Source organism: Muntiacus reevesi, chromosome 6 (genome assembly GCF_963930625.1).
Source record: "Muntiacus reevesi chromosome 6, mMunRee1.1, whole genome shotgun sequence".
In the NCBI taxonomy this organism is placed as follows: domain Eukaryota; kingdom Metazoa; phylum Chordata; class Mammalia; order Artiodactyla; family Cervidae; genus Muntiacus; species Muntiacus reevesi.
The window spans coordinates 31,508,587-31,621,409 of record NC_089254.1 but is presented as its reverse complement, the minus strand read 5'-3'; the positions used below and the strand labels follow the sequence as shown (position 1 = coordinate 31,621,409).

The window sequence follows — 112,823 nt, the reverse complement described above, 5'->3', positions numbered from 1 at the left end:
AAAATAAATCTTTAAAGCATATATTTCTCAAGAAGTTTATCTATGCTTCCCATTTCCACCTTCTCACCTCCTCCCTACATTTTCCAAACCCCTGGAATTTGACTTCTGCCCCATCATTATCATTACCAGTAGGCTCCATGTCACTCATTTCAACTGATATTTTTCAGTTCTTGGATTACATTACTTGATCTTTCAAAGTCTTCAACAGTTGGGCCAATTACACTCTCCTTTCTTGGATTTTTTGAGTCTGCCCTCTCCTATGAGCCTCCTACCTTTCTAATCACCCCTCTTGTTTCTCCATTGCAGGCTTATTCTCTTCTATGTGGCCATTAAATGTTGGAGTCCCTCAATATCACTCTTAGTTGCTGTCTTCATCTCACTCCTCGCTTTCTTCCTAGGAAATTTCACATGCACACAGTGGTTTGATGACAGTCTATTGTGCCAGCCCTAGCAATGCAGATCACAAAGCTGTATCCTTGGCCCAGAGAAGTCATCTGAGCCCTGGACTCAGGGTTCCTACTGCCTGATTATGCAGACACTGAAAATACTATTCAAACCCCACTTCCTTCAAAAAGCTCCTGGCCAGTCAGCTATAAAGAATGTGGCAAGTTGACAGACAAAACTATAATTCAAAAAGATGCATGCACATCTATGTGTTTACAGTGGCACTCTTCACAATTGCCAGGACATGGAAACAACCTAAGTTCATCCATCAGTGGATGAACGGGTAAGGAAATGTGGTACCTACACATACACACAAAGAAATACTACTCAGTCATGAAAAAGAATGGAATAATGCCATTGGCAGCAACACAGATGAACCTAGAGATTATCCTATGAAGTGAAGTAAGTCACAAAGAGAAAGACAAGTACCATATATCACTTATCTGTGGAATCTAAAATACAACACAAATGAACCTATCTACAAAACAGAAACAGATTCAGAGAGAGAGCAGACTTGCGATTGCCAAGGGGGAGGGGGCTGGAGAAAAGATGGAGTGGGAGGTTGGAGCTAGCCAGATGAAAACTATTACTTACAGAACCAATAAACAACAAGATTTTACTGTATAACACAGGGAACCATATTCAATAACTTAAGATAGATCAAAGTGGAAAAGAATATAATGTGTAGATACATACACACACACATATATACACAACTGTATATACACTTTGCTGTATAGCAGAAATTAACACATTATAGATCAACTATATTTCAATTAAAAAAAAACTGATTTGCCAATACACCATGCAGCACCTCACTAATCCAGCTCACAAAGACTGATGCATAAACTCAATTTCAAGTTACTAATTTGCAAAGGAAAGTGTTTACTGCCTCTTGTTGGTATGGCCTACACATTCTTTACCTGTAGGAACGCTACACAAAAAGTCAAATTATAGTCAAAATGTTTCTTGGTGATTCATAACCTTGGAATGAATGGTGTCAGTTCTATGCTCTCTCTGGCCCAAGTCTTCTGTGCCTACACACAGTCAATCTGCCTTTTTTCTGAAATTTCAGGGCTGACCAAGCCCCCACACCATTTGATTGTCATGTGTTTTTCTTTAGCTACTAAATATAGTCAATTAGGTTACACAGTTCAATGTGACCTGGTGGGCAACCATTCTTCCTTTTTAGAGAACAGTTTGCTATTCTGCCCTATGATCCTTTTAAAACTTTAATTCCCAACAAACAATCTAACGTCTCACGGAGAAGGAAGGAGCTCACCTCCCTGCTCAGTATTCACAACATATAGGAATCTTTAATTCAAAAATTCCTCCTCCTCTAGCCTTCCCGCATATATCTCTAAACTGTCATCTGGCCAAAATACCATTTTAAGCAGAAGACAATTTGTAAGAAAAAGGGAAATGATGGAGAAAGGTTAGTATCTGGATATGGGATAAAACTTAGCCATTGTCTGTTCCCAAATGAACATATCCGAAGCTCAAAAATATATACAAAATGAAAGTAAGGATAAGAAAATCAAAAAGAGTGAGAAACTAGAAAAGCAAACAGAAGTCATAATTCATGAATAGGGAAACCTAAAACATGGAGTCGGTCAGAAAACAGTACATGTAGGAACCAAGAGTCAGGGACTGGGGCTGTCCCACTTGACATTCTAACGGATGCCTTTCACATCACCATCTACGTGAACAGATTCCAGGGGGTGCCTTTCACATCACCATCTACATGAACAGATTCCAGGGGGTGCCTTTCACATCACCATCTGCATGAACAGTGCTTGCTACAGTTTTGTCGTGTGCATGCTCACTGTTTACAGAGGCCCTGGATATAAGGGTAAGATAAGAAGTCCAGATCCATAGGAATAAAGAACTGAAAGGGAAGGGCAAAACAGGCAGAAGATGTAAGGCCACCACACTCAGATGTTTTAAAATTTTTAAATACTCTGTTTTGGAGAGCTTTCCCATAGTTGTGCTAAGGAAAGAAACACATTCTTTAAATATGACTGATCTATGACAGAAAATTAAAGCCAGCTACATAACCTATTGAAGTGAGGAGGGGAGGTGGGGGAGATGGCTAAGCCCAAGAAATGTTGTTTACAGCCAGCATTTTATTCTGTGTTTCACACTGGATCTAGGATGGTTTTTCCAAACATATATTGTGATCCAGCTCAATGCACCACTGAAAAAAAGGCTTCAGTGGCCAAGAAACATTTCAGAAATGAGTAGAATGTATTCCCCTAATGGGAATTTACAACTCTCAATAATTTATAATGACTCATACATAAAAGGCCAATCTAGCTTATTTGAATATGAAATATCTTTTTTTCTTGGTAACATTAACATTCTGTGGATGATGCTTTAGGACCAGGCAATTACTGTCATGTGAGATAACTGCTTAATTCTCCCTCAAGATTTTCAGTATATTTATGTTTAGAAATACTATACTCCTAAACAAACAAGATGAGAGAAGAGATCATGGGAGATGTATCCACTGAGAAATTGTTTGGGCTGCTAGAACTTAGGCTCAATTATAATGGTTAAAACCCATTAGGATCTCAATCTCTTTCTCTTCTCTCTCTGTCTCTTTGGGTTTCACTGTCTTTCTCTCAGTCTCTCTGTCACACACACACACACACATACACACACAAAAATGTATGCTACGTGGTCCTACAAAGTTATGAGGAACTTACACTCCATCTTTTTATTCTGCCATCCTTATGTCATGGGTTCCACATCAAAGTTACATAATGGTTGCCAAAAGGGCAAAACAAGGTATAAAAGGCTCTCTGCCGAGCTGAGCCAGCCTACCACTTGTTTTACATACAGTGAAATATACAAATCTTACATGCACAATTCAATGGATGTACCATATAACCAACATCCCAATTAAGAGAAAATATTCTCATAACAGTAGTAAATTACTTTGTGTCATCTTCCACTCAGGAAGATGAGTGGTGCTCATCTTCCACTCAGAAGATTACTATGGTCCTCACAGGGAGCCACTGTTCTGGTCTATTTTTTCATAGTTTACTTTTGCCTGCTTTTGAAATTCATATGAATGGATTCATCCAGGGTGTTTTTATCTGTGTCTGGATTCTTTCACTCAACATAATTATTTTGAGATTTATCCATGTGATAAATAGCATGCATCATTTGTTATTTTTTTTTTAATTTTTACTAAGCAATATTCCACTGCATAAATATACCACAATTCTCATGCCACTCTCTTGTTGGTATGCATCTGTGCTGCTTCCAGCTTTGAGCTTTTGTGAATAAAGCTCTAGAACTATTTTTATACAAGTCTATTTGTGACGACCTTATAAATTTCTGTCCACTGAAAGGCCTGGGAACAGCAATGTTCCAATAGTAATGACCACACTTAGTGCCCAATTCTTGATTTCTAATTACTGCCCTCCACTAAAAGAGAACCAGAGCTTCTTGTAAAAATTGCTAATGCATAAAGTGGGGAATGGGAAGTACAAAATGAGTCTAGAAACAAGGCCTGTTTCCTTGTTTACTGACTTTATAATTTTTAAAATAACAATTTTAAATTTTAGTTTATAATCCATAAAAACCCATGAGGAAAGACGAGGGAAGGAGGAAGCAGGAAAGAAACAGTGAGAAAACTGGCAGTTACCACTTTCATCAAGGGATAAAAGTGAACATTATAAAAAATAAGTCAGGTAGGTAGACTAATGTACCCCCACATAAAACTCCACATCCTAATTTCCAGACCTGTGATTATATTCCTCTACATAGAAAACAGAACTTTGCAGATTAAGGTTAAGGACATTGAGGTGGGAAGAATATTCCAGATTATGCTGGTGAATCCAATGTATTAAAATGATCCTTAAAAGTGGAAAAGTAGGGCAGGAGATGGAGTCAGAGAAGAGGATATGATGAAAGCAGAGTTCAGTGTTATGTGATTATTATCTTTGAAGATGGAAGGGAGCCACAAGCTGAGGAATGCAGGCAGCCTCTAGAAGCTAAAAAAGGGAAACAGAGATTTTCCCTAGAGCCTCCAGGACAAATTCAGCCCTGCTGATAAATCCATTTTAGACCAGTGAAACCATTTCAGGTTTCTGATCTCTAGAAGTATAAAATAAATTTGTGTGGTTTCAATCCACCAAATTTGTGCTGTAATATGTTGATACAGCAACAAAGGAAATGAATGCAATGAGATAAATCAAAATTTTGTGTCACCTGATAGGATGCAATGAGAGGAACCTGGCATTACTTCTGTGATACTTCTGAGAAAGGCACAGAACCTAAATTTAATGGTGAGGACACATTAGACAAACACAAATGGTGAGACATTTTATAAAATAACTGGTCTGATTGCTGTGTTTAGGACTTCCAATACAATATTGAATAGAAGTGGCCAGAGTAAGCATTCTTATCCTGTTCCAGATTTTAGCAGTACGGCTTTCAGCTCTTCACCACTTGAGTATTATCTGAGCTGTACGTTTGTCATAAACAACTTTTATGATGTTGAGATATGTTCCCTCTATACTCACTTTGCAAGGGGTTTTATCATGAATGAATGTTGAATCTTATCAAATGCTTTTTCTGCATCTGTTGAGATGATCATGTCCTATTGTACAGCACAGGGAACTACATTCAATATCCTGTGACAAACCATAGTGGAAAAGAATATTAAAAAGAATATATTAATATATATATAACTGACTCACTTTGCTCTACAGCAGAAATCAACACAACACTGTAAGTCAACTATACTTTAATAAAATTTAAAAATATTTTTAAAAAACTGGTCTGTAAACTTCATAAATGCCAAGATCAAGAAAATGAAGGAAAGACCAAAGAACTCTTCCATACTGATGGAGAGTAAAGAACAAAGACAATAAGTGCAACACATGGTTTGAACTGAATTCTTTTTTCTATAAGGGATATATTAAGACAGTAGGTGAAGTTTGAGGATTAGATGGTAGCAATCTATTTATCACGATTGTGCTAAGTCGCTTCAGTCATGTCTGACTCCGTGCGACCATATGGACTGCAGCCTGCCAGGCTCCTCCATCCATGGGATTCTCCAGGCAATAATACTGGAGTGGGTTGCCATTTCCTGCTCCAGGGTAGCACGGCACATTTATTATGATTATGCAGGGGAAAAGGTCACTATAGGATACACACACAAAAGTATTCATCGGTGACAGTGCATTATGATAGCAGTTTACTCTCAAATGGCTTAGGAAAAAAAATTAATTATACTGCACATGCAACTTTCCTGTAAGTTTGAGATTGACTATTTCAAATAGAAACTAAAACAAAACTATGGAGAAATATCTTTACCAATAGATTAAATGTTCAGAATCCTATGAATAAAGAAACGTTTTTTTAAAGGAGGAGGATATTTTTTAATTAAGGTACAGTTGATTTACAATGTTTCAGGTATACCAAAAGTGATCAGTTATATATGTGTATATACACATACATAAGGACTTCTCTGTAGTTCATACAGTGAAAAATCTGCCTGCAATGCAGGACACCGGGGTTTGATCCCTGTGTTGGGAAGATCCTCTGGAGAAGGGAATGGCAACCTACTCCAGTATTCTTTCCTGGAAAATCCCACGGACAGAGGAGCCTGGTGGGCTACAGTCTGTGGGGTCACAGAGTTTGACACAACTGAGCGACTAAACCAGCATCCTACACACACACACGTGTGTGTGTGTGTGTGTGTGTGTGTGTGTGTGTGTGTGTATATATATACACTCTTTTTTAGATTCCTTTTCACTATAGGTTATTACAAGATACTGACCATAGTTGCCTGGGCTCTACAGTAGGTCCTTATTGTTTATAAAGAAACTTTCTAGAATGAATTAACTTGCTCAAGGACAGGTAACTGGTCAATGACTGAAGATAAGATGAAATAACAGATACAAACTTTTGGCCTAGATTTAAAAATATTTTTCCCTGCTGGAGACAATTCTGTTATGTTATTTTGGGTCATTTTAAATTGTCCAGTTCTTCATATCAAAAATTTCAGATATTTCTGTCTTCAAAGTTCAGTTTAAATGCAGTTTCTGATTCTGTTCTCTTTGTGTTGCTCAAAGCAGGCATATGGAGATGTCTTTGGGTTAAGGTCATCCTACCAGTTCTCCAGTGATGCTAAGGTTGGGGGTGGGGATAGGGAAGGAAGAGATAAGAAGTAAGGAGAGGTATGCTTTTTCTTCAATTTAATTCTATCTCTGCTTTTTCAGAGCATTCTTTTCACCTTCCATTTCTTCCCAAATAAAAACCCCAAATGAGGGCTGTGTACCAAAATGTTTTGGGAATGTAGAATATTGTGGGAGAGAGAACCATTATCTTTCCTTCTCCCCAATCTAAAAAAGTATAATGACATAGTCCATATATCATTCTATAACTTTTCCACATGTTGTAAAAAGTCATTTGCATCACAACATTTTCATGTGAATATTTAAAGTGCCAGTGTTTCCATGAGACCGTGGTTCTCATTTAATATCCTTCCATTTTTGTCAACAGTTCATCTAAGTACTGGCAGCTCAAACAAGCAGCATATGCTCTTCATTCATTCTTATCTCAAATAATTATTTGAGCAAACAATTATTAGTCATTAATTTGCCATTTGTCAAAGATATTTTTATTCATGTATGTAACTGCCAAATCCCTAGTCTGGGGCTTATACTGACATACTATAACATCTTATCTTATAAGTACCTTTTTGATTCATGAAGCTAAATCTCCACCTCTTCCCCTCCCTCTTCCACAGTCTCCCACATCAGCTGAGTACTTTACTAGCTCCTTTCACTGCATTCTACGGCATCTATGTCCAATTGTCAAAGCTTTCTGCACCCTCATATTCTTCCAGCATTATTTTTTCTTTCACACAGTGAACATCTGGCTTTTCCCATATGATATCTTTAACCTTAAATCTGTTATAGTGGGATAATTATTCTTTTTTTCTCCAATTTATAGGGGAAAAAAGTTAATCCTTTTCTTAATTCCCATTGCCTTTTACTTGTCTTCATCCAATTTCCCTTCTCTGCTTTTCATGCCTCATGCCACCATCTCCATATACTTGTGCAGCCTGACTTTCTAGGTTACACTGGCCTATGATTGACAAGGGGAATGTCAAAGGGGCACAGGAGCCAAACTAAATCTGGAACAATTTGAGCAATAAAATAAAAATTAGTATCAGGTTATAACCCAAAGCATATTAAGCGCCCAGTTCATATTGATGTAAATAAATCACTGAGTAAATTAATAAATGGGGAAGAAGAAATAAATCTCCCATGTAGAGCAATTTCAAATAATTTGTGTAGATATTTCATCCTTAAGGAATGGGAGAATGACTCCCCAATGCTTAAGTGTGGGCTGAGCATAGTGCCTTCCTTCCGAAGAGCTCATGGCTGGGGGCAGGAGGGTGGCTTTACAATGGAGGAACCTGACAAAACTGCCTCAGCCAGGTGATCAAGACTCACATAACAGTGGGAAGTCATGAAGATAGCATGTACCTTTGATATGTTGACACTGGCACTCTGCCTCTGGTCTTCCTTCCAAAACCTCATAAACCAAATCTAACTATGACAAAAATAGTCAAATTCCAATAGAGGTACATCCTACAGACTATCTGGTCAGTGATCTTCAAAACTGTCAAGGGCACCAAAAACAAGGAAAGTCTAGAAACTATCACAACCAAGGGGAGACATTACAACTACATATAATATGGTATTCTGGGATCCTGGAACAGAAAAAGGACACTAGTAAACACTAAAGAAATCTAAATAAAGCATGGATTTTCATTAATAACACTGTATCAGTATTGGCTCCTTACTCGTAACAAATATACCATAATGTAAGATCTTAATAGCAGGGGAATACTAAATATATGGTGTATGAGGATTCTGTACCATCTTTTCCATTCTTCTATAAATCTAAAACTCTTCTAAAAAGACAGTTTTCTGGCTACATTTAAGACTAGTCACCAAATCTGTGCCCTTCCTTTCTGTCCACAAATTAAAATTCCAAATTTTCTTAGTTTAGTATTCAAGAATCTAGAAGATTACAAAATACTGTCCTCTGATTATTTGCAATTCTTCCTACCAAGAAGTGAAGTGTTATCTATACACGTGGGCTTGGATGGTGACTTGCTAATATGAAACAACTAGAGGCTTAGAAAGTGTTTGAGCATTGAGGTTTGCTTTCTTTGCTACTCTTGGAATATTGCTGCCATACAGAAATCTGAAGCCAGATACCTGAAGTGACAACATGGAGGAGGACTAAGCCATACCAGCCATCAACCTATCAACCAGACATGTAGATCAGGCCACCCAATCCCAGTTGATCTTCCAGCTGACTTCACCTGCATGAGTAAGCCCAGGTGAAACTGGCCAACTGCTGCCAGCCCCAACTGACACCAGCCCCAACTGCCAACCCATTCATAGTGAACTAATGATTGTTTTTGTTAGACACTATAAAATTGGGTGTTTTGTTACACAGCAAATTAGCCAAAGCTCACTGATACACTCTTTCATTACCTTACCTCTCTGAAGTCAGTCCAACTTTCTTTTCCAGAATTATTCTATGTTCCACTCAGATTGCTGGGGGTTTATTCCTTGTAAATTCTTTATATTTTTCTGAATATTATCTCATAAAATCTGACCCCCCTCTACCTAAAGTAGAGTAGATACTATCATATCTCTATCTAAGGAAATTTCACTCATTTTACATTTCTACAGAAAGTTTAATATAGAAATACTAAGAGGGGAGGAAATCTGGTTCATCAGAGTTCTTCTTAGAGCCTAAGAAATATCCTGGTGTGAAAGGTAAGAGCTTGACAACATTGTACAGACTAGTATATATCAGCTACAGAAACAGGAACTCAAAATACACATAGATTAAAAACAGAGGTTTACCTCTCTCTCATGTAACAGGGCATAATCACTCAAGGACAGGTGTGGGAAAAATCAGATGTGGGGAATCAAATCCCACCAGTCTATCTTGTTGCTCCACTCTTCCTATAGCCTTTATCTGTGTAGTTAAAAATGATTCATTACCACCACACCCACATTCCAGCCAGAAGTAAAAGAAGAAAGCAAAAAGGAGGGCAGGCTCATTCCTTTAGGGAAAATATCCAGATATTGTACACATCAGTTCTACATATAATACTTGGCCAGAGTGACAGTCATACAATTAAACCTGGATGCACAGGTTAGGAAATTATTACCAGGAATTATTATCTTGGCACTCAAATATTTTACTATTACTGAACAAGGGAAGAACAAATATGGGGACCAGTAGTAGATTTCATCACAAATAAGATTCAAGAATATTAGCTTTCCAAATGTTGTATCTAATGGCTGAGGCAAAAAGAACTGCCTCTGTTCTGAGGTAAGAGAGAGTAGAAGAGAAAAAGCCAGGCAAATGTTGGAGGGCTATGAATCCTCTCTTAAAACCTCTAAATTCTTGGAATGACAAGCCCTGTGACAACTGGTAAAGAGACTAGATTCTTCAAGGTAAAATAAATTCAGGAATTAGAGGAAGAGTGAACCATGATAGCATAAAACTGAGAACCTGAAAAAGACTATGGAAAGCTTTGAACGTAACTGGATTTTGGAATTGGGCATTTGAGGCAATCTAATACTGACTTCCTGATATAGGAAACAAGACCCTAGCTGACATGTGAGGATTGCCAAAGCTCCTTTTATTATTTCTGAAATATAGAAACACTATTTATTTGGAGATGTGCAATACGGGTTAAAATACATGCCAGCATTTTTTCTTTTTCTTAGTAGAGTATAATTGCCTTACAAGATTTATTAGTTTCAGGTGTATAAAATAGTGATTTCATATTTTTATACCTTATGAAATGGTCACCACTATAAGTCTACTTACAAGTTGTCACCATGCAAAACTATTACACTATTATTGACCATATTTCCTGTGTTGTATTATGTCCCCATGATTTACTTATAACTGGAATTTTGTTCTTCTTATTCCCCTTTTACTTATTTCACCCATCCTCCCACCTCCTCCACTCTGGCAACTGCTAGTTTACTCTCTGTATCGGTAAGTCTGTTTCTATTTTGTTATGTTTGCTTGTTTTTTAGATTTTGTATATGAAAGGTAATAAGGTATTTGTCTTTCAATGTCTGACATTTCACTTAGCATAATACCCTCTAGGTCCATTCATGTTGTTACAGATGGCAAGATTTCATTCTCTTTTATGGTTAAGTAATATTTTACATATATAAAGCATATATGTTTATATACATACAAATATACGTGTATTTTATATGTATACATCTTCTTTATCCATATACCCATCAGTGGACACTTAGCTTGCTTCCATATCTTGGCACTGGGTGCTTGTGCTGTGCTGTGCTTAGTTGCTCAGTCATGTCCGACTCTGCAACCCCATGGAATGCAGCCTGCCAGGCTCCTCTGTCCATGAGGATTCTCCAGGCATGCAGTGGTCTGCCATGCCCTCCTCCAGGGGATCTTCCCAACCCAGGAATCAAACCCAGGTCTCCCACTTTGCAGGCAGATTCTTCACCGACTGAGCCACCAGGAAAGCCCAAGAACACTGGAGCAGCCTATCCCTTCTCCAGGGGATCTTTCTGACCCAGGACATGAACTGGGGTCTCCTGCATTGCAGGCAGATTCTTTACCAGCTGAGCTACCAGGGAAGCCCCACTGGGTGCACATATCTTTTCAAATTAGTGTTTCATTTTCATTGGATAAATACCTAGAGTGGAATTACTGGATTATAGTAGAAATAGTAGTTCTATCGATGTTTTAATTTTTTGAGGAACTTTCATATTGTTTTTCCACAATGGCTGTACCAATTTACATTCACTCCAATAGTGTACAAGACTTCCTTTTTTCTCCACATTCTCGCCAACACTTGTTTTTTCTTGTCTTTTTTGATAACAGCCATTCTGATATCTCAGTGTGGTTCTGATTTGCATTTCCCTGATGATTAGTGATGTTGAGCAATTTTTCATCTGCCTGTTGGCCATCTGCACATCTTCTTAGAAAAGTGTCTATTCAGGTCTTCTGTCCATTTTTAAATCAGATTGTTTGGGTTTTTTGATATTTCATTATATGCATTCTTTATATATTTTGGATATTAACCCCTCATTACACATATGATTTGCAAATATCTTCTCCCATTTGGCAGGTTGCCATTTCATTTTGTTGATTGCTATCTTCACTGAGCAGAAGCTTTGTTGTTGGAGAAAGTCCTGTTTGTTTATTTTTCTTTTGTTGCCCTTACCTGATGAGACAGATCCAAAAAAAATTGCTAAGACCAACGTTAAAGAGCATCCTGCCTATATTTTCTTCTAGGAGTCTTATGGTTTCAGACCTTACATTTAAGCCTTTAATCCATTTTGAGTTTATTTTTTTATACAGTGTAAGAAAATCCTCTAGTTTCATTCCTTTGCAAGTAGCTCTCTAACTTTAGCAGCACCACTTATTAAAGACACTGTCTTCTCCCCATTGTATATTTTTGCCCCTTTGAGGCAAGATTAATTGACCATGTAAGTGTGGATTTATTTCTGGACTCTCTATTTTGTCATTGACCTATGTGTCTGTTTTAGGCCAGTACCATATTATTTTGATTATTATAGCTTTGTGGTATAGTTTGAAATAAAGGAAGAAGTAAAACTGTCACTATTTTCAGATGAAATGATACTATATATAGAAAACACTAAAGATCCCATAATAAACTACTAGAACTAATAAATGAATTCAGTACAGTTGCAGGATACAAAATACACAAAAATCTGTTACATTTCTATACACTAACAACCATGCTATCACATATATACACTGCTATATATAAAATAGGTAATCAAAAGGACCTACTGTATAGCATAAGGAACTCTGCTTAATATTCTATAATAAACTATATGGGAAAACAATCTGAAAAAGAATAGATATATGTATATGTATAAATGACTCACTTTGCTATACACTGGAAACTAACACAACATTGTAAGTCAATCATACTCCAATATACGATAAAAATTAAATTTAAAAAACTGACCAAGCCTGGACAGATTAACCCTAAGTCCTACAGTAAAATCTATTAGTCAACAATCTCTCCCTCCACTTCCTCTCCATAGCTTCTAAACATAGGTTTTCAGTGCCTCACTCTCGTGAGACAGACAACCAAGAAAGGCCGGGGGTTGTTTTTTTTTAATTTATTTATTTTTTAATTGAAGGATAATTACTTTACAGAATTTTGTTGTTTTCTGTCAAATATCAGCATGAATCTGCCATGTGAAAGTGAAGTCGCTCAGTCATGTCCGACTCTTCGCAACCCCATGGACTGCAGCCCACCAGGCTCCTCCGTCCATGGGATTTTCCAGGCAAGAGTACTGGAGTGGGCTGCCACTGCCTCCTCCAAGAGTAAGTTGCCCCAGTGTCTAAAAGGAAATCGACAGATTGACCTCCCACAGTTAATACTTGGGGCTCCTCAGGTGTAATTAGGACAGGAGCTTGTGTGGGGACTCCCAGGCACCTTCAGTCCTGATTGTCTTGAGAGTCCAACCCCTGAAACCTACACCTCTGGGGGCAGTCTCTCTTCCACTGTGATCTCTTGCAGACAGGACATGGAGCAGGGGGCAGCTTGGATGCCTGAGGGCAATCCTGCTTGAGGTGCCCCTCCTTTCCACAGTAATAGCAAGCCCATCCCTTTTCACCTGGGTCCCTCTGGGCATTTTTCTCAGACTGTTTAAGAAGGGTATACATATGTCCCCTCCCTCATGAACCTCCCTCCCATCTCCCTCCCCATCCCACCCCTCTAAGTTGATACAGAGTTCCTGTTTGAGTTCCCTGAGACATACAGCAAATTCCCATTGGCTATCTATTTTACACATGGTAATGTGCTCAATATCGCTCATTATTAGAGAAATGCAAATCAAAACCACAATGAGATATCATCACCTCACTCCAGTCAGAATGGCCGCCATCAAAAAGTCCACAAACAATAAATGCTGGAGAGGGTGTGGAGAAAAGGGAACCCTCTTGCGCTGTTGGTGGGAATGTAAAGTGACACAGCCACGATGGAAGATGGTATGGAGATAAAACCACCATATGACCCAGCAATCCCACTCCTAGGCATATACCCTAAGGAAAGCAAAATTGAAAAGGCCAGGTATTTAAGAACATCTCCATGATGGAAGACAAAAAAAGAAACAAGAAGAAAGAAGGAACTTTAAAAATACTATCTGATAGAGAAATTAAGAAAACCCATCTGCAATTGCATCAAAAAGAATAAATTTAATCAAGGAGGTGAAAGACTTATACTCTGAAAACTGCAAGGCAATTGATAAAATTAAAGATGACACAAATGGGAAAATACACTGTACTCATAGATTCGAACAGTTAATAGTTAAAATTTCCATACTACACAGTGCAATCTGTAGAGTTAATGCAATTCCTACCAAAATACTCATGGCATTTTTCACAGAGCTAGAACAAATAAACCTAAAATTTGTATGGATGCACAAAAAACCCTGAATAACCAATGCAATCTTGAGAAAGAACAACAAAGCTGCAAGTATCACAGCTCCTTCTAAAGTCTGTAACTTTAAAAATAAATAAATAAATAAAGTCTGTAACTTTTAAGAAAACAAGGGTGCTAGGAGCAGGATAAAGCATGGTTGAAAAAATATGGTTTCTTTAAAAAAAAATCAGTTTAGACTTCCTAATTGTGCTACTTATAGCAACTATAAAGTTAGCAATTTGAGAGAGTTTTTAATTAGGCATAACATAGTGTTAGTTTTAGCTACTGGAAATAGACATGAAGTATGAATCACTTTCTTAACAGAAATGTAGGCTAAATGTATCCATCACAGATTTTAAGAATTTCACCTAAATTTCTTCTTAGCCACATTTTGCCTACTGACACTGAGACATCAGTAAACAGGATGAACTAGCCAATTTCTGTCTTTCCAAATGAGTCCAAATGAACTATAGTTTATAATGTCAGTGGAAATGACACAGCAGATGGACAACTGCACTTATGACAGATTGCAACATGCCTGATTACAAAATAATTCGTTGCTGAATAGGCCTCATCACCAGCATAAGTTCTCATGGAGAAAGTTTCTTTAGAACCAAATAAACATAAAGCAAGAGTCATCAGGAAGCATTAAGTGAGCCTCCATGTGTCATTTTCCAGATGTTAACTAGGTACAATATAAGAAGGCTCTCTCAGAAAAAAAATTCCTGGAACAAGTTACTCTTGCCCTTCCGATGTAAGCTGTGGGAGAACAGCTGTTCAAATGTCTGGCCAACCAGGAAACGCAAAACATGACTCTGCCCTGTATGAGTTACTGGTGGGATTTTAGATTCAGGTAACCTCTTTGTTATTGACTAATGACATGTAGAATCCAGGTAAGTTCTATGAATATTTCATATTATTAGTAATATAACAAATATGGGACTATCTATTGCATCAACATTCCTTTTCTGCACCACCATGGCTTGCAAGGGCTTGCATCAGCAATATTTTAAAATATGTTGAAAGTAACATATAACATTTTTTTAGTTTCTAACCTATAGAATTTTCAAAATCCTAATCTTTTTAATTCTTAATCTTCTATGAAAGGACTCAATATCTCTGAATTGCGCTCTAGCAACACTTCCGTGCCCTCATGCCACTATTTTATCTTCCTGTCACTGGAAAGGAGTCAGGTGGATACTCTACTTCCAGCCTTTTAAAACCCAGAGGCATCTCTGTAGTCTTTGGAATGCACTCTGTTGAGGTGCCTGTCTCCTGAATATCCTGGTAATTCCCAGGTATATTTTTCCTTCAGTCTCTATTTCCTATGGTACAACTGTGAAAATTCGAATTCCAGTCCTGGATATCCATTCCACATCCCCCAAATTTCAAAATCTATCACAAATAAATAGATAAAAAGATAATTAACTATAACATATACACATACTTTGTGCAAACTTTTTTAATAGGTAAAATCAAATACCACTATCAGCATATAAATCAATGCTAATTATCCCTCACTATAATCATTTCTTTGCACTATTAGTGGGTTGCTGTTCCTCCCTGCACTTTCTTACACCTGTTAATCCTTCCCTTACCATAAAAGCAGCTTTGATAGTTTTCCATGCTCTGATTCAGAGGAAGAATATGCATACAGGTGAGAACAAAGAAGTCAATAAAATTTTTGAATGGATTTTTATAAATTTTCATGAGACAATACTGAAATCCAAAACTTTCGAACTTTAAGAGCCAAGAATATGAAGGAAAAAAAAAGGATTTTGAGGCTTCAAAGAACAATAATCATTTTATTATTACTCATAGCTTCTATTGATCAGAATTCTAGGAAAGGTTGGGATATGCAGCTCCATCCTGCAGGTGTTGCACGCCTTTGCAGTCAGATAATGGTGGGAAGGTACCCACAAATTCCTTCAAAAGGTAGAGCCCAATCCTTATCCCCTTAAGTGTGGGTTTACCTTAGTGTCTCACTTCTAATAAATGGAACAAAATAGAAGTGACAATGTGTAACCTCTGAAATTAGGTCATTAAAAGCATTGCAGCTTGTTTACTCTTGGGTCACTTGCTCTTCAGGAAGCCAGTTGGCCTGTGCTTGAGGACACTTAAGCAGCTCTATGGAAAGGTTCATATGGTAGGAACTGAAGCCTACAGCCAACAGTCAGGAATGAAGTCTCTTGCTTGGAACTAGATCTTTTAGTCTCAATCAGGCCTTCAGAGGACTGAAGCCCCACTCAACATCTTGATAGCAAGTTCACGAGAATCCCTAAGAAAATCACCCATCTAAGCCACTCTTGAATTCCTGACCCATAGAAACTGGGAGATAATAAATGTTTGCTGTTTTAAGCCACTACATTTTGGGGGTAATTAACTTGTTACACAGCAATAGATAACTAGTTAGGAGGGGAGGCTGGAGCAGCTGGGGGCTCTCTAATCATCCTTCATTTTTTATGTTCTCAGTATTTCTCTATGTGGTTTATCTGGGCTAGCTTGGGCTTCATCACTGTATGGCAACTGGACTGCATATATGATGGAGGAATATGTGTTGGCTGATAGGCCTTTTATAATCTATCTTTAGAAGACACACAGTACCACTTTCTGCACACTTTATCAGTTAAAGTAGTCACACAACAGTGGGAGGACAATTAGAGACTAAGGAAAAAGCATAAAATGTCTGGTGAAATAAAAGCTATGTCTTAACACACACAAAAAGGTAGCCACAAAACCTGTCCAGGGTCAAAGGGAGGAGTCATGCACCTCCACCTCTTAATGAAAGGAGTGGCAAGTTGTACTGTATGAAGGACATTTTGGATTGGAAATACTATTACAGCCATCTTTAGAAAATGCAATTTTCCACATTGTAAGCCTTCCACATTTTAAGCCAAGTACCACATCCAAAAAAAAAAAAAAAAAAGGCATTTGAATAACAGATTAGCAGAGTTATAAATTTAGGAGTCATCAGTGTATAGAGAGCAACTGTAGCCACTGGGAATGGATAATATCACCTAGAGAGAGAATATTGTGAGGAAGAAATGTAGGCCTTAGAGGTCACCATGAAGAACTCTGAAATTTAAGAGCCAGGCCAGCTAAGAAGCAAATTGAAAGGTAGCAGGAATTTCAGAGTATTTTATGTCAAAGTCAATAAAAGAGGAGTACTCAAAGAACAATGCAGTCATTTCAGGAGCAAGTGCTGCTGAAAATTAAGCTAAATGATAGAATATTTTTACAGGATTTAGCAATGTGGAGGTTGTTAATGATTTTCAGGGGCATGTTGGAGGCACAAGCTAGACTAAAATGGTTGAAAACATAAAAGAAGGAATAAGCGTAGTCCCAGGAGGGAGATGAGATCATAAAGTACAAAAGAATGGATTAGCCTTGAATAAGAGAAGGAACATCTGTAGGATTGGAGGAAAGGAGTTTAGGATGAGCTTGGATGAGCACATAAGCAGGGGCAGGGTAGGGGCAGCAGGCTATCAAGGAAGTTAATGCTTAAAAGTCTCTGGTAAAGGTCATTTGTTGAAGAGTGGGTAGAATGAATAGCTCCTAAGAGTCTGAGAAGGTCTCTGAAGGCCTGTTGCCGAGGAAATGACAGATTTACTCATTGTAAACCTATAGTGTATAATCTATGACTTTAAAAAAGTTCATTGACTTGAATTTAACTTTTTGTTTAAATACCAATAAAAAGAAGTTAAATCAACTATGTTGATTTCTACTTTAAATTTAATTTTATTTTTAAAATTATCTATACAATATCAGATTTTCCTACCAAGTGAGTATGGAAATGGTAGGAAAATCCTGGTCACTTATGTTATTCTACCTTCAGGTATAAGCCTCCTATGCTAGAGAAATCTAATTTCTAAATGCTTCATTTGATTTATTACTTTATAAAAGTGTAATTGCAGGGAGGAGAGACATAAGAAAGGTCTAAAAGCAGGAAATTATAGGTCTATTTTCATTTTTACCCATTGCAAGAGACATACTGCTTATATTATACCTACTATGATCTTTTCAAACATAGCTAATTTATAACATTATATATGAAACACTGTTATATCATATATTCCTCCTGCAGTTGGTCTACAATGGGTTCCTTCTCAGTCAAGACTCATGTGAAAATTTATTACAGACTCATGATCAAGAGTGTTCTCAATAGAGAATGACTCCACAGCAGATGGCTCTTTGACAAAGGGGGAAAAAAGACAAGACTGCAGTATCTTTTGCAGTATCTGAAAATGGGCTCCTGTTCAACAAAAATGAGCTTATCCAATTACAATGGAAATAGAGAAAGGATTTTTACCTCTTGACAATGACTGTAAGAACCTTAAGTCTTGTTAACCACGCTGAACCAACACAGACAAAACTTCAGCATAAATGTAAACTTCTGCTAAAAAACACAGACACAGGAAAAAGATTTTAGTGATACTCTCCTGCTGCAGCCACATATCTTTCTTACCCTAGGTTTGCTAAAATAAATATAATACAGCTGTAGAGGCTACAATTATATGATTATATATAATAACAATATTCTCAAGTCTGAACACATAATCCTGTTATTCCCAATTTCATTAAATTAACTATTATATATTACATGTCTTCACCAGGTCTGTCCACTTAAGGTGCAGTTGTTATAATAAATGTTATTATGCTCTGGAATTTAATTTACTATGGTTTTTTAATGCAAGGTAGACATTCTTTATGAAACAGATTCACAGACAGAGAGAACAGACTTGCATTCACCAAAGGGGAGAGGGGAAGTGGGGAAAGGATTGAGATTTGGGGATTAGCAAATGCAAACTACTATTAATTGAATGAATAAACAAAGTTCTACTGTACAGCATGGACAGAGGAGCCTGGCCGGCTACAGTCTATAGGGTCGCAAAGATTAGGACACTATATAGCACAGGGAACTATATTCAACATCTTGCAATAAACCATAATGGAAAAGAGTATGAAAAAGAATGTGTGAATCACTTTGCTGAAATACACAACAAAAATACAGCAGAAATAATACAACATTGTAAATCAACTATATTTCAATAAAGTAAATTCTAAATATATATATATAATGTATATTTTCTTAAGTACATATTGTAAGACTAGGCTGATAGTTCAGGTAATTGGGGAAATAAATAGCTTACTTAAGAAAAGTATTTCCTATTGGGTTTAGACTTTGCCTGTAACAATTTCAGGTCAAGGAAAACCTTTAGCTTGCATGTATCTATGTATTTCTATTACACTTATATTAAGGGTATTCAGTTAACCCCTTAAGTAAGAAGCCATATCATTTTTTCTAGTGCTTGAAACACTTTGCCCAGAAACATTAAAACAGACCAATTTCCAAGAAGAAGTTGAAAAAAAACAAAAGACTTAGAACAATGGAACTTAAAATATCCCTTTTCATACCTTTCAGCAATAGACTGCCATTATGAAACACAAAGTTTTAAAAGGTATTCATTGAAATAGAATTGTTGTCCTAACAAATCCTACTCAACATTCAAATAAGGCAAAAATTCTCTTTTCCTGCTTTTTATCCTTTGCTGTTATGATGGGTAAATACAAATAATAATATCTGTCACTTCTGAAAATCTACTATTTGTCAGATATTTCTCAGAGTGCTTTGACTAAGCAAGACCAATGAAGAATAGTCCATCTTTCCTAATATCTGCAATTTAGAGCAATCTGAGGGTACCAAGTGATTTGATTCATATTTTGTCTCAATATTTCATTGAGTTGATAATTATGAGCAAGTTCCACGGACAACTGAAATAATTTAGTAAATCTGTTTTGTACAAGAGGGGAGGGAGGGAGAGGGAAGTCGCTCAATCATGTCCGACTCTTTGCGACCCCATGGACTGTAGCCTACCAGGCTTCTCTGTCCATGGGATTTTCCAGGCAAGAGTACTGGAGTGGGTTGCCATTGCCTTCTCCATGGGATCTTCCTGACCCAGGAATTGAACCTAGGTCTCTAGCATTGTAGGCAGACGCTTTACCGTCTGAGCCACCAGTGTCTTTGTTTTGTACAAAGACACATTGAAAGAAAAAAAAAAAAAAACCTAGTATTTTGTAAGCTCCTTAATACCTTGTCTCTTGATCTCTGCCACATTCCTGTTCCCTATGCCTTGGATAGGGCTCAACACAAAGGACATGCTCATGAAGGTCTGCTCAAAGAAAGGAAAGAATGGGTATATCACAAACATGCACTCTTCAAAGCTATAAAGGTTACGCAAGTTCCCTGTTTCTTTCTGTCACGGCACTGTTCTGTGCAAGGGAATTAGACATACATCGAATAAAAGAGAAAAGAATTAGTAAATTAGTCTTTAAATGCTAGAGGGTCTTTCACATTTGAATTTCAAAGCATAATCCCTTTGGTTTCAATATTCTTGAGGCTTGTCAATTGTCTATCACAGCTTATCACTAACAAATTCAAGCCACAGAATTCCCATCTACTCTTGTAGCTACTGGTCTGGAAAGGGGAAAAAAAAAATCTTGCTGAACAATAAGGACATCTGCTGGTTAAAATGGAACACTCCTATCCTTGAAATGCTGCAACTAGATGGACAAGACTTGGGTAATAAAGTTTAGAATAAAGCCAAACATGTGATATCTTGTTCAAATAACCTCCTGCTAAGTAGAGTAATTATAAAGGTAACATTTGTTTGTTTTATTCCAGAGTTGTCCAAGTAGGGACACTATCTGAAAAAAGATTGAGCTCTCCCGCCAAAGAATTGTTGTTGTTCAGTCACTAAGTGTCTGACTCTGTCATCCCATGGAATGTAGTACACCAGGCTTTCCTGTCCTTTGCTATCTCCTGGAGTTTGCTCAGATTAATGCCCATTGAGATGGTGATGCGATCTAACCATCTCATCCTCTGCTGCCCCCTTCTTCTTTTGCCTTCAGTGTTTCCCAGTATTAGGGTCTTATGTCCAATAAGTCAGCTCTTTGCATCAGATGGCCAAAGTATTGGACATTCAGCTTCAGCTGAATCCTTCCAATGAATATTCAGAGTTGATTTCCTTTAGGATTAACTGGTTTCATGTCTTTGTAATCCAAGGGATTCTCAAGAGTCTTCTTCAGCACCACAACTTGAAAGCATCAATTCTTTAGCACTCAGCCTTCACAGTCAAGCTAGATTTAGAAAAGGCAGAGGAACCAGAGATCAAATTGCCAACATCCGTTGGATCATCAAAAAACCAAGAGAATTCCAGAAAAACATCTACTTCTGTTTTATTGACTATGTCAAAGCCTTCGACTGTGTGGATCACAATAAACTATGGAAAATTCTTAGAGATGGGAATATCAGACCACCTGACATGCCTCCTGAGAAATCTGTATGTGGGTCAAGAAGCAACAGTTAGAACTGGACATGGAACAACAGACTAGTTACAAATAAGAAAAGAAGTACAAAGCTGTATATTGTCATGCTGCTTATTTAACTTGTATGCAGAGTACATCACTAGAAATGCTGGGCTAGATGAAGCACAAGCTGGAATCAAGATTGCCGGGAGAAATATCAATAACCTTAGATATGCAGATGACACCACACTTACGGCAGAAGGCAAAGAAGAACTGAAGAGGCTCTTGATGAAAGTGAAAAAGGAGAGTGAAAAAGTTGGCTTAAAGCTCAACATTCAGAAAGCTAAGATCACGGTATCTGGTCCTATCACTTCATGGCAAATAGATGGGGAAAAGTGGAAACAGTGACTGACTTTATCTTTATGGGCTCCAAAATCACTGCAGGTGGTGACTACAGCCATAAAATTAAAAGATGCTTGTTCCTTGAAAGAAAAGCTATGAGCAACATAGACAGAATATTTAAAAGCAGAGACATTACTTTGCCAACAAAAGTCCATCTATCAAAGCTATGACTTTTCCAGTAGTCATGTATAGATATGAGAGTTGGACTATAAAGAAAGCTGAGGACTGAAGAATTGATGCTTTTGAACTGTGGTATTAGAGAAGACTCTTGAGGGTCCCTTAGACAGCAAGGAGATCCAATCAGTCCATCCTAAAGGAAATCAATCCTGAATATTCATTGGAAGGACTGATGCTTAAGCTGAAACTCCAATACTTTGGCCACCTAATGTGAAGAACTGACTCACTGGAAAAGACCCTGATGCTGGGAAAGACCGACGGCAGGAGGAGAAGGGGATGACAGAGGAAGATATGGCTGGACCACATCACTGACTCAATGGACTTGAGTTTGAGTAAACTCCGGGAGTTGGTGACGGACAAGGAGGCCTGGCGTGCTGCAGTCCATCGGGTTGCAAAGAGTCAGACACGACTGAGCAACTGAACTGAACTGAACTTCATGGTCCAATTCTCACTTCTGTACATGACTACTGGAAAAACCATAGCTTTTGACATACAGGCCTTTGTTGGCAAAGTGATGTCTTTGCTTTTTAATATGCTAAGTTTGGCATAGCTTTCCTTTCAAGGAGAAAGTGTCTTTTCATTTCATGGCTGCAGTCACCAGCCACAGTGATTTTGGAGCCCAAGAAAATAAAATGTTCCTGCTTCCACTATTTCCCCATCTACCTGTCATCCAGATGCCATGATCTTAGTTTTTTGAATGTTAAGTTGTAAGCCAGCTTTTTCACTCTCCCCTTTCACCCTCATCAAGAGGCTTAGTTCCTCTTCACTTTCTGCCATTAAAGAGATATCATCTGCACATCTGAGGTTGTTATTTCTCCAGGCAATCTTAATTCCAGCTTGTGATTCATCCAGCCCTCCATTTCACATGATGTACTCTGCATATAAGTTAAATAAGCAGAGTGACAGGTTTCCCTGATAGCTCAGTTGGTAAAGAATCCGTCTGCAATGCAGGAAACCTTGGTTCAATTCCTGGGTCAGGAAGATATGCTGGAGAAGGGATAGGCTACCCACTCCAGTATTCTTGGGTTTACCTTGTGGCTCAGCTGGTAAAGAATCCTCCTGCAATGCAGGAAGACCTGGGTTCTGGGTTCCCTGGGTTGGGAAGATCTCCTGGAGAAGGGAATGGCTATCCACTCCAGATTGTGGACTGTACAGTTCATGGGGTCACAAAGAGTCAGACATGACTGAGTGACTCTCACTCAACATACAGCCTTATGGTACTTCTTTCCCAATTTGGAACCAGTCTGTTGTTCTATGTCCGGTTCTCACTGTTGCTTCTTGACCTGCATGCAGGTTTCTCAGGAAGCAGGGAAGATGGTCTGGTATTCCCATCTCTTCAAGAATTTTCCACAGTTTGTTGTGATCCATGCAGTCAATGGCTTTAACACAGTCAATGAACCCAATGTTTTTCTGGATTTCCCTTGCTTTCCTGATGATCCAACAAATGTTGGCAATTTGATCTCTGATTCCTCTGCCTTTTCTAAATCTAGCTCGTACATCTAGAAGTTCTCAGTTCACGTACTGCTGAAGCCTCGTTTGAAGAAGTTTGAGCATAACATGACTAGCATGTGCCAAAGAACTGAAATGGCTAGATTTCTGATCTGATTTCTGATCTTCAGGTGTAAGACACAAGTATCTCTGAACTCAGCAAACATTTTAAGTGTCTGCTAAGTTAAGGTACTGTACCAGAGGTTGAGAAACTGAAGCTGTAGGACAAAGCAGAGGCGACAGATGGTCCAGCCACCTCTGGGCACATGCCCAGTCCCAGCCTTAGAGGAAGGGGGTTAAACTCAGTTAACATCTGCGAGAGACCAAATCGATTACTTACCAGCACTGTGCTCTCACCATTTTATAAACATCATAGGCCAGATACTTCCTTACCAATACATTCTTTCCCACACTAGCTGAACAGACGCCTTCTTCCCTCCTGTCCCCTGTTCACCTTTCCAGTTCCTGCTGAAGTGTCTCCTGAGAAAGGCTAACCTGGAACTCCCTACATGAAGTTCACCTTCAGAGAACTCCATTTGTATCCTTTTTAGAATTTACCAAACTGACAATTGCTGATTGGTTTGCCAATATATAGGAAAGTTATGACCAACCTAGACAGCATATTAAAAAGCAGAGACATTACTTTGACAACAAAGGTCCGTCTGGTCAAGGTTATGGTTTTTCCAGTGGTCATGTATGGATGTGAGTGTTGGACTGTGAAGAAAGCTGAGCACTGAAAAATTGATGCTTTTGAACTATGGTGTTGGAGAAGACTCTTGAGAGTCTCTTGGACTGCAAGGAGATCCAACCAGTCCATCCTAAAGGAGATAAGTCCTGGGTGTTCATTGGAAGGACTGACGCTGAAGCTGAAACTCCAATACTTTGGCCAACTGATGCGAAGAGCTGACTCATTGGAAAAGACCCTGATGCTGGGAGGGATTGGGGGCAGGAGGAGAAGGGGATGACAGAGGATGAGATGGTTGGATGGCATCACCGACTCCATGGGCATGAGTTTGAGTAAACTCCGGGAGTTTGTGATGGACAGGGAGGCCTGGCGTGCTGCGATTCATGGGGTCACAAAGAGTCAGACACGACTAAGCGACTGAACTGAACTGAACTTGCCAATATATTGTCCCTCTCCCTTCAAAGCCAGACTATAAAGGAACAGATATTTGAATCTGGGTACAAACACTCTCCCAGTTTTAGTAAAGTAATTTAACTGTTTCTGTTTTGTTTTGCCCACAGAACTTTCAAGAACAGAATGAAAACTTTTATTCTCATTTGCTGTGAGGATCTGAAGTTCTCCATTCTCTTAAGTAGAAGAGGAATGAATTTTTGCTAATGTTCCATTAAAAGGCCTCAGTAAAGACCGACTGCAAAAGAAAATGAAGTGAAGAGGATATGGAGTGGTGGTAACCAGGCTGACAGATTAAAAGAAGTATAGAGATGAGACACTGACACAACTGGAGGGTAGGAAGGAGTTATGAGATGGGGTCCCCTAAGCCCCATAGAAAGACCTAGATGACAAAATCTGAGACAGAAGAGGACTTGGAAGGGTCTGATGTGTGGGCCTAGGTAGGGACAGTTTGCTCATTTCTCTGTTAGCATAGGAATTCCCATCAGCTCACCAGAAATTCTGGAAGGCCTTCCAATGTATACACATCCATTGTATTAGCAGAACTCAAGAGACTGTGTAGAAAGAAAATGGGCTACTCAGTAATAATATTTTTCATTTGCTAACAAAAGTTATTGCAAACATCTCTTTCCTGAATCATGACATCTAGAACACAAAATCATGAAACAATAGAATTTGCCTCTCAGTATTTGAACCACTTTTATATTAACATACCAACCTATCAAACTTTCAAAAAGGAAAGGTCATTTCATCAATATTCTATTGCTGATGAGGTTCATGAAAGTGTTATAAAAAATCTGGAGTCCAACAGAGTTAATCATAACTAGCAAATGAAGTAAATACCATAAGTGTCCTATACTTTTATAATACCTTCTGTTTGTGAAAAAACTATTTCTCCAGATTTTTCTACAAAACACTTCATTCCTAATTAGGTAATTACTAGGATAATAGTAAAACTCTCATGCATTCTCTGCTACTGCTAAGTCACTTCAGTCGTGTCCAACTCTGTGCGACCCCATAGACGGGAGCCCACCAGGCTCCCCCGTCCCTGGGATTCTCCAGGCAAGAACACTGGGGTGGGTTGCCATTTCCTTCTCCAATGTGTGAAAGTGAAAAGTGAAAGTGAAGTTGCTCAGTTGTGTCAGACTCAGCGACCCCATGGACCGCAGCCTACCAGGCTCCTCCATCTATGGGATTCTCCAGGCAAGAGTACTGGAGTGCCATTGCCTTCTCCAAATGCATTCTCTAGGTATTACTAAATAGTGAGGTATGAAATACCTAGAATTTTAATTGCAGAAAGTTTCTCCAGGTTTAAAATTGTTATGGATTATCTTACACTGATTAGGCAAGTTAAAGAGATATTACTACTATAGATTTACTTTTAAAGTTATGGGTTAAACTGATACTAAAATAAGGCTTGTTTTCCCAGAGTAAATACCAACTGACCTTGAGGAAAGGTAGTTATGAAGGAAACTCGCCCAGAAAGGAAAAATTACGAGGATGAACTTGACTTTTTTAGGGACTTAACAGCCAAATGCAGACTAACCTAACATTTTTCAGGAGAGAATGGGTAGCAATTATAATTTAGATACCACTGTCTTATGCCTCAGCCAAGAAGAATCTGCTATGGTTATGCTTTGTGGAAAATGTAGCTAATTAAGAACCAATTCCTAAATGATAATGTTAACAATTTTATACACATAATTATTATCTCATTAGAACTCTACTTTCAGTAATTTAATTGCTTTTCTGGTTCAGAGGTTTATTATTTTCCATTTTTAAGTGCTTAAAACATATGACAGGCTCTGTGCAAAGCATTCTACCTACATCATTCTGGTATTTTAGTATCTCCACTTTTCAAAAGCAAGTGAAGCTTAGAGATGTGTAGTACTATATCCACTGCTAAACAACATAGTCAAGATTCACACTTGGGTCTGACTCCACAATCTGTACCACAACAAGACCCTGCCTCACGGTGTTGGTTACCTATGGTTATATACTCATTTAAAAACTGATACCAGCCATAACCACAGGGGATGCCAAGATTACCACAAATTGGTAATAATGTTAGAGGCAATAAAATGCTGCTCCTGACACTTACTTTTGAAAAATGGTCAGACATATCCATCTTCCAGTTTAGTAAAGAATCTGGAAACTGGTTGTAATAATTTTTCATTATAAAAAGACTTGCAAAATGTACTTTATGAACTGCAAGACGGTAGTACAGAGCATGGGCTTGGAGCTAAGGCTTCTATTCTGACTCTGCCACTTATTTGCTGTGTGTCCTTGGACACATTCCTTCACTTATTTGATCCTTGTCCAAAATGGGAATCATTTACAATAACTATACTGAAGCTTTGGCACTTGTGAATGTTAAACCCATTTAATATGTGGAAATCACTTAAATGATACATAAGCACTCAAAAAATGTTATCTAACCTTGCCCAAACTCAATTCATTTTTTTTTTTAAACTAGACCTTATTTTTGTGGGGTATCATTTAAGATTCACAGCAAAACTGAGGGGAAGGTACAGACAGTTCCCATACAGTCCTTACCCTATACATGAATACTCTCCCCCAATATCAACATCCCCCAAGGGAGTGGTACATTTATTGCAAAGGATGAACCAACACTGACATGTCATTAACAACCAAAGTCCACAGGTTGTTCTATGGGTTTTGATAAATGTATAACACGATGTATCTACTGCTACATTCTAAGTGTTATACATTTTATGGGTTTTGATAGACGCATAACACGATGTATCTACTGCTATAGCATTAAACAGAATCATTTTGCTGCCTTAAAAAACCCTCTTGTGCTCTGCCTATTTTGCTTCCTCTGGCCTCAAATCCTAGCAACTACTGATCTTTTTATTAACTCCATAGTTTCCCCCTTTCCAGAATGTCAGATAGTTGGAATCATTCAATATGTAGCCTTTTCAGATACTTTTTTTCACTTAGCGGTATACATTTAAGACTCCCTCCCCCACGTCTCTTTCATTCCTTTGTCTTTTCATGGATAGCTCATTTCTTTCTAGCACTAAATAATATTCCATTGTACAGGATGGATCAGTTTATCCACTTACTTACTTAAGCATACCCTGGTTGCTTGAGTCAGAAGAGCCACACACACAACTCCCGGCCTTCCTCTGTATCCAGACCCCGCTTTCAAGCCGTTCCACATGGCGGCTCCCTCCGTTCTGTGGCCCTAGGTAATTACGAAAGTCGGCTCGTGAGGCCCAACAGTCCCCAGGCCAAAAGGATCACAGATAAATATTCATCTGCAGGTTTTCATGTGGACATAAAGTTTCAACTATTCCGGATAAATATCAAGAAGTAATTAATGATCACAGGCTAAGAATATGCTTTGTTCTGTAAGAAGCCACCAAAAAGATTCCCACAGTGGCTGGACCATTTTTGCATCAATGAATGAGAGGTTCCCTAGTGTTCCAAAGTCTCATCAGCACTTGGTGTTTTTGATCTTAACACTTCTAATCGGTGTGTGATGGTATCTCCTTTTCCACTTTTTTAATGAAATGCGACATTTATGAGTGAGAACGTTATCCCAAAGAATAGATAATGTGGACTACAGGAAACTTCTGTACCTTTGGCTTAAAATCTAAACAAATATTTATCTATCTAAATCCATTTCTGTGTATAGTTTCTTCCACTTTCTTCAAAGAATTAGTGTCACTTCCACGAAGTCTTTCAACTATATTTTGTATTCAAAAGAAATCAGTTATATAGAACAAATTTTTTTAAAATGTGAAAAATAGAGGAAAAGAAAGCAAGCATTACTGACTTGATTAGATTCACATCTTGAAAGCCTTCATTTGACCTTTACAACTGATGCTGACATTTCCACTGTGTCCATGTAGTGTGAGTCTACACATACGTACTGGACGAAAGAAATTTCTCAAATCTCATTTCTGAACTCCTCTCATCCCCCTAGTGAGAGAAAAGCAGCGCACAATAAACCAGTTTTATAAACAAAATGAGGTCAGAATCACAAGAGTTGTAACAGGGTTTCGACGACTCATTTTCGAAACTCTTTGAAAACAAAAATTTCTGCCGAGACGGTTCTCTGGCAGGTTCATGACTCTGGGAGCGGGGCCGAGTATTTCTCTTCCTGAGAGCTCGCCGGTAACGAGTAACCAGCGTGTCAGGGCCGGGCTTTGTAAGGTGTACTGTGCATTGCAGACCACCATCTTCCTACATTCACAGAGCATACATTTCACCAAGAACTGCATCACAAGCTCAACAGGTAACACGTCTACGCGCCTACAACAGGGCAGACCCAGTCAGAAGAGCCACACACAAAATTCCTGGCCTTCCTCTGCATCCAGACCCCGCTTTCAAGCCGTTCCACACGGCGGCTCCCTCCGTTCTGTGGCCCTAGGTAATTACGAAAGTAGGCTCGCGAGGGCCAACGGTTCCCGGGCCAAAAGAATCACAGCTGCGCCGAAGAAAGACTGCCCTCCTACACAGTATCAATAACGGGGAAGTCTGTACTTAAATTTCCTAGTACGAGGTAAAGAAAACAGCAGAAAACAACCCCTACTCTGACCGAGACCGAAGCGCCAATATCCAGAGGCACTTTTTGGCGCGCCGACTTGGCCGGAAGTGACGCAACAGCCGGCGCGCAGGGCCAGCCCTAGGGAGAGGAGGCCGGGCGGGGGAGCTTGCGGGGACTGGGGGCGGGGCGCGGCCGTAGCTCCGTTTCCGGTGGCTTGTCGCGCTCGCTCACTCCAGCTGCAGCCACTCTTGCCCGTGGCTGCTTCCTCCATCCTGGTATTTTTTGGAGCCTCCATCCTGGTTCTTCCAAAGTGCCCGGACTCAAAACAGGAAGTAAGTGCGATAGAACCTTCAGGTCCCAACCGCCTCCAGGGCCGCTCCGCCCAGTGGAGTCTGTCCGGCCCCCTTGTTGCCCGCCTGCTCCCGCCGGCCGGCGCCAGCTGCCGACGCTCGGGCACCGCGGGCGGGGTCGGAGCTGGGCCTTCGTGACGCCGAAGCTGCCGTTCCCGCAAGCTCAGGCCAGGGCCTCCTTTTCGGGGCCGGGCCTGCGGCGGTGGCATGGGCCGCAGAACGGTAGCTAGTTGCCGCCGAGGCACAGCTAGCGATCTGGCGGGGGCGGAAAATGGCGGCTTTGGAAGAGCTAAATGGCGCCGGGACCCCTGGGGGTGGGGTGGGCCGAGAGCTTGGCTAGGGAATCGGGCCCGGGAACACGGAAAGTAAGGAAGCCTTCCTAGCTTTCTGGGGGGCGGGGGGGGGGGTTCCTTTCTTATGTTTTTGTTATCTTTTCGGGGTTTTTTGGTTTAGCGAAGGAGAGGTGGGCTTGGATGAGATTGAGAGAATTGGGGCGGGTCTCGCCCCACCCCACCGCAGCTCGTTTTTTCCTCGTACCTTTTTGTGTCTTCAAATCTCCCATCTTTTGGGGTTCTCTCTCGCTCAGCTGTTGATGGCCCAGGCGGAGGGAATCGGGGTTGTTGGCCGAACAACTCAGGTTGTCGGCCGAACAACTCAGGTTGTCAGCCTGAGTCTTTTAGAAAAGGGAAAGATGGGACCTGGAGTGCGGGGAGACAACCCTAAACCGACGGAGAACAGGAAAATGCGCCTGCAAAATAGGAATTGTGTTTTGCCGAGATTCGAGGAAGTTTTTAAAATTTGTAATCTTCGTCCTTTGAAATAGACTTTGAGAATCTTAAGTGAATCTGCGGCGTAGATTTGAGGGTAGAAGTGACGAAATGCTGTTATATGCAGTTGAATGATACAGCATATGTTTTTAGAATACAAATAATTTGGTGTAAAAAAGGAGAGGTGATAAGTCTATGAAGTGTAAAAGGACTCCATTTCCCTGATTTAATTTAGAAATTGAAATCCAATGGCTATTTTCTCGTAACTTTGATTCATTGTTGTGCACCTTCTTTCTGACAGTAGGTGAGGCTACTCGTTGGGATATTTGACAAAATGCGAATTCTGTAGGATTACTTTCTAGTATTCAGTATTTTAAACTTAGAATAATACCATTTGAAAATGTTTTATCTTCACTGATTTTACCTTTGCTTCGAGTTCACGAAAGACAGCCATTTATAGCTTTTAAGCTCCATTTGAAGTAAAACATTCTTGCATTGTGTTAAAAGTTTTACAAACAGAAAAATGTTTTAGTGAAGGATTTTCGTGTTTTCCATTACTTCAGATTTTTTTCCTTTGAGCTGGGGCCTTAAATTTATGTTTCAAATAATATCACTGCATTTTTAAAATATTTATTTAGTGATGTGAATAGTTTACCATCACTTAAACGTTTCAAAACTGGTGATGTTACACCAAAAACTTAGCTTTTTTACTATGATGTTGTAGTGGTAAGATTCATTTATTAGGTTAAGATTTAGAGAACTTAGTTAAGGTTCAGGAAAATATTGTTTACGTTCTTTATCGTTAAAGTTGTCAGGCTGTAAAATTTGGTGTGAAAATCAAGTTTTTTCCCTTCATTCACTAGGGACAAAAAATAGCTTGATCCTTTCTGAAATTACGTGTTACGGAGAAAAAAATGCATTTCTTGTTTTGTGATAATCTTATTATTTTACCCCCATATACTAAGTACTTTTATGTGCCACCAAACAACCTAATTTTTTTTTTTTTTTTTTTTACTATTTTAGTTGATAGGCTCACCCAAAACATGCTTTTTGGGACTGATCTAGAACCAGCATATTCTTCGTGAATCTCTTTAATTGATTGCAGTTGAGCTAGATGGTGGAACCAAAATGCTATTGCCCTGTCTTCATCAACAGTTAATCAGTAAGTACTGGGCATTGCATACTTATATAGAACTTTTAAGTCCATAGTTTAAGCAATTATATAAATAAATACATGCTATATAAACATTTTTCTCAGAGTGTTCAGGTTTTAGAATTATTTGAGGGGAAGCAATCACAAAAGAGTATTAGGGTTAGAATTTGAAAGCAGAGTATGGCTGGGAAATGGTTATTGGTAGAGAATTCTATCCCCTCCCCCAAAAAGGTAGTTGTCCCCTTTATAGCCCCCCCCACCACCAAGTTTTCTTCTTTTACAGGCTTTTTTAAGATGAAGAAAAATTATCTCATTTCACCTCTACCGCAGCAGGAGAGAGAAGTGTAATTGTAAGGTTAGCTAGACCTTAGTAGTTAATATTGAAGTAAAAACAGCAAAAGTAGACCTTACCTTTTGCGCATGTTTATCTTTCTGCTCACTTTATCCAACAACTATAGACCCTAATTTTTATTAATGTTGTAATAAAAGTGTTTCCTGAAAATATTGTTTTAAAGTTGTTTTCTTCATGCTCCATTAAGAACGTTGGCTTAAGTTAACATTTGTGACAATGAATCAGTTAATGTGAACCCAGTGTCTGGGAACTTACAGCCTGGTACGTAGATGTTAAAATTTTGAGGGGATTGGAAAGTGTGTATTCTTGTAAAAACATCAAAACTTTAAAACAGTAATTAGGAAGAATTCCAGTTTTTTAATATCATATGTAGCATCTGTTTGGAGAAGGCAACGGCAACCCACTCCAGTACTCTTGCCTGGAAAATCCCATGGACGGGGGAGCCTGGTGGGCTGCCGTCTATGAGGTCATACAGTTGGACACGACTGAAGCAACTTAGTAGCAGCAGCATTAGCCTGCTTTCTCAAAGTGGGATTTTCTTTTTTAATAGTTTTCTCTTAACATCATCATTTTTAGCACTTACCCCCCGCTCTTACAAAAGGATTCCTTAGGAATTGGTTTGCTTCTGAATGCTTTGAGTTCCAAAGCCTTTTCTGTCCTCAGATAATATGCAATGACCTGAGAAAATGAAAAACCTATTGCCAAGAGTCTTAAGTATGATTAATAACATGCAGTTATGAAATGTATGTGGTATTTGTTTGCTTTCCTATGTTTTTCTCCCTTCGTTTTTTTTTTCCTTTCGTGAAGAAGATGCTTGTAATAGAAGTCACAAATATGTTTTGTTTTTGTTTTGATTTCAGAAAGGTAAATGGTAAATTTAAATAAAAGAAGGAGCCTGATTATCGTGTCTTCTTTTTCAAGTTTATGGAAAGATCCCATTCCATGACTCAATAGCAGAAAGTTGTCATGAGAAAGCACACTGGAGAGCCCTTTATGAGCAATTTAACTTGTTTTTTTTTGTTTGTTTGGTGGGTATATGGGAGGGATGTTAACCTTATCCCATTTTTTTAATCTGCGCTTTAGTTGTGTGCACCCTGTTGTCAGGCCATTCTTTCAAGCACCTGGTTATCTTTTTTGACCATTAGGTGTTAATGCATCAAATGAAATGCTTTATTAGACTTATTTACTATCCACGTAGTTTTGTATTTGTTGAAGAAGTGTGGTTTAAAAATCAGCTTCAGTGTGTTGATATACTTAATCTAAGTGAAAGCGAAAGTCCGTAGAATTCTCCAGGCCAGAATACTGCAGTGGGTAGCCTTTCCCTTCTCTAGGGGATCTTCCCAACCAAGGGATCAAACCTAGGTCCTCCTGCATTGCATGCGGATTCCTTACCAACTGAGCCACAAGGGACTCTGCAACCCCATGGACTCATCTGCAACCCCAGGCTCATCTGTTCATGGGGATTCTTCAGGCAAGAATACTGGAGTAGATTGCCATGCCCTCCTCCAGGGGATCTTCCCAACCCAGGGATTAAACCCAGGTCTCCCTCATTGCAGGCAGACTCTTTACCCTCTGAGCCACCAGGGAAGCCTGAAAGTTGCTCACTCATGTCCGACTCTTTTCGACCCCATGGAATTCTCCAAGCCAGAATACTGGAGTGGGTACCTTTCCTTCTCCAGATCATCTTCCCAACCAAGGGATTGAACACAGATGTCCTGCATTGCAGGTGGATTCTTTACCCGCTGAGCCACAATATTTAGTATTCTTGCCTGGAGAATGCCCATGGACAGAGAAACCTGGAGAGTTAGATATTTATATTTAGATACACTCTAAAGTGATAATGTACTCCCTTTAAAGAGCTTCTCATGATGCTTTACGTAAAGGACTCAGTTTTGAATGGACAAAAATCTTAAAATGTAGCCAAATACACATTATATTAGCTCTTAAATCATGCACTGGGTGAAAGACGTTTTTGCTTTTTAATAAATGGTATAATTATATTGCCAAACAAGGTATGAAGTGGTGCACCATGAAATGAATGATTACTACCAAGTAATTTTCTTTTACTCTAATAATGTCATTGTTTCCAGTGGTTGGTAATTGAAGTCAACATCTTAAACAAAGCCTTTTATAATAAATCCCAGTAATATCTTTATTGACATTTTATGGTATATAATCATATTACCTTAAAACAAAGCCATAATGAACATTAGTTAGCTACCATAATTCAGTATGCCTTATGTTCATTTACAGCTCTGCTTCTCACACTTTCAACAAAGTATAAAGAACAAATCCCCAGGGGCCTGGGACCGTAGTTCAAAGCACTCAACATCAACCATGAAGTGTTCCCCATTCCCATGTTTAATAAAATCATTATTTAAGATGTTATTCTGTGGTGTTGTCTGTTTTCTGACATCCTTCTGTGTACCCTTGTTCAGGATGTAGGAATTTGTTACCTATTCTCTTCCACTAAGACTTTCTATTTAGCAGATTTTTCATTCAAAATAAAATTTTTTAAAACATTTTTCAAATTATTATATGTTACTAAGCAAATCCCCATATAAGCATTTCCTAAGGTGTTAGTTACCTATCACCAGGTCTTATAGTGGCCAAAATAGTCTATAAGAGCAAGACCTTGAAAACAGAAATGTTCAGTTTTTGCTTAGATAAGTTTGGGTACTATGTACCCAAATAAAGTGCTATGAAAGAGTTAACTAGTAATATTGGAAAGTCAGTGCAAAAGATATAATAGGTATTATTTAAAGCAATAAACATCACAAAAATTTGGAACATCATCACACAGATTAGTAAAATGAGTGATTTTCTTATGTTGTGACAGGAAAAAAGACATTTGAAAACGAAATGTGTCCTTACTGCCTTATTAGTTGATTATCCCAGAAACTTTGTCTCAGCTACTGTTTCTCAGTCTTTGCCTCATTCAATAAAATTCTGGTGCTTTTATGTTCTGTAGCTTGCCTGATTTCCTGCTGCAAAACTATTGTAATATTTTTCATGCCATGTAGTCTCATCCCATCTTGTAATGTGGAATCATAACTTCAAGATTGAAGGGTCAGCAAATGTTAGCTCTACTTCCTGTGATCTCTACTAATGTTTGATACCCTTCCCACCTTAAACTTGAGTACTGTGCTTGGGAATCAGTGACATTTTTCTACAAAACTAGGAAGCAATGCCGCTTTTCTTGGTTTGATCTAGTTTTTAGAAGATTTGATACTTCAGTTAAGTTGCTCAGTTGTGTTTGACTCTTTGCGATCCCATCGACTGCAGCACACCAGGCTTTCCCTGTCACTTAACTGCCGGAGCTTGCTCAAACTCATGTCCATTGAGTTGGTAATGCCATCCAACCTATCTCATCCTCTGTCTCCTCCTTTCCTCCTGCCCTCTTTCCCAGCATCAGAGTCTTTTCCATGCTCAATAAATCTTTAATTGAATTTTCTGTTGATGGGCAGGGCTGTATTCCCTCCCTGTTGTTTGGCCTAAGGCCAAACTGTCACCCAGACTCCTGGACACCCACAGGCATGTCACAACCTGTTGCATAAGTTCTCAGAGGAGGTCACCATCAGTCGCACCATAGAGCCACTGAGCAGACGACCTACAAACTGCAGAATAATTAGGCCAGAGAAATTCTCGTACTGTTAAGAAAGTTCTAGGACCCACAACAGATTTCCCAACCTGGGGAAATCTGAGAACCCCCTAGGGAATTTGACTTGGGAGGCCAGTGGGATTAAATTACAAAACTTCCACAGGACTGGGGGAACAAATTCTTGGAGGGCACAAACAAAACCTTGAGTGCACCAGGAGAAGGGAGCAGTGTGTCCCCATAAGAGTGATTTGATAATTAATTGCCCAGTAAATCAGGACAATTATGTAGGTTTAATTGATGGAAATAACTAGTTTAAGATAATCCAATAAATAAACTTGACATCATACAGAACTGGAGTAGAATGAAGGACTCATTTCCTTAAATTGTATGTTAAATAACAGATTCAAGAATAGTGGGTTTTTTTGGTTTTACATTGAGTAGGGTCATCATGTTCATTGGGAGCTATAAATGTAAACAAGTACATTTCTCATTTAAATGTATTATAAAAATGTTTTGTACCACATTTCAGGTATTGTTGATTTTATTGAAGTATTGTTTCAGATGCCCCCCAAATGATGGAAGCATGCCAAAATGCCATTTCACCAATTAAAAATGGATGTTAAAATTTTTTTCAAGTTCTCACAGTTGGTAAAACAGTACATATGGTATAACCCATTTTAGAGAAAGAAGGGAAGATCTAAGTAGGATGATGGTATGTGTTTATTTGCCCCCAAAATTTGATATTAGATATATTGCTGATAACATTTCCCTGATAAACCAAGTGGAGAATGGGTTTTCAATTTAGGCATAGTTTCATACATAATGATTACAATACAAAGCACTAAATTACTCAGCTTTGTACCTTACTTTCATAAGTTGATTTATTCACAAGTGTTTTTCACTTAGTCTAATAATTATACTAAGATACAGATGTATTCTTCCTATAAATAACAGCTCTCTTGACTCTACCATCAGCAGTGTCTACTCACTGTACTTAACTTGAAAGCTAAACCTTGTAGACCTGTTTTGCATTACCTTCTATACTTAAAGTTCTCTGTATCCCAGTAGATGACCAGTGTTCTCGGTATTGCTGAATCAAGTAGTCACTTCTCCATCTTATCCTCTCAGCAGTATTTAACAGACTACTGAATGCTCTTTGAGTCTCTCTCATTTTCCTCCTATATCCTGGCTGGTCCTTCTTGGTGTCCTTTACTTGCTTGTGTATTGTTTGACTTTCCAGTGGTACTGGGCTGTCTTCTCTAACTTCTCTAGTTGATCTTATCTCTCCTGTTTGCATGCCACGAACTCATTTATCATTATCTAATTCTTGCCTGTTGAATCACAGCTTCCAACTGGTAACTTGGCATCTTCATTTGGTGCCTTATATCTTAATTTGTTAATATTAACAGTAATAAAATACTTAATAAAATATATTTTAGTGCCCCAAAACTCAGCTATTCAAGCCAGAAGCCTAGGAATCATCTTGAAATAGCTCCTGTTTTTTAATCTCCTTTCAACAAATCCTGTCAACACTGCCTCCAAAATAAATCCTCTGTCCAGACTCCTTTCATTTCTGCCACCTATTGTGACAGTCATTTCTTAGACAACTGCTTGTCTCATGACTTACTCCCTTATCTGTCCTCCATGTTACAATCTGAGTGATCTTTTTAAAATGTAAATTATATTTCCCAATTTGAAACAGTCCAAGAATTTGTAAGGCCTTGGGAAACATGCCCCTGCCTTTTCCTCCAGTCTTAAATTCAGCCACTCTCCCTCTTGCACCAAAGCCCCTGCATGGTGGCTTTCTTTTTTACTCCACTCCCACCCAGCCAAGTCAGGTCCCACCTTGAAGACTTGACTGTTTATCTGTTGGGTGGCTTGCAGTCATGCACTTGAAATGGTATCTCTTCATTTTGCTGTTGAGGCAGTGTAAAGTACCCACTGAGATAAGTAAGGTTCAGTATTTGTAGTATGATAGTATTTCTGTAAAATATATGCAACAGGAAGGGATGCGTGTGTGGGTCACTCAGTTGTGTTCAACTCTTTGTAACCCCATGGACTGTAGCTCTCCAGGCAAGAATACTGGAGTCGGTTGTCATTTCCTCCTCCAGTATATCTTCCCAACCCAGGTCTCCTGCATTGCAAGCAGATTCTTTACTGTCTGAACCACCAAGGAAGCCCCAGGGAGGGATATATATTTTCTTACATAAAGTAACTGGAAGGAGGCATGAGAAATCAACAGCATTCTTTACCTCCATGAAAGGGATCTAGGTGACTGGGGAACTAGTGTGGAAAGTAGGGCTCACCATTACCTTTGAATTTTGAACCATGTAAATCTGTTACCTAGAAAAGAAAATTAGAGGAGTTTCTTAAATACTAATAAATATAGACCATGTAGCTCTAACTACAAGAAGGGGAAAACCCCAGGAAAATGAGTCAAGAGCTTATATTTTGGGGGTTTTAAAAAAGTAGCGACTGTCTTAGAGTGTCTCACACATTGAGAATGTGATATATATTTGTTGATTGAACAGATGTGCTAATTTGTAAAGCAGTGTGGACCCATTTACTCATCTCCAACATGAATTACCAAACTTTTAAAAATGAACCTAGATTCCTGCTTTAAAGCTAGCACAGTGTTTGGGATCACCTCAATTTTGATAACATAGATATCAAGAACGATAAAGCTCCTTTCTAGCTATTTCAGACTCCCTTTTCCGTGGACTGTTGTCACTTTTTTTTCTTCTCAGAGTTTCAGATTAACTTGGGGCCTGAGATCACATTCATTAAAATTCTAAGCCAGTAACAAATTTGCACTTATCAAATGAACAATTGTGCTTTTTTTTGGTTTGTTTTTACTTTGTTGTCTCTTTTTTAATAAAAGTACTGGCAAGGTTACCAGGAATAGACTTTACATCTAAATTGTTGGACTATAAATTTGCACATCCCTTCTGTAAAATAGACTGCAGTATGATTTAAGAGTTTGTTATTCTTTGATCTAATAACTTTTTAAAGAGTACAGAAAAACCTCAGTTAAATATCTAGCTTGGCTTCCTTCACAGTTTTCAATGCAGGATATAAAAGTGCTTCTATGGTATAGTCTCATAAACATGTTGAGAGTGAATTATAATTTTAGAAAGTTTATGGATGATTTTAACTTTTTTTAACATTTCATTTTTCCGTCTTCTGGAGTAGGTACAAACCAGTTTTTAAGAAGTTTTTAATGGATTCAGAAATGAGAACAACATGAAATCTATTAACTGACTGGATGTTTCTCTAGCAGGATCTGTACCTGTTGCACTGCAGACTCGTTTATGTATAGCAGTTCTTAAAGCTATCCATCCTGGAGAGGAGTTCTAATTAAAATACTGCAAAAATGAGAAATTTAATTATTGGTTTTGCATCCCCTTAAACCTAAAATCTTAGTATGCTTTTTAATTTTTGGTTGATCCTTTGGGATGAAGATGAGAATTCTATTAAAAAATCCTTTAAAAGTCAGTCGATTCAAATTTTGTAAATTTCATATTACATTGAAAAGTTTGTTTATAATGTACATTTTCTGGCCTGATTGTTTAGGATTTCTTTTTCCCATAAATCCCTAGGCAGAGTTAACAGATAGTGTATGGATGAAATATAGTACTATATATAAAGAGAGGTGCTAATTATTACAAAGAAAAAAATAGCAGTTATTGGTAATACTTGTGGTACTGGTGGTTAGTGTACTCCCTGGATCGAGTTACATGTACCCATGTCTACAGTTCATAGAACCACTGGTATAGTTCAACTTGTTTTTTTCCAAGAAAGCTTGACTGCCTAATGAGGGACAACTTAGGTTGAGAAGCCACGTGTAAACTGACTTAGTAGGCATAGGATCCTATCATTTCTGTTCTTCATTGGAGAATAGTTTTAGAGGCTGATTTCCAAAAGCACTACTTAAAGAATTCTGGGTTGGTCCTTCCGCTTCTACTTGAGACATCACAGAGGCCAGAAGCTAAATTGTCATCAGCATACTGCTAGCAGACAGTTGTTTGTTCTCAATAAGTGTTATTGTGTAATGCTATTACTTTTTCAGAGTGTTGCAGAGGTAGGAACATGGGGGAGAAACAATCTGGATAACATGAAAGTGATGCTGGTGGCTAAGGGAAGGCATCTGGATTCTGTGGGAAGGGCTATAGCTGATCCATCTGTTTTCTAGGTAAGCATTCCTTTGTTCTGGGTACCTCACCTCATGATTTGCAAATTTTCGTCATAACTAAATCATGGTCTCCATTTATCTTTAATTTGGAAATGACATCTTAGACATTGTAAAATGAATGATGTCCTTCTAAAACAGTAATTTGTGTAGTAAAACTTGAATAAATCACTAGATCTTCACCATGTAAATGTTAATAGTTCTTAAGTTTTTCTGCCAAGGAAAAATGCATTTGTGTAAATGGCAATTATATGTATAGACTAATATCTTACATATAGGAACCAAATAAATACTGAATGATTAATTTGAAACACATCAAGGCTTATGTCCTCTGTATTATTTAGTTGGAGGCTTCCCAGATGACTCAGCCAATAAAGAATCTGCCTGCAATGCAGGAGACCAGGGATCGATCCCTGGTGGGGGAAGATCCCCTGGAGAAGGGAATGGCAACCCACTCCAGTTTTCTTGCCTGGAGAATTCCATGGACAGAGGAGCCTGGCGGGCTACAGTCCATGGGGTCGCAAAGAGTCGGACACGACTGAGCGACTAATAATAGACTACTAGACTAGACTATGTGGACCAGACCAAAATTGAGTGTTGAAGACAAGAACTTCATTGAACATTACAAGGTAAGCCCAACGACTTCAGTTTAGGTCACTGATTACAATTCAGTGCATTTCCGCCTGTCAGCCATGACATACTGCAATTAAAATACTGATCATTCAGTTTGTCTAAACAACAAAAAAAATAAGTGTAAAATAATAGGTAAAGACTCAGTTCTCTATTTCAAAGAAGGCCTAGCTCCATGTCTATTAGGAAAACAGTTTGGTCAATGATAGGTATATGTACTTATTCAATATTATTTACAAAGTAATAGAATTATTTAGTGTTCATATTTTTCAGATAGTAATAAGCTTAAATACTTGTAAAAAATGTTTTAGAGAAATAATTCTTAGATTAAGAGAAAAGTTGTGATGGATCTTCTGCTAAAGAATCGAAAGTTAAACACCTGAGTATATCACAGAGCTGCCAATTTTTTTAAAAAAGTGGTGAGAGTTTTTGCTTATATGTCAGACAACTTGGAATAGACTGTCTTTCATTGGATGTTATAAAAATAACTCTTTTTTTAAAAAGTAAATGCTTTAAGTTTTTAATTAATCATTGCATTTAGATTGTTGAAGATTATTTCAACTAATTCTAAGTAATTGGTATAAACTTTGGAAAAACAAGTTTTGAAACTTGAACCATCATTGCAGTTTCACACAAAGAATACTGTAGGCGGATATATTTGGAGAGGGCTATTTTATGTCATACTTGGAAATGATTTTTTAAACACTAATCTGAAACCTGTTCTTTTACAGATTTGAGTATGAGCACAGTTGAAGAGGATTCTGACACAGTGACAGTAGAAACTGTGGACTCTGTGACTTTGACTCGGGACACAGACGGGAACCTCATTCTTCATTGCCCTCATAATGGTAGGAGAACCTGCTGACATAGAATTATAAATCTTTTTGGATTTCTGGATTTCATGTCACCTTTAAACCTTATTACTCAGACAGTTTAGTCTAGAATAGTAGAAAAGGAGGTTATTTCTTAGATAACCTTCTCATTTATATTTTTGAAATATACTTTGTATATTTTTTGAATTTACCATAAATTTCTATCTTTATGAATCTTGTAGCTATTTTATAAGTAGAATTTGTTGAATTTCTAATGATGATGGATTAACTATAAATATACTTCTTTAACACCATTTGATACCAGCAGTATATACAGTATATTAGAAAATGTAGAAATAATCCTGCCAATGAACACAGAAGAATTGTTTTTCTTTAGAACCTGTGTTAAGAGAATTTTACATGACTGTTTGAATAGGACTTAATATCATCTGTAATGAACTAAGATTCAGTTGACTTGAGGCTTGTGGTTTTGTTATTTCTCTACCTGTTCCATATTTATATTTATTTTGCTTTATAAGTTTATCTTTGTTCAACCTAGGTTCTGTGTTCTTTTTTCACTTTGTACTTAATCCCTGGGTTATTTCATTCAAATTTGTGGTTTTAATTTCTGCATAGCCACTACAATGATTTAAACCTCTCTTTATTCTGAATTCTGTTTCTCATAGGCACCTTAAATTTCACATGTCTCAAACTATGTCTCAGGTCCCCTTTCCTTTGTTCAGGTTCTCATTTCCCACATGAGTAGCCTTTTAGCCGATCTCTCACCTCTTAATTTATCCTTCAAACTGCTGATGATGGTGGTCATGATTCAGTAGTACACAAAAGCTTTTTTTTTTAAATAAGCTTCCCAGGATTTTTAGAATATAATTCAGGGTCTTTAATTTGGCGCATAGGCCTCCCACCATCTCAGCTTTCTTTCCAGCTTCGTTTCCTGCCACATTTTATATATCTGTGTTCCAGCAGTTCACAACTGTTATTATTTTCCTAACTTACCGTAAGCTTTTCATACCTCAGTATCACTCCACGTATTATTCCTACTGATAGTGATAATCATTTTCCCCTGGCTTCTGTTTGTTTTTGAAATTCAAGACACCTTTTCTAGAAACCTCCCTTCACCTCCAGTCTAAATTAAATGCTTCTCTTCTCATATAACAGTCTCTTCATTCCACCTTCATCGTTCTTATTAAACTTTTGAAATTACAGTCATCTTCATTGTACTATGAGCTCCTTGACAGTCAGGGTCTCTCTCATTGTTCTGTTTCTCGAACTTAGCTGATGGTAGGCATTCAGTAAATATTTGTGAGTAATTAAATAACCAATCTTTATCTTTACATGTGAAATATCTGGAAAGCCAGGTAATCACAGCACAAAAGTGTGATGTTTTAAAAAGTACCACCTTGGTTCCTGGTTCCTTGTCATAAGAAGTAGAGCTGAGGTAGGCATGTTAAGGGCAGTGAGTCTTATTGCACAGCTATGTTTTTCCGACTTAGCAAATTAATAAGATTATTTTACATTCATTACTTGTGGAAGATTTTGTTTCCTCCTTTTTTATTTGAAGATTTCTGAGGTTTTTTGTTCTTGTTTTATTTCATTAGAAGCTGATGAAATAGACTCAGAAGATAGTGCTGAACCTCCACATAAAAGGCTTTGCCTGTCTTCTGAGGATGATCAAAGTATTGATGATTCCACTCCTTGCATATCTGTTGTTGCACTTCCACGTAAGTCACTTATTAACCTAGAGCTTCCCTTCTGAATCAAAATTCACATTGCAAGAGATTAAACTGGCATCTCAGTTTAACCCATCAGTTGGACCCATTATTTTTCTCCTCATTTAGTCAAAAAACCTTGAATCAGCTCTTAATGAGTGCTTATTTATGTGCCAGGCATGGCTCTACATACTTTTGCACATTGCCGAGTTTAATCTGTCAACCTTTTATTTTAATTGACCCCCCATCTGAGAGTCTTTTTAGACATTTTCTTCATAGTCACGCTTTCCCACATGAAGTTATAATTTCAGTATCACTGTTGTTTTGTTTTTAATGTACTGTGTGTATGTATGTATGTCCTTGCTTTCTCAATAAAGAGAGTAAGATTTTTTCACCTCCTAAGAAGCATATTCACCCTCATTGAGAAGGCACTCTCTAGAGTAGGTATTTTTATCTTTACGTTATAAATAAGAAAACTAAGGTACTGAGAGGTTAGTAACTTGTCTAATGTCTTACCCAGGCATTCTGGTTCTTTTAGTTTATGTTCTTTTTATGTGTTATATGGCTAAATGGAAAGTAGAAGCCTGATAAGTTTATTCTCACTAAGATCATTTAGAATGCACTGGATTCTAAGCAGGTGTAGTATTTTGGATGAAATACTGTTGGTGAAAGACTACAGCACACCAACTGTAATGTTAGATTATATTTCTCATTTGTTTAGCAAAGAATATGGAATCTGTTGAACCGTGGTGGCCCTCCAAGGCTGGAATAGATACCTCAGCCCCCAACAATGGGGTTCAGGCCCAGGGCTATTGGTGATGCACTCTGCACAGAGGAGGGTATTGCATATCCAAGAACTTCCAGTGGAAGAGAACTAAGACTGGATTTTCATTGTCGAAAATCATGTCTTCATAAGCAGATATATACTTTGTATTTGGAGTTAATTGCTTGTTAAACTGAGCAGAAAAGTATAGTATTAACTGTACAGTATCGTATTAACTATAGTATTAGCTGAACATTGCATCCCCAAGATAGAAAGTAAAAATATTTAATTAAGTCAGAATTTTCGCATGATTATCTTGATGTAAATTTTGACCTGTTAATTGATTTGGTTTAGAGTGCCTTGAATGTGATTGTAGGTTTGATCTACATTTGATATTTTGTTCTATTTTATGGAGTAAGACTAAATCCTTCCACACTCATTCACTTACCTGCATAAGATAATATGGATGTGTTGACATGAAAAGCCATGAACTGTTTATTGGGTCATAGCATCACTGTGTAAAGAGGACAGTCTGGAGCCTAATTTGTAGTAAGACTGAATTTATGAGGAGTGGCTTTAAGTTCCCTGGACTAGTAAGAACTATGTTGATAAAATCAATTTAGGAAAGTTTTTACGTTTAAAAAAGTCCCAAAAAGCATGAAGTCCTATATCCGTCACCATGTGGTACCAATTAAATGGGCAAGTCATTTATGCTGGACTTCATGAAGATGAATATTAATTTTAAAGTTTTAACTTTAATATTGAGGTTTTCTTCAGATGCTTTATAAAACTGAGTAACATTTATCTGTCTGAACCTTAAAAGTTCTCTTAACTCTCATGTTAATCAGTGTAGATCACTTGCTGCTACTTTTTGCAGTCATTTGCACATGTTCACTCCATTACCTATTCATCATTAAAACTCTTGGTGGCATTTCCCTGGTGGCTCAGTGGTAATCTGCCTGCCAGTGCAAGAGACACGGGCTTGATCCTTGGTCCAGGAAGATCCCACATATCATGAAGCAACTAAGCTTGTGCGCCAAACTACTGAACCCACATGCCACCAACTGCTAAAGCCCGTGTGCCCTAGGGTCTGTGCTCCCCAACAGAGAAACCACTGCAGTAAGAAGCCTGCACACCACAACTAGAGAAAAGCTCCAAGCAGCAATGAAGTCCCATCTCAGCCATACATAAACAAATAAAATTATTTAAAAATAAAATTCTTGTGATTATTCATTTAGATGATCATTGGAATTACTTTGCCTCTGATTCCTTTTGTTCTTCATGCTGCATTATTTGTCATTCCCATACCACTCTCGCTATTGTATATGTTACTGGAGTCTGTTTGTATCCTACTTCAGACTTTGTTTTCCTGCCACTAATTCCTATCTTTGCGGTTTACTTTCTCTAATACTTCTGCAATCCTTTGCCCCAGTGGGACCTGTTGACCTTAGCACTTTTCAGTTATTTCTCCTTTACTTGTTTTCTTGTTTCCTTCTTACCAAGTTTCAGTTTTTATGGTAAATCATTTTAATCTCTGTCTTGCATTTACCCTGAGATCCTTTTTTCTTCCCCTCACCTCACCTTTCTTTGACGAAACCACAACCCTGGGTCAGTTTGTATGCCTATTTATGACTATACCAGTATAGTTAATTGAAAAGGATTGGAGGAAAAAAGCACAAGTAAGGTGATTGCTCTCATTTTAAATTTATGATCATTAAATGGGTTCTTTATGTTGCCTCCCAGTCATACCATACTTATCTGGTATTCTTTCTCCCACTGTAAGATGACTGTTTCATGCATTCTGAAACCTCCAATACTTCTTCCACATTTTTAACTGTCAACTGATAGCGTTGCTTCCTACTTTACTGAGAAATTTAAGTGGCCAGAAAACAGCTTCTGTGAGTTTCCACTACTACAGATGTATTTACAGACCCACTTGTATCTATGTCCATGTATTGTCTTCACCCAGCTAAGTCCAACCCTTCAATATACCAGATCCTATCCCTTTTGCCTACTTAAAGACACAGTTGCAGGAATTCTCTCCTTTCTCTTCTGAATCAACAGTTTTTCTTTGTCTTCTGGATCATTCCCATCAGCGTTACAAAAATACTATAGTTTTTTCTTTAAAAAGTCCTGTTAGCTCACTTTGGGCTCCCATTCAGTTTCTCTACTTCCCTTTAGAACAGAAGTACTTTGGAAGAATTGCATATACTTGCTTCCATTTCTAACTCCTTTGTTCCATAAGCCCACTCCAATCAGTCTCTGAGCTTTTAATGCTATACTATAAATGTTGTCTCCAAAGACTTTCTTTTTTCTTCTTTTTTTCTTTTTTTAAGTTTTTTTCCAGAGACTTTCTTGTTGCTAAATCCAGTGGTAATTTTTTTTAGTCTTTGTCTTTCTTGATCTCCCCACATTTTTTATCACTCCTCTCTCAGACTTGTCCCTTGGCTTCCACGGAATGCATTTTTCTAGTTTTCCCTCTGTTCATTTCTTCTTAGTCTCTTATGCTGATATGTCCATATCTCAGTAGTACCCAGGATTCAGTCTTAATTGCTTTTTTCTGTTTTTACTCCCTAGAATTCATGCTTTTAAATCCTCCAAGTTACTCCAGTCCATACCTCTCTTAACTCCAGGTGTTTGGGTTTAAACATCTAGCATGTTTAAAACTGAGCTACATTTTTAAACTTGCTTCTTTCTAAACTCTTCTCCCCATTTTATTATTGGTAGGTACATTCTTCCAGTAGATCAGGTAAAAAACTTTTTTAATCCCATTCTTGACTTTTTACTTTCTTTCTTATTTGGTTCATCTGCATGTCCTGTTGGCTCTACCATCAAAATATATCCACAATTCGAACTACTTGTCACCCTCACTTGCCTTCACTCTAGTCCAGGTCACACCTTTTACCCAGTAATAGATTATTAAATTAGCTTCTTCACTGATGTCCTTCCAGCTAGGGCTGTCCTTCAGGCTAAAATAAAACTCAGTTTATGTCACTCCTCTGCTCTAAATCTTACTATGGTCACCTCAGTGGAAGAGAATTAAAGCCAAAGTCTTCATTTACAGTGGCCTTCAAATCCTACACAATATCTTGTTTGGCCTACTATGGCCAAACTGTCCTTGCTGTGCCTGTGAACAATCTAGGCAGGTGCTCAGAACGTTTTTGCACTTGGCTTTCCATCTGCCTTAAGTGCTATCTCTCAAGATACCTTCATGACTAGCCCTTTTCTTGATTTGTTCCAAATCCTGGTTACTTTTCCTGGCATCCTATTTAAAATTTCAAACACTTGACCCCACTCCCAACACATTTCCCATACTTCATTTTTTCTCCTTAACACTTTTCCAACATAATACTGTGTTAATTTTGTCTTCCCCCAAGACTCTATAAGTGCCTTGAAGGCAGAATTTGGGGGGTTTTTTGTTTATTGTTTTCTCTCCGTTGCCCAGAACAGTACCTCGCATGTATTAGGTGCTCTGCTGCTGCTGCTGCTAAGTCACTTCAGTTGTGTCTGACTCTGTGCGACCCCATAGACGGCAGCCCACCAGGCTCCCCCGTCCCTGGGATTCTCCAGGCAAGAACGCTGGAATGGGCTGCCATTTCCTTCTCCAATGCATGAAAGTGAAGTCGCTCAGTCATGTCCAACTCTTAGCGACCCCATGGACTGCAGCCAACCAGGCTCCTCTGTCCATGGGGTTTTCCAGGCAAGAGTACTGGAGTGGGGTGCCATTGCCTTCTCCGTTGGTGCACAGTAGATACTCGTTAAGCAAGTATATATGTATGTATATCACACACACTTAGGTGTATGGATGTATTGGCGAGGAATATGTTAAGAAATTAGATGATCACATCCTAATTCTTTGGATATATTTTTTAATAATTAGGACCTGCTTTTATTACTCTGGAGATGAACTGTTCTTTTTCTTGAAGTTTCAGAAAATGATCAGAGCTTTGAGGTGACCATGACTGCAACCACAGAGGTGGCAGATGATGAGATTGCTGAGGGAACTGTGACCCAGATCCAGGTATAGTAAGTCTTTGTATGGCTGTGAGAATGTTATCCTTCGTACATAACCTTAGGTGATCAAATGATGAGACGAGATTCTGTCCGACAACATGCGTGAGTGCTCCGTCTCTTCATTCACATCTGACTCTGCAACTCCATAGACTAGCCTGCCAGGCTTTCTGTCCATGGGCTTCTCCAGGCAAGAATACTGGAGTGGGTTGCTATGCCCTCCTCCAGAGGATCTTGCAGACCCAGGGATTGAACCAGTCTGTTATACCTCCTGCATCGTGTGGTGGGTTCTTTTCCTCTAGCTCCACCTGAGAAGCCGTGAGTCTGAAAAAGTAGCAATCACAGAATGGAAGTAAGACTAACTATTCATCCAGGTTTCCAGTCCCCACATGAGTCTCAGAATTGTAAACAACGATAGAATTTTAAAGCTGATCCCTTGTGGAGTGGTTCACATCTGTTGAACTAGGTAATGCATGTGCATTCTTTATCTCCCTAGAGTAATCTCTTTTGAGCTGTTAAATAACTTTAAATTTTGTCTACCAGTTTTATGAGATATTGATTGGGATATAAAACTTTTTAAAATAAGCTTTACCCAGCAGTTATCTGTAGTGACTGATTTAGAAAGGTTCCATGTGTTCTCTGCCCTAATGTGAATGAAAGCTGGTCATCTCAAATACATTTTAACTATAACAGTGGTAGTCATAGTTGCTTTTGATAACCTGTACAACTAGATAGATTTTACCCTGTGTTGAGGTTAAATAATTAGCCTGTTTTCCTATATGAACTTCTTTAATTGTCTTGTGTTATTTCTGCCAAAAGCAATCATCATTCTTTAGCTCTCTTCAGTGGCCAGCAGCTTAAATCTATTTTACTTGTAAGTTTATTTCTGGCTGATTGTTCTTTTGCTCTGTCTCTTCATTTAATAAAATACTTTTTACCAGACAGCAGAGACATTGTACCATTATTTTCTTATGCGAAGCATCATAATGACCCTTCTTCATTACGAAATAGGTACAAGTTGATACATATCAGGGACTAAGGATGTTTCAGAAGGGTGTGCTGTGAATTGCAGTGAGGAGCTTCAGAGCAGTCCCAGAATGACAGGATTTCCAGAGAAGCAAGTCTCTAATATGTTCCAGACATCTTTGAGGCAGGCTGGGGAATTTGAACAGAAATTTTTTCTAAATCCTCAGAAACAATAGGGCACATTCTTTCTTCAGAATGGATCTTGTAGGACTTCCCTGGTGGCCCAGTGCTGTAAACATGGGTTCGATCACTGGTCCAGGAAGATCCCGCGTGCAGCGGAGCAGATAAGCCACTGCACCCAACTGCCGAGCCTGTGCTCTAGCGCCCGGGAACCACAGCCGCTGCAGCTTCACAGCCTAGAGCCCTGCTCTGGGACAGGAGAAGCCGCTGCAGTAAGAAGCCTGTTAACTGTAACTAGAGAGCCAAAAAGAAAGAAAAATTTTTAAAAAGAGTTCTTGTCATTCATTTCATTTGTAGTGTAGGCTCACTTCCATTTTTAGCATGTTGAAAATAACTATGTATATATGTCTGATTTGGTTTACAGCCTAGTTACTATCAGATTGATCAGTGGCAATGTGCACAGGTTTTAGGGTTGTTTTGTTTAGATTATTTCCGAAGAGTTAATGAGTTACAATCTAATACTAACCTCTTGGTTTGTTATTACCGTTTTAGTGAATGAAAAACCTCTAATAATTTCTAATGTTTTTTTAAATAAGATTAACATTAGATTGGGAGTGAAAGTCAGCACAGTTTAAAGTTCACAAATAGTGTGATTTTTGCTATGCCCTTTGTGTCAAACTAGGTGTAGTTATTTCACCTAGTTTAGTAGCTAGCGCCCCTTATCCCATTCCAGTGGTGGGACTAGTTTGAAAAACAATTAGAAACTAAAATAAGCTTCCCGTGTATGTAGTACATTGTGGTTGCAAGAGGTATTTAGTGAGTGAAATATTTATTTTCAGATTTCTAAACCTGTATATATGATAAATAAGAAACCCAACAACCAATTCACAAAGACTTCATTTAGAAAAAGCAACAGCAAGTTAAACAAAGCCTGAGTAACTTGAAAAGATTTATATAAGAAGTAGGAAAGAGTGCCCAGCTCTTTGCAACACTATACACTATAGCCAGCCAGGCTCCCCGTCCTTCTCCAGGCGAGAATACTGGAGTAGGCTGCCATGCCCTCTTCTTCCTAGGGATCTTCCAGCCCAGGGATCGAACCCAAGTCTCATCTCCTGCATTGGCAGGCAAGTTCTTTACCACTAGAGCCACCTGGAAACTTCTAAAGTAGTGAGAAACAGGTAAAATACCAAAAAACTTAATCACTATCTGTACACTAAGTATAGATAGATAACCTCTTAGGTACCTAAGTCTCCTAATACACTCACTTTGATTGACAGTGTTGAAACTGCTAGAATTTGGTAATTATTTACTTCATTTGATGATTTTTGTCATGTTTAACATTACATGGTTTAAGTAATGTAAATCTTCAGGAAATTTTGCATCATAAGGCTTTAAGTGTTTACCCAAAGACAATAATTAATCATGGAAGGTTTATTCCTGAGATTCATAGAGTGGGCTTTGCTATATATTTAGACTCACTTTGGGAAATGGTGATTTTATTCTTTCAACAAACCTGTTAACGTAAGAGAAAGTCATCTCAGGAGGTTTTTCTGCATTTCTTAAAAGTATTGTATGTATCAAGATCTTTTAATAGCTCTCTGTATTGTCCTTGATACTTAACTCCTATATCAAATCTTACAGAATTGTGATCCTCAGAATATAAGAGGCCTTGGATATTGTCTGACTAGTCTGTTTAAGTTCTCAGCTTTATAAGGTCCTCTTAACCTTTAAAAAAATCTATATGATTTTTTTTGTATATGACACATAAATGCTGGGTTATAAAACTTTTCTTGTTTGTTCTAGTGATTTCTAGCTTTTGCCCATGGTTTTTTTTTTTTAAACAAACAAAAAAATCCATGTTAATAAATACAAAATATTACCACTAGGTATAAAAATAGTAGGTAACAATAGGCATGACTTTTCTCCTCACTGTGCCTTGATTCTTCATGGACAGCTTCTCTCTTTTTGAAGTGAGATGTTTTCATATCCTCTTGAAAATAGAGATCCAGTTTCTGCCTACTCAAGAAACAGTCAAGCTTTGTTACGACCTACCTCCAGAAAGTGACGTAGCTTAGTAGTTGATCCAGGCCAGAGACCCAGCTGGATTGAGTGGTCACTAGGCCTATGACTCTCCTCTTCTCCTGGTCTGCATATAACAGGCTCGTCATACCTGGTATGGTAGTACTGTTGCCATATCTTCCTCACTTATACCATAGCTCTCTCTAGCCCATAGCCAAATCTCTTAAAAACAGCTTTGTTCCTGCAGAATTTTCTAGATATTTCCTAATTGCTAATAGCTGCATAAATACACTGAAAGCCACTGGATTGTATACTTTAAAGGGTGAATTTTATGATGTGTGACTTATATCTTAATAAAGCTTATTTAACTATATTTCTCAATATAGGTTATTTTATTGCAATAATAATAAAATTAGTACCATATGGTTCTTTGAAAAGAAGATGCCTTTAGGAGGGTAGGTATCAGCTCTAAATACTTACCCTCCTAAATGTAAAAATAAAGTTGTCAGTAAACAATATGCAGACTACAGTTTTGCAGTAACATCTTTTGAATTAGCCTGTTAATCTTTGAGATTGATCAGCAGGTTACATTACAGATGACCATATATTTAGGCAGCAAACTACCTGTGAGAACATGAATATCATGACACTCGACCCCAGCATTTCCATCTTATTTTATATGTGAGCTGGTTTTATACATAGTAGTAGCAGTAGTAGTTGAGTCGCTAAGTCATGTCCGACTCTTGCGACCCCGTGGACTACAGGTTTCTCTGCTGATGGGATTCTCCAAGCAAGAATACTGGAGTGGGTTGCCATTTCCATCTCCATGTTTTATACATATAAATATACAAATGGCTTTTTTTCTTGTTGATAATTTTGTTTTCATGGTGTCTTAAAGGCAAGAAAATATTTTGTCTTTCTATGAATTCAGTGTAGTTTTATATCTAAAACAAATGAATTTCATGTTACTAGAAATTCATTTGTTTTAGATACAGCAGAGTTTTTTTATAATGCTTGGCATTACAACGGTGAATCAGGTTGGGTGTTAAATCAAGCTGCCACTGTTTTGTTTTGGTGTTGTTTTTTTTTTTTTTTGCCTTTTCAAGATTCTACAGAATGAGCAACTAGATGAAATATCTCCCTTGGGTAATGAGGAGGTTTCAGCAGTTAGCCAAGCATGGTTTACAACTAAAGAAGATAAGGATTCTCTAACTAACAAAGGTAAGATACACTGAATTTCAGTGACCAGTGGCAAAAGTGAGTGTCAAAAAGAGCTTGTAGTCATAAGGATCCTAATTTGGGCCTTCATAATTATGGTTGAATAGTTACAGTAATTTGAACCTAATCGAATTAAATTTGGCTCTGAATGGGGCTGGGGAACCAGTGTTCATTTTACAGTAATTGATCACTTGTCCCATATGAAGTAGGTTATAAACAAATGCACGGTGTTACCGTTTAAGTGAATACAGGTACTGCTTATGGGAGAAGGAAGTCAGACATTTTCAAAGTTCTACTATTTGATCTGATAAGTTGCTTAGAGGTTTAAAGTAAGTGTTTATAGTGCTACCGCGCTCGTAAAGATTGCTAGAAAGCTACTTCAAGAGAGTGAGGATTGTGTATATGCCACTCTGAAGTAAGGAAAGGAAACAAGAAATATGTAAATAGATTGTTTTCAACACCTGTACAGTAACTACTCATTAAGAATTACTCACTTGATATTCCATTATGTTATGTTTACCTTGTCCTAGAATCTTTTATATGTATTTTTTTCCCCATAAAACTTATTTTTCACTGCAGAAATTTTTCAGAAAGTTTTGAGTGTAATTTGACTTTTACACTTTTTATAAGTCCTGTCCTGCTGAAAGGGTAAGAGATGTAATTAAGATGAAGTATTTTTTATGACTCTTTTACTTATTACCCCTGTTTACTAGGGTCACTTGTATTCTTTCTTAAAAACCAGAGGTCACAGAAGCAACTTTGCCTAGGGATTTTTCAGATTTCAGATGAATAAGACATTAAATTAGCTATATTCTTTCCTCTCAAAGAATAACATTATCAATAGCATTACTTGTTTTCTTTTAAAGGACATAAATGGAAGCAGGGGATGTGGTCCAAGGAAGAAATTGATATTTTGATGAACAATATTGAACGCTATTTGAAGGTATCTTATGGCATATTTTTTTGTTTCACTAATTTTTTGATTGCCAGTTGCAAAAATACCAAAGTACCACTTTTCAGTAATTATGTAATCGATAATTGGCTAACATGTTGTAGCTTATTAATTTCAGTTGTATTATAGTATATTTACACATTTTGAATTCTCAGTTTAAAACAGCTTTATTGCTTTAGGTAACACCCCAAAGTTAAGACAGAGTTTTAATAGCCTCTCAGAATCTTAAAGCTCTATCTTTTCAAGCAGCCTATAAATTAGAATTTAAATTTATGCTATGTAAAGCCCAAGACATGTGTCTTCTTTGAATTTATGACATCTCACTCTAGTCCTTTCCCTTAAAAAAATTAGTTCATCTTCATATTCAGGCTTATATCCTGTTTTATATTCAGGCTTAGTCATCCTCTTCATTAGATGACTGATGAAAACAATTTTTAAAGCACTGGAGATAGAAATTGCCTTAATACATAGTGTTAGCCTTTCAAATGCCAACAGTCCATGTGGTAACTCTGAAAACACGTGAAGAATGATACAAGGCTTTGCATATTGGATAACATGTTGGGAAAATATTTACAAGAGTAAGGATTTGAGCTGAGTTTTTGAGCTGAGTTTCAAAGAAAGGGGTAAGACTTAGGGGTAGAGTAGAGCAGAGTACATCATGAGAAACACTGGGCTGGATGAAGCACAAGCTGGAATCAAGATTGCTGGGAGAAATATCAATAACCTCAGATATGCAGATGACACCACCCTTACAGCAGAAAGCAAAGAAGAACTAAAGAGCCTCTTGATGAAAGTGAAAGAGGAGAGTGAAAAAGTTGGCTTAAAACTGAACATTCAGAAAACAAAGATGGCATCTGGTCCCATCACTTCATGGCAAATAGATGGGGCAACAGTGGCAGACTTTATTTGGGGGGACTCCAAAATCACTGCAGATGGTGACTGCAGCCATGAAATTAAAAGACACTTACTCCTTGGAAGGAAAGTTATGGCCAACCTAGACAGCATATTAAAAAGCAAACACATTACTTTGCCAACAAAGGTCCGTCTAGTCAAGGCTATAGTTTTTCCAGTAGTCATGTATGGATGTGAGAGTTGGACTAAAAAGAAAGCTGAGTGCCAAAAAATTGATGCTTTTGAACTGTGGTGTTGGAGAAAACTTTTGAGAGCCCCTTGGACTGCAAGGAGATCAAACCAGTCAATCCTAAAGGAGATCAGTCCTGGGTGTTCATTGGAAGGACTGATGTTGAAGCTGAAGCTCCAATAATACTTTGGCCACCTGATGCGAAGAGCTGAATCATTGGAAAAGACCCTGATGGTGGGAAAGATTGAAGGCAGAAGGATCGAGGATGAGATGGTTGGATGGCATCACCGACTCGATGGACATGAGTTTGAGTAAACTCCCGGAGTTTGTGTTGGACAGGGAGGCCTGGCGTGCTGCAGCCCATGGGGTCAAAGAGTCAGACACAACTGAATGACTGAACTGAACTGAGGGCTGGAGGGAACATTATGAGTTAATGATGTGTGTTGAGGATTCAGAGTTCAAACCCAGAGTATATTAACATAACCCCTTTAACTTGAACCAAGATAACTGGCTGCTAGAACTTGAGCTTTGAAGTTTAATTCTTCTATTGTTTGATAGTTTACATATAATTTTTCACTATTTTCAATACATTGCTGCCTAGTATGTCCACATTCTTAAGCTTAATTTAAGCTACACTCCTCCCAAACTACACTTTATAAAAAAAAAAAAACTTTACTTCTTTATTAGGGAAGGAAGATCCTTCCCACCAAGCTAATTGTTTAAGAGAAACAGAAATTCAGTGACTATTGAAATATATCCAAAAGTGTATTAAAAGTTGTCCACTAATCACACACACTTTAGTTAAAATTAGAGAAATGCTACAGGTTTAGTAATCAGTTGGTTAAAAAAAAAAAAGAAAAAAATACCACTGAATTTGGGAAATTAAGAAGCTGATTTCTTATGTAAGAAATTAGAGTAAATGATTTCCAAGGACTCTTCCAACTTGATGGTTAAAGGGCAGCTTTATGTTTAAGACCTTTTAGATGACCATTTCATTTGACCAGGTTGTGAGTAGTAAGAACTTTAAATTATAGTAGTTTAAATAGTTGGAGAAGGAAATGGCAACCCCCTCCAGTGTTCTTGCCTGGAGAATCCCAGGGACAGAGGAGCCTAGTGGACTGCCGTCTATGGGGTCGCACAGAGTCGGACACGACTGAAGCGACTTAGCAGCAGCAGTTGAAATAAAATTAGCAGAGAAAAGACAGATAAGCAAGTAGTCTTCTGAGGAAGCCTGGTGACTAAATACTGGCTAATAAGGAGAGTGAGGTAATGGAATAATTTGAGTTTTGTTTTTTTTTAATTGAGGATGGTTAGGATGATGATGGAATTGTCAGAAGTAAGAAATGTCCAAAAAAGATATACTGATCTTGGGAAGAGATAATTTGTTTGATTTTTATTTTTGACTATGATTTTTTATTATGTGGTGCTCTTGCAAGAACATTATGGAGCTGTTTTTAAAGCAATTAATAACATGTCATATATTCCATATTTTGGGTAAAAATATAAGATACTGTCACAAGGAACTGAGAAAAAGAAAAGTCTTCATCTCACTGTACTATCATCCTGCAACACAGTGCCTTAGATCTTGGTACTTGTAAATATTTAGGTTTAATTGTTTCCAGACTTGAAATTGCATAGAATTTTGAAAAGGATTCTAAAATTTAGAAACTTTTTACTGTAAAGTTTAATACAGTCAAAAGAGTGTATATAATGCATCAGTGGAATTTTACCTGTTTTAAAATTTACATAAGTAGGTTTATTCTCTGGGTATTCTGTAACTGGCTTCTTTTGTTCAATATTGTGATTTTGAGATTCATCCCCTAGTGGTTTTTTTTTTTATTGAAACCTGTGTTTCATCATGTGAATATATAAGTTATCCATTCCACAGTTAATGGTCACTTGGGTTCTTTTTAGTTTTTGCTGTTAATTTGTTTAATTCTGGTGGGTGTAAAAGGTATTTATTATGGATTTAATTTGTGTTTATCTGATTATGTGTTGTTATATGCTTGTTGGCCATTTCTGTTTCCTCTTTGAAATTCTTGTTTGTGTCTTTTATCAGTTTTTTCTATGGGGTTGTTCATTATAATTTTCTTGATGTTCTTATCATATGCTGGATACTGTTTTTTCGGTTATGTTACAGATCAGATATCTTGTCCCAAGTTAGTGGCTTGTCTTTTCATTCTTTCTAGGTATCATTTGATGAAAAAAAATTCTTCATTTAAGTGTCAAAATTATCAATCATCTTTTTACTGTTGTGTTTTTGTGTGTTTGTTTAAGAAATCCTCCTCTGTTTCCGGGGCATAAAGATATTCTCATATATTATAGTTTTGCCTTTCACATTTTTTTTTTTTACTCTGGTTATGAGATATCATTTCAGTGTTACTGGGTTGTGGTGGTTTTTGCTTTCTTTTTGTATTGATAACGCTTGTTCTGGCATTATTAGGGAATGTCTGTCCTTTCCCAGTCTACAATACCCATTCTGTCTTAATTCAAACTTAAAAAGATGTGTTTCTAGCTTTTCTGATTTGTTCCTAGGTTCTGTTTGATACCTACACCAGTTCTGTTTGATAACCTACAGCATTAATCTAAGAAGCCTCAGTGTCTATCTGATGAGGCAGGTCCCTTCATCAATGTCTTGGCTGTTCTTGGCCATTTGCTCTCCCGTTATAAATTTAGATTCAGCTTGCAAAGAATGAAAAACTTGGAATTTTTGTTGGGATTACATTGAATCTGAATCAGTTTGAAAGGAATTAACATCTTTTTAATATTCTGGCTTCCTATCGAAGAGCATTTTATAGCTCTCTCTGTTAGTTGGGCTTCCCTGATAGCTCAGTTGGTAAAGAATCAGCCTGCAATGCAGGAAATCCCAGTTCGATTTCTGGGTCCGGAAGATCCACTGGAGAAGGGATAGGCTCTTCAGCTGGTAGAGAATCTGCTTGCAATGTAGGAGACCTGGGTTCGATCCCTGAGTTGGGAAGATTTGCTTTAGAAGGGAAAGGCTACTACGCACTCCAGTATTCTGACCTGGAGAATTCAGTCCATGGGGTCACAAAGAGTCAGACATGACATTGAATCTGAATCGATTTGAAAGGAAGTAACATCTTTTTAATATTCTGACTTCCTACTGAAGAGCATTGTATAGCTCTCTGTTTTAGTTAGTTCCTCTTTAATTTCACTTGATAGTTTTATGTTTCCTTCATGAAGGAATTACATAATTTACCTAAGATTTAGTCCTAATTTTGATGCTATTACTAGTGAATAGTTTTAAAGATTTTTATCAGCTTTGTCTAGAAATACAAATGACTTTGTTAACTTTGTAACCAGCATTCTTGCAAGTACTCTTAAATAATTTTTTCATAGATTTTTGGGTTTCTACGTGTATAACATCTGTAAGTAATTCTTCTAATCTTTATGCCTTTGTAAAAGTGGGGTGTAGTTGGTGTACAATATTATATGTTTCAGGTATACATAGCGATTTATAATATTTAAAGGTTATACTCCATTTATTATTATTACAGTCTTTATGCTTTTTGAATGTTGAATTTTATGATTGCTCTTTCCATAAATGTTGAGATTTTACTTTTTTCCCTGTAAGTCTACTTGTGTAATTAATTACTAATTTTTGTGAAACTAATACAAAGTCATTCCTAGAGTAAGCTTACTTTTTGATTGAGTATTAACCTTTTTATATATTACTGGGTTCAGTGTGCTAAAAGATTTTGAGGAGTTGGGTGATCTATTTTGATAATTGAACTTGGCCTGAAAAATCTTTTCTAAAACTCTGCTTGTCTGGTTTTCCTTTTAAGATGATGCTAGTCTAATGAGTGGAAAGTTATCCCCCTTTTATATTTAGGATAGTTTAAAATCAGAATTATGTTTCTCCTAATTGTTCAGTAGGATTTACTTGTGAAGTCATCTTGGCCTACTGTTTTCATCGTGGGAAAATTATTAATAACTGGTTAAATTTTCTTCATGGTCTGTGCTTATTGTTAGATTTTTTTCTCTTCTTGAGTCAGATGGTAAGTTGACTTTTTCTAGGAGTTTGTAAATTATATGTAAGTTTCCAGATTTATTTCCATAAAATTTTCATGAGGTTCAACTATATAATCTCTAGGCTCTAGGCTCTTTTTTTAAGGTTTGTTGTAAGTTTATCTTTTTGTCTTTTATTTAGTCTTGTGGATCTTTTCAAAGAAGCAGTTTTTAGCATTGCTTATTTTTTCTATTTTTGATTATATTAATTTTGTTCTTAAGACTCCTTTCTTTTTTACTTTATTTAGATATAATTTTTTATAATTTTAAAAGTGGTTTGCAGGACTTTATTGAATTATATACAACTTATTTTTGGAATATTTAAGTATCATTTCTTATTTGACTTAATTAGCAATACATTATTTTTCTAAATGCCATTGCTTTTAACATTAAAAAATCTTTTAAAAAGCATAGTATATCCATATGCATTTTATCAGAAATGCCTAAATCAAAGAAATGTACCCATTTAGGCACGCGGAATAAAAGATGCTACAGAAATCATCTTTGAGATGTCAAAAGACGAAAGAAAAGATTTCTACAGGACTATAGCATGGGGTCTGAACCGGCCTTTGTTTGCAGTTTATAGAAGAGTGCTTCGCATGTACGATGACAGAAACCATGTGGGAAAGTATGAAAACTTGTAATACTGCATGTTTTCATGTAACTTAGATGGGAAATATTTAAGGAACTATCATTTTTTAACTAAAATTATGATCAAAGTCTAATTAGAGACAGTTGCAGATTACTGTTGAGCAGTGTTAGTATTTTTATCCCCCAGGTACATGTTGTAAATATGGTGAAACCTCATTACAATAAGGCCTCTTTTAGAAATTAGAATCTGAAATACCTTATATAGGTTTGATTTAAGACTCAGCTCAGTTAACATTAAGACATCAAAATCTGCTTTTGCATAAAGTAGCGTTAAAGAAAGTATAAAAGTAGTTAAAGATTTAGGAGATGTAAAAAAACTTATATTCATTGGTAATGTTTTTCCTATTCATTTTTATAGTGTAACATTTCCTAGGGCAGTCAGTGACTTTTTTTTTTTTTTTTAATAAAAGCAGAACTGAAAATAACCAAATTTCTGGATATAATGCATGGATTTCTGTCATAGATAAAATCCAAAGGAAGCCTTCATACCTTCAATGCAATGATGATAATGGTGCTATTGACATATTTTAAATTTCTCTTTGGGACTTGTAGATGATAGTAGTGTGGCATATTAGATACTGCTTTTAAAAAAAACATTGCATTGGTTATGTTGAGTACTTGCTACTAAAAAAAGTCTTGACTTTGGAGCAAGAATATATCAGTTGTCCATGCATAGGTAGAGAAAGAGAACTTGAATTTTTTCAGTGACTTGTAAGAGCTGACCATAGATTTTCTTTTTAGCTCCAGTTTACCGTGTCATCATCTTTCAGAGTAGCCATGGTATTAGAGTACCTGAATCTAACTTGAAATAACACAAGTGTTAGGCAACAGAGGAGAAAATACGTTTTAAATGTTGAATTTTCCTAGAGAAAATTGTTACAGTGCTAACTTTTATTAATAGCTTAAAATATTTTTTAAGGAAAAAAAATTAATATTTATTAATCTACTTAGAAATTGGTTACTTTAAAAACATTATGAATATGCCAAGTGATTAACATTTGGCTCCCTAAGTGAAATTCTGATTTATATTAAGGCTTTTAGCATTCTTTGTTTAATTGATCTTTTAAAAATTTCTTTAAATTTCTAGATATACACCTGAAGAAATTGAAAAGCTCAAGGAGTAAGTTTGACTTTTTTTCCCATTTTACTTTGAAAATGTCAAGAGATTATTGGTAGGCTGGAATAACTTAATCCTGCTGTTAAGCAAAGTTGACCATATAAAGACCTTATCAAATCTGTACTTGCACAGAGTAGCCATGTCCATAAATTCAGTGTCCTTAGACCACTAATTGTGTCCTTAGACCACTAATAGGGGTTACAAAAGAGAGTAGATGGCCATTCTTGGTAACCTAAAGACTAAATTTGGGGGACTTACATACCAGGATCAACACCAAGGTTGTGGTAATGGCTTAGTTTAGAATGATTTAGAGTTGGCAGATGTTTCACCGACTATACAGTCCTATTTTGTAGGAAACATAATTTGGGGACCATGAAGTATGGGTTAATGGATTGTGTTGATCATGAAAGGAAAAAAAAAAGCCTGATCCAGTTTATGATAATAAGAACTTGTGAAATTTTTCAGGTGTCTGAGAAGAGCTTGTTAGGAGTACTCAAAAGGGAAAAATCTGGGGATTGCCTGGGAGATTGTGTCAGTAACCTGAGGGGAAATTTGGTCTTTTTTGAGCACATATCCAAGTTACTTATTTCTTCTCTGACCCAGGAAAAAGGCAATTGCTGCCTGTTTTTTTTCACCCACAGACAACTGTGGACCCCAAAAAAAGGCCACACTTTCAAACTTTGGCTCTCAAAGTATTGCTGCCCACCACTTCCAAACCAGTCAAATGGGAAGAAGAAGAATGAAGAATAAATGATGAAATTAAAAGGGAGAAACAGTTGAACCAAATGCTGATTGGCAGACTCTTGTTTTAGGCTCCGGATAAAGCATGGCAATGACTGGGCAACAATAGGGGCGGCGCTAGGAAGGAGTGCCTCTTCCGTCAAAGATCGGTGCCGACTGATGAAGGACACTTGCAACACAGGTACTGTGCGCGCCCCTGTTCTTTGTCGCCATTCAGCCCTCCTGCCCCTTCACATGCTTCCTTCTTTTCTGTTGTGGAAAGAGCTTTACTACTCACTGAAGTTTACATTTTTTCTTCTAGTGCCCTTTCTTTTCAACTAGACCCAACTAATCCTTTATTTTTGAGCTTTGTGTAGTAAGGTGATATTTTCATAGGGACATATTGCCTCAGCTTCAAAGGTTTTATTTAGGTCTAGCAGGTTTCTGTTTTATAGCAATTCAAAACTGCTCCAGGTGGGAAAGTATTTTTGTCCTATACAGGTACTTTTAAGGCATATGTGCAGGAAGTGATTTTAATTTAAGTCCATCTGACTATTGAACTGATGTTGGCAACAGCTTATCAACTCATATTTATGAAAATCTTTAGTTCAGGCATGTCCCAACTTAGGAAGAAGCTGTGTTCCAAAGGCTGTACATACTTTGCCTATTTCAAACTTGAAGAACTTTTTCCATAGAAAAAAATTGTGATTGGTGTTTCAGTTCCCAGGCCAGACCACAGATATCTACCCAATTCATGTATACAAGTTACTGATTGATGATACTGTTCAACCTAACCTTTGTGACCAACAGCAGTGTTTAGGCTTCACCACCAACTCTCACTTACAACCTGTTTCCTCTGTAAAATAATGAAGGTAAAATAAATGATGTCATAGTTCGCTTTTTAGCCCTCAAATTATCTGAAGGATCCACAACCTGTGCTCAGTCTTTCAATTAGAAATAAGTTCAGTTCGTTCTCAAGCTAGGCTTGAGCTTCCAGGGAATATATTTTTTATCTCACCCCCTAAAGTGGAATCAGGAATGTTTCCTGCTTAACCAGTCCACCAGCGAGCGGTATTACCTCTAAGGCAGTGAAAACCTAAATTTTACCAGCTCTTATTGTGTAGTGAATGAAGCAGAAATGGGAGCTTTAGGTTTACAATGGGACCCCAGAGGTTGATGTAAGACATTGAGTATAGAAGCCCTTTTGTGGGCCTAATGGAAAAGCATTATGGCATTCCCTGATTGCCAGCCTGAAGAAATGCTCTGCCGTTATCTTTCCTTGTTGCTATTTATTGTTTTGGATCAGGAGTTTTGTCTTTTGACCACACCATGAGACGACAGTCTGAGTTTCCCCTTCCTTTTTTGCCATGCTAAAATATGAGAGCAGGAACTTTGTCTGGAATCTCTGGTATCCAGAGCTATGCTTAGCAGATGAATGAATGAATCCCGGAAAGGCAAGCACATGGCCTTTTTGAAATTTGCAGCTACTACTAAGAAAATAGAAACTTTAGAGTGGAAGACATTTTAAAACGGTTCTCTTTTTTTTTCCCCCCTGTTTTTCTGCCTAAGCTTTTTTTAAAGAAAAAGACCAAAGGGAACATGTAATACTGTTAATAGGTTTATGGATTCAAAAAAACTGAAATAGAAATATGTGTGAATACCAGTCTCAGACTGGTATTTTATCACAGCAGCCTGGAGTTGGGACAGGAAATGGTATAAACCAAGTTTTTGTTTTTATTGAAATGGGTGGGAAGCCATAGGTATTGTTCTACTTGTCCGTCTTCATTCATTCCTGTAAGTAAAGGTCTCTGAGCTTACTACTGCACTTCTGCACAGCAGGGAATCTTTGGTGGGACTAAGAAAAAAGTATGAGTTTCTGTGTCCATCAAGCCATCAATGGAACACTTCCCAGTTAGGACTCAGTATAACTTGAGAGAATATAATTCTTTCTAGCTATGTTTTAGATAGTTTTTCTTTCCTTAAAGAGTCAGTTGGTGCTTTCTATTAGGATTCTATGTTTTCATTTGTAGTACTAAGAACCTTTGTTGTTTAGTCACCAAGTCATGTCCAGCTGTTTGTGACCCCATGAACTGTAGCCTGCCAGCCTCCTCTGTCCCTGGGATTTCCCAGCCAAGAATACTGGAGTGGGTTGCCATTTTCTACTCTAGGAGATCTTTTCAACCCGGGGATCAACCCCGCATCTCCTGTGTTGCAGGCAGACTCTTTACCACTGAGCCAACTGGAAGCCCACTAAGGACCTTACTGGGCTGGTAACTGTCTTAGTAGTTACATACAGGTTTTCCGTATGTCATTCAGAAATAATTCTGACAACTACTGCATACTTCGGATCAGTCCTTTGAAATACAGTGCTGAATCTGATTTGCAAAATAAGAAAAAGGTAGCAGTAGTCATCTGGATGCTCTCCTTCTTTCAGGGAAGTGGACAGAAGAAGAGGAAAAGAGACTTGCAGAGGTGGTGCATGAATTGACAAGCACCGAGCCAGGTGACATAGTCACTCAGGGTGTGTCTTGGGCAGCTGTGGCAGAACGAGTGGGTACTCGCTCAGAAAAGCAGTGTCGTTCTAAGTGGCTCAACTACCTGAACTGGAAGCAGAGCGGAGGTACCGAGTGGACCAAGGAAGATGAAATCAATCTCATCCTCAGGTGTGTGTCCTAAATCTTCTAATGACAAAAGCTGCAGAACTGCTGTGGCTATCTAGATTGACTTTCCTCTTTTGATTTCCATAGATGCCTAATGTCGGAAAAGCATCTTTTCCATAGAGAGCCACTGTTTAAAATCCTAACTGTTCCATATTGAGCTCTTTTTTGTTTTGTGTTTGTTCCTCTTTTAGTGGATTTAGTGCTCGTGCAAAGTACCAGATTGAAGGCGTGGAGACTGAAGTCCTCTCTCTGTCCGCAGAACAGGTGTGGCACAGGCCGCGGCAGTGCAGCTTTTCCACTGTCCCACCACTGTGCCTCAGTCCTGGCCGAGAGGGACCGTGTTGAGGGTAAGAGGGCTGTCAGTCTCCATGCCCTTCAATCTTTGGCTACTGTGCGAATAAGATAACCCACATTAGTTATCTCCCACCTTCAAATTGGACCAAATTAAGACACTTCCATTTCATACATATCCAAAGATAGCTTTTAGATAATAATCCTAAGCTTACTGTTAAATTAGTTGGTTTGTGATTCAGTGGCCAAAAATACCAGCAGGAACTTTTGTGGCTACTCCCTACTGAAAATCAAAATCCTGACAGTTTACTAGAAAACATGTAGACCGTTAAAACCCCAAATTTAGCTGTATTATTTTGTGTTAATTGTGGGATTTGGGGTTTCTGCTCAAGCATTGTTTTATCTTTTTATCATTTTCTTTTGAGTTTTATTTTATTTTTTTTTTTTAATATATTTTACTTATTTGGGTGTGCCAGGTCTTAATTGTGACAAGTGGCATCTTTGATGCAGCATGCAAGATATTTATTTGCAGCATGTGGGATCTAGTTCCCTGACCAGGGATTGAACTTGGGCCCCCTGCATTGGGAGCATGGAGTTTTAGCCACTGGACCACCAGGAAAGTCCCTTCTTTTGAGTTTTATTTTTAATGTAGCTTTTCCCCAGCTAGTCATCTTTATAAATAGTTCTTTTCTGAAACTGAAAGTCACTCAGTCGCGTCCAACTCTTTGCGACCCCATGGACTATAGAGTCCATGGAGTTTTCCAGGCCGAAGTACTGGAGTGGGTAGTTCCCTTCTCCAGGGGATCTTCCCAATCCATGGATCAAACACAGGTCTCCCACATTGCAGGCTGATTCTTTACTCCAGCCTGAGACATCAGGGAAACCCAAGCCACTTGGAGTGTGTAGCCTATCCCTTCTCCAGCAGATCTTCCCAACCCAGGAATTGAACCGGGTTCTCCTGCATTGCAGGCAAATTCTTTACCAGTTGAGCTACGAGGGAAGTCCCATTCTTTGCTACGTAATTTTATTTTACAAGTGGAAGAGCTCAGATCTAGGAAATACCATTATATAACACACTACAAAACATTATAGAACACTATACAACTAAACCTGTTCTTATTCTGTTCTAACCTTTAGTTCTTCTCTTTCCTTCACAGTTCTGGTTCTGACCATTTTTATGGTTCAGCATATTGGCAGTACCATTAATGAAAGGCTGTCACTGTGGTACATCTTAGCTCTTAGCTCAGGAAGCAGGCCTGCACTCCCGCAGTCCATCCTTTCCCATGGACCTAGCGTCTCAGTGACATACCCTGCCATTCCCTTTATCGCCAGTGCCATCACCTGTAGTCAGAGAACGATTCTTGCGGGGAACAAACATCTCACAGATGCTTATTTTGTAACCTATAGGATAGCAGAACTTGATGTAGCTGATGAAAATGATATAAACTGGGATCTGTTAGCAGAGGGATGGAGCAGTGTCCGTTCACCACAGTGGCTTCGAAGTAAATGGTGGACCATCAAAAGGCAAATCGCAAACCATAAGGATGTTTCGTTCCCTGGTAATGTATTATTTGCTCCTTAAGTCCTTACCTTATCTTACCATATTTAGTACTCAAGGAATTAGCTGTTACAAGTTCTTTGCCTTAGCTAAAAAGAGATGAATCTTGGTAGATTTTTACTTCAACCTCTGTCCTATTTCTTTGGGTAACAAACTTTCCTTGAGCAGAGTTAATATGATTTGTAATTCTCAAACCACCAAGGATAGAATTACACATATTTACACACTTTCTTCTCACATAAACTGTGAAGAGGAAATAAATTTCACATGTGTTTTCATTGCATACGAAGATGTAAGAAATTACATTTAAATCAACTTTTATGAATTGAGTAATTTCAGATTACTTACCTGCATCATTTAGAGAAATTCTGTGGAGATTTATTTTGTAGAACAAAGGCTGGGAAGTTTCTAATTTCATTTATTGTGTAAATCTAGAGATCTTAGGTTTGCTTAAAAGTGAAGTATAGCTTACTTTCCACTTCACTGTCTGCTCTGTACTTAGGCACTGAACCAGGTAGTACAGTCTTTGATTTAGGTAATCAGATTCACTCTCACTGATATAATGCTCCAGCTTCATTTTTGCAAAGGAAAATTAAATGCTGAGGAATTTGGCTTGATGAAAATGTGATTTCTTTTCCCCTAAATACCCAGTTACAAATTTATTTTGCATTGTAAAAATTGTAGTATAACCAGGAGAATGAAGGAATACTAAATGTAACAGGAACCCAGCCAGGTGCAGCATCACCTGGGATGACTGATGTAATTTATCACGGTTAGTAGAGGAGCTGGCTCAGGCCATTTGCATACTGCTATTGGGAAAAGCTCAGCTGCCACTCAGGGGTTGTAAGTTAGATGACAGCCAACTGACTGTTCCTGCAGTGGCTAAAACAGTCAAGTGCCATTTGAGTCAGGGCAGGGGGTGGGTACCCAATTCATTACTGAATAAAAATGTTAGTTAGTTTTCTTCCTAAATAAGAATTTTATCAAGAAGCCCTAAGACATAGAAAATGTTGTGTTTCCATGTTCCTTACAATAGCTATTAATGTAGCTTTGATGGCAAGAACAATATTCGGTTGTGAATTTTGTAAAAAAATTTTTGATATAGATAGCTTCCAAAAATTTCCAGACAGGTTATGGCTTTTAAATATTTTTATTATTATTTTGGTAAGATGTCATATCCTATATACAACTATTTATTCCAAATACTTTCCCTCCTTACCCCCCACCTCCCTTGCTGCTTAGATGGTGGTCTGTCGGAGAATCAATGTTCTTTTTGTCTACCCATCTCCCTTCAGTCTTGATAAAAGGTCTTAAACAGTTACATGAAAATCAAAAAAACAACCCAACGCTTTTGGAGAATAAATCAGGACCTGGAGTTCCAAACAGTAATTCCAATTCCAGTGTACAGCATGTTCAGATCAGAGTTGCCCGCTTGGAAGACAATACTGCCATCTCTCCAAGCCCCATGACAGCCCTGCAGATTCCCGTCCAGATCACCCACGTCTGTAAGTAACCTCAGAACTCCTTGCTATTTGACCTGTGTGATTTAGTGAATGCGCCTGACACCTTTCAGTCTTCTAGAATTTTGACAGAAATTTATCCAACTTGACAAATTAAAGGATATCTAAGGCATTTTATGTTTATTAGCTTGATAAATATTTGCAAAGGATGAATGTGTGACAGGAAAGACTGATAACCTACTACCCAGCCATTATAAACCATTTTAAATCATCTTACTTTCTAGATGTTATAAAGAATAAATGGTTAATAGAAAACTACTTAAAATACTGTCAGCTAAGCAAGGACATAGAGTCTCTAGGATGGCACATCATTTGTAGTAATTCACCACAAGACATACAAATGAGGAATGGATTTGAGATGAAATGTAGAAGAAATGGATTTTGGTGAGGTTGAAAAAGATTTTCTTTAGGGAGTAAAGACCCAATTTCCTGCAGGGATTGTTTTGTTTACCTCTCTGGTATAAACAGAGAGACTTCCCTGGTGGCTCAGTTGGTAAACAGTCTGCCTGCGATTTGGGAGACCTGGGTTTGATTCCTGGGTTGCGAAAATCTCCTGGAGAAGGGAACAGCTACCCACTCCAGTACTCTGGCCTGGAGAATTCCATGGACCGAGGAGCCTGATGGACCACAGTCCATGGGGTCACAAAGAGTCAGACACTACTGAGTGACTTTCAACTTTCTCTTCTCCTTAGCCTCTGACTGACATCTTCTTGTGCTTAATGAGATGAGAACCCAGTGAGTTATAGGGAGAGAAATTCATTTTCTAAGATCTAAGCCAAGTTGATCTACCTTTCTTTCTATTATAGAAGGACAGAAAAGGAAAGAATTAGGATAAAAATCTCAGAACCATATTATTTTTTCATTTTTATCTCACTTTCCCCCCCTACATAATGTTATTTGCCTATAGAAAGGCCATTGCTAAGAGTTTTTCAATCACTGGGTGTTATTCTCAATCCAGGGATGATTGGCATTTTGAGTGGGACAGTTCTCTGTTGGCAGGATGTCCTCCTACACACTTGCAGGATGTGTAGGGTCCCCTGACGTCAGCCATAAAATGCCAAGCAGTGCTTTCCAGTCAGTATGACAGATATAGGCAACTTACAGGTTTTCATATGTACTCTATGATCGCATTTGAGAATCTCTGGACCACTTAGTTGGCATTATTAACACTATTTCTGGGAATTCCATGGCAGATGTTTAAATTAATTATGCTTGTCTTATTCTTAAAGTTCTAATTTAAATGTGCTTATTGATATTAATTAATAATTAATATTAAATGTGCTTTAGCTTTCTATCAGTATAGTAAAACATGAAGAATTTATTTTCTTTAACCCTGCTTGTTTTGTTTTATAGTCTTGAGAATTGCAAAGCAACTGAAATTACTAATCCACCATAAATATGAGAGAGTCTGTTGACTAAAAATTATTTATGCATGGAGAAAGTTATAATTTTCCTTGGCCACTGGGTTGGTAATACTTACTGAGAAAATAGCAAACATTTTATAGATGGTGCCTTAATATTCATTCACAGCATGCTTTTTTAAGTATTAGAATAATTTTATTTCATCCAGTAAGAAATACGGGTACAGTAAGTTTTACAAGACACCCATTATTCTTGGCATTTGAGCTAAAATCTCATGGTTGTTTCTTTCTTTATTAGAGGTCAGGGATGCAGACTATTTAGGGCCAGAACAGTAAATATATGTTAGGCTTTGCAGGCCAAGGCCAGATAGATCTTATGGAATTCTCTGTTTTTGTTTTTACACAATCCTCTAAAAATGTAAAAACCATTCTTAGCCTTGAGCCACATTTGTCCCCAGCCATAATTTGCTTACCTTTGATTTAGGTTATTTATCTGAAATCAAATTATTCTATGTATGATCTTAAGAATCCATGAACTAGTAAGAGAAATAACAGGAATTAAATGTATTTCTCTGAAACTGAGAAGTATTATAGTCAGAATATAATAAACAATAAACATCATACATTAGAAGTCAATTTCAAATCATTTTCGACATGGATGTACCTACAGGTGGGACTGACAGCACCAAAAGAGCTCACATTTCTTCTAGTTTGCTGTAGTTCTGTATACCTTGTGCAGACACAATGAAGCCTGAGCTTCAGTTGACATACCTGTCTGATTCTCTAAAGTGCTATTTATTCACCCAGTACAGTCATCTGAAACAGTACTGCATGTATTTAATGTTTTTGATCCTCACAACTACTGTATGAGATAGACAGGGCAAGTAAAGTCTCTGAACATTAGTTTGGATTGAAGTAAGTTATTTGCCTGGATTTACATTGCCAGAAGTGATGTCACTAGAACTAAAGCCTAGGGTTCTCGGACATCTCTATATTCCAGACATCTGTACCTTCTTACCAAAAGGTACAGGAAAACTTAGCATTTTATCAAGTTCCTGTATCTTTGCAGGTTAGCCTTAGTGTATTCCTCTTTCTTACTAACTATAATTTTATGATCTATGCCAGGGTTAGCAAATTTTGTCTCTGTCATAGCTACTCAACTGCCCTTGTAGTGCAAAAGCTACTACAGAAAATATATAACCAAGCAGGCTTGACTGTGTTCCTATTAATACTTCCATTTATAAAAACTGGTAGTGAGCTGGATCTGGCCGTGGGTCATGGTTTGCTGACCCTTATCTGTGCCATCCCAGACAGATCCATTAGATTTGTTATCTGTTAAATTTAAATGATTGTGGGTTTCCAGACCAGTTATTCAATATGAGATGGCCCTCCTAGTTAATTGAGTACACTAAGGAAATTGAAATTTAGAAAGTGTTTTGTTTATTGTCCTTGTTCTTGCCACAGCTTCAGCAGACTCCGCCGCTGCTGCTGTTGACTCGGAAACAATAACACTAAACAGCGGAGCACTGCAGACGTTTGAAATCCTCCCAGTGAGTAGCCGCCTTACAGAGCCTAGTGCGCAAGAGCAGCTGGTGTCCCTGTTAGAGATGCTGCATGAACAAGTGAGATAGAAAAATTAACCTGGCTGTCATTACGTGTAACTCTATCCATGAGTTTGGAAGCCAGATGGCTGGAAGACAACATAAATCAGACTTCTACTTTTTATAATTAATTTTTCAATCTGATATAAACCAATAACATGTTTTTCTTATATAGATGAAAATGACAATGCTAACATGTAGGGTACATGCTACATATTTTTATCGAATTATAAATATATACTTAAAAAGTTCATATTGGTTGAGGAAAAGTTTCTGGAATGAATTATTTAACAGAGTAACACTGCACTAGCCATTGCGGATACAGGGTTTAAAAGTCCTAGTCATAAATGATGTAGCCACTTAGGCAAAGAATCTTGTAGTCCCTTAAAAGGTTAAATATTATTACCATGTGACCCACCAATTCTAATCCCAGGTATACCTAAGAGAAATAAAAACATTATATCCATGTAAAAACTTATACATGAATGTTCATAATAACTAAAAAGTAGAAATAATCCAAATGTCCATCCACTGATAAATGGGTAAATAAAATGTGCTATAGATGTACAAGTGATTATTTGGCAGTAAAAAATATGCTACCACAAGGATGAACCTTGAAAATATTATGCAAAGTGAAAGAAATGGGACACAAAATATATAGTGCAGGACTTACATTTGATACGTCAAAACTAGGCAAACCTATAGAGACAGAACATAGATTAGAGGTTAACTATGCTAAGAATTTTTGGGGGAGAGATGGGATGTGTCTGCTAATTTAAATGTAATTTCTTTGGGGGGGGTATGAAAATTGAAAAACAGCCCCAGTTCTTTGCCTGGTTTCTAAAATAGGTAAACCCAAAATTATTGGCTCAGTTCTCATGAAGAAAAAATGAATTTTATTTAAATTATGTCAAGATTTATTTGCTGTGAAAAATATAAGGAGTACTAGTGCATGAGTTTATTTATATCCTATACACAGCCAAATCTCATGATGGCCCACAGAGCAAAAGATCCTCTTTTGGAGCTTCTACCAGGCTGCTTACTTAACCTAAGCCTCGCTTTCCTAATTCAGTGGTCTTCAAAATAGGGTTGTAAAAGAAAGTCATTTGTCACAGGTACAAAACAGAAATTTGTTTTACCTTTTTTTGCCACTTTCCCCCTGGCCAAATAAATAATGTACACACATATATTCGAGGTATGTGTTCAGGTATGTTTATGAGGTCACAATTAAAGATTTAGAGACTTCTGTCCTAATTTATTAATAAAGCATAATAGTGCCTCAGCTCCAAAAATGTATAAGCATTAAATGTATTTAAGTATATTAAAATATGCATATATGATATACATGTAAAGTATTTACTATTTGTGATGAATAAATACAACCTTAAGAAAAACAGTCAGCTACACTTTTATGAAGAGGGAGAGGGAAAAGTGAGTTGAATCCCAAGTGTATGCCAGGCACCATCACAATCATTTCTAATCCTCAACAAACCTTTCTGTGAGAAGTAGTTATTATCCCTGCTTTCATGTTTAAGAAACTGAGGTTCAGTGAGTCAGGAGCCAGTAGAGCTGCTGTGGAGGAAGTCCACAAGACCATGTCGGACTAGAGACCAGGATATACGACCTTCACCTCCAGCTCTACCTGAACATGCTCTTCCTTCAGTTTTAGGGTAAACCAAACTCACATTACTATGGAGAAGCATATGGTTGTGAAACGTGTGTTGCTGTTTCAGTAGTTTTATTACACTTCCATAAAACATCTAAACATACTATCAGTTAAGCAGTTTTCAATTAGGATTTTTTTCTTTCAGCAGAAGACTAATTGCTATTTCTGTACCTCTTCTCCTAACATAAAAATTTTCTAAAATTATACCATGAAAAAAATCTATTCAAGTACGTAAACACTGCCATAGTACCTTTTCAAAGATGTGAAGCTTTTTAACTGGGAGACTGCTAGGTTTTATGTGCTACAGAGAAAGGATAAAAGAGGGTGTGCTGGGTTACTGCGCTGGAAACAGTGGTTTATGAGGCAGTGTCTTGGACTGAGATTGAACTGAAGCCAGACCATAGACACACAGGGCGTGAAGAGTAGGATCAAGGCCTTGCCTCTCTGTTAAACCTGCAGGCTGTGAAATGACTTACAACACATAAATAGTCCAGAATATTATGCTTTTTATTATTTGCACCTTCATGATTGGTACCAAGTACATTTGTACTTGACTAGCAGTAAAGTCCCCATTTTGGATGTAAAACTAGATGTAGTGAGCACTGAGTCTATTTACTTAGTGGTATGATGCACCTGTGTTAACCAGATTTTTCTTTTTCCTTTAGTCTTTCCATTTACAGCCCACTGGCACTCCAGGCACCTACCTGCTTCAGACAAGCTCAAGCCAAGGCCTTCCCCTCACCCTGACTGCGAGTCCCACAGTCACCCTGGCAGCTGCCGCTCCTGCTTCTCCTGAACAGATCATTGTCCATGCTTTATCTGTATGTCATCTTACATAAATTCCTTGATTTTTCTAGTTTCTGTAGAAAAGACTGACTAAACTGATAAGTGTCACCAGAGATAGAACTCATACCTTGGGGGAGGGGGGAGGTAAATTTTGAGCTCCAAGACTTCAGGACCTGTTAGGGACCAGAATTAATTGCTACATAATATTAAGAGCCAGTACTACTGTAATCCGTGGATTTAAACTATTCTTCTACCACTGTTGTCCCAGGAGCATGGTTTACACCTTCACTGGGGTACCTCCCTCATTCCTGTACATGAGATGGACGTACATTAGGGGCAAGGGGCTCTTAGGAGCACAGAGGCCCCAGTAGGTCAAGAAACAGGAATTCTAGAGGAACATGGTAAGAACACTGCAGATCCAGAGGTGAGAGGCATGGAGGGGACACCAGGGTACCACGTGTAAATGTCATTTGTTGTCTATAACTTTAGGCTGGTATGTACTTTTTCATCTTGCCACTGATTGTTTTCATTAACATTCTATAGCCAGAACATTTGTTGAACACAAGTGACGTCACAGTGCAGTGTCACGCACCAAGAGTCATCATTCAGACAGTTGCCACAGAGGACATCGCCTCTTCCATATCCCAAGCAGAACTGACAGTGGATAGTGATATTCACTCATCTGATTTTCCTGAGCCTCCAGATGCCCTAGAAGCAGACACTTTCCCAGATGAAATTCATCAGCCTAAGATTACAGTAGAGCCGTCTTTTAATGATGCTCATATATCCAAATTCAGTGACCAAAATAGCACAGAACTGATGAATAGTATTATGGTCAGAACAGAAGAAGAAATCTCTGACACCCACCTTAAACAAGAGGACGAACCCTCCCCGTTAGCCCGGGCTTATGTTACTGAGGTAAGTTGCACTTAAACAGCCTTAAGCCTCAAACCTGCAGTTTGGGAAAAGCCTAGAAATTGTTTATGGAAAGATATCTTTAGAACCTTCCTACCTTCTTTTATTTTATTTATTTATTTTCTTTCCTATTTTCTTTTAGACACACACTCAATGTGCAATCCTCCTTCTGACAAGTGTCATTCATCCAGCAGGGCTGTGCTCTTCCCACAGTTCCTCACTGAAGCCTTTCCCTCGCCAACCCCCATAGATTGAGAAATGTTTGTGGAAACCATCTTCCTGTGGGTGGTTTGTAACAAATCTTTGTGGTTCAGCTTAGGAACCTCATCCCACAGTGAAACAGCAGGACCTGTCACTGAACTGGCTCTTTTAAATTATTTTTTTTGCTAGTATATAAAACATCAGAGTGTGAGGTTATTATTATTTTTGTCTGTTTTAAGACCTTAAGTTTGGTTTCTTTATATTCTAACTTTAGGATAATATTTCAAAGTCCTTTCAAGCCTAAATGTGTTTGGGGACTTAAGGGAAACCAGGAATATGAGACAATCTTTTTTTTTTTAATTGTTATTACTTAGGATTTAGGGTCTCCTACCATAGAAGAGCAAGTTCATCAAACAACAATTGATGATGAAACCATACTTATTGTTCCTTCACCACATGGCTTTATCCAGACATCTGATGTTATAGATACTGAATCCGTCTTGCCTTTGACAACACTAACAGGTACTGTAACTCCATCGTGTGCCTGATAAATCTTAAGGGGGAAATCAAGCAGTGAGTCTTGTTAAATTTTCACTTTGGTAGAAGAACACTTATTTTAAATTCTTTGATGTGGATTAGACGATATATACACATTTAGGATCAACTTGAAACTTATCTCATTACAGATCCCATACTCCAGCATCATCGAGAAGAATCAAATATCATTGGATCATCTCTGGGCAGTCCTGTCTCAGAAGACTCAAAAGATGTTGAGGATTTGGTACACTGTCATTAGGTAATTCTTAGAAACAAGCCATTCAGGCAAAGTCACACTGTTCATTATATCTCCAAAGAAATAGGAGCAACCCCCAAGAGGCTTAATTTACCATTCCTCTGGCTTTTGAATAGCTGCAGTGCTCAAGCCACATACAGTGTTGCTGCTATGACTTTTTACCTCTTTAAATATATCATCTGAGGTCTAGTCTTACAACAGTGTGTAGTTGAGTGGAGCACTAGGGTCTTAAATGCAGAGATCCCAGTGATTACTGTTTCTTGTCAGCAGGGAATTTGATTCACTTTAGCTGAGAGAATTTTAAAATCGCCAAAGCTTAACTACTGTTTAAAAAGCAGTAATATTCATCTCTACAGTTCAGACATGGCACTCTGTCCGGCCTCAAGAAGGCCTGTTTATATTTCAGAGAAGTCACATTAACATGCTCTAGAGCTTCCCAGTGGCGACCTGCACAGAGGCATCTTCTAAGTAGTTTGAGACTTGAGCTGATTGTGGGGGGGTTATTTGGGTTTACCCATTGCTGGCAGTGGGAGCTGATGTGGCTGGGTAATGAGAAGAGTATTAAAAGGGTTTAGAAAATTCACTACAGGTTCTTTTTTTTTTTTAATTATTTTTTAAAGGGAATATGGATGAGAGTGGTAAAACAATTCACCAGAAGCTAAGCATTTTCATCCCTCAGAACCCACTGTCACCAGTTTACAGTTAGCACTTTGAAGTAAAGCTGAATGGGAAAGGAAGTACTAAGCTGCCTATCCTGTACCATGACCTTTTATTACATGTTTTGCTATGTAAATTACCCAGGAAATAGCAGAGTATCAGAGTTTGCCGTTCACCTAGTGCATTAACTGGTGGGGGTTTGATATAACTTCTCCCTCTCAGGCAATTTAAAAACACAAAATTTGCTTCTTTAATGAAAGGAAACAAACCAAGAGTCATTCCTATACTAGAGAAGGTTAAGCCAAAATTAGCCTCTAGGGCTTTAATGAATATGACCCCTATAGAAAAAGTTAAAAAAAAAAAAAAAAAAAACTTGTATAAATTATTTTATTTATTATTGTAATTAGATCTACACAATCAAAGTTGTCTTTTCACCGTCTGTGTTTTGTTAACGTGAAATTGTAGTTATAAGCAAAAGTTGGTTGCCTAGGGAACAATAATTGTATATTCAGTTTAACAGAAATAAAAGAATATTTGTCTTAAAATGCAAGATTGTTTGTTACATAGCCTTGCGCCATGCAATTACTTTATATAAAAAATTTCAAAAGTGAAAATGACTTGTGCTTTAAGGGGTAATGTTTAAGTGTAACATCAGCTCCTTAAAGAAAAAGCAAAGTGATATAGGATATGTCTCCCCTGCAAGAGGGAATTTAGATTTACAATTAACATGAAAATCATGTATCAGAGTTTTGCAGGAGACTCTTCAGCATACCTTCTCCAGCTCTTGTTCGAGTCCAAGTGTATTGCTTTGAAGAGACCTGGTGAGTGTATCTCTTGGCAGCCTCACTTTCCCACATCATGGAAGTACAGATTCGCACATATACATAACATGATGATAGAAAATAAGATATAGTAAATAAGGTTTCTAAATTTCGGTTCTAAATCTCCTTGTCGATACCAGTAGATCTAAAAGAAGAAGAATTAAATAGAAGTTTAAGTAATAGCATTGGACTGAATATTAAAAATTTAAAATACAACTAATTCTTTTCCACTGTGACCAAGTCCATCCATATATACTTTTCCCCCTAAATGAGGCTAAGGCAGCCAGAATTTTATTCTTTGTAATTCAAGTAGTACCAGCTGAGTTTATATCCAAAATCATACTTTTATTCCTGCTTTCTCAGTTAACTTTGGTCAATGTTTAAACCAAGAGTCCACCAATCATTTGGTGAGTCATCCAAGAATATATATTTATCTTCTAGAGATATTTTAATTATATGTGAGTAAAAGTTATCAACTTTTTAAGTACTGGAAGGGAGGACAACTTGTAAATTCCTTTAACTGATTCAAATTGCCAACAAAACCAGAGCTTTACACATGCATACCTCTAGTTTAAACTATTACAGATCACTGTCAGCCACTCTGGCTCTAGGCTGGGAGTGGGAGAGGAGCTTTGTTCCCCCAAGCTCTCAAAGTCCGAGGGGCCACTCCTTCCATCAGGTCAAAGGAATATAACAGTCAGTGAATTTGAAGCTGGGAAATGTCCCCTTTAACTCAGAGAAGCACATTATTATTTATGATTTAAGCTCTATGTGAGTCAAAACAATTATGTTTAAGGGTTTTGATTCTGCCTTTCCTCAAGGAAAATGAAACAGCTGCCAACTAATGATGACTTGGCAGATACCCAAGTGAGGATTGGCTACTGTCTTTGTTTCTTTACCATATTATAAAAACTGAACATTCTTATGAAAAAGATACAACTGTAGCTTTAGGTTTCTCAAGAGGTTTTGGTGTTAATTACTTTCATTTGGGGAGCTAATACTCAATTAAAATAGACTAGTTTTGTAATTATTAGAGGAGTAATAACATTTCCCAAAGACTGTTGGGCTCTGTATGTAGTCCTTGAAGGAAGATGAATTAAATTACATCATATCTTTGGTGACCTAAGTTGTTTGGGTTTTTTTTTTTTTTTTGTATCAAGGGAACAGAGTTGCCTTTTAGGGTTACAAGGTTACAACTTTGGGATTTAGGAGAAAAGGAGACAAATTCAAAAAAAAAACACCCTGGGACTTTAACAATGAGAATTGTGACATCCTTTGGGGGAGAGAAGTGGTCTATTAGAGACACCTTTTCATACAGATTTCTACCAGGGCTGGGAATTCTGTCCCAGGCACTGCAACCATCAGCCCTCAAGGATACTGAATTTAAATTCTCAGTAGTACTCACAAGTATGCAGGCAGTGATACTGCTCAAAGAGATGCAGACAGCAAAAAATATATTCAATGGTTTTGGAGGTAGTTGAGGGAAAACGAAAGCACTAATCAGCGTTACCTGTATGAAAAGAAAGTGTGTCAGGCCTCAGGAGTAATTCCAAGACTTGGTTAGACTGGCATCTAGGCAAAGTAACATTATAAAATGCTCCAAATGGTGAAATGGCATCTTATCTACCACCAGGTTTGTCTTCTGGAATGTTAATGTTTAATAAAATACTTAAAATCGTTTCAATTGTGTTATTCCTTTTAGTACTTCCACTTAATATTCCCAACCTCCTCCTCTATGAAAGGAGACAAACCACCATGAAGCAATAAAACTAGCTAACCTCAAAATAAACCTTCATCAACAAAGATTAGGAAGCAGTTAAACATTCCCCAGGATTAATGACTATACTGGGGAAAGTTCTAACCTTTTTGTCATTTTGAGTATACCAGCAAAAAAATATATATCCAAAACTGCTTTTGCTTAACATGAAAAATACTAAAAAATAGATTTCTAATACCCTATAAGTTCTCTTTCTACCTTAAATATAACGTTACCCATTCTTTTTATGAAGAAGTCATAGAAAGAGACTTCTCCAAAATTCTCTTAGATTTAACTGAAAATGTGCCAAAGAAAGGCCATTCTCAGACTGGGAAATGTGGCTTTGTTTTATTTTGATAGCACCAAGCTCTAGTATACAGAATGAGAAATTAAAATAATTTTTTAAAACCAAAGGATAATGAACGTACTTTAGGAACAAAATAAATGTAAAGATACCAGCAGAGCTGTGGGTTACATACAGCGGGGAGTTGCTAGTAGCCCTTCACAGACTACAAATTTCCTAGACAAACCCAGGGGGTGAGAGAGGAAATCAACTAGCTACTCCACTTATACCAAATGCAGTTTTATTCAAGTGTTAATAAGATTGAAAGCATTATTTTAACTACAATTGGAATATTCCATGCTCGTGTCCTAGCCCCTTAAGGTTTTTTTGGAGAGTTGATTGAACTGCAGTATTAAGGTTTTCAAAACTTTGGCTAAGACCCTGGCTGACGCACAAAGATACTTACTAGGATCAATAAAGATGTTAAGCTGCCAACAACTAAATTGATGATTCGATCCTGAAAAAGAGAGAGGTTTTTTTAGCCACATGATAAACTCATGGCATTTTAGAAAGACAATGCAAGACAGTGAGAAGGGAGAAAGCACTACCCTGCCCCTCTGAGCTTCACACAAACAACTGCCTTCAGAAAGGCAGAGTGTTCTGAGCCACCAGGTAAAGACGGGTTTGGGGAAGCTGGGCAGCTGCTTAGAGAAAGTTTCTTAAAGGGACATGGCATTTTTACATGAGGGCCTTTTGAAGATGGGAAACAGAGGCTTACAAATAATCTACTTTTGCTTCTGAGAACAGTATGAGCAGAAGCAAAAGGGAGAGGAGCATGGGGGTGGCCAGCCCAGATCCTTGGTGAAAACAGTCAGGAACCAGACTTAGGTGATGTCTCTTCCCATCATGAGTTTCAACCTGTTTGTGATACAGATGGTATCCTTGTTCATTAATCTTAAGAATCACCTGAATGAGGAGCCTGGGGTTTCTACCTATTGAGATCTCTTATACCCATCCCTGCCCCAACCAACTCCAAAGAATGCTTTGAAAAACTGATCTAATCCAATCCTCATTTTACTGGTTAAGGTAAATTTTGGTTTAGTGTGTGCAGTTAAACTATTTGCCTAAAGTCAGACAGCAAGTTAAAATCAACTTGAAACAGGATATCTAAATCAGGGTGACTGATTAGATGGTTTCAGTTAAAGGAATGAAAAGTAAAGTAATATATAAAAATAGTATGCACTGGGAAGACCCAGAGGAATTGGGTGGAGAGGGAGGTGGGAGGGGGGATCGGGATGGGGAATACATGTAAATCCATGGCTGATTCATGTCAATATATGACAAAAACCACTACAATACTGTAAAGTAATTAGCCTCCAACTAATAAAAATAAATGAAAAAATAAAAATGAGCAGAAGTAAAAAAATCAATTAAAAAAATAGTATGTAATAATATGAATACTAGGTTGATAGCACTTAGAGACCTTACAGAATGAAGTGACAAGGGTTAAAGACCTGATGAAGAAATACTACCTTATGGCCAATAAGAATATCAAGTAATCTTAGTTTGGAAAAGTCAAAGCTGAAGTCTTGAATGAATCAGTTTTAAAGACTGTGTTGGTAACGTCTGAGCACTTTTAAGATCAACAGGATACGGAATACGGGCAGCCACTAAACAAAAGCTCAGCGATAGGAAGGGCACAGGATCTTGCACAGAGTTGTCTGCTTCTAAAGATAAGCCAAAGAAGAGTAGGGCAGGCAAAGCTGGGAGGGCGAGAGGAGCAAAGCCAAGTGTTCTCTCCAGGGTGTCCGACCTCACACCCCACACCAAGGCCACTGCAACTTAAATGTCACACAGAACAAAGGAAACAACTGAATACCAAATCTGAGGACTCGGAACAGATCTTATCAGCTAGAGAAGACCACACGGCACACGCAAGAGTGAAACTAGAACCTCTCCTTAAGAAAGTGACCCAGGGATAAAGCGCTGATCACTATTAGTCCTGCACAAGACACATGTGCAGTTAACATAAAATGTGTTTATAGACAACCTATTTATGAGAACCCCACTGTTTCTGCCTTATGAAAAAGTTTCAACTAAACTCTGGTCTATTCTAAGAAGTAAAGAATATTTGCTCCCATCTCCTTATAAACTCCAGGGATTCTTAAATGTCTGCATATGTCACAAGAGCTTTTACCAACAGAAAGAAGCCACTGAAGAGGTTCAGGTGAGAGGCAGCCAACAAGAATCCCTCTTCTCCAAACGGTACAGCAGGTTTGCCAACCAGGATCAAAACAGGGAGAAGAGGGGGTCTAATGGTGAACAGATGGCAACTATGCCAGAAGCTTTTGTGTATCTTCTAAAAAATTCCAGGATGAAAGGCTAGCATGACTATTTTACAAGTGGAGAAACAAGCTCAGGAAAATTGAGAGCTTGCCCCAAATCTCAATACCAAGTAATGGAAACAGGATTCAATGCAACAGAGTAGATTCCATTTCTGCTTTTCACAGAAACAGCAGCATAGCATGTAACTGCTGGTCTAGACAAAGACTGTTGATTAGTCACTCAGCTGTGTCCAACACTTTGTGACCTCATGGACTATAGCCTGCCAGTTTCCTCTATCCATGGGATTCTCCAGGCAAGAATACTGGAGTGGGTTGCCATTCCCTTCTCCAGGGGATCTTCCCGACCCAGGGATCCAACCCACGTCTGCTGCATTGGCAGACAGATTCTTTACATCTGAGCCACCAGGGAATTTCTAGACAAAGATAGCAAGTTGCAAAGAACAAGCCTATTAGCAAAGTACAACAGTACTACAGTAAAGTGTTTTATCTTTCAGGAATGAAGATTTCCTCATAAGTGATTGTTTTAGATTGGTGAACTTAACCATAGAAGCCTAACCGGTTTCAGTCATTCATGAAAATACATCTAATATTGATGACTTCCCTATTTGCCTTCTAGACAAGCTACTGTCTAGAATCCCAACTCATCTTCATGAATATCAGGTATTCAGTCATTAAAATCCAGTCTCTCTGGGGCTCAGTGGACATGAGTTTGAGCAAACTTGGGAGATGGTGAAGGACAGGGAAACCTGGTGTGCTGCAGTTGGACACAACCGACTGACTGAACTAGGACTCCCAAGATGGGACAAAGTATTTAAAATATAGCACAACTATTTCTCACAGTCTCCTTCCTCCAAGCCAAGGTCTTGGCTTCAGGCCTTCGGCTATTGAAGTAACCTTGAATGCAGGCCAAAGAAACAGCAGAGTTAACTTTGGAAGACATCCCACTTCAGTCTAAACTCTCGCTATGCAGAGTGCTCTGGCCCTGCAGCACTGGTCTCACATGAGAGCCTGTAAGAAATGTGGAATCTCAGGCCTTGCCCCAGACCAACTGAATCAGAATCTACATTTTAACAAGAGCCTCACACGATCTGTGTGCACAGCTGTAAAGTTTAGAATCTAAACCATTTAGAACATTGCTAAATTCAAATCTTAGGGTAGAGACCCTCCCTAGGCCCAGAGATGATTTTTCAGAACTTTAGCAGCTCCCCCCACCCTCCCAGTCTCCAAAGATAGAACAATAGAGAATAATTAAATTGCCCTTAATTAGCATTTCAAAGGGCAGTGTTAGGGCTAATATGTTCCAAGTCAGAACAGAGTGCATGGAGAAAAGGGAATATTGCATTTAAATTTGCTGTTTATGGAATGACTTGAAATTCAGGTTGTCTCCATATCAAAAGCTAGTTTCTATTAACTCAGCTACTCTGTTCCTCACAAAAACTAGCTCTGTTTCTTCCTCAGTTTTATTACTGCTGTATTTCCATCTAACAAAACCATTCTCCCCACCAGATCTTTACACTTTATACTGTTACTTATTCTCACTCCCCAAGAAAGCTCAGCAGGATCAGAATCAGCCCTGATCTTTACCCACGGAGAAGACAGGACAGGTTGTCTTCCCTTCCCCTCAGGGCTTCCCTCATGGCTCAGACAGTAAAGAATCCGCCTGCAGTGCCAGGGAGATGACAGGACAGGTTGTCTTCCCTTCCCCTCAGGGCTTCCCTCATGGCTCAGACAGTAAAGAATCCGCCTGCAATGCCAGAGAGCTGGGTTCAATCCGTGGGTTGGGAAGATCCCCTGGAGGAGGGCATGGCAACTACTGCAGTATTTTGCCTAGAGAATCCCCATGGACAGAGGAGTCTGGGCAGGCTACAGTCCAAGGGGCAGAGTCGGACACAACTGAGCGACCAATCACAGCCCAGCACAGCCGTTCCTCAGGTATCTACTCAGCAATAGGCCAAGAGACTGTCTTAACTCATATGTGTGAATTTATGAGCACATAACCATAACAAGATACAAACACAGGGTATAGTTTTGACTGGGATTCTTCATATATTGGGCTTCTCTGGTGTCTCAGTGGTAGAGAATCTGCCTGCAAAGCAGGAGACAGGTTCGATCCCTGGGTCAGGAAGGTCCCTTGGAGAAGGAAGTGGCAACCCACTCCAATATTCTTGCCTGGAGAATTCCATGGACAGAGGAGCCTGGCAGACTACAGTCTCTGGGGCCGCAAGAGAGTCGGATTAAGTTTACTGACTAAACAACAACTGCGTATCTGCATATATTACCTCTCGTGTGCTTAGCCGCTCAGACGTGTCAGACTCTTTGCAGACCTAAGGACGGTAGCCCACCAGGCTCCTCTGCCGAAGGAATTCTCCCAACAAAAATACTGCAGTCGGTCACCATGCCCTCCTCCAGGGGATCTTCCCAAGCCAGGTACTGAACCCACGTCTCCTGCATGTCCTGCATTGGCAAGCGGATTCTTTACCACTGAGCCACCAGGGAAACCCATATTCCCTCTTAAGTCATTTATTTATTCACTTAAACATTATCTCAGTTATCTCAATAAATGCTGGGGAAAAAGTATCTTCTACATCGTAGCTCAGGATGAAGGGACTCCATAGAGACCCGGGGAGAACAAAGGTCATGACAGGGAAGAAGCTGGGCTTCCGCTGCATAGGTGGAGACGGCAGCCCAAGTCCAAAAGAGGCACATCTTCCTTTAAAATAATGAAGGAGAGAAAGACTGCTGTGGCTACAGCGTCTGTACCTGGGGTGAGACAAGGTAGCTCTGAGCAGCAGTAAGGAATATGCTCTCTCCATTTACCAGTGGGAACTGGGTTCAATCAAACCTATTTGCCCAAGGTCATACAGCCAGGTAGTGGCAAAAGTCCCCTCCCCAAAGCTCTCTGCAAAATGCAAGGCTAACAAGCAATTCAAAAGGTCTAAGAACGTTCTCATCTCACTGGCTAGCCAGATGGCTTCAAAAAGATCCCTTAACCCACTTGGGTCTATCAAGTGAGAGGACTGGGCTGATATCTGGTCCTTTCCAGTGTTAACCATTTATGGTTCTGGGTCATCAGCCTTAGACAGCACCTGGGCCAGAGAAGGAGGTCTATCCCTCAGCAATCAAAAGGCACAGGAGCCCCCCAGATTCCTTGGTCAGTCATTAAGCAGCATCCTGATACAAAACAGAGAACCCCAAATTCACTTCAAGTGCTCAGGTGGTAAAGGTTCTGGGAACATCCCAAATAACCAAAAGCCGGCCTTTGTCCTCAAGCAACCCACAACAGCCTGCTCAGAATGCTGACGGATAAAATCATGCTTCCAATGCCACAGTAATTTATGCTCTGCCTTATTCCAAAAAGGACCTGAAGCTTGTGCTGTCTTAGCAAAACCATAACCCATTCGAACAACAATAAAAAAGGCAAAATTTCTAAAGGGATTTGGGGAGTAGAAAGAAGGAGTAAAAGGATTTATGAGGGAAAAAATCTGACTATGGGACGTCCCTGGTGGTCGGGTGGTTAGGACTACGAGCTCTCACTGCCAAGGGCCCAGGTTCAATTCCTGGTCGGGGATCTAAGATTCCACAAGTCAAGTGGCACAGCCAAAAAAATATATATATATATATATATATCTGACTGAAGAAAACCTTTCTGAGTTCAAATGTTAGCTCGAAGGTTCCGAGCAGCCAAGAAAGAAGTCAAGTGGATTTCAAAGCTCTCAGATTGATGACAGCAAGCACAGTGCACGACCAGAAGAGGCTAGCTTCTCCTGGGTCTGAGGAGAGTTTGTTGCAGGGGCACCCAGATGCAGAAAGCACATCTACTTCATACATAATTATTTCTCTTATTGACACATAAAAATAGCTGAAGGCATAATGCCCCCAGAAGAGTGAGCTGCGGGGTAAGAAGTGGGATGGCTGAAATGCCACATGCCCAATTTAACTGCTCTTCCTTCACAGCTCAACTCAAACATCGCCTCCACTGTAACTCCCATCCAGACAGCTTCCTCGGGCACCCCTCAGGATGGGAGCTGTCCCTGTCTCAGGTCTCCCGGATCACACGGTTCACATGTGACCCTTCTGTATTTATTGCCTGTCGCCTCCTCCATTAGGACTGGCAGTTTATTAACCATGGGGAAGGTAGCCTGGCGCCCTGCCGGCCAGCGCCCTGTGAATGATGCTTAAAGAACACAATCATCGACAGAAGTGGCTGATGGCATTTTCCTTAGAGCCTCTCACCAGGAGAGGCCACTCAGTGGGGCCTGACTTGTCAGAAACCCCAGCTTCCGGTCACTGCTGTAGGACAGACACACAGCCGCGCCACAGAAGTCACAGGCTGGCTCTGCAGCCCACGAGGTCAGGCTCTCCCCAGCTCGGGGGGCCGAGCCCTCACACTGCCTCCATGGTGCCAGCGACCCCATGGAAATGCCAGGAGTGAGCCTCGGGCACCTCCAGGTCCAGGCTTCCTAAACCTGAGGATAAAAGCCTGGTCATTCATCTCCTGCCAGAGCAGCACCACCCCTAGTTTCAGAGGCATGACAGCAACTCCTGCCCAGGAACTGGTCCGCATGCCATGCTCCCTCGCACTCCCAGGCAGAAGCCACAGAAAACCCCGTGAGGGAAAGGAAAACCCTGGATGGACAATGCCAGGAGAACATTCCCTGACATGCTCTGGAGGGAGCAGGTGGAGGTAGGGGAAGGCTAAGAATCCCCCTTTCTCTGCGACTCCACCCAAGTCCTCCTCAGACATCCCCACAGGCAGCCCTACAGACCCCATCCCTCCCCAGTGCGCTCCAGCTCCATCCTCACCCCTCACACCCGCCGACACGGTTCCATGGGAGCCAACCTGGACACAGAAAGTTCTCATGAGCCCTGATCTCCCCTGCAGCCTCTGCCTTTCAACTCTCTACCCAACAGAGCCTGTGCCACCTACATACTCCCCCAGGTTCACTGGGCCAGGAAGGAGGCGGGACGGCACATCCTGCTTCCCAAGCTGGAGAGAGATGGCAATTTCAGTAATAATACCCTCTACTATGTTCTGAATGTTTGTGTCCCCCTAAAATTCTCAGGTTGAAGTCCTAATGGCTAATGTGACAACCGGAGGAGGTGGGGCCTCTGTGAGGGACATGGGTCACGATGGCTGAGCCCTCATGAATGGGACTGCATGCATCCTAAGTCGCTTCAGTAGTGTGTGACTCTTTGCGACCCGGTGGACTGTAGCCAGCCAGACTCCTCTGTCCATGGGATTTCCAGGCAAGAATACTGGAATGGGTTGCCATTTCCTCCTCCAGTGGGTCTTCCTGACCCAGGGATTGAATGCCTGTGTCCTGTGTCTCCTGCCTTGGCAGGAGGATTCTTTACCACTGAGCCATCTGGGAAGCTGACAGACAAAAGCATCCTCTATTTTTAAGAGGCATGTCCCTGGCAGTCTCATGCCACCTTCTTCCCTTCCTCTTCACAATTATTTCCGCACCTGTTCTGCCAGATCCCTCTTCTCCAACCCTCTCCTCCTCTGCCCCTGAGCCTAGTCTTCATCTTCATCCACTAACTAGATCACTCCCAATCTGTGTCACCAAAGCCCTGACCAGACCATGCAATCAGCAGTTTGAGCATCCAGAGTCCCCCTGCTCTCGATGCTTTGACAATCCAGTCCTGAGTCACCCCCAAGCCCCCCCCAATCACTTCCAGACTCCGGGGCTAAGCCTTGCGGTGGAGCCTTTCAACAATCCTACCTGTAACTGTTCACTCATCTGTCTTCTCCTCCACGCTGTAAGGCCTGGGAGGCCGGGGGCCACGTCCCCCTTGCTCACGGCCAGGCTCTGGGCCACTACCCGTGGCTGACTTCCAGCTCCATGGTGCCTTCTCCAAACCGTGTGCCCCTCCGTGCCCAGAGGCGGGAGCCCACCCAGTGCCCACCCTGAGGCGGGAGAGCTCTGTCTAACTCAGACCAAGCCAAGCCATGTGGTTGTGGGAGCTGCCACCACCCAGGGTGGAGACAACGTTCCTCTTAACTAAACAAAATGAAACCACACCAGTGGGCGGGATGCAGGTCATTCCCCTTTTATATATTCCTAGCACATACGAGATATTCAAATATTAACTGAAAGAACAAACTAACTGGTTTACTACAAGTTCACATGTTCACGGCTGGGCCTTCGCTGTATTTTCATGGCCTTTCTTTTGGGGTTGATTGTCCCTGTCTCTCTCCAGGAAGCAGACTGAAGCTCCACCTCATCTCAGGTTTACAATCTCACTCTTGAAGCCTGTCCATCAGCAGAGATCCTTATAAAATAAAAGATGCCCAAGAAAGAGGATTCCCCCCCATTCCTCCAGCCTGAAGAGGACTGGGGGGCAGCTGGCTCCTCTGTCAACCCTGGTCTTATTAGTTACCTCTATCCTACTCTCTGTGCTGAATCTCTCCCTGGTGGAGTCCACCTCTGGCCCCCAGATCTCAGCTCCTCCAACATCAGAAGAAGCTTCTGTCCACCCCGCTCTCCATTCTGATGTTCAGCAGCCATTCTCCACCCCTTTCACATGCCAAGTGTGAGGAAGTCAGGAACTAAGACAGGGTAAGTGAAGAGTGCTCAAGGTGGAGGTGGGGGGCTATTTTTAAAAAAGAAGGTCAAGGAATCCTCCTGTTTGAGCAGGGACCTTTTTAAGAAAAAGAAACGAGACACCCGAGGATCTAGGAGACGGGTACTGCAAACAAGGCAATGTAGCACTTGCAAGGGCCCTGAGGCAGGTGTGAGCTTGGAAACTGGAAGAAAACAAAGAAGGCTAGGATGACTGAAGCTGAATAAGGAGGGGAGAGGGAAGAATAAGGACTTGTATAGCGCCTTTCTCTCCTCTATGCAGTACACACATGCTCCATTAGAAAAGATACACTCTCGGGACTTCCCTGGTGGCCCAGTGGTTAAGAAGCTGCCTGTCCGTGCAGAGGACGCAGATTCAATTCCCAGTTAGGGAACTAAGATCCCACATGCTGTAGGGCAACTAAGCCCACGTGCCACAACTACTAAGCCTGTGCACCACAGCGAAGACCCTGTACAGCAAAAAATAAAATTAAACAGAAAAGAAAAGAAAAGATACACTGTAGCACACAGCACACTCCCTGGGACACAGTATGCACACAGCTAAGTGTTGAATCAAAGCGTACATCACATGCACACTGGACCACTGCCAGCCTCCAGAAGAGAAGTGTACTTCCAGAGTCTGCTCACAGTGGAACACTAGGTTCCCTCCCCTTTCTGGCATTTTCCTGCTCCCAACCCTTCAACCCGGCTTGGGATTCCCAGTCACCTCCTCCTGTCAAATCTGACTCACATTCCTGGGCCTAAGAATCAAAAGTCCTTTGTCCTGATGCCCCCAGTAGAATAAATATCCCCTCTTCCATGCTTCCCGGAACTCTATGCCTTCGGTCCCTACAGGGTTCCACCCCACGTCAGTCCTCCTAGCTCACAGGATCCTCAGGTCCCGGAAGGACGATCATCTTTTCTTGTGAGGGAGAGAGGAGAAAGGCAATCCAGTCACCACACAATAAATATACCAGGAGCCCACACTTCCTCCCACTGTCAACTGGGACTGAGGGATTCAGGCCCCGTGGGCCGCATCCTGCAATTCCGTGTGCAAAGGTTTACATTTCTCATCACAGCTCAGTGTCCTGATACCAGAAACCAAAGGCCAATTCACGGAAATGACTTCCCTTTTCTTCTTCCAAGTCGCAGTGGAAAACATCTTGTCAGGAAAGCTGTGGCAGTGGCCCAGTCAGAAGCCCCAGGGGCAGCCACGTAGGGACAGAGACGCTGAGAGGACCTGACATGTGGGAGGAGGTTTGGGTTTGGTGGAAGCAAGAAAAGTCAGGCCCTGCTGGTGGGTCTCCTGGGAGCCCCCAGAGCTGCGTGGTCCTGAGGAGACAGGAGGGTCCCCCAAAGCTGTGGCCAGAGGCAACCAGCATCCCTGGGGTGAAGCCAGGGACCAGTCAGACTCCCCAGATAACTCTGGGAAATGGGGAGCTCCGATCACAGGGCTGCTGTCCCCAGGCTTCAGAGAGAACCCCAGGGGCAGAGGCACGTGAAGAAAGCTTGAGACTCACACACACCCACACTCACCAACTCTCCTGCTCTGAGCGCCGTCTCAAACACACCAGGGCCTCCACAGCCTCCTATAGCTCTGAACGCCCACTTCTGCCTCAGGCCCTTCCAGAGAAAGCAGACATTATGGACGCCTTGAAACATCTCCCCTATTTCACAGATTCACATTCTGAAGCATCTTTCACTTGTGAATATTTCTGTGATACCCTTCCTGCCAGATTCTCCTCCTCACTGTGAGGCACACTTGAAATATATTATTTTCATTGAAGCATCACTTAGGGAAATGAGATCACAGTAAAAATAGAAAACAGACCTACTCCACATGTTTAGGGGACAAAATGATCCCTAGCGCTGGTACCATAGGAAGTGCTGGATCCTTTTCTTTTTTTCTTCTTCTTCTGTTTTTTAGCCTCACCACACAGCAGGCAGGATCTTATATCTCAGATCACTGATGGAACCTGTACTCCACCCCCCCAAGAATTGGAAGCATGGAGTCCAAACCACTGGACCACCAAGGAAGTCCTGGAAGTGCCAGGTCTTTATGTGCTCCTGCCTTAAGAACTGGGAGACCAAGAACAAGGGTGAGGACGTCATGATCATGACAGACCCACTATCTGTGTTTTCTCCTGCCACATGCCTGCCTATGACCTCAGGTACGTCATGGAACACTGAAGCCAAAGTTTCCATATTTGTACAATAGTCTAACATGCGGGGATGCCACAAAGATTCAGATATATTACAGAAAAGTCCTAGAACAGCGTGACATTTACAAGGGTCAGTAAACGGCTGTTGACATGCTATCAGTATTATTTCCACCGCGTCTAATGGGGTGTCATTCACCAATGGGATTAGGTCCTCAGAGATGAGTGTGAGTTGAGTGGGTCCCAGAGCCTGGCCCCCCTTTCAAGAGCAGCCCAATTTCAAATGCATTCCATCATCCCCACCGGGACACTTAAGTGTGTCAACCCAAGTGTCTCCATGGCAGCACAAAAAATATGGTCATTATGGGTGCTCAGTCATGTCGTGTCCAACTCTCTGCAACCCGGTAGACTAGAGCCCGACCGGCTCCTCCGTCCATGGAATTTTCCAGGCAAGAATACTGTAAGGGGTTGCCATTTCCTGCTGCAGGGGACCTTCCAGGCCCAGGGATCAAACCCATGTCTTGTGCGTCTCCTGCACTGGCAGGTGGGATCTTCACCACTGAGGCACCAGGGAGGCCCCATGGTCATTATACCTACACACAAACTATGGACTGAACCTAAGGGGGAAAAAAAAGACTAGCAGATCCAGTCTGTTGAGCTGTGAAAACCTTATCTATGGAAAGAAAAACATAGCAAACCACCAGCTTCTGAGAGACCGGGCCTCAGTTTAAGTTTTTACACAGTATTGTAATATGTTTATGGGCTCTTGGCTGAAGCTCAGCAAGGAGAGGAGAGAGTGATGCCCTTAACTGCACAAGAGCCTGTTGGTACCCAGCACCCCAGGTTTCTGAACACCAGACCCCATCTTCTGCTGATGGTTCAGGAGGTCCCAAGAAAGTAGGTTACTTTTTGGTGATGCTAAATGCTCACTTCACTTAAAACTTAACATACCCAAGAACATAACAAGAAGCAGACATAGACACAGAGAACAAACTAGCATTTACCAGTGGGGAAAGGGAAGGAAAGAGGGGCCAGACAGGAGTAGGGGATGAAGAGGTACAAACTATTAGGTATAAAATAAGGGATATATTGTAAAACATGGGGAATATAGCAAATATTTTACAATTACTATAAATGGAATATAACCTTTAAAACTGTAAATTTCAGGACTTCCCTGGTGGTTCAGTGGCTAAGACTCTGCACTCCCAATGCAGGGGGCCGGGGCTCCAACCCTGATTAGAGAATTAGATCCTGTGTGCTGCAACTAAGACCTCACACAGCTAAATAAATAAGTTAATTAAAAAAATAATAATAAAATAAAAATTGTAAATCTTTCTATTGCATACCTGCAACTCACATAATATTGCACATCAACTAAACTTCAACAACAACAACAAAAAAAACCCATAAAATCCAGACCTAGGTAAGGCATTGTGCCAAGCGCTAAAAAGGCTGGAGAAATAAAGCAATTGGCTGCTACCGTCAAGGAGTGTAGACTCTGGCCGGGAAGGCAAGACCTATATGAACCCCTCACAGCACAAGCAGAGAATACCAGGAGGCATCTCTGACCACCAGGCTCAAAGGAGAGAAGCATGGATGTAGGCTGGGCAGAAAGGAAAGCTCTAAGGTGGGAAATCAGACGAACCAGGATGCAGGTATTTGGGGACGAGAGTGTGCTACAGAAAGTAAAAGAGACCAGGAAGGCAGCCCATGCACAGAAAGAGGCCCAAGGAGAGGGGCCAGCCCAGACCGGGCATCAGAGAGCAGAGTTAAGACCAGGGCTGTCAGCCTCCTTGTGCACCAGCATTCTTGGATGAGCTTTCTCAACATACAATCGCCTGAGCCCATCCCTCAGAAACCTCCCAGTCCTGGCATCTATCATCTGGAACCATCTCTCTAGCACAAGAAATGGCAACTAAAAGTGGTTTGGCAGGCTGGGTGAGAGCCACAGGGACAACAGATCCATCCTTGGAGAGACTAGCTCCACTTTGAGGGAGAGGAGACAGGTATGCTCAGAGAATCACCGGGAGGGAGGCTGTGTCAAAAGGCAAGAGTTGAGAGGCCCTGGGGCTCTGGGCAGGTGGAGGGACAGCAGGCAGACCCAATACCGCCAACCACAGCTTTGTCCTTAAGGACGCAATAACCCTCACCCCCACCCCGCAAAAGGCAAGAAGTAGCACTCTAACCTTAACACAATTATTTGCAAAGTCAAATGCTCCAAATCTGAACTGTCTGAATTTGACTACAGGTCATCAAAAGACCTGTTTTTCACTTTTTGTTTTTTGACTTCTTTTGCAAGGAGGGGAGGTAAGGATTCAGGAATATGCAATAGAACATGAAACTTTTTGCCTTTGGTACTAAAGACCTGAGCCTCAGTACCCACTAACTTGCTCGCTACATGGAGAGCCCCTCCATATTATGAGTCCAGTGTAGGCGCCTTCCTCCAGTATCGCTCACTCTTCTTACATCACATCCAAGTAGAAACAAAGGGATAGAATGGTCACCACCCTTCTTAGAGGATGAATCATTTATTATTAGTGAAAACCAACAGAAGAGGCTGGTCCAGGAACTGGCTTTTGCTGCATTCCATGGAGGGAATGCAGCTAATTTCAGTAATATACTTTATTTCCATACATCTAAAATACTGTCATTTCAGTGCATACTCAATATGAAGAGTGGAGAGATTTTTACATCTTTTTTTGGTACTAAGCCTTTGTAATCTAGTGTGCGTTTTCGCTTACCCTTCCCTTCCCCCCTGCCAGCCTCCCACCCCGGCCCACTGCACTGGCTGTGGAAGGCGGGTTTACCTTCCACCCCAGACAGAACCATCCTCCTTGTTCCCACAGCTTCACCCATCCACTGGCTAAAACTGATTTCACATGATTCTGCAGCCAGCTAGCAAATCAAGAAATCAACATCAACGCACAAGCCCTGAGGATAACTCAAAGCATTTCATTACCCAGACAGAAAGATGGCCCAAAGGAAACTTTTTACAGGCAGCTGTGGGCAAAAGAGGGACAAATACCTCCAGGGTATAGTTCATACTAGGAAGGGAGAAGCAAGGAACAGATTCCTAGAGTGACATTTCCTGAAGAGAGTTCTGTAGACACTCAGTTCAAATCTGCTGTGGGTGGAGGCATGCAGGGTAAGACTCCAGTAAGGCGATGATTGTGCCAATGATAAGAGGTCAGCCACCAAAAGAGCACGATGTACCATCGCCCTTCTCCAACTAGACTCTCAGTGAAAATGAGCACATTAAAGGTTCTGAGAAGTCCCGCAGTAAAGAAAAATGTTTCACAAACAGGACTGTGAAACTACCATGACTAAACATTCACTTGCTTTAGAACTGCAGACTGAAGTACCAGCTCCGTGTGATTACTGAGCAGCTGAAACACAGCTATTCCAAACTGAGATGGGCTCTAAGTGAAAATGCACACTGGACTGCAAAGGCTTAGTTCAAAAAAAGGATGTAAAAATCTCTCCACCTTTCATATTGAGTACGTACTGAAATGACAGTATTTTAGATGTATGGAAATAAAGTATATCACTGAAATTAACTGCATCTGTTTACACTTTTTAAATATATGGCTATTAGAACACTTAAAATCTCATACATGCTTCACCTTATATTTCTATTGGGGTAGTGCTCAAAATTCAGAAAATGCTAATCAACAGCACATGCTCAGAAACCTCACCCACATCATATTATCGTATCATATCGCCACATTTGTTTTTTTCCCTGAAAGAGATGTACTGCATCCCAGAACTGGGGATGAAATAAAAACAGATGAGAAATACACCTGGATATTCAGACCAGGGTGGGTAAGAGAGCCCACCTAGCAACATAAAATTCCAAAGGTATCAAGGAATGAGTATCTCGGCTTTTGTCTGTTATCCCCTAGACATTTATGCAACAACAGAGAACTATTTCGCTATAAAGTTATTGCTAAACATCATGCTAACAACTGAATAGATCCAGGGTTTGGTAACTGAAAACAGGATGTAAAGACAGAAGTTCCTTTAGGGACTGCCCATGCGGGCACTGCTCCAGACCTGCTGGGTCGCGTATTTCTTGTTCTATGGCAGACTCTGGTATCTTTCACTTACTCCATGACTTTGGGCATATATATACACCTATTTCCTGTGAAAGGACCAAGTACGTGAATGCCCACAGTGCTTCCTGGAGCATGTGACCCAGACTGCGAAAGTCAACATTCACTGTCCTAGTCAACTCACAACACATCGCCAAGGAGAACCAGTTGCGTGACTGAACACATAGCCTGCTTTGTAGTTCAGCTTCCCTGCTTGCGAAAGGAGTGACAACATCCATCACACAAAGGAACTGGGGCATCAAACAAGGCGACGCTGGATGCAGGGCACGCTGCCTGGCACTCAGGAAACACCACCTCCCTCCTGACTCCGCTCTGTGGGCTTCAGTCATCTTGGCCACAGAGTTAGAGACTGGACCTCAACCTCTGGTCCTTTCTAGACTTCAAAGTGAGAGGCTATCTATGGTCAGTCATTAGAAGGCAATGAAGAGGACTAAAAGCTCAGAAGATCTGTCAGACTAGGACAGGAAGTGGGCTTTCCCCTTTCTGGATTTTTCACTCAAAGGCGACAGTTCATTAATGAATTGGCTGTTGTGTCCAGTTTCCAGGGAATCTCTGGGAGCAAACTCACACAGCGGCCATCAACAGTTTCCCAAGGCCCCCAGGAAGCCACCCAGCTGGCGGTGACTGTCCTCCATGGGAATGGCCCCACTGTAACATGTCCTGTCCTTTCACTACTGAGGGCCCATCCTGTGTACGTCCCAAATAAATCATTTGCCGTCATTAAAGACGGATGCCTCTTCTTCCTCAGATACGACAATTTATATGAAACATGATGTTTCTTCCTATCCTAAGACCAAAGTCTCTCTCCTTTCTCCATTCTGTTTAATTTCCATATGTCTAATCACCTTGTCAGCCCTACAGAAGAAGCTAAAGGAGAAATTCTGAGAGATCTGGAAATATATATTGTTCTTAATTTTTTTTCTTAGTAGCTGATCCTACTGTTATGAGATCTAAAACTGATTTTAGATAAGTAATGCTGGGAGTATACACTATTTGATTAAGTAAATCTGTGATAAACAGATGTATTTGGAATTGTCAAATTCTTGGATAGATTTCAAATGGATCATAGGCAATTTTAGTATACGTGCTGCCAAAGCGAGCAGTGGATCATAGGCAATAGGGAAACTTATAGTCATTGACTACTTAGGCCCAAGTGAGTCAGAAAACATCAATATTTCTAAGTGTCTCTATAAATCAATAAGTCCCTTATAGATTCCTGTACATCAGTATTAAGGGGCTAAAGGAGGTCAGAGGTCTGCATCACCAGAACCCCACAACCCCTTGTGCACCAAGGTATGTGGAGGAGGGACTGAACCTCTTCATTCTCAGGCCAGCTGGGCAGCCACTGGGTAGTCCAGTGACTAAGACTCTGCTCCCAATGCAAGAGACCTAGGTTTGATCCCTGGTCGGGAAACTGGATCCCACATGCCCCAACTAAGAATCCTGTGAGCTTCGAATATGACCCTGCACAGCCAATTAAACAAAAAAAATATTTTAAAAAAAGGGGGGATGGGCCAATGTGATCCCTTCAAGCAGTCAGCTGCCTCTACCCTCCAGGCCCCAAATCTTCTTCTAGTCAACCCCCAATGTAGGGGCCTTCATATCTGAAAGCTAAAGGCTACCAAACGCTCAGAATGGAGAATTCGATCCTCTAAGATCTTCCCAAGCTTCACAAATGGACCACTTTCTCCCCTGTCCCCTAACATGCCCCCTCTAGGCCCGGTCATAGCACAGATCCAGCTGCCTCACGTGTGCTTGCATGTTTCTGCCATCTGCCTGGATTCCTTGGACCCTCCCCTCCCCCCGCAGGCCTACCACAATACTGTTAGCAGAGGGGAATTCCATGGCAGTCCTATGGTTGACTCCTCAGTGATGAGAGAGCGCCTGGGTTCAACGCCTGGTCAGGGAAATAAGAGCCCACCAGCCATTCGGCCAAAAATAAAATAAAAGAAAAACAATGTTAGCAGAAATAGGAATATCTATTGGATTCTGGGATTATGCAAAAGCCACACAATAAACAAGAAGCATCTTCCTAGATATCAAGCTTAAAACATTTTCTTGTAAAGACACTTTGAGAAGAGAAAGCAAAATCCACAGGGAGGTTAAAAAAAGAAAAAAAGAAAGCAGTGGTCTCCTGGCAGACTGGAAGCTTCCAAATTCAGGGTCATGCCCCAGGTTGTCAGCTGGACAAGCTTTCTGTCCTTTCTGGTAAAGAGGTCCCTACCTGAGCGGAGAAACCCAGGAAGCTCTGAACTCCATATGCGCCCTACTTTCTAAGAGAGACTGAGAGTACTTTGCCAAGGGTCAAAGATCACCAATGTCGCTTTCTAACTGGAAAAAAAAAAAAAAAGGCTAATCTTGCCCAAACAGCTCGGAAAGTTAATGCTGGGGACAGGAAAAGAGCTCCCTTCAATTACTGACCCAGGACATCACAGGATTAAGCTTGTAAGAGGACATTATACTTTTTTAAAGCCTGAAATAAGGCACTAGAGCGTGTATGGGTCTGAGACCCTTTGATCACTTCCTGGAATGGAGCCCCATCAAAGGAACACTAATTTCATGCCTCTCCTCTTTTTCTCCGCTTGGCTGCCTCAGCAGTAAACCCTTACGGGCTCTAGATAAACACAAATCAGAAGCACCACTCTTGGGCCCTTACGGAAGCCTCAGAAGCCTCTTGAAAGTCCGCACGCCAGGTGGACCAGCGGATGTGCAAACAGCCTGACCACCCAGCTGGGAGGCGAGGCAGGGAGCGAGCTTCCGCACTCCGGTTTAGGGCCCCTAACAGCCCAGAACTTTCTGAACTTTTCTCCACCCTCAATCTTCAAAGGCTTTCGGCCAACCCTGTCCCAAAGAGGGAGCCGAGGGGCAAGACGAGGATCCTGAGAGGGATGAAGGGGCTTCTTGCTGCAAGTGCCCTCCAGGGGCCCGCAGAAGGACCCCGCAGGGCTCTGGGTCCCGGGGCGGGGGGTTGGACAGACACGCCGCTCAGCCCCGCGTCCGGGGCCGCACTCACCTTGGCAGAGGTCTCTCCGAACAGAGGTCTGTTGTCCAGGCCACTTGTGCCGTAGGTCCTGGTGGAAAAGTCCTCCATTTTAGGGTTTCTTCACTGTCCCCGAGCCACTCCAAGCCGAGCCAGCATTGCCTCCCGGAGTCCCGGGTCTACGACTCGCGGCGCCGCCGGTCACCGAGCGCTCATCGCCGAAGCCCAGGGAGGCCGGAGTCCCGGCGGCGGGGGTGGGCGCTCAGACCCGCGGGACGAGGCCGCTCCGCCCGAGCCTCTCTCCCCTCCTCATCGTGAGCAGCTGCCGCAGGAAGTGAAAGGAAACAACACCTCGTGGCCGCCCCGCCCGGCCGCTCCCGCTTCCCCCAATCTCAGCGCCCCGGGCCGCCCGGCTGTCTCCGCAGCTCGCGATGCAAATCGGCTTGGCCGGGGCTCCCCGCTTCCCCGCCCTCGCCGCTCCGCTCTGGGACACGACCATTTCCCGAGCTTTCTAAATGTTCTGGTGAGCACGGATCCCTCCACGCTCGAAGGCAGGGAAAAAGTTTTCCCAGGAGAAGGCATTACCAGCCCTCCGCACCGCTCCGCCCCTCTCGCACCCGCGGCCAGAATGAAGCTGCGGGGGCAGAGCCCAGCGCTCCGCCTGCCCCTCCCGCGGCGCTGCGGGATCAGGTCGCGGCCGCGCCGAGCAGCTCGGATCCCCGCTCAGGTGTTGCCGGCACCCCCGGGCCGGCGCGCTCTCGCGGCGGAAGACGGGGATCCTGCCTCGGCCCCGCACCGCTGGGCCACCCTCCCGGAGCCGCCCCGCGCCCGCAGGCCAAACCTCGGCGTCTCCAGCCGCCCGCACGCTCGGGAGTCCTGGCCGCACTGGGGAGCGCGGGTCCCGGTCCACGCCGGCGCGGGGATGCGGTGCCAGGCGTCGGGGAAAGAGAAAGAGCGAGAGACCTTCCGCGCGGGCGGCGAGACCGTGCTGCGCGGCGGGTCCCCGGCCCGCTCCCACGGCCGGGACCCGCGGCCACTGTCGCAAACCGACTCGGCCCGCCCAGGCCACGTCACGGCCGAGGCCGCCAATCCCGCACGCCGGGGCGCCGCATTGGCTACGGAGCCTTATTTCTAGAGGTGCCTGTTTATTCCCCGCGAGGCAGCGGACCTCCTGGCTCCCCGCTTTCTCCGGCTCCTGGTAACTAGCGCTTGCGCGACCCACGTGGGCAGAGCACATCTCGGGAAGATAGCCTCGCAGTGGGCTGAAAGCTTCTTGAAAACAACCAACCTGCTTTAACCACGCCGGTCTTTGCACCACTAGGATGGAAAGGGAGTGGTTGGTAAATTAGTTGTTTATCATGTTTGTGTGTTTGTCTGGTTTGTTCTGTGATAGGGAACCTATGTCGTGGACAGAGAGGGTCAAGAGGTAATCCGTGCTTAAGTTTTTCTTCGATTTGTCCACTCAACCTGCTGGTGATGCTGCTGAGAAGTGTATGTGTAGCCGCAGAGGAAAAATGCGTCGTATGTCAGCCTCTTCGGGTTTGAAGCTGGAGAACCGGAGGTGGACAGGCACCCTAGGCAACCCAGCGTGACTCTGCATTTGGGAGCCTTTGTAAGTATTAGGGAACAAATGCAACCACGCTAGGTAACCCGGACACTACAGCTGCTACGCTGAAGCGAGCTGTGACTTACGTTTGTTCGCAGGGAGAGCGCGTGTTGGAACACTGTTGCCCTGTAACCCTTAGAATCCAAGACAAATTTCCACGTGGTCCCTCTAGAGTTTAGGACAAAGGTTTAGGATAAGGGATGGACTAAGAACCACAAAGCTACAGTAGAATCAGGTATGGAGCATATCGATCTACCAGCTGTGTATGTTATGGATCTTCTCTTTGTCGGGACTTTTTGTTCTGAGGAATGCTACACAAGTTTGCACCCAGTTCTATTAGACGTTTGACCCAATAAGTAGTGTTATTCACTCACAGGCGGCCACATTCATTCAACAATACTTCTGAGAACCTGCTCAGTACCAGGCAACCACCAAATAGAGTAATACAGTCATCAAGAGACAGTCATGGTCATAGTGTTGAGGCTGGAGTGGCATAGAGAGACACGTGACACGGTGGAGTGACTAATAGCACAAGCTTTGAGGTTGATTATATCTGCCCTCAAACCTTGATGTCACCATCTACAAGCTATGTAATCTTGGGAAAGTTATCTAACATCTAACCTCTCGAGCTCCTTCCGATATAAAAAGTGAAGATGATAATAGTAAATGGAACTAGAATATCTAACTTCACCCTTTTGAAAAATAATTGAATAGAGAATATTTAAGACACCTGGCAAGTAAGTTTCCAAGTGGTTGCTTGTTTGAATGCTTCCTTAGTCATGTCTGACTCTGTTACCGAGTCCAAGCTTGCTCTCCTCACTGCATGATAGGCCAATGAATCCGAGAGACGAGGTGCTGCGGCAAGGAAGAGACTTTAATCCCGGAGCCGGCAGACTGAGAAGATGACAGAGTAGCGCCTCAAAATAGCCATCTTTTGGGGTCTGGATGCCAGGTTCTTTTATAGATCAGAGAGAAAGAAGCAATGAGGAACTAAAGTCAAAAGGCAGAATAGAGAGGGAGAGGCAGTGGGAAAGTAAAGTGAAAAGTTCTTCAGTCTTGCAAAACATCTCCAAAGGGATGTCCAGCCTTTAGAAAGAGTGTATTAAACTCTTCTATTCACAGGTGGGCAGGGACAAACAGTCTCTCCTCAAACTGAACAAAGGCACATTAGTTTGCAGTCCAGCAGAGGGGCAGGTTCCTCTAAACAAGCCATTGAGTATGATTATAATAATAAAGGCAGGTCAAAGAAACAGTTTCCAACATGGAGTCAGAATTGGCTTCCTCCCTGCAACATTTGCAATCACACGGATTGTAGCCCGCCATGCTCCTCTGTCTATAGGATTATCCCAGCAAGAATACTGGAGTGGGTGCCATTTCCTTTTCCAGGGGATCTTCCTGACCCAGGGATCAAACCAGTGTCTCTGGCGTCTCCTGCGTTGGCAGGTGGATTCTTAGCCACTGAGCAATCAGGAAAACCCCACACTGTGGAGATGCACTCACCCTATTCTGGTGGCAGGGAAAGCTTCCCCAAGGAGTGTTTTAAATCAACACCCCCCCCCCAAAAAAAAAGAGCATACATTAGCCAAGGTGAAGAGTAGAGTCAAGAAGACAGGCCAGAGAGACTAGATATTCATGTAGGGTGTATTCGAGGAGGAAGGGTGAGTCAGGAATAGTGACCCTCTGGCTCTTTAGCTGCTTATTCCCTTGTCTCATGTCATTAAGGGAGGATTCAAGCAAGCAACCATTTGGAAACTTACTTGCCAGGTGTCTTAAGTATTCTCTATTCAATTATTTTTTTAAAGGGTGAAGTTAGATATTCTAGTTCCATTTACTATTATCATCTTCATTTTTTATATCGGAAGGGGCTCAAGAGAGGTTAGATGTTAGATAACTTTCCCAAGATTACATAGCTTGTAGATGGTGACATCAAGGTTTGAAGGCAGATATAATCAACCTCAACTGATGAGGTTGAGAATTTTCTGTGCCTCTGTTCCATTCCTTTTCCCAAAACCCAGTTTCCTCATGACTGCTACTCACCCAAAACTTCAATAAACCAATGGCTTTAGTTTGGGTTTGTAGCTAAACTCAGGGAAAATGGATTATAGCTCCAGTGCCCACCACTGCTTGCGGGGATCAATCTCTCATCTTTGAGTTCAGATTCTCATGAGAAATTTCAATGGGCTCAGTCCAGATTATAGACTGACTTCTAGTTCCATAAGGTCCTCCATCCCCAAGAGTCAACAGGTGGGACCACATAGAACACATTTTCTAGGGACCACCCCCTTGAGGATGGTTCAGTTCAGTTCAGTTGCTCAGTCGTGTCCAACTCTTTGTGACCCCATGGACTGCAGTATGCCAGGCATCCCTGTCCATTATCAACTCCTGGAGCTTGCTCAAACTCTTGTCCATCAAGTTGGACATGACATCCGACCGTCTTATCCTCTGTCATCCCCTTCTCCTCCCACCCCCAGTCTTTCCCAGCATCTGGGTCTTTTCACATGAGCCCGTTCTTTGCATCAGGTGGCCAAAGTATTGGTGTTTCAGCTTCAGCATCAGTCCTTCCCATGCATATTCAGGACTGACTGCCTTTAGAATTGACTGGTTGGATTTCCTTGCAGTCCCAGGGACTCTCAAGAGTCTTCTCCAACACCACAGTTCAAAAGCATCAATTCTTCGGCACTCAGCTTTCTTTATGGTCCAACTCTCGCATCCATACATGACTACTGGAAAAATCATAGCTTTGAGTAGACGGACTTTTGTTGGCAAAGTAATGTCTCTGCTTTTTAATTTGCAGTCTAGGTTTGTCATCGAGTTTGTCAGTGAGGGGGGTAGAAGATTGTTTAAATAAAAAAGAGACTATGTCTATATCAGGTCAATGATAGGATTTTCCAGTGCCTTGCTGCTCAGAGTGTGGTTCCTGGACCACAAGCAGGGCATTACCTGCTAACTTCTTAGAAATGCAGAGCTTCAGTTCTCACCCTAGGTCTACTGAATCACAATCTGCATTTTAATAAGATCCCCACGGGACTCAAAAGTCCACTGAAGTAAGAAAGGTGCTTTTTCATACACCTCCATTTTTACAAATTGGCCACATAGATGACACAGCCAGTAACCATCACTTCTTATTTCTTGATCTTCATTGTGCTTCAGCCACTCATTCCAGTGCAACATTCTGGACTTTGGCAACATCCAGAATGGCACCGTGTTTGAAATAGGCCCAGGTGGACCATTTAGTAAGCCTTTAAAACCATTTAGTAATCCCTTTAAATCTCTCACTCCTGGTCAGTGCATCAGTCCCTGGGTCACTTCAGTGTCTCCGACTCTTTGGTCTCTTGACTCCTTCTCGGTGGATCTACTCTCTCGCTTTCACTTTCTTCAAGCTTAGGTTCTGTGCTCTATCACTGCGGTCACTCTTGTGAAAGTATCTTCAGTTCTCTTATCCCACACCTGGGCAGAAAGTCCCCTAAAATACTAACCCTTCTGCTTTCTCAACACCTGTGGCCAGGTGTCTAGTGCAGCTGGAGGGGGAAAAAATCACAAATGTCCCTAATTAGAGTAATTTTAGATTTAAGGCAGCCAACCTCAACTTAAAAACCACGTGGAAGTCCTGTGTTGCCTGGACAACTGTGCTGTGTGTTGTCTGCACTCTCTGGCCCTCCACAGAGGACTCGGCTGCCTACTTCACAGGGAAAAAGACAAAGCCATTCCATGGAAATTCCCTCTACTTCCCAGCACACCTACGCACTCACCCGTCCACCCTCTTCTACTCCTCCTTCCCTCCAGTGAAAATGGAAGAGATGCCTGTCTGTCTCTCATGTTTTACGTTCCACTGCACCCCATAATCTCAGGCACCTCACAGCTATGATTATAATTTTTTTCTGTGAAAAGCACTTAAACATGCTCAGTTTCAACCATGTTAAAACGAACAAGCAAAAACCTTGCATTAAACTGGTATCTCCTTCTGGCTGCCACACTCCTCCACACCCTCCCTGGAACTCTTGGTTGCCTTGGTAGGCAGCTTAATCCTCCCCTCTTCTCCCTGGAAAGCAGAGCTTACCTCCCGTTATAAAGGGGAAAAAATGCCAGATGTACCTTTGTAGCTGGGGGAGTGGAAAGTGAGTGTTAGGGCCACTGAATCATTAAGGCAAGTCTGCTGGGGATTTTTAGGAGGGTTTTGTCTCTGATAAAAGGAGGGAAGCACATGAAGAGAGCTGTCCCTCTAGACACTGTCATGTGATGATGTGGCATTTGGAGATGCTTCGACCATCTTATGACCATGAAAGGTGGCTAAGAATATCCCAGAGAAACCAACTGGAGTCTTAAGTTGTGTGTTTCTTACATGTTGTGTGTGTGTGTGTGTGTGTGTGTGTGTGTGTGTGTGTGTGTGTGTGTGTATTGAATGGGAGTGACTCTATGGTCTGAATCATTTTTATCTGGGTATTCCCATGCTCATAGCTGAAAGTGTATTGACACATTTTTAAAGCCAAACTTTTTGTAAAAAGCTCCGTAGAGATCGTATCCACTTCCTCCCTTCCCACATTTGCCTCAATCACTGAAATCTGGTTTAGCAGCACTACTTCCTGGGTGTTCTGTCAGGAGGGTTCTCGTGAGAACTTTCTTGCTGAATCCACTGGACCCTTTTCAGGTCTCCTCCCACCTGACCTTTCAGTGGCACTTTGCCTTTTAAAATGCAGGAAGTAACCTTTACTATAGGTCTTCTGCTCTTCCTCTGCACATCTCTTAAATATATTCCCCAGGGCTCCATCCTTCACCTTTTCTCTTCTCACTACATGCTTTGCAAGGGCCATGGCTTCAATTTCTACCTCTGTGTTAACGACTCCCAAACCTATATAAATGGACTTCCACAATTTGCCAGGAGAGAGATAATTTATGAAGAAAGTCACTTGTGAAGTTAAATAACTCCTTTATTTCAGATATAATCAAATCATGCTTCTCCCCTTTGACTGTCTCTGTAGTAAAGTTTCCCTAAGAGCAGTGCCTCTCCATTCCGACTGGACATTAAATACTTCGGACTTTTGAATACCCTGGTGTTTGGGGCCACACCCCAGGCCAATAAGATCAGAATCTCTGGAGACAACACTCAGCAACAGTATTTTTTCACAACTCCAGACAATTCTTATTTGCAGCTAAGTAGAGAATCAGTGGTTAAAGGGTTAAAGGGCTCAAAATCTGGGCCTGGAGTTTCACTGTGCATCTTCATTCTGTTAGGGGAAGCACACTTACTGAAACTGCCCATCCTCCGGGCACCATAGTAACCATTTGCATGAGTTGTTTTACGACAGGAGGTCCTGGTAAGGAACACAGAACTAATAAGCCACCGCCAACCTGGAGAGTTCAGGAAAGGTCAAAAAGTGACACCGCGTGTCCAGCCACTCCCAGAATCCTTGCTGGCATCCGTCTTGGCCAAACAAGCGTGCACCACCAGGAAGGACTCTGAGTCAGAAAGATTGGCTAAAGACAACACAGAAACTAATCCCATCACCATAAAACCCAAGATTGCCAGCTACCATGGCAGAGCAGTTCTCCTGGGTTCTAGCCTACTGCTCTCCGCCCACGCACTCTTTCCCAATAAAATCTCTTGCTTTGTCAGCACATGTGTCTCCTCAGACAATTCATTTCGAGTGTTAGACAAGAGCCCACTTTCAGGCCCTGGAAGGGGTCCCCCTTTCTGCAACAATTCTATCATCTGAGAAGCCAACAACACAGACTGCAGAGCTGGCAGATGTGGGTTTGAAACCTGGCATGATTTTATTGTTATTATTATTATTATTATTATCCAGCTCTATTTTTATTTCCTGAGATGCTGGGGTCCAGCCTCAGCAGGATCCAGGGGGTACCCTCAGGATGAACGGCGTCGGCGAGAGATAGAAGACACATGAGACCAGCCTTGATAGGGCCAAGTCTGTCTTTTATTTTTTGACAACAGTTTATATACCCTCACTCAGAATGTATCCAAGATACTAGATGCTTACTCATGTTTATACAGGGTTGGTTTACATTACATCAGTTTGTCCTTAAGGAAGAACAAGATGCTTTCTGCATTTTGTTTCTATAATAAATCTTTACACATTATCTTTTGGCCTTGGGGCTATTAACATTTTATGTAAGTCAGGTGAATGTAAACCTATTTTCTGTTTCTGTGGTGATCTTAACAGAAGAGTTACAGTCTCATAAGGCAACAGTACAGCATGTCACAACATAGTAAATATATGACCCTGTTAATACCAACATCAATTCTTCTGCAAAAGTTGTCAGTTAAATTTATCTAAGAGTTTTACCCCATACAGACTCTGCGGCTTAATAAGGCAGCCTCTGCCTACCACTCCTGGCTAATAATTAACAACTATTTCATTGTTAACACTAAGGCTTAGCTCTTATTTTTCTATATCTATAAGTATATTAACAATGGTTTCCAATAGCACAGCCTTAGCATACTAAAAGCAAAAACACAGAAAGCAAACGTTAACCCAATAACCACTTTTTTTTTTTTTTTTTAATATTATTTTATTAGTTGGAGGCCAATCACTTTACAACATTTCAGTGGGTTTTGTCATACATTGACATGAATCAGCCATATAGTTACATGTATTCCCCATCCCGATCCCCCCTCCCACCTCCCTCCCCACCCGACTCCTCAGGGTCCTCCCAGTGCACCAGGCCCGAGCACCTGACTCATGTATCCCACCTGGGCTGGTGGTCCGTTTCACCATAGATAATATACATGCTGTTCTTTCAAAACATCCCACCCTCACGTTCTCCCCCAGAGTTCAAAAGTCTGTTCTGTATTTCTGTGTCTCTTTTTCTGTTTTGCATATAGGGTTATCGCCACCATCTATCTAAATTCCGTATATATGTGTTAGTATACTGTAATGTTCTTTATCTTTCTGACTTACTTCACTCTGTATAATGGGCTCCAGTTTCATCCATCTCATTAGAACTGATTCAAATGAATTCTTTTTAACGGCTGAGTAATATTCCATGGTGTATATGTACCACAGCTTCCTTATCCATTCATCTGCTGATGGGCATCTAGGTTGCTTCCATGTCCTGGCTATTATAAACAGTGCTGCGATGAACATTGGGGTGCACGTGTCTCTTTCAGATCTGGATTCCTCAGTGTGTATGCCCAGAAGTGGTATTGCTGGGTCATATGGCAGTTCTATTTCCAGTTTTTTAAGAAATCTCCACACTGTTTTCCATAGTGGCTGTACTAGTTTGCATTCCCACCAACAGTGTAAGAGGGTTCCCTTTTCTCCACACCCTCTCCAGCATTTATTGCTTGTAGACTTTTGGATAGCAGCCATCCTGACTGGCGTGTAATGGTACCTCATTGTGGTTTTGATTTGCATTTCTCTGATGATGAGTGATGTTGAGCATCTTTTCATGTGTTTGTTAGCCATCTGTATGTCTTCTTTGGAGAAATGTCTGTTTAGTTCTTTGGCCCATTTTTTGATTGGGTCGTTTATTTTTCTGGAATTGAGCTTCAGGAGTTGCTTGTATATTTTTGAGATTAATCCTTTGTCTGTTTCCTCATTTGTTATTATTTTCTCCCAATCTGAGGGCTGTCTTTTCACCTTACTTATAGTTTCCTTTGTTGTGCAAAAGCTTTTAATTTTCATTAAGTCCCATTTGTTTATTTTTGCTTTTATTTCCAATATTCTGGGAGGTGGGTCATAGAAGATCTTGCTGTGATTTATGTCGGAGAGTGTTTTGCCTATGTTCTCCTCTAGGAGTTTTATAGTTTCTGGTCTTACATTTAGATCTTTAATCCATTTTGAGTTTATTTTTGTGTATGGTGTTAGGAAGTGTTCTAGTTTCATTCTTTTACAAGTGGTTAACCAGTTTTCCCAGCACCACTTGTTAAAGAGATTGTCTTTTTTCCATTGTATATCCTTGCCTCCTTTGTCAAAGATAAGCTGTCCATAGGTTCGTGGATTTATCTCTGGGCTTTCTATTCTGTTCCATTGATCTATATTTCTGTCTTTGTGCCAGTACCATACTGTCTTGATGACTGTGGCTTTGTAGTAGAGTCTGAAGTCAGGCAGGTTGATTCCTCCAGTTCCATTCTTCTTTCTCAAGATTACTTTGGCTATTCGAGGTTTTTTGTATTTCCATACAAATTGTGAAATTATTTGTTCTAATTCTGTGAAAAATACCGTTGGTAGCTTGATAGGGATTGCATTGAATCTATAGATTGCTTTGGGTAGAATAGCCATTTTGACAATATTGATTCTTCCAATCCATGAACACGGTATGTTTCTCCAACTGTTTGTGTCCTCTTTGATTTCTTTCATCAGTGTTTTATAGTTTTCTATGTATAGGTCTTTTGTTTCTTTAGGTAGATATACTCCTAAGTATTTTATTCTTTTTGTTGCAATGGTGAATGGTATTGTTTCCTTAATTTCTCTTTCTGTTTTTTCATTGTTAGTGTATAGGAATGCAAGGGATTTCTGTGTGTTAATTTTATATCCTGCAACTTTACTATATTCATTAATTAGCTCTAGTAATTTTCTGGTAGAGTCTTTAGGGTTTTCTATGTAGAGGATCATGTCATCTCCAATAACCACTTTTATAATCATTTTTTCTTATATTTTCTAATAGGGCTCCTTCACCGCCCCCCCCAGAGGGCTCTACATCTATTAGGGCCTTATATGATCAGGTTCTTTATGCTAATTAAAATAATATAAGCAGTCATGCATATTAGCACCAAGGGCATAAACGCATTTGCCAAACAAACTAAAATATCAGCAAAGGAGTTTAAATTAAAACACTCCTTTCACCCTAAATAATCTCATAAAATAACACCACCCAAAAAACTTATAGATTAAAGTTCTAAATTGATTCTTATTTGGAAAGAAATCTGGGAAGGCCTTCTGCCTATGTTACAGAAATTAGGGAGTAGTCTATTAAAGCAAGCATCAGAAGAACAGATACCATCTTTAAGGTGAGCGCTGGGGGCAGCTTTGGGGCAGCTTTTCGGAATCCCTGAAAACCTGATCTGCCTTGCCCGTCAGGCTTTCTCCCCATGATCTTGTCATGGGTGGGATCTCTGTGCTGGCTCCCGGCATCGAGACTCGTTAGTGGGCTTTACCAGTGATATTTACATAATTGGTGAACTGGTTTGAGATGGAGCTTTACTTGAGGGGTCACTGGTAGTCATAAAATCAAGTCCAATGATTCTAAGTAAACAAAATAGATTTCGTGATTTTGAGCCAAGTTGGGTCTCAGTTTGGACTTTCATGAAATTACAAAAACAATACTTTCCCTGTAGCATTTGGTAAGAATTGAACAAAATATTTTAGACACCTGACACATAGTTAAAACTGTGAATTATGCATATTATGCATTTACTACGTGAACATAATAAAGATTGTAACAAAATGGAAAAAATATGACAATGTTAAAGGGAAAAACTAAACATAAAGTATTAAATATAATCTTTATTTATACAGTTAACCCTTGAACAACACAGGTTTGAATTGGGCCGGTCAACTTATTTGTGTTTTTTTTCCAATAAACATGTATTTCACTATCTGTGATTGGTTGAATCCTCAGATGCTGGACCGGGGATACAGAAGGACGGCCAACTGTAAATTTATTAACATAAACAGAATTTCCATTGCACAGAGCGGGTGCCACCCCTAACCCTTGAGTTGTTCAAGCATAAACTTTGTGTAAAATACCTTTGCATGCGAATCAAGACTGGAAAGGAACATGGAAAACAAACAACTTTTTAAAAAAATCTTTCTCTGTTTTCCTGAATGGTTGTGACAGTCCATGCTTTTGGAGAAGACAGAAAGATTGGAAAGGGTACATTCATGCTTCTTTCTTGTTTTCCTTTTTCCTTTCTTTCCTTAATATATGCTCAGTAGCAAAGGGGGAATAGCCAAGAGCAACAGTTTTCAGAAACTGAAACTAAACAGAGGTCAGGAATGGATGATGTGAGAAGTATCCAAGGTCAATCCAGGAAGTGAAAACCAGGGGAAAAATCAGAATCCGATACCTGTCAGCAGGAATGAAGTAATTACCCACAGGCAGCCTTCGTGGTGTATGGAATGATGTGGGGCAGCCGGAGGGAGCAGGGGTCACCCAGGCGCATTTGAAGAGGGTGCTTCTCCCAGTTCCCAGGGCTCAGGGGTGAGAGGGGGGCACACTGGGGACCCCGTGCCTGAGTATGGCGGGACTGGCGGTTTCTTTAAGGGCAGGGCAAGGGAGAAGCACATGTTTTCCAAACCCTGCTCTGAGTGTGACCCTCGCAGCCTCACTCGGTGGACCCCAGACAAAAAGTAAGAGGGTAAAACAATTCAAGATGGAACAAAGCCTGCAGTACCAAAGGAAAGCAGCAGAAGAACACAAAGGAGGGAGAAAGTGTCTTCCTGCAACATGGGTGCTCAGCTGTTAAGTCATGTCCAGCTCTTCGTGACTCCAGGGACTGTAGCCTGCCAGGCTCCTCTGGCCATGGGATTCTCCAGGCAAGATTCCTGGAGTGGGTTGCCATTTCCTCCTCCAGGGAATCTTCCCAACCCAGGGATCAAGCCCACATCTTTTAGGTCTCCAGCATTGCAGGAAGGTTCTTTACTACTAGCGCCATTTGGGAAGACCACAACTCAGGGGCGGGAGCTAATGGAAATAACTGCTGGGGGCCTTTTCAGGTTTAAAAGGTGACAATAGGTCCCTAAGGGAGTCACTTGTACTTCACATCCAAACCACAACTTGATAATAGCCTAATTGCAGTTTTGAGCCCCCAGGAATGTCACCTTTATCCTGGGATGACTGGGCCAGCACCTGTAAGGTCACCCCGCAAGAGGCCCTACGCTTCCCCTCAGGAAGGGGACCTCACCTGAAACAGTGCATTCCTTGCTAACAATTTGCTTTTTCCGCCACCCTGACAAAACTTGACTTTCCTACAACTTGGTGAAACTCCTTTCAATCGCTACACGGGAGGCTGCCTGATTCAAAAATCATTGAATAAAGCCAACCTGAGCCTTAAATTTACTCAGTCGAATTTTTGTTGTTTAACAAAGAACATATAGTTGGAGTAGTCACGTGATGGGAAAAATGACTCACAGATATATTGAATTTAGGCATCGAAACAGATTGCACCTATCAGTCTGAATATGCTCTCAGGAGCGGATGAGATATGTAGCCTTACTGCTAACATTTTTTTTACATAGAAGGATGAGATTTCTACACACTCCCTGCAAATCAGGCAGGTGTTGTGAAAGAGCCAGCTCAGTAATCAGGAGTCACCAGTCTGGTGTGAGCTTTAAAAAGTTCACTTGGGCACCAGTTTCCTCAACTATAAAAGGGAAAGAGTATATCCTACCCTGACAGGTCTAAAATGCTAATAAATTGTGAGAATAACTGGAGAGTCTGTTTTTTAAATATTTTTCTATTTTGAAATACTTGTAGATGTATAGGAAACTTCTAAGGGTAGCACAGAGAGTTCTAGTTACATACCCTTCACCATCCACCTTTCCCCAATGTTGTCATGTTACACAACTATGGCATATTTATCAAACCTGAGAAATTAATGTCACTCTGATACTATTAATTGAATTACACATTTTATTTTGGAGTTTCCTAGTTTGAAATAAGGCTGATGTGTAGTAGAAAACTGTGGTACTGAGCATGTGTCAGAGGCTCAGTTTTATATCCATTAAAAACTAAAGGAAAATAAATTTCCCCAGAGGGTGTGAAAATGAAATGAGATATGGTAGGTGAAGCTGATTTTTATACTCTGAAGTGCTATTCACTGGAATGAATCACAAATGATAGAGAGTCATTTTTAGATGTTTTTATAATTGATTTGGCATTGTTACTGAAGTGGATAAAATATGAAACAGTGGTCTATTGCCCATAGCTGGAGCATAGTTCTCTATTTGAAAGTGCAAAATTTGCACAGAGAAATTAGAGCAATGAAATAAATATGCTAATTTAAGCCAATCCTCTTGAATAGGATCAAATAGATTTTTTAGCTGAGAAACAGTTTACTGAAGTTCTTACAATAAATTGTGAATTTTAAATTATGTGTGTATTGCTTTTAATTCTTTTTTTAAAAAAGCATTTCTTAATTTAGAAATCTGAAATTAGTTTCATGGACAAGGTAAAGAAGTTTTTAGGTTTTGAACTATAATACATTATTTTATTTTATTTATTTGGTTGCTGGCTCTTAGTTGCAGCACACAGGATCTTTAGTTTTAGCATATGAGATCTAGTTCCCTGACCAGGGATTGAACCCAGGCCCCCTGCAGGGGGAGCCCAGAGTCTTAGCCACTGGACCACCAGGGAAGTTCTATAATACATTTCTTAAGAAAGCTTAGAAAAAAATGATAGAAATGACAGTAGGTAGTTATATTTTGTTACCGTTTCATTCAAGATTTAGAATATCCCTGAAAATGATTTTGAGTAAATTAATTAAAATTCAGGCATTTAGCTTTAGGAGTAGTGTGTACTAGGTCTTGGCTTTGTCACTAATTGCATCACATTTAGTTATTTATTTAACCCTAAGAGTTTCGGTTCCTCATTATAAATGAGAACGATGGGAAAGATTGCTTTTTAAAGATTTGTGGCACTAACATCATGTGACTCTTTGGCCCTAAGAGAGGAAAGACTGAAGTTAAAGAGGAGAAAGAAAGGAAAATATAAATATATATGTAGTTTACAGATGCAGTGTAGTTGTACTAGCTTTTTATATAATGACATTGGATATTTTTGGTCTTTTTCTGGGGGGGAGGGCAGGCCTAAGATCTTTCTCACAAAGGTGTTTCCTCTGTGACAATTAGATATTTTTAGGGCCGTCACTACAGCATCACACACTCAAGCCCTAACCTGCTCGCCTTGCTGAGGGGACCCTTCCCCTGTGGCTTCAGTTGTCCTCTACATAGACCTGACAACTGGGTAATCACACTTCTTTTCTTAGAATAATGTCACTTTAATTATTTTAAGGGAGACAAGACAGGAATCCGGCTATCTCATTGCTTAGGAATCCACATTCATAATGAAAAACATCTGAAGAAGTAAATGGTATCATTTAACAAACTATGATGTCTCTTGCTAATTATGGGAAATTTATCAAATTAACTTTTTAAGTGTAACAATACAGAAAAGTTTCCAAAAATGAAAAAGCTAAGCTTTCATCATTTTTACTTCTGACTTGTTAAATAAAATAAATAGGACATTACAGAATAGATTTCTTTTCCAGGGAAGAACTGGGGAAGTTGGTTTGCTTGTTTGTTTTTAAGAAGCACATTAAGATCTAGAATAAAATAATTAAATAAATAACCACCAAGGTAAAGAAACTCTCATGCAACCTGTCCATCCAACAGCACACACATTTTTCCTTCTTCAAGAGTCATTTATATTCTCCCCGGTGAAAATATTAGTACCACTTCCCCTTTGGCTGGGTTCCCTGACACTCACTCCCTACAGTGAGAGCAGACATCTGTTACTGAGCCTCTATTTTGGGAAAAGATATTAACGCTCAGAATGCACATAGGAAGGAATCTCATCGAGAACACCCGGTGTATTTTTCAACCCCATCCCCTGAAAGAGTGATAGGAGCAGAACCTCTGAATGTCTGATATAATTAGTCAACAGTGCCTTCCGTTCCCCACTGGTGGGTTTCATTGTGGATTCCCAAAAGATGTTTACCAAACACCTGTGACTGTAACCCCATCTGAAAAAAGGATCTTTGCAGGCATAATCGAGGTAAGAATCTTGAGATGAGATCGTCCTGGAATAGCATGGCCCTACAAGCCATGACGAGGGTCCTTGTAAGATACGAAGGCCAGGGGAAGACAACCTGAGGCTGCACCGCCAAGGGATGCTGCCAGCTACCCGAAGCTAGGAGACAGGCAAGAAACAGATCCCCCTCAGAGCCTCCAGAAGGAAATAACCCTGCTGACACCCTGATTTTGGACTTCTGGGCTCCAGAGTTGTGAGAGAATAAATTTGTGTTGTCAGCCACTCGGTTTGTGGTTATTTGTTATAGCAGTCCTACAAAACGAATACCAGGCACTTCTGGGAATTGCTCCCTCTCTCACTAGAGATGTTGCAAGAAGTGAATAAGGTTGGCCAAGCTTTCTCCTGAGGTAAGTCCCCTAGAAGAACCACTTGTTCCACAGTGAAGAGGGTCCTAAGGAAACCATTAAGTAGGTGTTCAGAGAAGGAAGCCTATTGCCTGCAGAGTATGACACTCACCTATCAGATAAAGACACTGAGTTTTTAATAGACACACAGAACTTTAGGATCATCCTACAATGTCATCCTTACGCGCTATACCTGATTCAAGCTGCTACGTCCACTCACACTTTTTTTTTTTAACTTTACCACATGGGATGCGGGATCTTAGTTCCATGACCAGGGATGGAGGTGGCACCCCCTGCAGTGGAAGCATGGAGCCTTAACCACTGGACCTCCAGTGAAGTCCAACAATAGCATTTTTAAGCAAAGATATAAAATACTAGCATATCTCCATCTCTACCGCTGGCATTTCTGTCAGAAGAACTGCTATACTTGTTAGGTCATAGAGGTGCAGGTGACAATACTTCTCACCCCAGTAATTCTAAACCTAGGATTGTGGAGGCAGCTCTAAACCAACAAGGTAAGAGACTTGCGAGTTTCAAGGTAACATTACTTGTGATAACAAGAGTGGGAGCAGCACAAATGTCCGTTAACAAAAGAATGGATAAAGTCAGTGGACCAGATCTATACAGTGAAATATACCAAGGAAAGTGAGTGAACCACAGTTTAATGTTTCAACACGCCGACATGGATGAATCCCACAACCATAAGGATGAACAGGAACCAAAAAAAGGAAGTTGCAGAACGCTCAGGAGTACGTAGCAAACACTGGAAGTGCTCTGCTCATAAACCCTTAGGCCTTATCATCGCAGCACAGGCCAATCTAAGCCCTAACTGTCAGTAACTTAAACCCTTGGCCAGGGGGGTTGCTCTGTTTGCAAAGCCGGCTCTGCCTGCACACAGGGCAAGCGGGAATGCCAGGGAGTTCACACCATCCAAGAGCCAGCCCTCAGCCAGTGATCCACAGGGCTTGGGGAGAAATTCTTGGGAGGAATAGTTCCACCATGTATCTTCTACTCTGGCTCCTCAATGCAATTAAGATATAGATGTACACAGGGATAGTAACTTCTTTCTTGGCTGCTTTTTCTTCCTTGTCTCAGGTCCCCACTCCCTTGCTGGGCCTTTGTGACTGTGATGGCTAATTTTACGTGTCAGCTGAGCTAAGGGATGCCCAGATGGCTGGTAAAACCTCTCTGGGTGTGTTTTTGGTGGGGGAAGCCATGCCTTGGAAAGACATTAGCATTTGAATGAGCAGACTAAGTCAAGATGGTTCCAACTGGGGTGACTACCCAGCTGGGGACCTGAACAGAACAAAAAGGCTGAGAAAGTCAATTTGCTCTCCCTGCTGAGCTGAGACACCTGTCTTCTCTGCCTTTGGACACTGGCGCTCCTGGTCTGTGAGCTGTCAGACTTAGGCCAGGACTTACACTCTTGGGCCCTGATTCTCAGGCCTTCAGACTTGGGGTGAATTACACCACCCGCTTTCCTGATGTCCAGCCTGGAGACTGAGGTGGAGATGAGGTACTTCTAAGCCTCCACAACCACATGAGTCAACTCCTATAATAAATACAAATCTCCTCTTTTCTGCATCTATATATATCCTATTGGTTTTATTTCTCTGGATAGCCCTAATACAGTGGCTCGCCTCTCAGATAAACTATTTGTATTAAATTCATATCTCAGAGAGTACTTCTGGGCAAACAAAACTAAGGCAGTAGGGCTCTATTTGTATGCGATTCAAAAATAAGTAGAATAACAATCTGTTGTTAAGAAGAGGTGCAGCACGTAGTTAAGGGAACAGAAGCT

The 112,823-nt window shown here is 40.2% G+C and overlaps 2 protein-coding genes across 6 annotated transcripts; one reads left to right on the top strand and one right to left on the bottom strand.

The window, feature by feature from the left end:
- Positions 1 to 29,184: 29,184 nt before the first annotated feature.
- Positions 29,185 to 74,826, top strand: DMTF1 (cyclin D binding myb like transcription factor 1). Of its 5 annotated transcripts, none has more exons than XM_065939892.1 (19): positions 29,185 to 29,318; positions 31,127 to 31,265; positions 39,279 to 39,401; positions 40,760 to 40,876; positions 42,457 to 42,579; positions 47,257 to 47,351; positions 51,613 to 51,727; positions 52,591 to 52,667; positions 58,257 to 58,414; positions 59,525 to 59,557; positions 60,367 to 60,476; positions 62,709 to 62,937; positions 64,633 to 64,784; positions 66,079 to 66,288; positions 69,129 to 69,214; positions 71,597 to 71,752; positions 72,261 to 72,635; positions 73,208 to 73,355; positions 73,520 to 74,826. In XM_065939892.1, the coding sequence occupies exons 4-19, from the start codon at positions 40,768 to 40,770 to the stop codon at positions 73,627 to 73,629; spliced, it is 2,286 nt and encodes a 761-aa protein (XP_065795964.1). In that variant the 5' UTR covers positions 29,185 to 29,318; positions 31,127 to 31,265; positions 39,279 to 39,401; positions 40,760 to 40,767; the 3' UTR covers positions 73,630 to 74,826. The 5 variants fall into 5 exon arrangements, with proteins under 5 accessions (XP_065795964.1, XP_065795967.1, XP_065795968.1 ...); XM_065939893.1 differs by lacking the exon at positions 29,185 to 29,318 and adding an exon at positions 29,358 to 29,701; XM_065939895.1 differs by lacking the exon at positions 42,457 to 42,579.
- TMEM243 (transmembrane protein 243) lies at positions 74,654 to 96,352 on the bottom strand. The gene is made up of 5 exons (XM_065939897.1): positions 96,147 to 96,352; positions 95,339 to 95,627; positions 77,610 to 77,660; positions 76,510 to 76,614; positions 74,654 to 75,249 (listed from the first exon to the last, which is right to left on the bottom strand). The coding sequence occupies exons 2-5, from the start codon at positions 95,414 to 95,416 to the stop codon at positions 75,127 to 75,129; spliced, it is 357 nt and encodes a 118-aa protein (XP_065795969.1). The 5' UTR covers positions 95,417 to 95,627; positions 96,147 to 96,352; the 3' UTR covers positions 74,654 to 75,126.
- Between the last annotated feature and the right edge of the window lie 16,471 nt (positions 96,353 to 112,823).

Coding starts and splice junctions, on each gene's coding strand:
- DMTF1 (XM_065939892.1), top strand. CDS start 40,768: ATGAGCACAGTTGAAGAGGATTCTGACACAGTGACAGTAGAAACTGTG. Junction 42,580..47,256: donor ATCTGTTGTTGCACTTCCAC/GTAAGTCACTTA, acceptor TTTTTCTTGAAG/TTTCAGAAAATGATCAGAGC. Junction 73,356..73,519: donor GCCTTTGACAACACTAACAG/GTACTGTAACTC, acceptor ATCTCATTACAG/ATCCCATACTCCAGCATCAT.
- TMEM243 (XM_065939897.1), bottom strand. CDS start 95,416: ATGGAGGACTTTTCCACCAGGACCTACGGCACAAGTGGCCTGGACAAC. Junction 77,661..95,338: donor TCGGAGAGACCTCTGCCAAG/GTGAGTGCGGCC, acceptor TCTCTTTTTCAG/GATCGAATCATCAATTTAGT. Junction 75,250..76,509: donor GTATCACTGCCTGCATACTT/GTGAGTACTACT, acceptor TTCTTCTTTTAG/ATCTACTGGTATCGACAAGG.